The sequence below is a fragment of the Phaenicophaeus curvirostris genome, chromosome Z (genome assembly GCF_032191515.1).
Source record: "Phaenicophaeus curvirostris isolate KB17595 chromosome Z, BPBGC_Pcur_1.0, whole genome shotgun sequence".
In the NCBI taxonomy this organism is placed as follows: Eukaryota; Metazoa; Chordata; class Aves; order Cuculiformes; family Cuculidae; genus Phaenicophaeus; species Phaenicophaeus curvirostris.
In genome coordinates this window covers 10,780,216-10,924,394 of record NC_091431.1, presented here as the reverse complement: position 1 = coordinate 10,924,394, position 144,179 = coordinate 10,780,216, and the positions used below count along the sequence as shown (strand labels likewise).

The window sequence follows — 144,179 nt, the reverse complement described above, 5'->3', positions numbered from 1 at the left end:
AATCCTGCAGTTGCAGGAAGAGGATAGTTCTGTTCAATCAAATCCAATTACAACTAATTATGTTTTATAATACAATAAGTGAATAAATATTTCTGGATAAACAATTTATAAAATTTTCTATGGCCAGGTAGTTTGTTGTGAGGGAGATACGAGTATGAATCTTTTTTAAAGAACCATGACAACACTCAAGTTTTTCCTCAGGGAGCATTTTGATCAGCTGTTTTCCAGCTGCTGCTTTCTTAGCATTGATGCATTCCCAGCTGAAAACTTTTCATGTAATTGCAAGATCTGCCTGCTCAGTCCTTTAATCTTCCTAGTACAGGATGCTTTCAGGTTTTGAGAAATGTACCAAATATTCTTTTGGAACCCAGGCCACAGGAGAGCTACCATATCCTTGGCCTTGGTCTCCCTACAGTCTGGAGTACCTCCTGATTGTTTGTCACTCCTGTTGTGCATGCATATGCTAGGTTGGTCTCCTTGAAGTAAAGCATTTATTTCCTTTAGAAATATGCTTATTCTGCATTTAATGGGAAAAATACTTTAGCCAATGCAATAAATGAAAATTAATTAAAATGCAATTAAGTCAATTTATGACAGACACTTATCTTTAGAAATTTCGGGCTATTATTCTGAGGAAATTAGGCATAGTCTCTCTATAATTAATGAGAATATATACTGAAATGGGTAATACATGTCGAAGGCTGCCAAAATACTTGTTTTTAAAACCAAGATCCTTCAGGGAATGTCCCAAACTCCCAGTTTTATGGAGTTTCAGAATTTGTTTGCAGACCTTTACTTTACCAGGCCTTCATAATTACAGGGATTAAACTGTGCCCGTAAGGCTGCCGGTTTTCTCATGATGCTTTCCCTCACACACGCACTGCTAATGCCAGTGCAGCTACTGGTGCTGATAATGGGAGCCGTATCATAGAAGAAGCTCCAGGCAGCTGCTGGCGTTTTAAATACCAGTTGTCTAAACCTGCTCAGAGCAGGTCTATACACAATAAGCAGGTGATGCTTAGGGTTGGAAAGCATCTTTGCATTCCCTACCGCGAGGTTCCCAGTGAATCAGTATCAACAATGGTTATTTCTCCCTTCCTTTCACCCCTCCCAAAAGCTAAGCCTGCAATGTTCATGTGGGCTTTATCCTTCGTTTCAGGATTCTTCCATGCCTACAGCTCTGTTTCTGTGAGATTCTTCATCTGATTCAACCACTTCTGCTGTCTGTCTTCCTCAATTCCCTGTCACAGCATGTTTGAAAACTGTGAGAGCAATCTGGGAGTGTGAGACGCTCCAGATCATCAAATGAAGTCAGCCTGTAACCTGTTTGCTTTCCCCCATCGTATTCTTATCTGACCACAGTGAAGAGAAGCTTGTGCTGCTACTGAACTTTTTAACAGAGAGAGCAGATGAAGTTGGCAAGTTGTTAAGAAAAATTCACTGTCTGCAATTCCCCACTGCACATCTCCGTTTATCAGTTACAGCTAAATTTTCTGCTTAATAAAAAAAATGGTTCTTTTGACAGCTTGCCTTATGCATTTGGTAGCATTTGATGTATTGCCAGTTAGTTAACCTGTTTGACTTGTTAGCTAGTAGGGTCTGTGGAGAATTCTACAAAAAATGTTAACTATATTAGATTATTTATGGCTTCCTTTGTTCCTTCACAATAAACTTAGTCTAAAATGAGCTGTGGCAGCAATGGTCCTTTATCAGCAGATGGTCAGAATTGCCCTGTTCTGCAAGCTACTCATGGTAGTTCTGCAAGCTTTACACACCTCTGCCTTCAGTTTCAGTGCTGGATTTTTCAAATAGGACATTAACTTCTAGAAGCAGCCCATTACTGCTGCAAAGCATAGCCTTGCCGGTAGTTTGAACTGAGTAGACTTTGGGCTATCACAGCATCCCAAATCCAGACTCTTTGGGTTAGTGGCATTTGAAATAATTATTTGAAATAATACCTCCCTTGGCCTAAGTCCAGAGTAAGCTGCAGTTCATACGCTGCCCTCCAAAACAACAGGCTTTGTTAGGACAGAAGTGATTGTATGAGACATCGGATTGGCAGGTCAGAGAGCATCAGTGTTAACGCACCCTGATTTTGTCTGCTGAGACTGCTGTTTAGTTTAATTCTTGTTTATGGTGTGTCATGTCAGTGTACAAAAACCCTCTGCTGATGTGAGTATACTTAGACGCAAACGTTTTGCAGAATCAGATCCAAAATATAGGTAGTTTCTAGTTCAAAAAACCCTTGGAAAAGTTGTTAGCTTAAGCAAATGCAGAGATATTACAAGTTTTAATGTAATCATACTCATTTATAAATGAGATCTATGAGGTTATGGTGAAGAAAAATTATAGATTACCTGCTTCTAATATGTTTATAACATTAATTTTACAGGCAGAAAGGCTTAACAAACACAAAATGGGCAAGTAAATATGTTTTTTTCTATATATCCATTTTTATGAAAAAAAACCCCAATTTATACTTATACATTTCTTCCCATTTTGAAGAATTAAAACTTTTTCCCATCCTGAGACGCGGTAATTTGAATGGAAAAATTCTAATGGAATTCACTGATAATATTTAAGAATGGAAGATTTAAGAGCTTTTCCTTAAATAGGATTTAAAAATAAGTCCTAAGGGTCTTTTGTAAGTGTAGTGTCATTCACATGTCTTCAACTCCGCACTTTTTTCTTACAAGAAAGTAATTGGTGGAAAAGCAGACTTTCGATTGTGTAAGATAAGGACAGCTCACATACTAATTGCACAGGTGTTAACAAGGACAACAAAAGATGCTCTCTTGTAAGATTTTGAAACGTGATGAAGTGCTTAGTTCTATAATGATTTCTATTATACTTATGTAATATAGAAAAGTGGCCTTCCTGTCTTCATGCCTCTTTTTGGACAGTTCTAGGTTGTATATTGTTAAGTGACTTAATCACTGATAACACAGTACGACCTGAAAGAGATCATTGCACAACAACCACAGCTTTGAAAGGGCTTACTGGAGCACAGCTTCTTCAGAAATTACTTACAAGATGTTATGTTACCAGGGTGTCTGGTGACCATGAATGCACATGTCTTTTGTTAAAGGCGTTGTACCCAATGTAAATCAATAACTTTTCATGTGTTTTTTAACTCACGCCCCAAAACCTAGTAGTAATGGTAAAAGAAAAAAAAAAGTAATAATAATAAAAAAAGTCCCACTGCTTATACAGTATTAAGGCATCAGGTTTGAATACAGAGTTTGGAAATAAAAAGCAAAGCTGCAATTGACAATTCCCACAATTAACACCATTGTCTGTTCAGTAACATGTATGTTTGGTGTGGCAAATGACTGACCTAGTCAATGTATTATAGACATAATTATACAAATGTTCTTAAGCTTATTAGGCTTCTGCTTTTCAGTCCTACTGTTCTTGCTGTGGTACAGCTCCAGGTACAAAGTAACAGAAATATAGTTAAATACTTACCTACTTCTATCCCTCTTTTTTTTTTTTAAAAAAAAAAAAAAATCCAAACAAACCAACCACCAAACAGTAGAATTGAGGCACAGTGGGCAAATTAAATTGCATGAGGATGTCTCCATTTTTTTAATAAGTATGATGTTCTTCCTGAAAATCTGTCTCCTTGGCAAATCTACTGCCCCACCAAAAGGCCTCTGTTAATAATTGTGCCCATGGAAATAGATTACAGGAAGGTGGCAGTGTGATTTCTAATGAATGAAGCTTTTGATATATTTTTGTAACCACAAATGTTTGTGTTTAAAATCTCTTCCTTTGGCATCACTCTTTTGTTTAGGTGAATCTAGGACAAAGAAACTGACCAAATCCAGAAAATGACTGTGTAAAATACAGCCACTTGAGAATATGCTTGTACTACAGTATATAGGATACATCTGTAGATCGACCATCTTCCTTCTTGGATTTTTTAAATGCATTGGTAAGGAAAGTCCTGCATAAATTGTTGCTTCATTAAAAGAAGTTAAGCAAATTCCATATCTGCTCTGCAACTATTATAGGCACAGAATCAAAACTGGGGCCCTTTGTCAGGGTCTATTTTTAGATCTCGTAGCCTAAGGGGGTGAAAAGCAATTCCCATTAGAGTTACTGTACGCCGTATTCTAAGGTTGATATTCAGATGTTTTACATAACAGTGTGAAGCTTCTACCTAAATTTTGGGTTTCTATTTCAGATCAAACAAGTTGCAGGAGAAGATTATATCATTCCCACAGATGCCTTTCCAAGAAGTTCCTTTATGGAGAGCTGGAGGGGAGGCAAGATGTTGGCATAGCTGTTGACCTAAAAACCTGCTGTGCTGACATATTGCCATCTTTCCCGTCTTTTTGCAGCAGAGAGAAATTCTACATGACAATGGGCATTTGGACCAGTGTTAGTCTTCGTAGATAACTTGAAATGCCATTTCTCTGGCCCCACTTTTGAGTCAATGTGGTAAGTGTTTATTAGTTGTATAACTGCCAAAGGAAGGACAGAAATTGGAAGTTCTTTCATTACTCAAATGACAAACAGCTAAAATTGCTGTGAAAAAGTTAGCATAGAGACGCAGAGCGAAACAGGCTGGAGAGGTCTCGGGAGGCCATCAGGGTCAGGACAAGGATTGAATGTTTCACTGCATAACCTGCACATGTTTGCAGAAAAATCAGAAATTTTTAGGTAGCGGCCTGCATAGCAGTAGTTCTGTTTACTTATTTTTTCCATGCTTCCCTTTATTTACTCCTTCTCTATGTGCTTCTAATGTTTGTACTTTCTGTTGAGACATCTAGTAAAGGGTTTTGAGCTTTGTGAACACGGTACTAGTCAAAGCATGAATGAGCTCCCACTAAAGAAATGTTGTAGCTGCATTTCTTGGAGCTGTTTCCAGTGCTTAAATAAGAATAAAAAAACAGTAAGACTCGATATTGAAGGTCTCATGATTGCTGTACAGGGAACCTCAACAAAAAGGTAAATTACATGAACAATGAAATTGCTATGTGTACTTAGTCTGTCTAAGATGCTACTTCACAGAATTAGAGTTTTGCTAAGAGAATCTAAAATTAGAGTCTTGATCAGGGGTAGTATTGCTACTTAAAAAAAACCCCCACAATGAAGTAGAACTTGATTCCAGGTTGTGTACTTTTGCAGTAGTCTGTTTACACTCGCAGTTCTTCCTGTCACTTAGCTATTGAGTTTGACCTAAAAAAAATAAACGTGTTGTGACTGGGTTGTGTCATTGCCATCCATAACTTTGGGTTAGTATCTGCACTCAGGATAACAAAAGGGTTACAAATTAATTGTTCCTATCACTTTCAGCTATCCAGTATTCAGGTTTATATAATCTCTACACTTAAGCCATGTATCTGCAGTAGAAGGTCATGCGGGTAATCTGTGAACTCCTCGTTTTAGTGTTCTAATGCACTCATCATCACAAACATCAGCACACTGATTGCAGTTGTAGAAAGCTCCATCAGTTTTGCAAACATACAGAATTCTCCTCTCCTGAGGCACACTAAAATAATCTGGTATATAAATAACAAGGTGTTACGGCCAACAAAAGACTACATTGCTTTTCTTCTTAAAGCAGGTTGCAGATATGACTAAAAATTCAGCTCTCCTCCTGCCTCAAGCGTAATCCACAGAGCAGCTGTCGTCTTCCTTGTGGCATGGTGACTTCTTGCTCTCTAACAAATAGAATCGTAGAATAACCAGGTTGGAAGAGACCCACCGGATCATCGAGTCCGACCATTCCTATCAAACACTAAACCATGCCCCTTAGCACCCCGTCCACCCGTGCCTTAAACACCTCCAGGGAAGGTGAATCAACCACCTCCCTGGGCAGCCTGTTCCAGTGCCCAATAACCCTTTCTGTGAAAAATTTTTTCCTAATGTCCAGCCTAAATCTCCCCTGGCGGAGCTTGAGGCCATTCCCTCTTGTCCTGTCCCCTGTCACTTGGGAAAATAACATTCCATTATTTGAGTGTCTAGGCTGTGGTTACTGGACTCTTAATCAGTGCTACTCTTCTAATAAGAAAATACATCCTATATGTTCTCTTAAGGGTAAATATGATAGGAGGCTATCCAACCTCTTAGAATGCATTAATAAGAATTGGAGAAAGGTGTTTGATATAGGAAAACAATGATAATGACCTGGTGTTCATTCACTGTTCTCTCCAGCACCTCACAAGCAGAGATGGAAAAATGCTTGTTTCTACAAAATGATGACTCTTCTTTCTCAGACCTTGGAGGAGAACTTAGCATCACTGACTTTTAAATACTGTGTTTTGGCTAAAACTTAATGAAATCTGCTACAGTACTGTTGTTTATTACTTTTGAGGGAACAAGTTTAAAACATGTACACAATATTACAGTCCTAAGCAAATTATAGTGCTAGTAGGATATCTGAATGGTGGCAGTGGAAGTGGTTCCACATTTCTCTTTCATTGTCTCAGGATCGCCTTAACTATGAAAAGAAGAGAGTGGATCTTGCTTCATACTTACTAATTCAAGTTTACCTGCTTATCCAATACCACAGGGCTGCTATCTGCACATTCTTGTACTTTTTATACAAATTCTTTCAAGTTTGTGTAAAATATACCAGACTGAAGATTGTCCTGATTGTGAAGATTGTCCTGAATGTGAAAGGGGTAATTGAACAGGCAGTGTGCACTTTGAACTTAAAACTGCGCTCCCGCTGTCTTCAATAGATTCAAAATATTTAGGCTTGGTATTTTCTACACCAAACAAAAAGTTCTGATATTTTTGGTAGTTTTGCTAATATTAAAAAGTTTGAGCTTTTTAAATTTGAAACATAAATTTATTTTTCCAGCATTTATCAAAAGCAAATGTTTTTCTGTTTAGAAAACATTTTTTCTGTGCTTGCCACAGTGGCTCTGCCTTAGGAGAGTAGAACAGTAACCCAACACAATGAGTTAAGCCAATGTGTGACTATCTGTATTTTGGCTATTGCAGATATGCAGGGAATGTACCTCCTTGCTGGTGAGTTTACAGTCAGTACCTTTTAGTTTTTGTTCCTAATAAGTGGTGGTTACAGAATGCAATACAAGAAAAGCCTAGTTTTTGGGTAGCTGTGTAAATAACAGGCCCTGAGTCTTGTGAAGTGGAAGTTTTTGTCGAAAGGATAGTTTGCCAGTTGTAAGACAGTTTTGTTCACAGTTTTAGTCTGATGTATATTCCCAGTATTTTCCTTTACCCCTTCTCCTCTAAACTCACAAGATGTTCAAAAGCTTTTTGTATCTTTTTTCAATTTTTGTTCACAGTACTTTTTACGCTAGAATGGGTTTTGTATTTTTTTTTGTCTCAGTTTGGGTGCAGATAGAAGTTTCTAAAACTCATAACACCATTTAAGAAAGTAGCTGCTTTTTCCTCCTTTCTTTGTGTTTATTAAGAACGTATTTTATATTTGCATAATAATATTTCATAGATGTTTCATGGCAGCGCTTTCATTTTGAGCTTTGCTTATCATTATGTTTCTGAATTGCACCGTATATATTACAATAGAGTGGTTACCCTTAGTTAGTCTTGCAGTAATAGGCAGGCAGCCTTCTTTCTTCCCCAAACTGCTTCAGAGCCTTAAGTGTGTTGCATGTCACCTCATGAACCAACTAAATCAGAATAGATCTCCAAAAGATCCAATCAAACTCAAAACCCCATAAAATTGCAACTCTAACTTTAAAAGGAAAAATTTAACAAAGTTCCACTTGAGACCCTTCAGCTGTTTAGCATCAGGCCAAAGACAGACAGGTGGGATTTCTTCTTTTCAGATCTTGAGTTGCATTTAAAAAAAAGAACCACTCCACGAATCAAATACTCTTTGTCTGACCTTCCTTCTAAATAACTGTCATTGTCATAATACAAACATGTTACACATACCTTATAACTTTAAGATGTTAAAAAAGATTATTCCAGGTAAAACTACACAGGAAAGATATATTTGGATCACACAGATGTACAGACTATAGTTTTCTATACTCTTCGCTCTGAAAAATAAGGCATTTCAACTGCTGCTCACAGAGAAGTTTTAGTGTGAATATTGACTAAACTGACTACGTACCTAACCAGTTAACTAGGTGGAATGGAGGAGCAGTACATTATAGGACAGTACATTATAGGACACTTTTGATGATAATCTGACATTATGTTACATAAATCCCCAGTTTATCAGAAGATGCAACTGTTGAACTATTTATCTTATTGATGTGTTAGGCATATTCTGTTGTCTGCTGCTTTAAACTGTGTTTCATACAAGTAAGAATGAATTGGAACCCAAAACTCGCATCTTGTGAAGCATTCAGAATTTTTCAGCATTTGATGGATTGCACTGCTGTAGTAACATGCATGTAGAGCCCAAGCAATACTAAGCCTTATCCTCAACAAACTACAGAGAAATCGGTATATTCTGTGAAGACATGAGTTCCAGCAAAATCTTATTATTACTGTAGGAAAAAAATGTGCTGTAGAATGTATAGAATCTATACAATATAGCCTACTATACTATATATAAATCATATTATATAGTAGATATTATATATACTATATATACACTATACTATATATAAATCATATAATGTAGTAGGTATAAATCATGTCTACTGTGTCATAAGAAACATAATAAATGCACTTCAAGTAAAGAATAACTGGTTTACTTTTTTGTGTGTATATAGACGTAAAATCTATGTTAAAGGTCTCTTGGTGTGTTCAAAAGAATGGTGAATGGTGCAGAAAAGAGTTGAATGAGAACAAAGAGAACAATCCATATATTTCTTGCCAAATACAAGGCTGGGCAAAATTATAAGGAAGGAGAAAGCAAGGGCCGGGGGTGAGATTCTGACCTTGTTTAGGATGAAGATACAGCCATGGAATTAAGTTTGCTGTTAACAAGGTCTGTTTCATAACTTTTCTTTTACGAGCTACAGTCCTTAAAATTGCTCAGGTACTGTGCTTCATTTTCAGTCCTAATAGATATTCCTTGCTGCTAGCACTTATATACTCAGCTCCTCTTTTGACGCAGCAGTAGAGGGAACTTGGAGACCTCTTTTTTGTTGCCAGAGAAGAGAAGAATTTGTCCAGCAGGTAATTGGGGAAATGCTGCTCCTAAGCACTTCACCAGGCAGACCAATGGGTGAGTTTTGTTAGTCTCCAAGATTCAATGGCACTTGGCAAGCTTGGCTTTGTGAAGTATACTGTAAATATAGCACAAAGGTTGTCCAGAAATAGGAAAACAGTGAGGGGGGGGCGGTAATTGCCAAGAAATGCTCCTCAAAAGAAGCACTATATTAAAGCTGTTTGTCAACCATTGTTTGCTTCTTACCTCATAATTTTTTTCAGTAGATGACAAAGATTTTGCTGGCCTGCCAGTGCAGTTTGATGTTTAGAAGATGACAAAGTGAAGTTGCACGTCAATTAGAGAAATCAGTGTGAATCTAGGTTGGTAACAATTTCTTAAAGTGTTCTCTTTCCTAACCAAATAATTTCTTAGGAGTTTTTTTCCAGGACCATACATGTGCTAGTAGTTGAAGAATATTCAGGTTTTGATAGCTCCATTGACAAATACTCCCCAGCATTAAGTATTTTGGATGTACTTAGAAGCTGTTTCATTCATGGTTTCTGCCAGCTCCATAGACCATGTCTCATCTTTTCAAAACCCTCCTTCAGAGCTATGTAGCATAAACTGTTCTTATTGCACAGAATTATTTCTCCAAGAATCCTCCAGTATGATCACCATTCCTGTTTCATTCTGTGGAAGAAGTCACTCCAAGTATTTTGCACATTAACATAACCATATTTTATCAAAAGTGTGTTATTGCTTATCTACATAGATTTTTGTCATCTTTGCTACCTGAATCTTGAGTAACTGAATAACATAAGGATAAAGGTAAAAGTAAGTAAATTTGAACAAAATTTAAATTCACAGGGAGTCAGATATAGAAAGATGTATAAGACTTGGTAGGAAGTGAGTTGAATACATATCAAATATATTCTGAAGAATATGAGAAGCAGCACTAATGCTGAATGCACTCATGAAGATATATTTAAAGAAAAAATATTTCTATCTATGACAATTAATTCAGCACTAGGAAAAATGGACATTTCTGGGCCTGGCACTGTCTCAGGATTACCATCAGAACTAATTAAAGCATCATAAAAAATCAACTTCATCTCCTGCACCACAGTGTTCTTTGTGCCTGTAATGAGGGTGACATATTACACACTAAATACTGTTAGATACCTCAAATAAGGGCATGATAAAGTTTTGTCATTCAATGTGTATCAGGAATACAGCAATGTAAGTGTACGAAGGTCTGAGCAGCTGGTAGCCTGTTCTTCAGTCTTGGTTGGCCACAGTGCACCCAGCTTAGGTGGTGTCCCTTCACATTCACTGGCACTGGTGTGTTAGGGAGGGCTACCTGTACCACTTCCAGTGTTTAGGATATAATGTCAGAAGAAAATAAGTCCCACCTTTTTTTGGTGTCATACCTATGACTACAAATAAATAATCCATCTTTGATTCTGCCCTTTAAGAAGTCTTAGAATCACTCTTTTGTGTACAAAATCACAGAATCACAAAGTCACAGAATCACTCTTTTGTGTTTGAGGTTTAACAGGGCCAAATGCCGGGTCCTGCACTTGGGGCACAACAACCCTGTGCAGTGCTACAGACTGGGAGAAGTCTGTCTAGAAAGCTGCCTGGAGGAGAGGGACCTGGGGGTGTTGGTTGACAGCGACTGAACATGAGCCAGCAGTGGCCCAGGTGGCCAAGAAGGCCAATGGCATCTTGGCTTGTATCAGAAACGGCGTGACCAGCAGGTCCAGGGAGGTTATTCTCCCTCTGTACTCGGCACTGGTGAGACCGCTCCTCGAATCCTGTGTTCAGTTCTGGGCCCCTCACCACAAGAAGGATGTTGAGGCTCTGGAGCGAGTCCAGAGAAGAGCAACAAAGCTGGTGAGGGGGCTGGAGAACAGGCCTCATGAGGAGCGGCTGAGAGAGCTGGGGTTGTTTAGCCTGGAGAAGAGGAGGCTGAGGGGAGACCTCATTGCTCTCTACAACTACCTGAAAGGACGTTGTAGAGAGGAGGGTGCTGGCCTCTTCCAAGTGACAGGGGACAGGACAAGAGGGAATGGCCTCAAGCTCCGCCAGGGGAGGTTTAGGCTAGACGTTAGGAAAAAATTCTTTACAGAAAGGGTCATTGTGCACTGGAACAGGCTGCCCAGGGAGGAGGTTGAGTCACCTTCCCTGGAGGTGTTTAAGGCACGGGTGGATGAGGTGCTGAGGGATATGGTTTAGTGTTTGATTGGAACGGTTGGACTCGATGATCCGGTGGGTCTCTTCCAACCTGGTGATTCTGTGATTCTGTGAAAATGTAGCTTGGATAACGTATCATCCAGACTATATTTGTCTGTTCTTTAGGTGAGTTTAGTAATAGTGGTTTTTTAAAAAAAAATATGTGCTCGAATGCAGAAAAATACCCCCCCCTGCTGGACTTTGTGAAGATGGTTGTTAATTTCAGTTATATAAATGAGGTGTGACATTATAAATAAAACTAGAGCTTGTAAAGCATGTTCCAGGGTATGGTGTGCCAAAGGTTATAATCTCTCATTTGACTTTATGCTTTTCATTATACTCTTAATTTTAGTTGCATTTGGTTTAAATATCAGCCCATTGGGATCATTAGTCTCATTTCAGTGATCTCTCTTTGGCAAGGATGTACACATTGGCCTGAACTGTTACTTGTTTTATGGACAAATGCAAGCTAACAACGGCTGCCAATGTCATCTCCTAAACTGGCAATCAGAATCAATTATACTTCAAACAGCACTGTAAAATAAATGAAGGCTTTATATTGGCCTGGAAGATACTGAATCAGACCTTTTAATACTTAGTTATTTCATTTCTCAGTTGAGTGGTTTCTTTAGTTCTTTAAAGGTGTAATGAAAGTGAGGTAAAAAGAAAAATGGTGACAAACCTGTAAAGGAGCGTTGTAAAGCCGTGTTGCAAATATTCCTTAACTCCTTGACTGTTCTGAAGGTGAAAAAGAAAGCTGAACAAACGAGTAATTGCTCTAAGTATCCAGCTAATATGACACAGAAGAGTGTGCCTGAAAATCACATGCCACTAGTTAACTCTAAATACTCTGGAAATTCCATCAGAGGAAATGCGCTTTGAATAGATCAGGTGTAAATAGTCATGCTAGAATTCCAGCTCCAGAAGGGGGAAAATCAGTGCATCTAGTGTGACCTCTAGTGTGAGAAAGACTGTGATGAAGAATGGCAGGGTGTAATGTATACTCATGGAGCCAAAGAATCAATCATTTGTTTTGGAAGAGATGTTTAAAGGTTATCTAGTCCAAACTTCTGCAATGAAAGGGACATCTTCAACTGGATCAGGATGCTCAGAGCATGTTTGCAGGGATGGGGCATCTACCACTTCTCTGGGCAAGAAGTTCCAGTGTTTCACTACCCTCTTGAAAAATTTCTTTCTTGTTTGTGGTCTGCATCTACCTGTTTTGGCTTAAAAAAACATTAGCCTTTGTCTTATCTCTAGAAACCCTATGAAAATTTTGGCTCCATCTTTCTTATAGGCTCCCTTCAAGTACTGAAATACAGTCTTCTCCAGGCTGAACAAACCAAACTCTCCCAGCCATCCCTCATAGGAGAGGTTCTCCAACACTCTGATCATTTTTGTAGCCCTCTTCTGGACCCATTCCTACAGGTCAATGCCTTCCCTGTGCTGAGACTCCAGAACTGGATGCAGTACTCTGAGCGGGGTCTCACCAGAGTGGAGTAGAAGGGCAGAATCACCTCCCTTGACCTGCTGGCCACACATCTTTTGATGCAGCCCAGCATATGGTTGGCATTTTGGGCTGCATCAACAGATGTGTGGCCAGCAGGTTGAGGATCGTGTCCAGCTTTTCATCCACCAGTACCCTCAAGTCTTTGTGGCAGAGCTGCTCTCAATCCCTTTATCCTCCAGCTTGTATCGATGCTGGATGTTGCTTCGACCCAGGTATAGGACCTTGCAGCTGGCCTTGTTGAACTTTATAAGGTTCACACAGACCCACTTCTAGAGATTGTCCAGGTTCCTCTGGATGGTGTCCTGTCCCTCAGGTGTGTCAACTGTACCACTTAGTTCAGTGTTGCCTGCAAACTTGCTGAGGGTGCATTTGATCCCGCTATGTAATTGATGAAGATAATTGAATAATACCAGACCCAAAACAGATTGCTGACATATCACTACCCAGGCACTGGGCAATTAACCATTTCTCTCTAGATGCAACCATCCATCCAATTCTGTATCCACGAAACAGTCCACCCATAACTGTCACTGTCCAGCTCCACATTCTGGTCTCTAAATTGGAGAGATAAGGAGTTGACACCACTTGGTGGAGAAGAAATAGACTGGATGGTCGCACTCAAACAGTCATGGTCAATGGCTCAATGTCCAAGTGGAGACTGGTGATGAGGTCTCTGATGGACTTCTGTATGAGGACAGACTGAGAGAGTTGGGTTTGTTCAGCCTGGAGAAGGGAAAGGCTCCGAGGAGACCTTAGAGCAGCTTCCAGGACTGAAAGTTGGGGAGGGGCTCTTGATCGGGGAGGGGCTCTTGATCAGGGAGTGCAGGGATAGAACAAGGGTGGATGGTTTTAAGCTAAAATAGGAGAGACTGAGATAAGATCTTAGGAAGAAATGTTTTCCTGTGAGGGTGGGGAGGCCCTGGCACAGGTTGATCAGAGATATCATGGATGCCCCATCCCTGGAGGTGTTTAAGGCCAGGTTGGATGGAGCTTGGTGCCCCTGATCCAGTGGGAGGTGTCCCTGCCCATCACAAAGGGGTTGGAACTGGATGATATTTAAGGTCCCTTCCAACCCAAACCATTCCATGATCCTATGAAATGTGGGTTTCAGCCCTTGTTGCAGCTCCCAGAGTCCGTGGTTTTCATGTTTTCATTATAACAAAGGTAAATCCCACAACAGGTTTCTGATTTCTTCTGTACTTTCAAGGGCTCAATATTCTCATTCACAGACCTTTTTAGAGACTGGAAGACCACACGTTGAAGTCTTTGATCTGGAGATGCCTGAGTAGGGGGGTGGCCAAGCTGTTATTGCCCGAGTCATCCCCCTCACCACAAGAAGGATGTTGAGGCTCTGGAGTGAGTCCAGAGAAGAGCAAAGAAGCTGGGGAAGGGGCTGGAGAACAAGTCTGAGGGCACTGGGGGTGTTCAGCCTGGAGAAAAGGAGGCTGAGGGGAGACCTCATTGCTCTCTCCAACTCCCTGAAAGGAGGTTGTGGAGAGGAGGGAGCTGGGCTCTTCTCCCAGGTGACAGGGGACAGGACGAGAGGGAAGGGCCTCAAGCTTCACCAGGGGAGGGTCAGGCTGGACATCAGGATGAAATATTTCCCGGAAAGGGTCATTGGTCCCTGGCAGAGGCTGCCCAGGGAGGGGGTTGAGTCACCTTCCCTGGAGGGGTTTAAGGGACGGGTGGACAAGGTGCTGAGGGACATGGGTTAGTGATTGATGGGAATGGTTGGACTCGATGATCCAGTGGGTCCTTTCCAACCTGGTGATTCTATGATTCTATGATTCACATCTCCCCGATTTAGAGAGAAGGTTGTTGAAGTGGGACAGTGTCAAAGGCCTTATAGAAGTCCAAATAAGTGACATCTGTATCTCTTCTCTTGTCCACTGATGCAGTCACTCCACCATAGAAAGCTAAAAGATTGATCAGGCAAGACTTGCGTTCGGTGAACCCATGCTGGCTGTCTCAAATCACCTCAATATGCCTTAATAAGTCTTTTAGTAGGACATGTTCTTTGATCTTCCCAGGCACAGAAGTGGGGCTTATAGGTTGGTAGTTCCCAAGGTTCTCCTTTCTGCTCTTTTTAAAAATGAGTACAATTGGAGGGCAGAATCACTTCCCTCGACCTGCTAGCCACGCTTCTTTTGATGCAGCCCAGGATAGGGTTTGCCTTCTGGGCTGTGTGTGCCCATTGCTGGCTCATGTCGAGCTTCTCATTGACTGGCACCCCCAAGTCCTTCTCTGTGGGGCAGCTCTCAATCACATCATCCCCCATCCTGTACTGAAATCGGGGATTGCCCCAATCCAGGTGTAGGACCTTGCACTTGGCCTTGTTGAACCTCGTGAGGTTCTCACAGGCCCACTTCTCCAGCCTGTCCAGGTCCCTTTGGATGACATCCCGTCCTTCTGGTGTGGCAACTGCACCACTCAGCTTGGTGTGATCTGCAGACTTGCTGAGAGTGTATTTAATCTCTCTGTCTATGTCATTGATGAAGATAATGAAACAGCACTGGTTCCAGTACGGACCCCTGAGGGACACCACTTGTCACAGATCTCCATCAGGACATTGAGCCGTTGACCACTACTCCCTGAATATAACCATCTCTGAAATGACTGATTTCGATCCAACAGCAGAAAATGCATCAAACAGCTTTTCTGACTTCTTTCTTACATGCAGAAAGCTGCAGCCATGCTGCTAGTCTTACAAAAAATTCCTAAACAAGCCTTAAATAGAGGCGACAACAAAGTACCTCTCAATAGTAATGCTCTGACTAGCCCACAGTGGTGTACATGCAACAGTCTTCCAAACACAGCACTGCTGTAGCTGGTTGGTAAATTCAGCATATCTTATCTTTCACCTCCACCAGCACCTCCAGATAGAACAGGTTCTCCTCGCTCAGCATATTTGGTCCAATGCATGGCAAGATTGCTGGAGTCCATCGTGCTTGTTGAAGAGTTTTACCTGATGTGGTGAGCAGAGGCACCAAACACTTGAGGATGAGGAGATTGTCTCTAGGCAATTTGTCAGCCCCCCTAAGGGAACATGAACATAACGTAACACCTCTTCACTGGCTGCTACTTCTTTAAAGGCATGTATTTCATCAAACTCATAAAAATGACATGACTTCTAAAGAGAGGAAAGCATGTGCTTTTCCCATGACTTGGCATCACCACTGATGTCATGTCAGCAGTGACTTACCTGTAAGATCTGCACTGACACAAAAGCATTACTGAAGCCCATGTCTTTAGGAGGTCAACTACGCTAATAATTTCTATGCTGTCAAGAGAAGTCACTGCAGGCTTTCCTAAGGCAGATGAAAGCCTGTAGTTGTGTCACGCAGCTTTCAAGGTACTCACACCCTGCTTTCAAATCTGCTGTTTTTTTCTTGTGATAGTCATTTTGTGGATCAATCTTAAGTTCTTTAAGGAAGTGTTCTGACTAAGGAAATGCTTTTCTGTGCCATTTTCCCTCTAAATCCCATTCCACAGCAGCAATAAGCAGCTGCCAGAACCAACAGGATCTTACAGGAAACTGTCAATTTGCAGGGAAGAAGTCCCATGCCTTTTCCAGGCTCTCCATACCAGAGGCACCACTTGCAAAACTTACTCCTCCAGTTCTTCTAATCTCTCGTCCTCATTCAGCTTCTCCAAAGGTCACATGCAGTCTTTGATAGAGGTCAGGCAGCAAGAATTTTCAAGGGGAAATTTCAGAATAAGTCCTGCAATGTCAAGAGCTCCAGATAAGGCTTTAAATGCTGTCTGTGTTGTTGCAGGGAACATCCCAGTGACCCTGGCTTAGAGGGGACAGGTTGGTTTCTGTGACCTTCTCTCAGGGATACCCATCAATGCTGTGTTGCTGCAAGGGCTGCAATGAGGTGACGCAGAGCTTTTCAGCTCAGCTCACAATTATTTTGGGGCACAGAGGAGCAGCAGGCAGGATGGTGGTGATAGCAGAGGTAGTGGGCCTTTTACTTCTGGTGCCTTGGCTTGTAAGCCAGCAAAACAGAGAACACTGGGGCAGAAGGTGACAGCAGGAGTTAATATATGCATCCCCTACTATTCAAGGGGAAAAGGAATAGCGGATCTTTAAGCCAAACAACAGTCTTAGATATGCCAAGAGCTATTTCCTCCTTTTATACAACAAAAATTATTATGGTGTTAAGGGTGTCAGGAAGGTATCTGAAGTAAGAAACCTCTGTGGGCTTCACCATACACTGTGTAACTATGGCCAGAGCTTTAAATTTTATTTACAACTCTGTTATCACGTAGCTGTGCAGTTAATATGGGGACAAGGGTAAGGTTCTCTGGCTTGGAGGCTGCAGTGCAGATTGAGGAGTTTTTACAGAGGCACAAGGCCCTGGCTCTTAAAAGCCAAATTGATTGTTTGCCTATGATTTTCTGTGAGACTTGTAAGGTCTTTAAAATAAATCCATGAACATAAAGGCCAGAAGTGTGGAACAAGCTAGGAACAGTTTTATAATGTAAACAAGCACCTGTGAGCAAAAATCATGCCCATGACGAAAAGTCTAGGAGCAGTGCAGGGTTATATTGTCTATGATACGGAACACAGGTGGGAAATTGGGACACATTTCCCAAACTACACTTTTACATGGAAATATCCCTGATTGTCCATTTAGCTGAAGAAGGGGCAGACAAGAAAACTTAAGGAAAATGAGAATTTAGAGGGGACATATCTTATGTGCTTTATTCAGTTGCTTGTTGACATAGAGTTCAGGGCTGTAGTTTTGTAGTGCACAATGCCAAAGGCTTGGATGGCTACTTTACTGTTAGTTTCTGAAAGGAAAGATGGATGTACAATTAATCACCCAAGGTGGTAAACTCATGCATATATCTGTACCCAGACTGCATAGGTATTTCAAAGAGTCTTTAATTATTTTACCCATGAAACCAAACATGCTCCCCCATGCTTTGTGTATCGAGAGCTGCAAAGGTTGTTCACCCCATGTTTTCAAAACGCTGAAAAGAACCACTGTAAAAGAATGTGTTTTAGCACATTTATAGGCACCTGAGGGGGTCACTGTGACAAAATGAGCAGAGTGCTTAGTCAGTATCAAACTGCCTACACTGTTCATCCCCTGCAATATGCTTTGCAGCAGCAGCACAAATGCCATTTGTCTGCATTGCAAACAACCTTTAATGAAAAGCTATATTCTTGTCATTTTACTAGCTTCTATGCCTTCATCAACAAAACAATGCCTGCTTGGACGCTCCAAAGTTATTTTTGAGAGTTTTGAAATCAAACTATGGAATATGCCTTCAACAACTGCACCATTCACCACAGGGAGACCCTGGAAACCAGGGAGACCACTGTCAGCCTGAGCTCTAAAATGCATATAGCTAGACGGGTGAAAACTTTTCCCAAATGCTTCTTTTGTTCTGATGCAGTCTCCCTTTTCAAGCAGAGGCATGGGGTTTGCATGCACCTTTTGGGCTCTCATTACTGCAGAAGTTATGACTGTCATTCTTTGTAAATGCTGACAATACATGAACAAAGGAAAAAAAAGAGTTCTGTGCTCTAAAATACCTCCACTTCTTGGCTTTGAACACCTTGTTAAAATGCTCTGTGACAGAGGTTTTTATTTAATTTCCACCACCCCCCCCAAAAAAAAGTGAACATTACAGTGCTTTAACAGGTTACTTATAGGTTGGTTTAAAAACTCTTTTATTGGGTCAGTCTGTAGTTTCTGAGGCTGGTGCTCCTTGATAAGAATTGTTGTAAAAGCCTGGGATATTTAGGTGTATCTTTTGCCTAGCAGACCGATAGCCTAAGCATACTTGGATAATACGTCTGTCACAATTAAGTTGCATCACTGTTGTGCTTGGAGGACTGTCACATGTCCACCAAGTCTGCTTGACACTGTGCATCCACTTCTGCCACAATCACCTTAATTCTTTTGAAGTGTTTCCTTGCTGCCTTGTGTAAGCTGTGAGAGTCCTGGTTTGTAAGCCAGGCTTCTCTTCAAAGTGGCATTTCACCTTTTAGAAGCTTCCAAAAGCTATACACTTACAGCTCTCCACCAACATCATAAATGTTTTTTAACAGAAGTGGTGGTGTAGATACCTCTGCTGACATGCCACTATTAGACACGTGTAGAAAGTGTAGCACTGGACTATAACTTTAACACAAATGCAGAGGAAGTTTATCAGCAAAGTGTGAAGGAGGCTGGTTGTCAGTCAAGGTTCTCCAGGCTTTCTCCTTTTTTGCCATCGAACAGCACAGTCACTTCCATGCCCATTCTTTTTCCTTTGACTGCTGCTGGCTTGGACAGGAACACCAGCAGGTCACAGAGCGCTTCTAACTTCTCCATGCTCAGACTGCCAGCCTGAAGTTTTTGAACTGTTCAGTAAAGTCATCAACATTATAGACCTTATAGGAAACACATATAACACCAGTCTGCACCCTGTCATGGTCTTGCAGGTTGCTGAAAGGTCCACCAGAACCACCAACAAAGGGAGCTCACCACCACCATTGGCCCTCTCTGTGCCATGTCTTGAAATGTAATTTGTGGTTCACAGACCCACCAGCTGATTCTTTGGGATGGCATGAGCTTTTTTGGGAATCCTGTAGGGTCCTACCAGCCAATCATAGTGGGCCAAAAGAGGGGAGGGACATCTGGGACAAAGTCTGGCTGCTACATGGTCCTTCTGTGTCTCCCAGTAGTGCCTGCGGATGAGAAGGCATGTTCCCTCCATGCAGAACAGGCAGGGTCTCCAACCTCCCATAAAGTCAATCACCACGTACAAAACAGTTTTTGCCACTTATTAGAGAGGAATTACAGCAATTTTTGAATGCTTAATCAATATTTATGTTTTTATTTCCAATTTGGTTACAGCTGCCATTGCAGGACTATGTGCAAGGGCTCCAGGCAGGTCTTCATAGAATCCTAAAATCATAGAATCACCAGGTTGGAAGAGACCCACCGGATCATTGAGTCCAACCATTCCTATCAACCACTAAACCATGCCCCTCAGCACCTCGTCCACTCGTCCCTTAAACACCTCCAGGGAAGGTGACTCACCCCTTCCGCATAATCCTGCCAAAATCATGAGTACAGCTGCTGGCTGCAAGAGGAAGGGCAAGAATGACCACCTCCTCGAACTGGCTACTCAGGGCTGCCAGACTATTTCCCAGGCAAAGACACTGTGTGAGAAGAATTGAGGTCCCCTGGGCATGCATGGCATCATCTTTTGACTTCTGAAGAAATGGCCATCCCCACTAGATATGGCAAGGCAGGGTTCCCAAGCCCCAGCTTGTCGTGGCATGGGAGGCAGCTTGTTGCTTACTCATGCGCAGAAACAAGTGAGACTTAAAGCTGAGTGGCCTTAAGTCTCTCATGGCTGCGCGACCACTTTTTCATGTGCACATAAATGCTGTGCTGAAACTTCATTGTAGTAAGGGCAGTCTGCTCTCCATGGGAAGGTGAGCTAGGAGCCAAGTTGGACCTACACACAGGCAGTGCCCTCACTGGCAGCCCACAGCCAGGTGCTGGTAACAGGGTCCATCACCAGACCCAGAGAAGGCAAATGTTGAACCATGCCTAGAATCCATCTGGGGAGTACAGCCATGGGGGATTGGGATGGAGATGGGACTGGAGACAAGCTACTACACCAAGATGAGGTGTCCATGCAGGAGGCAACATAGCTACTGCACAGGTCTGAGCTGCCTTCTGGAGACAGGGCTGGGGAATGGAGACCCATGTCTGAGCTGACATGGGGCTCACACAGGAGGGATCAGGCGATGGTGGTGAAGGCATCAGATAAGGCTTCTAAGATTTGTGAGTCCCTTTTTGTGCAGGGTGTCTTCACACCTTACAGAGATCTGGGCTTAAAGGTGACTTGCTGGAAGTTGTAAAAGGTCACAGGTCCTCTAGCCAGGAAAAGTATAGCTGTCTGCTCCAACTTAGTTTACCAAGGGGAAAAAATAATAAAATCCCCCAAACTGAATAATCCAGTTTCCCATTCATCACAGCTAAACTAAGACACTCATTTAGGTGAAAGACAGCTGCTTGCTGAGAATTTTATTCCATCACAACACTGCCACCTCTTGTTCACCTGCAGGCTTTATTTTGCTACGCTCCAGCCTGTGGTGGATCCAAAGGCGTAAAAACCTCTCTAGTTCTATTAAACAGAAGCCTTACGAGAAACAGAAACAAAGCAGATGCAACATCATGTACTTGCATATGAGTTAGAAACAGGTACAAAGACTGAAGAAGTCCACAGGCATGTTATATCAGTTTTGATTGATATATTAACTGTTTCCTCTGGTAACAAAAAGAACAAGGAACCGAAGAGGTGGGGGTGAACATGGACCAAACCTACAGTAGTTTTTCTCCAGATTCTAGAGTCAGCAGAGACACAGAATAGCCCTTTTTGGACTATTCTGTTAGGGTTTATTTCTCAATAGTCTTTCCACAACAGGTCAGAACCTCGGCAACAGGCATTTAGTCTTTCCACAAGCTGCTCTGGGAGAAACTGTTCCTCTTTCTGCTGTCTACAAACTGTCCTCCTGTCTCATCCATCAATCTGTTGAGGAATGTGTCTCATTACTGACTTTGTACTCTGGATCAATGCCCCCAGAAAACTGGGTGGGAGATAGATACTCTGCCAACTCTTTCGTTCTTTTTGGTGATGAAAAATCTGACACCGGCAGAACCCAGACATTATGTTGCATCTGCTTTGTTTCTGTTTCTCGTAAAGCTTCAGTTTAATAGAACTGCCCCTCCCCGGGGCAGGGCTGGAATGGGGCCCTGGTTGATGGACGAGGTGTGCTGAAGCCCTGCCAGGGCAGAAATTGCCCTTGAGTCACATGGCTCCCCTTGAGGATGTCACAAACTCCTGTTCAAAGGACACTGGAGAACCCCGGGTGTATCGGCACTCCTCTGCTTCTAGAAAGGCCGTGAAAGAGTGTGCCCAAACCCCTCAAAAGGAAAGGTGAAATCAAGACATCTTTTAAATGAAAAACAGTGTCATAGCATGCCATTGATTACAGGAGTGAAAAATGTGCAAATGCCAACTCTATCCTGACGCTTACAGCACGGGCTTCCCTCTTTACCTGCTTTATTCAAGCTGTATAATAGAAACAACAGTAATGTTAAGTGTTCATGAGTATAATCAGAGATAAGAGCCCTCAAGCTCATGCATACATTCTTACAGAGTATTCTTATAATGACAGCATCATGTGAGTGAGCCATAAATCCCAGTTTACTTAAATAAAGTTTAGTTTTATAATTCTGATCTTTATTCAAATCATGTTTACAATTTTGAGCACTATGGTCAGGCAAAACAAAACAAGAACTATAAAATTAACACACAAGTCGAAACATTCTTGACATATTTTAGTCCAGTATTTCATTTCTCAGTCCAATGTTATATAAATAAACCTTCAGTAAAAATGTTAGATGTTGAGATGATCTACATTGGGTCCAGTTCACTGAGAAAGCTGTGGTACGTGGGGCAGGACTCAATTTTAAAGGGACTACCAAAAAAACCAGCCTACACACTCAATGCCTGAAAGCATCCAGCACCTACAAATAAGTCCTTCTCATTGTAGGGGCAGGGGGAGCCAAACACAGATGCTACAAAAATTATTTCATTATTCCACAAGAAATCAAGAGTAAATGCCTCTACAGTGTCTTTGGGAAACACCGTAAAGACACACAGAAGCACGGTCACCAATTCACAAAACCTAACACACACCTCCAGACCTGTGAATGCACAACCACACATCTCCCCCACAGGCCAGCACCCACCCATGGCCACAAATAATGAATTCACAGTGGGTCATCAGCTCTGCCTGGAAAATCCCACTGCTCCATCCCTGCTCACTTCGTATCTCTTTCTCTTTCTAAAGTCCTCTCTGAACAGTGTTCCTACTGTTTGCTCCCACCCTATTTTAGTAATCCTCTCCTGCCCCCCAGCACACACAGCCCCCAGGATCGCTACAACCATGCTCACACACAGCATCCCCCGGTGCTGTGGTCTCAATCTCTCCACCAGCCTTCTCGTTCTCTCTGTACGTTTCCAGCTGCCGTTTATTTTCTCTTTCTCTGGGCTAAGAAGAGCCCATCTCTGCACTGGAAGAAAACAAAAAACCCAACCCCAACAGCAATGAAACCAACAATAATAGTAATAAGGATGATAAAACAAATAGTGGCATGTCTGTGCAGACTTTCTCTACCTGACCCAGCCAGCCTTTCTCATGTGGTCTTACTCTTCAGGAGTAAAGCAGGTACCTTACAGAAACCTCTTTTTTTTCTCACAAGTCTCTCTTGGTGTTCATGTGAATTTGTGCTCTCTTCAGTACCAAACTTCAAGTCTCTTTAGAGGAGTCTTTCCCCTTATGTCTGCCTTGTCCCAAGCAGCCCCTCATCACCCTGCTGGTAGAAATAAGAGCCAATTCTGGCACAGAGTCCCAGAGGTGAACTGTGACCCAGGGAGAAACAAGAAGTTCCTTCATCAGTCCCTCTTTTACGGGGATAGAATGCAAAGCAGCAAAGAGGGTCCAGCCCGTGGTGGTTGCCCCCCACCCGACATTGTCTCCCCTGCCTGTGAGACATCTGGAATGAGCCCTGCCCTCTCCCAAGAGGAAAACCTGAGGCCCGAAGGGTCCGCACTCACCACAGTCTCTCTGGGCACCTGAAGGGCAGGGAGCAGCCACCAGCCAAAGCAGCATTAAGAAGACACAAACCTCATTTTGCAGCCCCGTCCTGCCCTGGCTGACCACCCGCATGAAGCACCCAGAGGTGCAGAGGGTTCCAGTAATTTTGGAGCAACCCATGGCTTCCCCCTACAAATGCCAGCGGTTACCTGCGTGCGGAACAAAAACTTCTTCCAGAACGCTGTGATCAGAGCAGTGGCTTTATTCATATAGACAAGTAAAGGATTAAAACACGTTATGAGTTTGCTGAAACACAGCGCACCTGTGGAGGACAGACGCATTTATATACATCAGTTCATCGTAGAAACGCGAGCAATTTGGTCTCAACGACTCGGATATCCCCTGTTAGTTTGCAATGAATCCTGACGGTTTTCTCTCGTGATGGCTCTGATTTCCCACCCCCCCCGGCCCCGTCGGTATCTCCGGACCCCCGAACATCACCGGGACCTTCCCCGCTGCGGTGGGGCCTGCGGGGCGAGGAGAAGGGGGTCGGGGAGCTCCCAGCACCCCCTCCCAGCCACCCAGGGGATCCCCCCGTCCCAGCCCCTCCGGCCGGCAGCGAGGGGACGCTCCCCGCCCCAGGGCTGGGCTTTTCCTGGATGGACAAAACCGAACTGGGGAGGGAGGGGAAGGAGAGGGAAATAAATAAAACAGAATAAAATAAAATAAAAAAACAAACCAAAAGAAAACAACACAGCTCCGCGGGCGTCGGGCGCTCCTGGCCGCGCCCCCGCGGGGGTTTTCCCCGCGCCGGGACCTCGGGAGGACGGCGGCTCAGAGGCACTTGAGGAGGAAGGAGTTGCACGAAGTTCCCCGCGGGCAGTCGCAGAGCTTCCCGATGCGGGCCCCCTTCCTCACGGCGCACTGCTCGCCGGCGTCGCACTGCGGGAGGGCGGCGGGAGGTGAGCGGCGGCCCCGGCCCCGCCCCGGCCCCGCCGCGCCCCGGCGCCCACTCACCACGGGCACCTGCCCGAACTTCTTCTCCAAGTGCGGCACCCGCTTGCTCTTCAGCTTCTCCAGCACCTCCTGCAGCGCCTCGATCTGCCGAGACACCCCACGCCTCAGGGCGTCAGGCCTCGCCCGCCCTCCCTCTGTGTCCCCCCTCCCCCTGTGTCCCCCCCCTCCCCGCGCACCCCCCCCGTCCCCGTCCCCGTCCCCGTCCCCCCCCGCCCCACCAGCTCCTTCTCCCGGGAGGCGCCGCCGAGGTCCCTCCGGGGCGGCCCCAGGCCCTGCCCGCGGGCGCCCAGCAGCAGCGCGGCCGCCAGGGCGCAGAGCGCCAGAGCCCGGCAGCTGTCCATGGTGCTGCCGCCGCCGCCGCCGCCGCCGCCTTTATAGCGCCGCGCGCGCCCCGGCCTGCGTCAGCGCCCCCGCCGCCCGGGCCGGGGCGGGTCAGCTCCCGGCTGCCTCGGAGCGGGCAGCGCGGCTCCCTCGGACCTGGATCGGCTCGGCACGGCTCGCAGCAGCCTGGCTCAGCACGGCTTAGCCTGCTTCGCTGCTGGGGGTGTTGGTTCACAGCGACTGAACATGAGACAGCAGTGGCCTAGGTGGCCAAGAAGGCCAATGGCATCTTGGCTTGGATCAGAAACGGCGTGACCAGCAGGTCCAGGGAGGTTATTCTCCCTCTGGACTCGGCACTGGTGAGACCGCTCCTCGAATCCTGTGTTCAGTTCTGGGCCCCTCACCACAAGAAGGATGTTGAGGCTCTGGAGCGAGTCCAGAGAGGAGCAACAAAGCTGGTGAGGGGGCTGGAGAGCAGGTCTTACGAGGAGCGGCTGAGAGAGCTGGGGTTGTTTAGCCTGGAGAAGAGGAGGCTGAGGGGAGACCTCATTGCTCTCTACAACTACCTGAAAGGAGGTTGTAGAGAGGAGGGTGCTGGCCTCTTCTCCCAAGTGACAGGGGACAGGACAAGAGGGAATGGCCTCAAGCTCCGCCAGGGGAGGTTCAGGCTGGACATTAGGAAAAAATTCTTCACAGAAAGGGTCATTGGGCACTGGAACAGGCTGTCCAGGGAGGTGGTTGATTCACCTTCCCTGGAGGTGTTTAAGGCACGGGTGGACGAGGTGCTAAGGGACATGGTTTAGTGTTTGATAGGAATGGTTGGACTCGATGATCCCGTGGGTCTCTTCCAACCTGGTCATTCTATGATTCTATGACTCAGCTCAGCCCAGCTTGGCTGGGATCAGTCTGGCTCAGCTCTGCTCTGCTCAGCTCAGCTCAGCCTGGCTCGGTTCAACTCAGCCTGGCTTGGTTTGGCTCAGCCAGACCCACCTTAGCTCAGCTCAGCCCAGCTGACCTCAGCTCAGCCAGGTTCACTTCAGCTCAGCCGGTCTCAGCTCAGCTCAGCTCAGCTCAGCTCAGCCTGGCTTGTTTCTGCTCAGCCTGACTTGGTTCGGCTCAGCCAGGCCCACCTTGGCTCAGCTTGGCTCATCCCAGCTTAGCCTGCTAAGGCTCAGTTCGGATCAACACGGCTCAGTCGGCCTTGGCTCGGCTCGGCACAGCTTGGCTCAGCCCAACTCAGCCAGGCTCAGCTCGACTCAGCCAGGTTCAGCTCAGTTCCGTTCAACTCAGCGTGGCTTGGTTGGTCTTGGCTCAGCTCACCCAGCTCAGCCTGCCTCGGCTCGGTCCACATGAGCCTGGCTCAGCTTGGCTCAGCCTAGTTCACTTTGGGTCAGCCTGGCTCAGCTCAGCCCAGCTTGGCTGGCTCAGTCTGGCTCAGCCCTGCTTGGTTCAGCTCATCCTGGCTTGGTTCAGCTCAGCCTGGCTTGGTTCAGCTCAGCCTGGCTTGGTTGAGCTCAGCCAGGCCCAGCTTGGCTCATCTTGGCTCACCTCGGCTCAGCTCAGCTCAGCCCAGCCCGGCTCACCTCGGCTTGGCCAGGTTCACTTTGGCTCAGCCCAGCTCACCTCAGCTCGGCTCAGCCTGGCTTGGCCGAGCTCATCTCAGTTCAGCGCCCCACACCTCGCAAAGTTCTGCCCCAAAGCCAGCTACCTTGGCAGAACTTGTCTCCCAGCACATCTTGCTTTCTTGTCCCACCAGGCTAAGAACTGCAGAGCCATCTCTGAGAGGGAATGATAGGGAAGCAGCCTCTCACCCCACCTGCCCACACACCCTGCATCTTCCCCAAGAAAGGAGGAGGGAGAGGGGGGCTGTTGGACACCTGGAGGAGTGACTGAAGGTTGGGCCATCAAGGGGATCAAGCTTGGAAATCAACGCGAGGAGGGAGAATTAGTAACCTATTGGCTAAGGAAAAGCATGGTGTGACGGGAGGGAGAGCTAGGATAGCAGGATTAACCGGAAGCAGTTGACGGGGAGGACTGACAAAGATGGTAAGAAACCAGCTTTTGAGGATGGGCTGCTCGAGTATGGACAGGTGGGACCATCAACAGTGTGGGAAGTCTGGGGGCCATGGAGAGCAAAGTAAGAAGAAGCATCAAAAGGACCAGGATAACAGTAATTGCTGGCACTTGAAACAGAGCTGTGAAAAGGTGCTGGAGGTGAAATACCAGGTGTTCAGTGAGCATCATCCACCTTTGTGTGTGAAATGAGGCCACTTCGTTCTGGGGAAGAGAAAAAACATGGTCTCCAGAAGGAGACCCAGCATCAGTGCACTCAGCTCCCTTCAAATCTTCCTGCTGCTCCTTGGCTCTGCAAGCTTGGTGGCCTCATGTTCAACACTGTGGCTGGAAAGCTCCCTTGCAGGCCCACACCTGCTCAAGCCTCTTGGTCAAGGTGGGGACAGGAGGAAGATAGGAGCACCTTCCCCACTAAGAAAAGCAGTGGTGTGGCAAGGAGGACGTGGAAGATGAGGGGCAGTGCCCAGCCCTTTCCAGTCTCACACCTCTGGGCCAAGGCTGGGGGGAAACTTGAGGGGAGGAGGCGGGGAACTGAGCAGCTTCTTTGCTGGCACAAGACATTTTGCCCTCTGGTATGATGGCTGTGGGGACAAGGAGGCAGCAAGCAGAGTCTACTTGTTAGGAGGCTCCACTCCCATGTCTGCAGTGGCACAGGGATGTTCCTACCCTCCAGCCAGTGGCAGCAGGAGCTGGGCTGGGTCTTCCCAGGTGGATGGAGAATCATCTGGAGAAGAGGAATTTGGAAAGCCTTGTCAACAAAACTCTCCTGGCTGGTCATTTGAAAAAAAAAAGCTGTTTAAAGAAAATTAAACAGGCCCAGGGATTTATCTTTCCAAACGGGAAGGCAGTCTTTAAAGGAACCAAGAGGAATGTGGCTTAACAAGTAATTTTCCACAGCACTGATTTTTGAGGCAATAAAAAGACTCCAGTCTCTCTGACTATCATGTTGCTTGCCTCCAGAGCTGTACGTTCACCTCTTGCTGTTACCTCCTCCCACACGCTCCTATTGATCGTCACATCCAGCAAAGGTCTCATTTGTAATTGCTGTTCACAGTAGGGATCCTCTGTGTGTTTGCATGAATCCTCCAGTCTCCTTTTGCTGGGGGGAAGGTTAAGATGTCAGACATCAGGCCGGCAGTGAACCACTCATAGTGAATGCTGCGTCCCAGGCTGGAGGAAAATGCAGCTACATGAAGGACTGGAAATGACGGGCTTGCCAGAGCAAAACTTTCTTACAGCAGAGAAATAAAACAGGCTAAGAAAAAACAACACTTCATATAAAGAGGCAGATATATGGCCTCTTCAGCTTTGAAAGCAGCATCTGTGAAGCCTGACCAAGAGTTGAAGCCGTATATTATAGTATGAGGATTACTCATGCAGAGTTGGAAACACCGCAGAGATGCTCAGAAAACATCACTATTTTCTTTCTAACATGTACTTCCAATAAAAAGCTGAAGTTGTTAGTTGCCCCAGTAAAATTGTTGTTGAATGTGGAGGCAATTACAAATTTGTTTCCAAAAGTTGTTGTATCTGGCTGGTTACCGACCCCCACAGACCTGTACATTTCTGTGCTTGTTATTGCCTGTACCACACTGCCTCCGCAAATGTCACTGTACCCTGCTCCTTACGTAGTTGTTCTTGTAGACTTTGTCTCCAGCACTAGAGAATAAAATAAGGCGTAGGGCACACAATAGCTGAATATTAAATAAGAATGTCAGAAGCTACCATGTCAAGGAGCAGAACAAGGTCAAAGTATAAAACCCCAAAATCGCTTTACAGCTACAAAAGGGCAGGCACTTTTTGACAGCATCGGTCACCAGCCACAAGACAACTGGCTGTGAAATTAGGGGAGTCTGTGGTACTGAAGAGCTCAGCCCCAGATAATCTACATGAAATGTCATCAGACCTCAAAGATGGACAGCTCTGTTGTAGTTATGTGTTAATTCAAGAGTCTCAGAGTTACTTTGCTTTCCCCATAAAAATATTAATTGCAGATGAAGTACAAACAGGGCACAGCCAATATTCATTAACCTCTGCCTATCAAAAGGATAATTTTTGAAGTTGTACATGGTATGTGCTTTTCATAACCACACTCTTCCATCATGATAAATAAATTGAATGTTCTTCTAGAAATGGGAAAATGATGGAGGTTTCTGTTGACACTAGTGTCAAAATAACGGAGTATCCATTAGGCGGTTATGATGCATTTATGTGTTTGAGTTTTGGCTTGATGTAGACAGAGAGCTGGATGGATTTTATGACTACTATACCGTAGAGGTTAGTGTGAAGCATTTGTTCAAGTGCTCTACTGAATCAGAGCCATGAAAGTGGACATCTGGCTTTAAGTAGATGCTTTAAGGCTTTGCTGAAAGGCAGCAGGCTTTTATCAGTGCTTTGTTGAATTGCCTTGATTTATAAACCTCAGTTAAAAAAAATAAAAAAGTTAATATAATATACCATCATTGGTTTTCTGAATCAAGACATGTCTTTAGCTGAAATATGGAAGAGCGAAGAAAATCTAAGATAAATTAGGGTTCTGCCAGATTTGAAGCAATAATAGAGTCCAGAGGCAGACTTGAAAGATAACATCTGTTTCAGCAGGAGATACCAATTCATCCTGATGAGTAACAGATTGGAAAAAATACCATCTAAATAAAAGATGGGTTCTCACAAGAATAACGCGTACACAGGTGCCAGCATGAACACTGAGGCTAACTGAGGCTACAAACTCCCCTTTAAACTAGCCCCAAAATGGGTGGAAGAGGGGTGGGAATAAGTATCCAGTGGCTTCTCAAACAATTACATTTATACCCTCTCCATTTCTGCAGGTTGAGCTGTTGCAAAGGCTGTTCACTAGCCACATCTCATTGCAGTGCTGGGAGCAGGCATGCAAGCCTCACAATGATTGTGTGTCGCAGGCTCTGCCCTTGATAGTTGCTATACAAACTGACACTGATTTTGGCTGATGACAACATAGTAGCTCCCACTGGTTCCCAGCACCTTCCTATTTGCCATAAGAATAAAAAAGGAAAATGGCAATGGGTAGGTTTTCATGATCCATCCTGAATTCAACATTTCAGCTCAGGCAAATTGAGAAGCATCCTTGGTTAACTGCAGCAGTCCCATGGAATATGATGAATGGCTTAGCCCAATTCATTCACAGCTTTCCACTCTTTTTAGTTCCTCCTACAGAGGCATTTGAAAATACTCTCAAGGGCACAGTATTGGCCCTCTTAAATCCCTTACTCTCTACTGTTCACCTCTCTCAAACAGGCCATGTACAGCTATCACAGGGAGCTAGGTAACGCCTTGGCCTTCCCGCTGCCCTGAGGCAGGAGGGAGCCATACAGCTGAGAAGAGCAATCTCAAAGGTGAGATCAAATGGGAGCAGAAAGGTCTCCTAGAAGCCTACAGCACTGAGTTCAAGGTCCTGGTCCAACAGAGTTTATGCTCTTGGTATGGCAAAGTCACGTCCCTTGTTCCTCAACTTCCATCTGAAAAATCAGCGTCATCCCAAGTATCATCCTTTGTAGTAAGGAAAGAGATTAATGGTTGTGAACTGCTCCAGTGTCACAGTGAATGGGTGGCATATACTGGAGACAGGTAGGTCATGTCTTGAAATTGTCACCCGCAGCTCTTATGTTGCCTCTGCCATCAGAAACTCAAGCCCTTGCATTGGCAGCTACCTTTTATTTAGGCTTATTTCATATGAACTCTATTACATAGTTATTCTCACTTCCCATTGCCATTACTCTACCAGTAGCACCTCTTTTGGATATTTAATGAAAGGAAATACTAAATAAACCTAAATAAAAGGTAGCTGCCAATGCAAGGGCCTAAGATTCTGATGGCAGAGGCAACATAAAAGCTGTGGGTGACTATTTCAAGACAGGACAAATGTACCTATCAGCACCACCAACGTGGTATGAACACAGGCTCCAGCTCCTCTCTCCTGTGGGTCCACAGACAAGGGTTCTCAGCAGACCTCTGGGTGGCAAGAGGCCATCTCTGCCATCAGATTTGCCATCACACACGACAGGCATTGCATACAGTCAGTGCCCACATACGAAGCACACCATGTTAACCTGCAAAAACGCTCTGCTTTGCCATGGGGGACTAATATTCATTAGTGATTCCTTGAATTGTTCCTCTGCAGTGAAGGTCCTGCTCTGTAACCTCCTAACAAGAATGTGCTGACAAGATGCGAAGCCCATGCTGATTAATTTCATTTGTTTAACAAGTTTCCAAAGGTGAGTATCAAATAAAAATGTTCTGCCTTAATAATCAGAGACATGTTTTGACTTGGTTGGCACACATGTTTAGAGGAAGAAGTTTGGATAGCTGTAAATAACTGTCTTTTCAGACATAATAAGTGATAGGGAGTTACCACTCTCAGAACTATGAAGTCTCCCAAGTGTATCTACTTCCATTATTTACATCCCAGGATTAGTGTCTCCAACTCAGAATGATTTCACTACCAGTCTCATTAAAAGAATATTCAAAGCAAAAATATTACTCTGAAGTAATTGATTTTCTTATCAGAAAAAACACAGTACTTCTTACAGCTTTGGGACTAATAGACCAGGGTAAGTGACCCCCATAATTCAGAGCACAAAGATGACAGTTGCCTGAACTGACAGCTCAACTGTAGTACAAGAAAATATGGACTGCTTCTTTTTATTGGAAGGCAATAAGAACAATCATTTCAGTGTCTGAAACCTTTGTTCTCTCTGGCTATATTTATACATACATTATTAAATGTAGGGTATTTCTAAAGGCATTTCAGAAGTCCAACAACTATAGAATTAAGGTTGGAAAAGACCTCTAAGATCATTCAGTCCAACCAACACCCTCACATCTACTAACCGATGTCCTGAAGTGCCATGTCTATACACTTTTTGAATACCTTGGGGATGGTGACTCCACCACTTCCCTGGGCAGCCTCATCCAATGCTTTATTACTCTTTCAGTAAAGAAAATTTTTCCTAATATTAAATCTAAACGTTCCCTGGCACAACTTGAGGTTTTTTCCTATCATCCTGTCGTTTGTTACTTGGTAGATCAACACCCACCTTGCTGTACTTTCAGGATAAATGAATCCCAGGGCCATGCCCAACATGTTTACAAATTCATACAGTCAGACAAGAACAAGAATCACTGGCACAAAAGCACAGCTCTGTGATTAGTTGCCATTTACTGCAGTATTTACATTATTACTCTCTGCTAAGTATATATTCAATATACTAAGAACATGTGTGTGAGCACAACAGAGAGATTACATGTGTGCAGACCTACAAAAGTAATCTTTCTAGTGGCGCTGCACACATCAGGTTTTGGATAGATTTCTTTTTACTAAAACGTGAGAGAAAACTCATCTTCTAGTGCAATGCAGCGGTGTACCTGAGTCCCCACAGCTCAACATATGCTGGGCTGTCTGTATTCTACACTGAAAAATCCCCATTCCAAAGAATTATTTCATTTTCACTTTTGCATCTGCCTGAGACAATAGCTAGCTAACCTTCCTCCCCTCTGCTGGGGCCAAGGGGAACTCCATCGTCACTCAAGTCTAGAACACTACAGCTACTGTGTTATCCAAGATGATTACTCCTACTAGCAATCCTTCTTCTCCCTGCAGGCCAGTACAAAGAGTACCTCTATCCACACACATTAACTCTTCTTGGATTTGATTCTCAGTCAAGAACATTCCTCCCAATGATTACCTGGGCACATGTACGGCAAAGTCTGATAAAATCACCTTCCTAGTCCCAGCTAGCTTAGTATTTGCCTCTCTATTTTAGACATGCTACACCACAAGCATTTTGTTTCTAGCAGGTGCAATATTTCTAAAGAGAACAAATGAAATGACCAACACAGAATTCTTGAAAAACATTACGCTGCAATGAACTACAATAAATCAACAAGATTAACTAAAGCACTCCACCATCCCAATAGCCCTAAAGTCAGTGTGATTCAGGCATGTGCCATGGGTGAAGCATTGATCCATGTGGGGAGAATGCTCCATTTTTCTCAAACTAAACTGCCAGAAGGATCATTCAGCATCTTGATGTAATACCTTTGCGGCCAACGCCTGTCTTCAGAAGAGCTCTGAGCAACCTGCAGCTCCCATGGATATCAGCATGTGCTCCCCTGCTCCTCCAGAAAACACCCTGCATCCATCAGGTTCTCCTGTTGTTTTGACTTCAGGGAACCATATTGAAGAGCAATGGGTTTTGGATGAGAGGCAGAGAAAGGCCAAAATGCCAACTACTGCGTAAAATCTATAATGTCATGCTGTGTTGAATTCCCTGCCTGCCCTTACAGTGCTTTTCCAAAAATTCTTCACTAGCAAATGTGGATTTTTTTTCTGTTTGCAAAAATTATTTTGCACTTACAGGAGGCATAAAAAGAATTAAAAGAAATAAAGGACCTATTAAGCACCAAATACGTAGTTTATTTTGCAAGTTATTTATATAAGAGACAGTATAAATGGTTTCTTGTCAAACATGAAACATAATGCTAGAAATTGCAGTTTATTGATGTAATGCAGTGTTATACAAGCACTGTGACTGATCTCACACTACTATAAAAGCACTGAGGCACGCTGTGATGATTACTCAGTGAAAACAAATAATTACGACATCTCCATTAAAAATAGCATTGTACAAATCTTTATTTTTTAATCACCTCAGCACTGCAGTTAGTTTGCTCTTCAGCCCCAATTTAAATATTGTCAAGGTTTAGCCCCACCCGGCCAAACTCAGCGGCTAAATCTGTGCAGTTGAGCCTCCAAAATCCCTTTCCCTGGGATTCTGACACCCTGCAGGGGAAGGAGGGTGTCTAATTTACCTCAAACTACAACAAATACACAGAAGTAATTCTGCGGAGTGTACAATGAAGTTTACATCCTGAAAACCCCAAATTCTGTCTTCTTTGTAGGTGCATTTAATGCAGCGCTGAGACTGAGGCCCAAAACCAGTCTCGTGTCAGCTGGATCAATAATTCCATCATCCCATAACCTAGGGGTGAAAAAAAGAACAATAATAATTAAAGAGAAATGAAAATATACAGCAGGTATTCATGTATATTATATACATGAAACTGGAAATAGTTTTACTAAACAGAGTAGACTAAAGAGCTACATTCTACTTGAACTCATGGAGTTAATTCACCTTAGCCATCAGTGCAACAGACTGCTGTGTATTACTCCGTGGAATTTTCTTCTAGAACAAAGTAAAAATTTCAGATAAATGAAGAATGTCAGGTGTACCTATTTTAAATGAGATACTTCACACTTATTTTTAGTATGAAGTCACCACCTTAGAGAAAAAAGACTGTTTTTTAATATTTGCATGAAAAATGACCTTTTGTCAATGATCTGTCTTTTTCTATTAAGAATAACAGTATTTGAAGGACTATTTCACATTATTATTTAAGTTAGTTCAACTGGCAGCAGAGGATGGTACAAGGGTTCTTTTCACCACTAAAGGAAGCAGAGTAAATTTCAAGTATTTCCAGTATTATTTGAACTGTCTTTTCTGAAGTTCATTTCTGTAAGGTAAAACTGTAAAGTAATACCCTTAACCCAGCTCTGAAAGGCCATTAAATTCTGAATGAGTAATTACCAAATAGCTAAGTTCCCCAAATCACAAATACAAGTAAATAGTCTCCTTGATTTATACAAAAATTACAGTCCTTCTGGCATCAGGTCTCAATGACAGCTCCATCCTACCCAACATAAACCCACAGACTCATAGATTAACCAGGTTGGAAGAGACCCACCGGATCATTGAGTCCAACCATTCCTATCAAACACTAAACCGTGCCCCTTAGCACCTCGTCCACCCGTGCCTTAAACACCTCCAGGGAAGGTGACTCAACCTCCTCCCTGGGCAGCCTCTGCCAGTGCCCAATGACCCCTTCTGTGAAAAATGTTTTCCTAATGTTCAGCCTAAATCTCCCCTGGCGGAGCTTGAGGCGATTTCCTCTCGTCCTGTCCCCTGTCACTTGGAAGAAGAGGCCAGCACCCTCCTCTCTACAACCTCCTTTCAGGTAGTTGTAGAGAGCAATGAGGTCTCCCCTCAGCCTCCTCTTCCCCAGGCTAAACAACCCAGCTCTCTCAGCCGCTCCTCATAAGGCCTGTTCTCCAGCCCCCTCACCAGCTTCGTTGCTCTTCTCTGGACTCGCTCCAGAGCCTCAACATCCTTCTTGTGGTGAGGGGCCCAGAACTGAACACAGGATTCGAGGAGCGGTCTCACCAGTGCTGAGTACAGAGGGAGAATAACCTCCCTGGACCTGCTGGTCACACCGTTTCTGATCCAAGCTAAGATGCCATTGGCCTTCTTGGCCACCTGGGCACACTGCTGGCTCATGTTCAGTCGCTGTCAACCAACACCCCCAGGTCCCTCTCCTCCAGGCAGCCTTCTAGACAGACTTCTCCTAGTCTGTAGCACTGCATAGGGTTGTTGTGCCCCAAGTGCAGGACCCGGCATTTGGCCTTGTTAAACCTCCTGCCATTGGACTCTGCCCAGCAGTCCAGCCTGTTCAGATCCCTTTGCAGAGCCTCCCTACCCTCCAGCAGATCGACACTTCCACCCAGCTTAGTGTCGTCCACAAACTTGCCAAGGGTGCACTCGATGCCTTCATCCAGGTCACTGATAAAGACACTGAACAGGGCTGGACCCAGCACTGAGCCCTGGAAACCACGTGAAAGCTCCTAGCAGGCCACAAAACTACTACCTCCCCAGCAAAATAATTCAAACACGATACTACACTGCTCATTGCAACCCAGTCTTGCTTAAATAAGCATGTGTTTTAATTGGGGTCTGCAAAACAAATGCACAGTATCTTTGGTTAAGACAGTAATGCTCCTCCTCCTCTCATCATTCCCTTGGCAGACTTATTTTGCATTCTTCTTTGAAATTACTGCAATATTGGCTAGTGTTTAATCTTTTGTCTGAAAAATTTAATACAAGAAACAGTCATGAATAGGTAGCTAAGACTGACTCTACCAAGAGAACTCATAGTCATTCCTTTCTAACCGAAGTTTCCAGCTACAAAAAAAAAAAAAAAAATCTATTAAAGAGAAAACAATGTATTATGCATTTTTATCTCAATACTAAATGTGCCAACTTCAATCCCAAAAGAAAGAGCACTGCGAACAGTACATAAATACATGCTGATAAACTCAAGGCAGCAGCAGACACTTCGGATTGTTTTCCATCTTTGCTTTATTTTGCCACTTGCTATTCATCAAATCAGATAAAAATATTAAGAGACTGACAATGTGTGCTTTTTATTTTACAGCAAACCCATGTATCTATCCTAGGATGCATAAAGTGCAATTGTAATAAAAGACACCTGTAACGATGAGGCATGAGGGTTCAGACTCAATTTAGGAGCCTGTTCTCCAGATGGCAGAAAGAGAAGAAAAAACACATCCAATTCAGAAAGAACATTCAACTATAAATTTATCTTATCGTGGTGCAGCTCTGTAGGTAGAGGAAACTGTTACCCTAAATGGGGCACAAGAGCAAAAGAGAAGAGTTTGGAGCAGGGAAGACTTTGCTGTTAATGGGGCAAAATTATGATGTTTCCTTTTTTTAGACTGAAAATAAAAACTTGATTAAAGAAATTTTACTTCACAGTAGCTGTGGCACTCACTGACCTCGCTGACAGGTCCCAGCAGCACAGGAAGAAGGGGAAGATGGGAAAAAAGATCTTCTTTGAAGGGAAGGAAATTATGCTATAAACCCAAATTTTTTATTTATGAAACACACTGAAACTGAATGAAGGCGTTCACATTTCTTAAAAGCGTGTAAAAAATCTATTAAGGGCCAGGGAGAGGGCAGGGATGACTGAACCAAGAATCATCACCTACTTACTGCGCTACTTTCCAAACTGCAGCTTCATAGTCACTACTACTGTAGTAAACACTTCCAAACAAGAAGCACGTTTTAATGGCAGATTCGGGTTTTTTGTAACAACACAATTAACTTATACCTGCTATCACAAAGATTTTATGTTGCATGGAAGTCAACCTCCTTTCATGTGGTCACCTCTGGCTTCTGCTTCTCTTCGTTTAAGAAAACTGCATTCTCTACTTGAATGCAACATTAATAATTAAACTGGCTATTAAAATCCCACTGCTAGAACGCAAGTTGTAACTATACTCATAAAATATTTGCAACTAAGACACCATATGTAAAAGAAATTAAGTCTCCAAAAGTAGCATATAATTAGTTAGGATGCAAATGGCTGAAATCCTTTTAGAAACCAGTAAGCATATTAATACAACTCTTTAAAGAAGGTGCTGCCTATTCACTCCTGTTAATTAAGACTGCTCACTGTGATAGGTTCTAATCAAATAATTGATTAAAGTTTGATTAGAAAATACAACTGCAGGGAAAGTATTGACATCCTGTACACATAACAAGTTATAATTTATAAGCAGAGTAAATAGGGAAAGTTGCTTGTATTTTAAGATCATTAGGGCATTTTCCTTCCCTCTCATTCTTGCTAAAAACTTGATTCAAAGCCTAATGAAGTCAACTGGAAGGGTCAAACCAACCTCAGTGGATATTAGGGGTAAGGCAGCTTGGTCCCATATCTTAGCAAGAGGACAGTGTGAGGGAGCCTTCAACACAGCTGCACCCGAGCAGCTACACAGGCAGCAGTCTTTCTGTCTCAGAAAGACTTTCCTCTCAGTAATGCAAATCATTCTTTCCTCTCAGTAAGGCAGAGCTGTTTGTTGGAGTTTTCTCGATGGTGTTGCTGGTGGAGGGATCCAGGTAGCAGCTGGCAAAACAAAGTCTGTCTTGATTTAGTTTCAGTACAGCACCCTGACATTTGATTGATGGTCAACTGTTTTATGTTTGGTTTTGTTTTCTTTTAACAATGCTTGGGACCTGACACACACCATCCTTTAGAACCAAGGGAACAGACTGCTACTACCCCCTGGCTTGCCAAATAACAGCTGCTGAAGCTGGCTGAAAAATGGATTGGCTCAAAGGTACAAGGTGGCTATATTCCTCCTTCAGTTATGTTACCTGCTGCAAAAACTGTAATTCTGCTTCATCTCACTGTTTCTGCTTGGGCAGCCTATTCCACAGTAATGAAAAGTTTTGAGTCCTGAGTCCAAGATCTTGCTTAGGAACTTGCAATAAATGAAGGAACAAGGCACACGTGATAATACTGGCAGGAAGGCATGAAATCAGGTGAGAAAACATATGAAAACCTACTGATACACTCAATTATCTCTACAAGACAGCAGAGAGCAATTAAGAGCTCCTAGACTATTCAGACTGTACCTACATGGATTGAAGGGAGAGAAAACAGCATGGACTGTCTCCACCTGAGCCAGTTACACACTGTTCTCACAAGCACTCCTCAGTGAAGAGACATTTCACTTTCACTGCTTTTAGCCAGATGAACCTCAGCAGGAGTTCAGCTCTGACATTTGACTTGTCTCATCTGGGCTTACTGGCTCACGTGCAGCGTCACATGAACCCAACCATACGCAAGCCAGAACCAAACAAGTTCTCAGCCAGCTCACATCTGTGCATGTTAAGTTTCCCTTCCAAGCTAGCAGCACAATAAGTACGTAACTAGCCTGCTTCTTAAAATGAAGAACAAGACACCTAGCATTAAAAGCACTTCCTAATCCGTAAGCCAGGCAAACTTAGACTATTTACTCAGGTGCCTTCTGGATTTGCAACCTAACTTCGCAAAATGGCTAGATATTCTGGAAGTATAAACTGGTAAAAACTGCTCAGCAGAGAGCATAAAGCTGGCGTTAAATACTAAAGTTTCATGTCTAGAAATCACTGGGCATCACTAAAACTGCAGAATCTGACTTTTTTTAAACTTTAATCTTACATGTAAAACTACTTTCTTACAAATTAGTAACTTACTGTTGTAAACACCGACAAAGGTCTGTTGGTTTTGGGGAGCGAACTAGTTTTTATATTACTAATACACTAAATCCAATTATTTTCAATCATGAGTACAAAGGGACTATGATTGTGTTTCTACTGCCTGTATAAAAAAAGGAACTGGAAAAAACCCCAAACCATTCACCTTCTCCTCCATGGTAGGGATTAATTTTAAATACAGGCGGTTTGACTCATTTTTTTAATGTTGTTATATCAATGGAAAATTCTTCTGCTTAAAATCTAGTCATAAAAAGATGACAGGTATGTGTTTTCATTTCTCCCTCTTGCCTCAGGGCACAAGCTTTTCTGACACAGGTACTATGCTTGATTTTCAAGAGACGATAGAAGAGTTTTCAACAGCTGACACTATCTCTCCATTTAGGGAAAGCCTTATGAAATTTAAGTCAATTAAAAAGATGAAAAAATACCAACCAACCAACCAAATCAAAACCTATGTGCCACCAGAAAGTGCATGTCAATAACCATTCAAGATTTCATGGAAGTATCCTCATTGGTGTGTGTAAAAACACAAAAGCTGTAGCTTAGTAGCAGTGGAGGTTGTATATGCATAAAACTTCAAGAAGCTGAGAATATGTATAACTCTCTGGAACGCTACCATGGTCAAGGGGACGTTTGGGGTGTCTTGAGGAGGGTTTTGGGGGTCTTGGGGGGGTTGAGAGGGTCCTGGGGGTGTTGAGAGGGTTCGGGGCGGGGTGGGGCTGGGGGAAGGGTTCTGTGGTGCAATGAGAGGGTCCTGGTGGGCTTGGGGCGGGGGCAGCGGGGAATTAGGGTGTCTTGATGGGCTTTGGCGGGGGTCTTACGGAGATTGAGAGGGACCTGGAGAGCATTTGGGGAGTTCTTAGATGATTGAAGGGGTCCGTGGAGGATTTGGGGGGGTCCTGGGGGGATTTTGGAGGGTCTTAGGGGGATTGAGAGGGTCCTGGAGGGGGTTTGAGGGGGTCTTACGGGGATTGAGAGTGTCCTGGGGGCAGGGTTGAGGCTGCCTTCTAAGGGCTGAGAGGGATCTGGGGCGGTTGGGGGAGTTTTGGGGATCTTGGAGGACTTTGCGGGGGGTGGGGGGGAATTAAGGTGTCTTAAGGGGCTTTGGAGGGGGTCTTAGGGAGATTGTGAGGGACCTGAAGGGGATTTGGGGAGCTCTTAGGGGGACTGAAGGAGTCCGTGGAGGATCTGGGGGGGTCCTGGGGGGATTCAGAGGGTCCTGGAGGGTTTAGGGGGATCCTGGCGGGATTTGGGGGGGGTGTCTTAGGGGGATTGAGAGGGTCCTGGAGGGGGCTTGAGGGGGTCTAAGAGGGATTGAGAAGGTCTGGTTTTTTTTGGGGGGGGGTCCTTGGGGGATTTTTAGGGGTCTTGGGGATTTGAAAGGGGTCCTTGGGGTATTTCGGGGGGTCCTGGAGGGGATTTGAAACGGTCCTTGGGGAGTTTTTCGGGGGTTACTGGATGGATTTTGGGGGGGTCTTAGGGGGATTGACAGGGTTCTAGAGGGTATTTTGGAGGGGTCGTGGGGGGTTGACAGGGTCCTGGTTTGTTGGGGGGGTGTCTTCTAGGGTTTGAGAGGGAGCTGGCCGGGGCGGGGCGTTGAGGGAGTTTTGAGGATCCTGGAGGACTTTGGAGGGGGCAGGTAAATTAGGGTGTCTTGAAGGGCTTTGAAGGGGGTCTTAGTGAGATTGAGAGGGACCTGGAGGGCATTTGGGGGGCTCTTAGGGGGATTCAGAGCGTCCTGGGGGTGGGGTTGAGGGCGTCTTCTAAGGGTTGAGAGGGATCTGGGGGAGTTTGGGGGAGTTTTGGGGATCCTGGAGGACTTTGCGGGGGGTAGGGGGAGAATTAGGGTGTCTTGAGGGGCTTTGGAGGGGGTCTTAGTGAGATTGAGAGGGACGTGGAGGGGATTCTGGAAGCTCTTAGGGGGATTGAGGGGTCTGTGGTGGATCTGGGGGGGTACTGGGTGGATTTGGGGGGGTCTTAGGCGGATTGAGAAGGTCCTGGAGGGGGGCTTAAGGGGTTCTTAGTGGGATCGAGAAGGTCCTGGGTGGCGGGTGGTTGAGGGGGTCTTCTAAGGGTTTAGAGGGATCTGGGGGGGTTTGGGGGAGTTTTGGGGATCCTGGAGAACTTTGCAGGGGGGCGGTGGGGGAATTAGGGGTCTTGAGGGGCTTTGGAGGGGATGTTAGGGAGATTGAGAGGGACCTAGAGGGGATTTGGGGAGCTCTTAGGGGGACTGAGAGGGTCCTGGTGGGGACTTGTGGGGGTCTTAGGGGGACTGAGGGGGTCTGGGTGGGTTTTGCAGGGTTTCTGGGGGGATTTGGGGGATCTTACGGGGACTGAGAGGGTCCTGTGTGGGGTCTGAGGGGGTATTATATGGGTGTAGAGGGTCCGGGGGGTTTGGGTGTCCTGGGGGGATTTGGGGGGTCTTAGGGGTATTGAGAGGGTCCTGGGTGTGTTTGGGGGGGTCTTGGTGGAGTTGAGAGGGTCATGGGGGGTGTTGAGTGATCATGCGGAGGTTTGGGGTGTCTTGAGGGGGGTTTTGGGGGTCTTGAGGGGGTTGACAGGGTCCTTGGTGTATTGATAGGGTCCTGGGTGGAGGACGGATGTTATTGTTATGACCTGTGATTACAGTAAGTTTCAGAAAAGTCATTTATACGTTACCTTGCACTGGAATAATAAGGGTTTCCTTCTTCCTCAAACCTCCTAATGATTGGCTCCTTCAAAGCTGCTTCATCTGCTTCAGATAACTAAAAAACATGTAAAAACCCAAAACCAGATAAGATATTCTTTAATATTTTCTACCACAATGACAGCAGAGTTTTATACACAGCATCAAACAAAGAAACTGCCTACAGATCTCCAGAAAGTTTTACCCCCTTATTTCAAACAATTATCAATTTAGCATATTTGACAACAAAATTAAAATAACACTTTTCAAAATGGGTGGGTAGGAAGAGTAAAAGCATACTTAACTGATTATATGAATAACTGGAGATTAGCATCTGAAAAATTACTGAAGCTACTGTACTAAACAAACCCTGCTCCAAGGTGCTTTTGGCAAGATTTTTTAATAAAACCAAGTCTGTGCTATTCTAACACTGGTTTTTTTAATATAATCCAGAGTGGTCACCACTGCAATTCAGAAAATTTTCAAGCTTATAACACATTTTACTGACATTAACTACAACTATTTTTCTCAAACTTGTTTCTTTGTACCATCATGCCCATCTCAGGCATTAGGAAATTTATTAAATTAAGACACAGAGAGAGATGAGGATGAATATATTCTACCCACAATGAGCCCAGCAAATTGTAGAAAAATGATATAATGTGTACGTACTGCTTCATTTCTCTGAATAACTATTCATGGTAAATACAATTTTAAGACATCAGAATAAAATCAGTACATATAGGACCAAGGCACCAGTATAAACATAAAAGCATATAATTTAAAAGCACAGCAGAAGAGAGTGTACAGAGAAGTTAGAAAAGATTATTAAACAAAATACCAGTGATTTTAAATTAAAATTATGAAATGAGTCAAAACCTTTTCCAATCCTTTACAGACTTCTGCTGTTCTAAGTTTCGTATTTCTTAGTCACTGAAGAATTTGAACACAAGCTTTCCATAAAAGTGTCTACTTCAAAAATAATTGAAAAGACACATTGTTCTCACATAATCCCAAACCAGGGAGGATCCCTGGCTGCTCATCTTGGGAAGAACTAATCATCTGACGCACAAAATACAAAAAGATGAGGGTATGACAAATACTCCTCTTTTTAAGCAAAGAGAAAGAATGTCACGAACAATCTTCACATTTAGAAGATGTAAACAATAACATTTCACAAATGCTTCATGACTGTCAGTGCACTAGGTGGTACTAGGAGAACGACAGGTCACTGGTGTCTCACCCTGTAACATCCCTTCCTAGCTCATAAAGTGAGTGACTTTGATGAAAGAGTAAATGACAATGATATTACAGCAAATGAAAGAAAAAAGATGTACCTGTTTTCCCTCCCTTGCTTTTTGGTCCTTAGCTATTGTAGCTAGAACAGTTGCAGCTTGTTCCCCTCCCATCACTGATATGCGAGCATTTGGCCACATATAAAGAAATCTTGGACTGAAAAAATACGTATTGTATATTAAAATAAGACACTGTATTATTTCCTAATAAGGAAATAATTCTCAATCAGCTAAGAATCCATTTCTGTGCATGACAATCTTACAATGTATTGGGTTTTCAAGAATGCTATTTAAGGTACTTCAATGTTTGCAGCATTATGTTTTAAAATCTGAAATGACTATTCACTCTATTCAAGCACCTTAAAAAAATTATTTCTGCCTTGAGTCTCTTGATTTCTCTCTTGAGAAGAATTCCAACCCTGCAGGAATTTTTCTTTTAAAAATATCACCAACAATTTCAGTATCATCAGGGACCTTGAAAAATGGAAAACATTTATGTGAGTCATGTCCAAAGGGTCAAAAAAAGAAGTCCTTTGGGGTTCTGCAGACATTACTCACAAAACAAGGCTTGTTAAAGTGAACAAGGAGTTTTTCACAAGCTGGTACTCCTCATATGAATGAAGAATAAAGGACCACCCCACACAACCTTATGATTGTTTAGGACAGTACGGTTTTTTCCTCCAGGAGGTAAAATGAGACAAAAGCATGTCAGCAAGTTCGCATGTTGGAAGATCTCCTCCATCACCTAACTCAAGGTTAATCATGAGTCTGTCAATATTTGCAAGTTTACTTATGACATATTCACTGAGAATTGTTTTGTTTTCCAAAAAGCACAACTTCTGCAGAATTTAGATTGTTTTTTTCAAAATGGTTCTTTAAGGTTACGTTCTCTTAAGTTAATCTTATTCCCTGTCATCATCTGAAGTAACACTTACCTATAGGCTCTTCCACACATCCCATAGTTTCCTGCTCCATAAGAGCCACCAATAATCACTGTTATTTTAGGCACGCTGGCACAAGCTACAGCAGTTACCATTTTAGCACCATCTTTTGCTATCCCTCCAGCTTCATATTCTCTACCAACCATGAAACCTAAGAATTACAACATAAAAAAAGGCTTACTAACTTTGAATACTATTAGACTGTGATCTACGTCATCCTATGCAAAAATAAAACCCCAACCAAACAATAAGGCAAGGCCGACTTCAGAGCCACAATAGTTAACAGCAAAGCCTGTAACATACTGAAACTTCAAAACACTGAGATTATTCACCTGTAATATTCTGTAGAAACACAAGGGGAATATTTCTTTGGCAACACAGCTGGATAAAATGTGTACCCTGTGGAGAAGAAATAAGAAAAAAAAAAAAAAAGGAAGCCATTAAAATTTGGATCAGTGAAGCAATTGCTACCAGCATTCTCAAGCCTGTGACAAGTCTCCTTCCACTAAAGTCCATGGGAGTAGTCACATCACGGAGTGCTGTACTACTACTGCTTCATCCAAAGTCAACTGCAAAACATGCATTCCTTCTACTAGAATTAAGTGCCAAATTTGTGAGAACAAAAGTAAAGCAGAAATAAAATCCTTCAAAAGCATTACTCCTGATACTGAAATGCTCAATTGTTTTGACTTAGCCAGTAGGTAAAGTGCAGACAGCTTCACAGTGTCACCTTACACAGTTTTGTAAGACAGTGTCATGATAATGAAAGCAGTCAGAAAAAAAATATCTAGCTGTTTCCTGCACAAAAGAAAATCATTCTCTGAAACTAGGAAAGGCCCACAATACATTATTTGCTCATGGCTCCACTGATTGCTGTAACCTCTCCTCATTTTCCAGGAAAAGACCATTTAAAGACCATTTTCCTAGCAAAGATGCAAATAGTAGATTCCAAGCTTCCGTTTCAGCTAGAAATAATTGAAGTCAACAAAGTTACTTATGCACTGGTGGTAAAGGTAAAAAAAGGTATGTAGCACAGCAACTGAAAAAAAACTCTAGCAGTTTCACAATACAAACCCAGCAAAATTTATGGAAAGAAGACAAAAAAATCATAAAGCATAACCTTTAGCTAACTTTTCCAGAGAATTACTTGAAAAGCATAGTGTTGATCATGTGAAAAATGTGTCACCACTCACGACTAAAAGTGGAAAAAAAAAAAAAAGGAATATTATTAGACTATGAAATCATAGAAACAACATCATCTACAAAGGTCTCTCTAGAAGTGAAATTGACCATCTCCTCCTACTGTACTGATACGCCAGCAAAAGTCAGCAAGGAAGATTCCTTATGTTTTTTTCACTGATGTGAAAAAAGCTGCAGCACTAAATTATCAGAAAAATACTGAATGTATTAGGAATACTCAAAATTATTTTTAACTTCGAAGTAACTGCATTAAAAAAATCCTAGCTGAAAACAATGCTGTGTTCCACATTGAAAGTATTCCTTCGGCACATGAAACTCAATTTTGTGTATTATTTTATTACAGCAATAAATCAAGTAAAATTACTTTCTCCAAATCTCTCACCAGGGTTTCCTTTTTTTCCTATAGATTTTCAATACTGATTTTCTCACCATTAGTTTCAGGGCCCTGCTAGAACAAAACTACCATACATAGTTGCTATTACATAACATTCAACTGACAGCAATTCCTTGAAAAAAGAAAGAACTAATGGAACAACATACAACAAGGTAAGTAACCACTCTGTCATACCCAGAAACTATCACAACCAGGCCCCCAGGCCCAATCTGTAAAGCACTGTTAATGGTAATGCAATCACAATATTCCATCAAGGATGTCCTTTACATCACTAATTATGTATTTTAGTTCACAAATTTAATGGAACTGCACATTTTCACTCATTAGTCAGAGCCAGGAGTTGCCACAGCAAAGCATTAAAATTAAATCTCTGTTAAACCAGTGAAGTGAGTACTGGAATCCAGGTTTGAAATTTTCCAGTTATTAAAAAACCAATGACATGATTTATTGTAGTAATTCACAATTTAGAGGATAGGAATTACAGTTAATAGGGTATTCTATGCAATCAGCATGGACCTTTCTTGTAATAGTGGTAACTTTCACAATACATAGCAACTGGGTTGTTCAAGTGCTGTTTTTCTAACTGTATTTTCCTATTGACCTATTTACTTCACATCAGAAAAAAACCTACAGAACGCTGTTTCCAGAACAGGGCCAATTATATTTACAGCTTATTAAACTATTTCATGTTTACATGAAAAACATGGAGGAGTCCACTTCCATTACTTAGAAAAGTTCCTCATTTAAAGACCAAGTTGTCCACCACAAGTTTTGTTTCTCAATGTCAAAGCAGCAAATGATCTACTTATTTACCTTTTTTGCTGACTCTGAGAAAAGAACGCCATTGTTTCCAATAATTCCTACTGGATAACCAAATATCCTTGCAAACCCTGAAGGAGAAAGATAAATTTGTAAATATTTACATATGTTTATTTTACCATAGCACCTATAGGTAACCCTTTCTCTTGGTTACAGAAACTGCTATTCTTTTGAAGAAAAACATCATTAAAAATATCAGTAGGTGAGCCAAAGAGAAGAATTCCAAGTATAAAACCTGTGAGAACACATGCAGAAAAATCATATTTCTAGATACCTGTAATTAAAGTATCCCCATACAAGGCTTTGAATTCATCAAATTTACTTCCATCTACAATTCTAGCAATGACCTAAGAAAAAAAATGGAAAATTAAAATGAAATTCTTAATCCTACATAAATTTTTTTAGAAATAGAGACCATGCTAATATGTAACTTAAAACAAATGCTTTCTGTTTAAAGAACATTATGCAGCCCACTGCTCCCATGAACAATATGGATGGCAGGTAAAGCCTCTTTATTTTTTGAAGTGTGATTTATGCACACGTTTATAAAAAAAATGGAGTATCAAGATTACGGATATTATACCCAAACAATTTAAATTATACAGGAACAAAGCTTTCCTGATTAGTTAAATTTAAAAAAAAACACCAGTACCTCTGGTTATTGTAACCATTAATCAACAGGCTCACATTTATAAAGACAAAAACGTATACAGCCATGAGTCACTTCCTTAGAAATAAGTTTATTTTCGGCTTTGCTTAAGTCTGTGACAAACGAAAATAAAGGTGTATTCTGAGGTTCCTCTGAGATGCAAAGTCATTTTACATAAATACAGAGCCATTGCTACTGAGACATTTGTCAGAAGATACTTATTTTGACTTTAAATTCAACCTATTACAGTTTTCAAGAGTGTAGTATGAGACTGAAAAAATGGGTTCACTTTTTTCACTCTTAATACAAAGCAAATCCAAGTAATTTCTGATGAAATATTTTAAGAAAGGCACATCCTAGGACTCATTCTAAAAAAATACTTAGTTGGTAGTGGAAAACACTCTGATGATGAGATCTACTGAAAATACGAGAAAAGATGTGGTCTTGGATGAAGGTACTGAGGCAAGTAACTACACTAGGCCTGCAGCAGAGTACAACAGTCTCCGTTACTGATTGGAAGAGAGCTGAATTGTTTGGGATCCTCACATTCTATACATTTTTGAATACTTATGCTTTACTTTCACAGGTTTAACAGGAAAAGAAAGCCATCACATCACTCAGCAAGTCTATAGAATGCTTTGCCAATACAAAGTTGCCTGCTATCTGGCATCTTTTTCAGAATGTTATCAGGCTCTCAACTTTGCTTATTCTTCTTAAAAGTATAACCAAAAAGCACTGTATTTCCAATATGTCATTGCCATTGCAATGGATCCATTGGACAAAAATATAAAAAAAAATGTTAAAAGATTTTATGACATTTAATTATTCGATATATAACCCACATTAGATTTCTGTAGACAAACTATGTTATAAAGACTGTTTTTCTGCAAGAAAACTGAGTGCATGTATGCATGATCATGTGGGTCTTGAATTCATATTCATACCTCTTTGACATCAAAGTTTCTTTTGAGCTGGTCGCCAACTATTCCATATATTTCATCAGCAGGAAATAAAGGCTCTTCTGATGGTTCTATAGTCACCTGTCACGATTTAACAAAACAATTTACACAACAAAGAAATTATTAGTCCACATTATAACTTAAAAAACCAAACCAACATTTGCCAGCTGCTTTGAGCACAGTCTTCTCTTCACCAACCACATCAAAATGTCTGCACTTGCTCGTTCTCATTGCATGAAGATCAAGTTTCTTAAACTGAAAGCTGAAAACACTTTCTCAGCTACTGTTACCTTTATCTTTGCTTCTGTGTATACCTCCACACATGCTCCACTTCTTTCATGTTATCAAAAATTAAGTACGTCCACCTCCCATTTGCTTATTCTCCCCCATGCTCTATTAGGCTGAGCTCTAATCTTCAACTCACCCTCTCGCAACTCCTGCCAAAGCAAGTTAAGGCAACTCCCTCCCCATATGCTAAGCACAACGCTTTCTATAAGGAAATTTTAAGTCGATACAATGACATTATTTAGGTCTATCCCCTCAGGTTTGTACTTTTCGTAATGATTATAGAAAATATTTCTTCAAAAACATGCTTTAGCAGATATCTAATTTTAAGTCCACAGGAATGACCACGTGCATTCAAAATTGAATTAAGCACCTTGCAAGACAGGATTAATCTTAGAAGTACAATTCTGTTACTCTGATGCACTATTCTAGTTGCTGCAATCTTGCATGTAATCCAAATGATTTTGTGGGGAATAATGCAGCAGGAGTGTAATGGCATAACTGAAACATTGGAGAAAACTTTAGGAACAAGGACCATAATTTCCATTTTCAAAGTATCTAAAAGAGATAAAAACTGTGTTGTATAGATCAGCTGAAGAAAAGCATTCCCAATTGTAAACACACTATTTTCAGATTCTATGTACTTACATCTACTTTCTTTTGGATATTTAAACTTCTTACAGCTTTCCTTGCTAGATGAAGTGCATGATTGTCATCCAAAGCATAATGATCAGTTACACCAGATTTTCTGTATATAAATAGTAATAGCAATATGAAGACTTAAAAAAAAATCTGATGATGAAGATTTGAGGCTTTAAAACCTTCTAAGTCATTAAGAGTTTTATATTTCTTTCTAAAATACAGATGCTACAATACAGCTCTCCCTGTTTTGTTATTAAATTCCTTACAAAATAAAACCCAACCTTGAAGTTTTCTTTGAAATTGTACATTTAAGTTAGCAGGCATGACATAAAATAGAAACTCTAGGAAGTAAAATATCTAAATGACAATATAAAAGATGACAAGTATTGTTAAAATGGAAATCAAAACTAACGTTTTCTTTATTCAAATATGCTCATAAAAAAATTATGAACTGCCTTTAAAAAGAATTTTTCAGTAAATTGAAGTAAAAATTAAGCATTTAGTGTACACTAATACTTATTGCAGAGTGGTATCTAACTTTGTTTACTATTCTTTTCATTTTAGAACCAGAAAGCATGTAGAATTTGTTTTGATAACAAGTATTCTCTTACAAAACACACAACTATTTTCACCTTGTTTGTGGTAAGTTCTAACTGAGAGTAAGACACAGTTCACAAAATATATCATTTTTTTCATGTGCACTATTCTGTTAATACTCAGAACTAAACAGTATAGAATAGTCTTCCATATTATGCATGATGCTGCAGTACATTGGACAGAATAAGTATTTTAAAGTAGTAAATGAAGGGGACAAGATTCTAACTAGAGTAACATAAGGTAACTGTGCTACCTTAAGGATATAATTATTCATCAATACCTGGTAAGGACATAGAAAATCTTAATTTCCAAAATCTAAATATAGTTTAAAAAAAGTCTACACAGAAATTAAAAAATAAGATTATGTGAAAATAAAATGAAAATAACATCAAAATAGCATAACACAAAATAAAATACACTCTACTAAAGTCTAAAGGATGGAAGAAATTAATTCTGGGAAAATATCTCTTTAAACCTGCAGTGAAGATCTGCCCCTCCAAGATCCTCTGCTGATACCTCTTCACCTGTTGCTGCTTTAACCTACCACAAGAAAATGAAAACGAGCTTTAGAGTTGACACTTGCCTTTCATTAGTAATTATATGGGCTTAGTTATAGTAATAAGGTATACTGAAAAATGCTTCATTAATAATAATTTCACAGCTACTTTCCCTCAGAACGTTTAAAATGTGACAACAGAGTCTAGTTAAAATTACTTAATTTCTCTGACTTTGTATCCTTATTCTAGCATGAACATGTAAATTTTATTGAGAAGGATCCTTCACCTACTGTTTTATTATTGTGGCAAATACTTGTGTGAACATACTTATATACCCTTTAGATTTATGAACATTCATTTCACAAACTTTTTTTTTGGGCCTTAACAAGCAATTTCAAATGTGATATTTTCCTGCACTGTTTCAAACTAACTCAATTGAAACTTAGCATTGTTCAGCTTTGCTTCATCTACACAAACTCTTCAGTAAATTTAAACATCTTTAAATATTAACCATAAAACAACCTTTAGCAGCTTTGATTTCCTAAGTCTCCCATTAAACACATAACAATTTAGTAAAAATAATTTTCTCAGAAAAAGGATATTAATGGCATAAAACTGTTTGGATCAAGTATTCATAAGAATAGCTGAAACGCACAAGCTATATTCTAGATCTGTCAAATCTTAGGTAGAAAAGGATAATTAGAGAGTCAGTGAACTCCTTAAAAAAGCAGTATTATTTACTGTGCGGTAAAAAAAACCCTTCTGAATGCAGTTCCACTCTACCGTAATTGCTTTGAAAAAGATTCCTTATAAGCCAGCAAAATCATTATTTGTTATGCACAGACAGTATAGAGGTAATGCAAGAAACAAGGGAAAGAAAACTATGATCACTCTCAAAACAGATTTCAGTTTCCAAGTTTCATGCCTAAAATGGAAGCACACTAAGTATACAAACATATATATATGCACACACACTTCCAAACTGTCAAACTTATAAAATTAAGTATAATCTTGCTATGTTGGCACAATTTTTGCAAATGGCTACCTGTGTAATATGAAGATGTTGCATTCAGAAACTAATTAATGAGTTTCTGTCAAAGACACAATTAACTTGAGTCTTCACTAAAAAACAAATGGAAGAACATGACTTTAGGATAAATTAAGAAAGACTTCTTCACAGAAAGGTTTATCAAGCACTGGAAGAATCTGCCCAAGGAAGTGCGTGAGTCACCATCCCTGCAAGTATTTAAAGGTTGTGGAGCTTAGGGACATGGTTTTGTGGTGGCCTGAGCAGTGTTAGATTTAGGGATGAACTGCCAAGGATGAGAATGTAGATTCCTCAGCTTGGGGGGAATGCAGAAGAATGGCCCTACCTATATCACTACCACTTTGACAATTCTTCTCTTACTATTGAGATCAATCTGTCTATGCAGTCATTATTCCATGTCTTTCTAAAAAGAAGGCCAAGAAAACTTGCACTTTAGACTACCTACAGTTCACTTTTTTTTTAACATACACATCACCAGACTAATTATAACTAACTTCAGGGATTCTCTTTCACTTCCTTAGGATATCTTCCTTAGGTAGGTGAGTGATGAAATCCAATATATTTTTCTTCATATAGGAAAGACATTTTTGGGAACACGGTATACACAATAACATCTACAATATCTGCTACAACACAAAATGGAAGTTTCTATGGGAGTCCAAAGTAATTTTGATGCTCAGAGAAAGGCAAGCAAAATAGTTTCAGCGAGAATATGAAAAGCTCTACCAAACAGAAAATTTGACAGGTGGCAATATTAAAGTTTGATCTATACACACAAAGATAAGCATCATTACATCTGCAGGTTGCTAAGGAATAAATTAAATTGGTGGATAGCTGTGAAATCTTCCTCTGCAAGTGGTGGAAAGGTTTTGGGTTTTTTAGCTTTACAGCATCCTTGCAGTCACTGACTTACCTAGCAAAGTTTCCCTTTTGAGACGTGACTCAGGCCATGTTTTTTCAGCTGCCTATCATGGCAAGAGTCTCCTATGCTAAATCTCAGCCACACACGTATGATCTAATTTCCCTTGCAAAGTTAAATGATTACCACTCTCTTAGAACAAGAGCGGCTGGTTCCCTTTTTTCAGATTCCTAGCCAGGTTCTTGGGTAGTACTGAGCCTTAGCTGTCTTACTTTGTACCTGCTTAATGCTGAGCTTCAATGAAACTGGCTTTAAGTAAGCTCTCCAGGACACATTACTCAGTGCACCAAAGGGGTGTGATGACACTTTCCAGCTCCAAGAAGTATCACTCAAGGTCCACAGCACGCCCCGACACTTTTGCCATGTCAGAAAAGCTAAGTTTGCCGAGGTCCTTCAGATTTACTAGCTAAATTTACTGCAACAGATTACTCTGAACTTGAGCAAGCCCTAGAGGCATTACCACCACTTTAGATGCCAGCGGCTCTAAGTTAATATGCTGTGCTGGACTCAGAAAGGGTTTGTACTTAAGACAGCTCAGATATTCCTGCAACCAGGGTCTGTTTTTTTAACACAATAACCAAACTAACAACAGTCTGATGTAAAAGTTCATTTCTTTCACTGTACTAATTTCCTTATCTCAATGAAAAGATGTATGAATCACTCAATGTTGCTCACTCCACTAATATTTTCATTCATATTTATGCTGCTTTTCACTAAGGAAATCCTAATATCTAACTTATAGTGATAAATGTACAGAAAATTGCTTATGTTTGAGCGAGGATTTGTCTCTGTTTACCCATAAGCAACAAACTGAAAGAGACTAAAACAAGACAAAAAGGAACAGAGACCTAAGTAAGATGCTAGAAATAATTACTGCCAAAGGAATTCCAACAAAGAAACTCTAGAATTCTAAGTTCTAATAAGCCGTAAATAATTTAGCATTAACTAACATAGTTCCTATTAATTACTTCATCTGCTTTTGATGATTACTTTGTTCATCTTATAAACTTGGAAAGTCTCCACTGACATACTAAAATACTTCAAGCTAAACACATACTTTACTATGGCAGACAACAAAGTTACCTTGTACTTATAGCGGGATGTGTGTGTGTCCCTGCTCCTTACAGTATGTCAGTAACATTCTGAATTTAAGATATTCTGGAGCAGTAATTAGCACTTACCAGCCACAGAAAAGCATGTTTGCATAAATAAGACTTTTTTTTTTTTCATAAGCTGCATGAAAATTCAAAATCCATCCATACACTGGACTCAGGAAAAAAAAAAAGGTATAAAATGCTAAATCCACTTTTAACATTCAGGTGACACAGTGGGGGGAAAAAAAAGACAAGCATAAAGTAAAGAAAAAGAATTAAATGCAAAAACATACTGTGGAAACGAAGGTCACTGCTATACAAGTAAATGCTAAATGACATCACAGGTAAAGTTCTTCATGCTTTTAAGGAAATTAACACAATCATGCTTTAGGAATTGGTCAAGAACAAAATTTGTCAGTGGTTGTCTTTCTGTAGTTTATGGGACCTGCTGTATTTCCCAGTATCTTAAATGGTAGAAAGAAGCGACTTCCAGCAGACTCCCCCTCCTCCTTAACTACAGGAACTGAGAGGAGCAGTATCTTCATTAACAATGTTGTTACAAAGCAATTTCTCCTTTTAGGCCTCCTCAAGTTAGAAGGACTTCAGAGAGACATTCTATTTGCACTTGGCTTTGTCACAGGAAGCAAGCTTAAAAGTTCCCCAAAGACTATAACAAAAAGAGCCAAAGCACTGCCTCAGACCAGTTCATTCAATAAAGAAATATCTGTTTATTTCAAAAAAGCAAGTTGAGGCAGTGAGACTTCACAGTGACTGTAACACTTGCACTGGGTGCTGCCCTGTTAGCTCTAAAACTTATGAAACATCTACTACTGGAAATTCCTGCCTTCTTGTAAAGCTTGTGTTAAGCAAAATAATCTTTGTTAGCAAAGGTTATTATTTGTATCAGAATAAAACTGAGCCTACCCTAGAACATACATTAGTATAGCTGTTTTTACAAAAATAAACCCCACTCAAGCACTCCCTTTCCTGTTGGAGTGAAGTCTTTAAGATGACTTATGCTGCAATATTTTCCATAGTCACAAATTCCACCATGAGTTCCACCATAAAGCAAGATCTAATTAACAGTATTTCGTCAGGTCAGCTTCCTTTCAAACTATTTCCTTACTAAGAAAGTAAAGAATTGCTGAAAAACCCTAACCTAGGGGCATCTCCTTTGTAAACTGACACAAAATATAGCTGATTGTCTGGCTTCTGAAGTTCCCTGATCTTGACTCCTAGATATAATGTACGTGCTTGTAATTTTTTCTAATGTTAAGTCAAACCTAGAGTCTACATAATTGAATACAGAAAGCAATTTTATCATTTAAAATGTGCACAGAAACCTAAAGCAGTAATATAAAAACACCTTAACAGTCTGATTCATATGTACAACTAACACATCAAATACATTTAATTTACGATATAAACATTCAGATGTACTTTAAAAATGCCAACTAATCTAGACAATATCCGGACATATCTCACCAACAAAGGTCTCAGTAACTTAAGCTGTACAATGGTCAGTAGCACAAATATTTTTGGGTGTCATTTTACCAGAAATTTCTCTATCCTTACCAGTGGTGGCCCTCCCAAGAATATTGTTCCCTGTTTGCCAACAATAATACTTTCATCAGCCATCGCAGGTACGTATGCTCCTCCTGCTGTACAGGATCCCATTACTACTGCTATCTATTGGGAAAACAAAAAACACAAGTTAATCACTTGTCCACCCTTCAAAACCAGGAAAAGCACATGGTATTGTATACTTCAGTGATTGTAATACAGGTTCTGGGACAGCACTGCAAGATTATTTCTGCCTGACAAACTTTTTATTTATGTTTTAGATTTCTTAAAAAAAATAGGTAATCTACCTAGCTTTCAACACACTATGACCTTCAGGCCACCCTGCAAGAAAATTAATGAATGAAGCACCATATGCTATGTTTTTGGAATATTTGAAGAGGAGCATGTTCCACTATAAAATTTAGTTTTACCAATGAATGGTAAAAGGTTGAAATCTAGAGGTTGCTCCTGGTATTTATACTTAAGCTAGAGCCCTAGTTGTTGCCTATTGGCATAATTTCACAAATGTTAATATCCTCCGAAGAAAATTCCGCCGATCTACTAGTATGTAACTTCAGTTCTTCAAAGGATCAACTAATTAACTCCTTCCCTTCAAGGCGTTTTGAGTACCTCGTTATAAGCTTCAGCACAGATAACGTCTGCTTCATCTTTATGCCTACTTTTGAGATGAATATCTATCCAATGAACAGTGTACACCCAAAACATTTCGGTGACACTTCTACAAAACCAACTTGACACAAGACATGACGAATACTGTAGCATGACATGATCATGAAAGTGAACTTCTCTCACTTAACTTCTCCTTCAGGAAGAGTTCCTACAAAGACCTTTTCAAAACAGCTTGTAAAGTAAAAGAAAATGAATACTCATTTGAAAAGGCAGACAATAAGAATATAATTGTCTAATTAATACTTTCTTTCACAGCCATAAGAAATATAAAAAACCCAAAACAAGTTATTTTGTGTTAACTTTGGAAATAGTTAAGACAATAGGAAACAGCAACATCAAGTGGTGTTCTGTGTTAAATGATAGTTTTGTGTTTGGTCTTAAAAGAAAATGGCACAGAGAAATAAAGCTTCCAAATGATGTTACCTGTATCTAAAGCAGGAGTAGATGAACTATGCCAATCTGCCACCATAAAATCAAGCAGCTGTTGCAGTAAACAGTTTTCACTGTGCTAAACTATATTCACAGCCACATGATTACCTGTAGTATTTTTGTTGTGCATTTAATAAATGCCTCCAGGTAAAGACAAAGGCAACATAACCAACTAAAAATGGGACAAACTTGGCAAAAAAGTTCATCTGACTTTGTCCCCAGGAATCATATTTTTTTCCTACTATTAATTTTACCATGCTCAGGCTGAAAAATGTGCCTGCACTTAAACTTTAACTCAGGTTTTACTTTTTCCAATACATAAACTGCAACACATATATAGTGGAAAAACTAAAATCTACTTCTCAAATAGTACAACCTCAAACTCCCAACTCATGCGCTACTTCCGGAATGTATTCTTTAAATTACTGCATAGGAAATTGCCTAAGAGCACAATAAAATCAACAGTTCTGAATGCACATACAGTATTTCATATCCACAGATCAGTTCCCCACGTATCTATGCAGCACACGAGCATGACACAGCTTAGGAAACAGCTAACGAGAAGCTAATCACAGTTTTCTGATTCACAGCCATACAAATATCAATGTAATTTAAAGCTGCAGTAGGAGGATAATAGATTAGTCACAGGTAAAAGTGGAGAGGGAAATTAAAAGCATCATCATCAACAGAACAGCACGTAGAAAGTAAACAACATCTAGACTCCCATGTCAGAAGAATTAACCAGAATGGACATCACAGCGAGCATAATTTTCAAACACATTTCCTAATGAAACATCTCCCTAGATAGTGAAAATGATTCTAGCTACCAGAGTCTGTTAGCACAGAATCAGTAGCAGATTCATGAATGCCAATAGCACCTTTTTGAAATGAAGCAATGGATAGAAATTTCTCCCAAAGACACCTGTATTACACCCTTTCTATGAATGAAGCACTTCAGTAAAACATCTCTCCTAGTCTTCTATAGGTATTTTAAGAAAGTTAAACTTTCATCAGTGTAATACCACAAAAACTAAACTTTCACTAGTGTCATACAAAAACAAACGTGTTTTATTATAAGGCAAATCTTTTCTACTCTTAGTTTTTGTTGTATCAAAGTACAACACTAGTGTTAATACAACACTACATGGTAACTGAAATAAAACCAAATTCAACTTTATAAGGAACTTTACAAATATGCTCAACTTGTTTCAGGACATGCAGCAAAACACCTGCATGGCTTTAGAGCCAGGTATTTTGAGAAAGGTGCTGCCTGAAGTCAGTAATTTCAGCCTTGAAGACTGGGTTTACATATTCATCTTTGACATAGCATCTCAAAAGCACTAATCCTGTACCAGATAATGACTGGAGTCTCTAGCAGAAACAGCGCTTACCAAAACCTCTCCTAAAAAGATAATTCAGCAAAACAGCCCTGTGACTGTTGCCCTTGACTGTTCCACAAAAATGCTGAGACCAATTTCATTCACATGTATCAATCTAAAGTACAACCTAAACTTATTGGTGACCCTTCACGACAGCCAGCTTGCAAACTGTCTTTTTTGCTAAATATTTTTTTTCGTAACTAAACAATGCTTTCCCTCTGGAGATCAAGCACATCACTGCAACTACTCCACTTTTATTGTTGGGAAGAAAAGCACTGCAGAAGTTAAATTACGTCAGACTTTCTAAAGAGATTTAGTTTGTTGTTGGAATCTTCAGCCTTGGATTTCGCTGGAGGCAATGTATTTCGGGTTTCTTTGGTAGAGGAAAAGGTGAGTGAAGATCTGAAGTCTGACTTGCTTCCAAAATGTGCTAAAAAGATATCACAGTAGCAAACAGAAATAATTTCCTCAGAAATCATGCAAAACCCATGTCTGTCATTTAACGAGGAGTGAGATGTGGATGCAATACTGTATCCGTGATGCGGGCACCTGCTTCAAACTGAAAGGAAGATTTGACTTCTTCCTTTTGGATCAGAAGATTCACACAGGCACAGCTTTTCACAGAGAATAAATAAAACCACTTCCAGCCCAACCATACCCCTCAATGACAGACGCTGGGAAGAATGAAGAAAATTAAGTCCCATATCCACTCTACATTAATGATGAGTTCAACAGTCCAGTATGTCAAAACAATATGGTAATATAATGCTTTCATGACAGCACTGAGATGAAACAGCAAGTTAGTTAATCATTTACTCCAGGTTCCAACACCTATTTCTAAGCATAACTTTTCTAAAACAATTTTTCTTCTCATATGGAATACCCTGAATATTTCCTTTACCTTCTTTCACCCAGCCAATATAAAGTGACAGGCACTGAAGTGACAACTACATCTAGGAGCAAGCAGTTAAGATAATTCAGTGAAAACACAAGCTCACTGCTCGGCATTCAAAAAAACCCAAAGATGTTATCAACTACTGGCAAAGGAATAGAAAAGAGAATCGCGTATATTATGCTACTATATATATTCACCATTAGCTGATATTTTGAGTACTACAGGCTGGCTCCTTCATCTGAAAAAATATACAAAACCACCTGTGAAAAGGTTTACAGAAGAAAAGCTAAGACCATCAAAGGTATGGAACACTCTCTGTAGGAAGAACAGCTAAGTAGGCTTGAATTCTTTGGCCTGCAAAGGGGAGTAAAAGGCAGGCATCTGAGAGGACCAAAACAACCATATGAAGAGGCTGGGAGCTAAGTGACTAGACAGCAATGCTGTAGGAATGACCTGCTTGTCTGCTTCGCTGGAGAGCTCCTTTATTTGGAGGAGGTTACCTTCAAAGAACACAAACTCCTCCACTCACCCTGGCAGCCTCTTAGAGGTCTGCTGACAATTCCCTTAACAAGCCCAAGACTATTCTCCTTAAGTCCAGGGTATTTATCCTGCTAACTTCCTTCCTCACCTCCATCAGGACTTTATACTCTGCCCTTTGCTTTCTTTGCAGCCAAGGCTGCCATCAGCAATCACATCCTCAAACAGTTCTACATTCTACACGAGTAACAGATTCAGAAGTGCACCTCTCCTAACACACCACCCACGTCAAAAAACTGACCCAAATGTACTCCTGAAATAACCATGACACAAAACCACTTCTAAATCCAGGAACTGTGACTAACAGTAATTCTATGCATCATTAACACATTAGACAATAACTTCATTGTTAGGGCAGTTTTATCATAAAGCACATCAGTGTATAAATATACACATACTCATGTGAGCAGAAAGCATGTCTCATTTATTAGACATCATTAAATGGTTCCTCACCTTTACAGTGCTGATGCACGATAGTCAACAGTTTCAAGAGATTTCCTAGTGCTTCCTCACATGGCCCTACATACCATATTGTCAAGTTGCTCATTTTCCCACTCCAAAATAGGAGCAGGTAGGACATGCAATTAACACTAAGGCCAAGAAAGAAGACAGTTTCTTCAAAACTATAATGAATTTTCAAGGGTAGTTATTGTGTTTACAGTGCCTCCAATCCCCAGACTGCCCTGTCAGGTCAGCATAACGCAGTGCTGTCAAACACAAAGCATGGTTACCAGACTTGAAATCAAATAAAGGCAGCAAGTACAAAAACTAATTAGTACATTTCATTCTCCAGTAAAAGCAAATTACCTGTGGAATTCCTTGTGAGGACATGACTGCTTGATTATAGAAAATACGTCCAAAATGATCTCGATCTGGAAACACTTCTGCTTGCCGAGGTAAATTTGCTCCTCCTGAATCAACTAGAGTGAATGAAGATATATTAACATGTTTTTGAACAGTGTTATATACTTAAGTTGTTGGTAAGGTATCTCCAAATTACTTAAAATATATAGCAATTACTATCATTAAGGCTATATATATTTCCAGTACCTAAGTATATTAGGATATTCTTGGAAAAAAAAGAAAACCAGTAACATCCTCCTCCTCCAAGTAAGACCATCACAATCATTCTAATGGAAAATAAATTTGGATATGCTTACAGATGCAATCCTACCTCCCAATACAAGCTTCTAAACTCATCTTACTGCAAAACATTTAAACTAAGAACATTTTTCAATCTCAAATTTTAACTCAATTATTCTACTGAAATTCTGTCACAAGTTGCAGAAAAGGGCAAGACTAACCACCACTGAGTTCAAGAGGTATTGCATAAGTACTTTCACACCCTGATTATACAGACATACTGAAGACCTCACGCTATCCTTAGGAACGTCCATTATGCCTCCTTGCCTCATGATGTGTCCTCTAGCTCAAAGGTCTCCAACAACAGCCAACTCTCCACTTCCAAACCATGAAAACACCTCAGGTCATAAGACTCCAAAGAAGAGTAGAAAACTAGGAGGAAATGCACAGAGAGTCCAAACATCTTTGAAAACTTTGCTTCCTGGTAATTCATTATTCCGTACAAGCAACAGCCCACATGCACATTCTCATGATGCATGACTGCAGCCAGTAATGCCCTACATTCAGCTTTACTGTGAAGCAGCGTTTTGGTTGTTTCTCCTGCTGCTGCACAACCACTGTCCCAAACCAGCATCAGCTCTGGGAACTAGACAAACTCCAACCTGGTCACCGTACCAGTGCTGTGAAATGGGCCATCTCAAAACACAAAAGAAAATGCCCACACCAGAGACTGACTCAGTGACAAATGGCACCAGATGCCGACACCAAAGAATTAACACTAAGATGGTTACAACTGAGCAAAAAGTCAGTTCAAATGGTATGAAAATTACCAGGTCAGCAAAATGCTGACTGATGACAAAGGACACCTTCTTGATTGCACAGCCAAAATGAACTGATAGAAGCCCAGGCACAGAAATTGCAAAGATAAAATAATGCACCAGGTTTGAGCGAAGAGCAGTACATATATATATACATACAGAAACTATACATCTCAAGGGTGAACTAATTCTTGTTTCAAAGGCGTATTTGCGTCCCATAGCTCCTCATTGCATAAGATCTTAAAACAGTACAATCACACACCAACTGCTCACTGATAACTCACCAAAAATAGATGAGTTTTCTGAACAGTTAAAATTTGCCTATAACTGAGACTAAAAAAACCATACAGTTGTTTTGCAAACACCAAAGCTATGTATCTTCCTTTTTTTTATGACTAAGATAAAAATTCAGCCCTCCCCTTGCCTCCAAGACACTTTCCATTAATGTGTAACAATCCCACAAGGTCTCGACTCACACCGCCCCTGTATCTTCTCTCAGTATTCTTTGCACATTTGTACTACCAGCAGGACAAGAAATTACAAACACTTATGCTGGCCAGGACCTACATTTATGTTGACTATTTAACTATTAACAGTACAAGCATCCTGACTGGCAAACCAATTAATACCTCTCAGCTGCTACATAGGTTGCTAAGCCAAGCAGAACAGATAAGGACTAACCCATCCTATTTTTTAAACTGACACAGTAAAAGGGTCTTTCTCCTCTGATGTTGACCTACACAAAAACCACAGCAATGCACATACTTAAAAATCTCTGTTAAATATGGCTGAAAATGGCTATTGGGTTCTAAACTTATTACTGGGTAGTGAGACTGAAACACAGACCTTAGCAGAAAGCTTTAGTATTTGTACAAAAGCAGCATAAGAAAATACAACCTATAGTGTACTACAGACACTTGGCATTCTGATCTTAATCTTTAATAAAAGTATACGTATGTAAAACTTAGATGAAGGTTTGGCTAAATATGCATTTAAAAGACTAAACTCAAGATACTAAATTGAACATAATAAAACTTCTGCTCCAGTAAAATTCATCCCAAACTGTAAAAATTTGTTGTTGATCCAAACTAACACTGACACTTTGGCACTAGGCCTTTTAAAATTTATTTGTTACGTTCTCTCATGCAGATACCTGCTCAAGGCAAAGTAACTTTTTTGATTTAAACTATAATTTGAATTAAGACTGGATGAGATTATAGGATGGATTGCTCAAGTATGACAGAAGGGAAAGGAATAACAAAGAAGTCATACAGTGGCACAGTTACACCTTTATCTTAGGAATCAAGCCCTACCACAGTACAGAAAACAGACCTGAAAAGCTATAGTTGTCCTCCAGTTATGATTTTCCACCAATCTGTAGAGGTAACACAGTATTGATGAAAATACATTTATGTAAGTGCGTCTGGTAGCATTAAGTAAGCCAAACCTGGGAACACATGCATCTGAACAACATTTATCTAAAGAAGCAGCATCTTATCTAGACATCCAGACCTGCCAGATGCAGCTACCTCTGCAATGGGACTTACCCAGATATAGGCAAGGGAGATGGTTTTGCATGGCAATTTCTTGAGCACGTAAATGTTTCTTAACAGTGATGGGATAATAGGTACCACCTTTGACAGTCGCATCATTAGCGACGATCAAGCACTCCACCCTAAAAATAAAACAGGCTTATGAGAGGCGACAGTATTTCTAACAAGTATGTTTGTTGATTATGAACTTTAACATGCTAAGGACCCTTGAAGCCCTGATGGTCCTCTCCTGCGTTCCCTCGAACACACATTGTAACAGTAGCCTCAGCACTACGATGTACTGTTTCACAGTCCCTTAACTCCTTAAAATACTGTATAGCATCATATTTCATTTCAACAATAGCCTTGGGGGTAATTCTATTGAGTGAAACTAGTTCTCAGCCTAGAATACCTCCATTTTTTTTTTAAAACTGTCTTAATCCTGCAAGAATTTATCTCCTTCAGTGGACACTGGAAACATTCTGTGCTGTCTGCTTTAATATGGGACAGACTAAAAAAAAAAAATCACGTCCTTTTAGCTAAGACTGAACAAATTAAGATGCCAACTTTGTTGATTTTCTTGGTGTCAGAAACAAAACACTGAAAATACTAGCAGCTTAATACTGGAAACTAAGTAAAATTATACCTTGTTCTTTTTCATATCATCTGTAATGTAGATCACTAGTATTTCTCACCCAGATACTCGTCCAATGCCTGTGATAATGCCCCCTGCTGGTACCTCTTCATTACCATACAACTGGTAACCTGCAAACTGGGAGAACTCCAAGAATGGAGACCTGAATAATGACAAACACAACATGATTTTAAAAAGGAATCAGCCATGTTTGTCACTAAATCTCACTTAAAAGGTTAAATCTTTAAAAATTAGATTTTTTTTAAAAAAAAGAGATGAGTATTTCAATGAACACTTCCATAAAATTTTAACTGTGTTATTTACCAGTGTTTACAGAAACAAAAGAGAAAACATGCCTGTTACAGTATACACCCACAAAGGAGAACCTGAAGTCTTTTTTTCTAGGGAAAAAGTACCTACCCGGGATCAATAAGCCTGTCAATTCTCTCTCTGGGTAACAGCTTTCCTCTTGACGTGTGAAGCTTACGAGCTTTTTCTCCACCTCCTGTGATAGAACAGTAAATTATTAGATTTACTATGGACACAGATAGATAAATTACCACTTATATTAAACCTTAGAAGGGAAGCACTGATGAGTTCCCAGTTTTTGAAGTATGGACCTTAATAATGAATTCAATAAATAATGGGTTGCATTTCAAATCAGATTTAAGGTATTGATAAAAAATGCCTGCTTTTCAGAATATATTCTATTTTTCCCCCTCCTTTTTTATAGTTAGTCTTAGGGTAAAGGCTTGAATAAACATGGTTGTCTGAAACTTTCTCCCACTGCTTAGCAATGAACAGAAGCATTGAAATCACATACACACAGACAAAAGCGCAACAGTAAGAACTACAAGAAATACTCTTCCCCCAATTGGTTCAAAATTGCTGTAGTGAATTCAGTCTTGAAAGACTCAACACAATCTGGATTCAATTCCGTAGACCACTCCAAAATGGTATCAGAGTTCAGACACACAGAATTTAGTATCAAATTTACCTTTGCTTCATTTCAGCTCTTAACTTGAGGTCATCCTAAATCACATCTCTTGCTCTCTAAAGCTCTGTGTCATTTGATGCTTAAGATTTGTTGACGCACCTCAGCCTCTTTTTAACAAGAGCTTATACAAACATTGTCTATGCAGACACACCACTGACCTGCCTCATCACTAAAATTGCCTTCCCCATCCAAAATAAAAAAGGTGCTCTTGTGCTAACATTTCTCCTGAGACTTCAATATTTCTTTGTCAGCTAAGCATCACTGAAACAGGGTTTTAAGCCTACCTGTCAAGCACTCTCTCTTTCTTCCTTTCTTGATCACTATGCACATGATTTCCTACCTGTTAGGCATGCCAGAAAGCCCACAATTTACTTCTAATTCAGCCTGTTCACTAAGTCTCTATAGCTAGCCTAAGTGTAAATCTTGCAAATCGTTCTGTGCAAGCTTCTTCAGATAACACCACCCATATCCACCCACAGAGCTAATGCGCTCATCCAAGTTCTCAACATCCCACATCATGACACCTACAACATTTTCTCTAACCTCCATTTTGCCTTTCTTATTCACACCCAAAAGTGATGCTGCAAAAATATTTTTTCCATCCTGTGATTTTTGCCATCTCTGTGCACCCTCTCTCTTTACACACTCATCATAAACACTTCCCCTCTAGGCCCTGTAGCCATTCTACTGAACTCTTCTAAGATCAAGATGTTCACTCTACCCTAAACTAGACTCCACTCCACAGAGTGTGAGAAACAGCAGCCCTCGCAATTAAAAAAACTTGGAAGCATTTAATTTGAAATCTCTTGTTTAATTTCTCCTTTACAGTAATGTTTACAAAAACTCCACTGTGACTGCTGAGGTGCTATGACTGCTGTCAGTCACGGAGAGTAAAATTATCTCAGTTGCTCCTTGTGGCTGCCATTAGAAACCTATCCATTGTAATTTGCCATAGCAGGGACCATCTTCCTGTTGCACAGGTGGGGATGGTAGAATGGTGTATGGGTTCAGAAATACCCTATTCACTGAAGCAACAGATAAAAAAAGAAGCAGACATTACAAAGGACTCAAAGCAAGTGCTCATCCTCTAAAAGATAGCTCTTAGAAGAAGATGTTGCACTTATCCTTCCAATGTATCCAATGCAAGTACCTAATTCGTCTCATCATATACTTAAATGACAGGCAAAGCAGTCTCAATCAATGTCACTCGTAACAGTGTTTTAACATCCTGGCAGAGCTCCATGAGACGGAGAAAAGGTGAAGGGTGAGGGCCGCATTCTTCTCTTATTATCATGTAATATGCAAGAATAGGAAAATATGCAGCAGTGAAGAAAGCCATGACCATGAGCCACACAGGGAACTGCTGAACAGTCTACACCCGTAAAAGAGAGATAGTCCATGGGTTTCAGCACCTTCTCAGGAAATCCTGGTGTTCTGTTTCACAGCAAGCAAGAAAAAAACTATAAGCACAATATCTTACTGTGCTTTGTTCCAAAACTGTAAAAGAAATCACAGTCTATAACAAGCACCATATGAAGTGACAGATAGTATCAAGACGGACACAAGAAGATGAGAATTAAAACTGCAACTCAACCTCTAGCAGCAGACATAAGCATTTATAAACTATTTTCATTTTATCGCCTCCATTAATTATAGTAAACTGTAATTAATTCTGGCAGTCTTGCAAGACAAGATGATGAAACACAGATTTCAATCTTTTAAACTATTACAGACTTGCTTTTGTTTATCAGCACAACTACAGCCAGGGTCTTTGAAAATCCTCTCCGCATGTGAAAAGACTAAAAGGCAACCCGAACAGAAGCACACTTGGCAGACCAATTTGTTATAAAAGCTGGCAGCAGTGGATGAAGGAAGTAAGCAGGTGGAGTGCAAAGTGCATCAGTAAATGCCTTTCATTAATAATCCTACCTACATAAAAAAAACCTTGCCATCAGAAACATACATTCCATTGACTACCAAGATCTTAACCAATTAAAAACTAACCAACTCCAAATATCCAGTTTTCACCTTCTACTTGCCTCCTGGGCAATGAAATGGATCTGTCTGATGAAGTCAGCCTGGCTTTCACTTACGTCTGCTTCCAGTAACTTGCGTATCTGCTTTCATTAGGCTATTGCTCTGACACTCAAAAGGCAAACAAAAAAAAAGTGTTTATACACTACACACAGTGGTAAACAAAGATGTACTAATGGTACAGATATTTTTCTTAGCTAGCCTGAGTTACTTAAAATCCCCTAAATTTTGAAACAAGTTAGCTTGGATGTAAACCTTCTAAGACTTTCGACGACTGAAGACAGTAAATCTAGGTTTAAAGAGATAACCAAAAAATTCAGTATTACTACTATAATCCAGCAAATAAGCCATATATGAATGAACTGATTAATGAATGTACAGCTACAGGGGAAAATTCAAAGAACAAAACTGGGTTGGGACCAAATTAAACAACTGTTCTAAATGCTAGACTATCATACTTACCTAATCTGATTTTTTCTGCTTCCTCTCTGAGTTCTGTTACCAGTGCTTTCATTCGCTCATAGTTTTCCTAAGTGGGCAAAAAAACCCAGCATATTAAGTTCAGTCAAGAGTGAAAATATTGTTTTTAATAAATAACCCAGAAAGCACAGGATTTATCTTCTAATTTCATTTAGCTTATTAAATACTAACTCTGTATTGTCTTTCAAGTAATAACAATTCCCCCTATTACCACCTTTCCTCAAGCAGCCCAAAGCATTTAATAAACAAGCTTTGCAAAAACTCTTAAGTGCATTACAATTATAAAAGATTAGTTCCAAATGTAATAAACAATACCGGAATTAGTCACTACAGAGTTGAAGTGCTATTTTTCACCCTTTTTTTTGTTGTTGTTGTTGCAGATGTGTTTCCTTCTTTAGCCTAATTTCGTGAAAAACATCATGAGGATAAAAACTAAGTGCTATTATGTCTCTTGTACCAAAAGATGACCGACCTAGGTCAAACCATCTGGTGAACACTTCCTACATTTCTGTTGTTTAGACAGAACATAAAGATAAAACAAAGCTTTTAAGAAAACCAAGAAGTCTGGTCTTCTTGCCAGAAAGAAAAAACAGAGACTCTAAGTTTTGAATATAAATGATGCAGTACTGAGCTCACCATTTCTATCAGAATTATCAAAAATTCTGTGTGCTCATTACTACAGTATTTTTACCATTTCTTAGGAATTAAAAGGCATTAGTCAAGCTTAATTTGTTTTGGGGTTCCCCCCCCAACCTATTGAGCTATGTTACCTCTTTTAGAAGTGTAACTGCAATAAAATAATAACTACTGCATACCCTCCCCACCCACCCCCTTCCCCCCTTGTCTAATTCTTACTTAGAAAATATTAGACTGTACTTTGACAGAAGAAAAAATCCAGTGACTCATCTGGAACACCCAGAATTAAGATTTCCCCTAGAAGCAACAAGTGTTGCAAATAAGTTTGCTCAGCTTTGTCTCTGAAAGGCACTAAGATGCAAAGCAGTAAGAAAATAAAAACAGGTATACAGGCACCTCACATTCAAACTGCACAGTAAAACTGTCAGAAGAACACATTTCTCCCCCTTTGTAATTTCAACAAATAGGTTAAAAATATTCTACTGAAAGGTAAAAACATATCATGTGAAAACAGGTCTTGGCAATTTTATCAGCTTTTATGCACAGCTAACACACTAGGTCAGCATTTAGAGGTCATCCAGCAAGATGAAGGTGACATAGCAAAACACCAACTCCTGTGCCTCTGTTGGCTCTTGGGAAGGACTCCCCATCTTCTAACAAAGCACTACTTGCAATACAGCTCACAGCCTGCACTTGTATGAATCCTACACAATCACTAGCCAACTCCTAACACATCTCAAAATACCAGCCCTGGTTAATGAAATCTCTGATGTGTCCTGCCACCTTGCAGCCCCTGGCTACTGATGACATAGGAGGGCACCAGACTTTTGTATCTCCTCCCTCCCTCCTAAGGCTGTATGAGTACATCCACCCTAGTATTACACTTTCACTCTAGTTCTTTCCAAACTGTAATCCTTCATCTCCTTGCCCCACCCACAGCACAGCTCCAACACCTACCTCTGTACCTGCTTTTCTCCTCCTAATCTGTGAAATCACACTGCACTGACCTACTGGCAGGCTTACCACTGTTGCAGCATCCCAAAAAAACAAGGACAAAACAAGGCACATCTTGTTAATTTGACTCCGCCACTCCTAGAAGAGGCTATGGACAGCGCTCACACCCACATATAGCACTGAAGGAAACAAAACCTGCTTTTATCCCTTTCCAAAAGACTCTGTTTACAAGTTACTTTTTTCTTTCCCCCTTGTGAAAAAATTGGTAAAACAGCCATTATAATTTCATACTTTCAAAAACCTGCAGTTGTCACAACACCCAATTTTATATGTGTGTGTCCAGCCACTCCAACTGGCTCACTTCACAGCCTTACATTCAAGGTATTTTCCTTGTTCCTCCTTGTTCAGTGAGTTCACAATCATACACTTGTTCACTAGATTCTGAATTAACAACTGACTGTACCTACTCTAGTTATTTTTGATGAAAAAACTGTGAAAGGTCTTTTTAGATAATTTGTAAAAAAATACTGCACTCAAATACCTGAGTTGCTTAAATTCACTTAATTTCTATTCTTATCTTTCATGCCTTTAATCAGAACACAACTTCGCTATAATTTACAAAGGAAAAGTAAAGATGCCTTGAAATCCTACTGCAGGTTTTGAATACATACAGAAAAAACTCTCAGAACCAGATGTGCCAGTTTTACCACACATTTGTGGGCTCCTCGTTAATTAACAATTAAAAGGCCAAGGAAGTGACTAAAGTTCTTTGTGAAAACCGGGCCTTGCACCACAAAGCTGAATAGAATTCTGCTGTTAATAAGAAGGCTCCTACAAATTTTAAAGCAAAATCAAGAGGAAAAACCTGCAGACTAATCCTACAGTTACTGCATGAGCTAATTGAATTGCTGTAACACAGAGCTGCCATAACAGCTAATCCTCAGAATCTTTACATAGATTTTCCTTTTTTTGCCCAGAATTTAGGATTTACTCTAGTTTTACATTACTCTTTTCTCTGTCTGGTTTGAAAGACAGTTTACACTATGAAGCCAGCCTGTCTAGCTGCACTCACAGCCAAAAAGGCAAACATTAGCTAAAGAGGGCAAGACCTTCATCATGTACTGTTACACCTTCTTGTGTTTGCACTGTTTTTCCCTCTATTACTTTTATTTCAGATGGTTCACTAACTCACAGCAGGGACCTCAGCTCTCTGTGTTTGTAAAGCACTACATGCATTTACAGTGCTCCATAAATTATTTCTATCAAATACTAACACTATTAGCTATTTCACTGGTTCAATGACGTATCAGATGTACCCAAGTTTGTCTAGCAGAGCTAGGCAAACTTTTCATGTCTTGACATCCCGTTAGAAGCTGCTGCCAAAATACATGAATATCAAAAAGTGAAAAATGCATTCTACAAAAGTTACCAGGTCCTGCTTTCCTTTTGAGATCACAAGGTGTACAGACACAAATGCAAATCCAGCTACAGCTTAGCTGAATAAACACAATTATTAAAATACTCTTTTTTTGTATGCAAAATATGAATACACACACATATATATACACATTTCATACACACAAGTTTGGTATGTGTGTAGATATACACACATACTGAAATGTCACAGAAGCTTCAGTAAACCCCATTTCTATCCCAACACTCAGCTTCTGCAAAACCAAACACAGAACCAAAGGAAATACTTTGGTAGGAATACGTGTTGTTGATTCACTTGATGTTGGATATTTTACCTGGAAAAAATCTGAAAACAAATGTGTGCCCTCCTACCAGTTTTGATCCATACCCAAAACTGTTATTCTTGGCCCAACTATAAACTCGATTTTTATCTTAAACAGGTGACATGAATAATGCTCCATTAAAAATAAGCAATTTACACCAGATGTAAGCACTTCTCTCTTCGAAAGGACAGTGGGAATTCCACCTACCCCTCCTTCCTTCTGCTCTTTTCTGGAAGCAGGCCCAGGACTCTGTGTAACTATCCCACCTGTCTCCAACTCAGGAGTCAATTTGCACACAAGGAAATCTCTGACTTCGCATTCCACCGCCCGGCCTGCCGCCCCAAGGAGCAGCAGAGCCTGGTGGTGTCAGCACCTCTGGTACCAAAAGCGCTGCAAATAAAATTATCTGAGGCTCGTTCTGGAGCTTTAGAAAGCAAGCACCCTTTATCAGGGCTGGGCAACATGAGGCAGTGATCTCCATTGAAACAAGAGCTGTGGACAGAGTGCGTTTCCCACTTATCACAGAATCACTAGGTTGGAAAGGACCCATCGGATCATTGAGTCCAACCATTCCCATCAATCACTACACCATGCCCCTCAGCACCTCATCCACCTGTCTTTTAAACACCTCCAGGGAAGGTGACTCAACCACCTCCCTAGGCAGCCTGTTCCAGTGCCCAATGACCCTTTCCGTGAAACATTTTTTTCTGATGTCCAGCCTGAACCTCCCCTGGTGGAGTTTGAGGCCATTCCCCTTTGTCCTGTCCCCTGTCACCTGGGAGAAGAGGCCAGCTCCCTCCTCTCCACAACCTCCTTTCAGGTAGCTGAAACAAGGTCTCCAAATGTATAAATTTCCCCAGCAATGTTATGCACGTTCTGTTCCTTTCCAAGCACCGATGTCAGTGTCACCACGAGCTTCCCATCAGTGAGCTCTCTGGCTGATTTGGAGCTGGCTGCAGCTCTGCCTGCCCTCGCCTCTGAGACGGGCAAAGGCTGCGCACGGAGGCGGTTCCAGCAGACACACCTGCTCAGCACAGACCGCACCGAGCACCAGGCGGTACCGACCCGAGGCATGAGCAGCGTCCCGAAAAACTCTGTCTGAAGGAAAACCTGGCACGGGAGGGACGCTGTGTGTAACCCTCAGAGAACGAGATTACACAGACGGAACTTTACTTCAGCTTGCAGGCATACACTCCGCCCCCTGCAACAGCCCCCCTCGCCCTACCCCGTCCCGGCGGGCGGCCCGGCCCTACCTGGTAGAGCGCGGAGCCCGCGTCGGGGGCTGAGCCCACGGCCGCCACCGCATCGCCGCGGAACGAGCGCGCCAAGCGCCCGGACAGCCCCCAGCCCGCCAGCAGCCGCCGCGGGGCCCGCAGCATGGCGGCCGAGCCCAGCCGAGTCCCTAGCCGAGGGGAGCCGAGCGCAGCCGAACCCACAGCCGAAGCGAGCCGAACCCCCAGCCGAAGCGAGCCGAGCGCGGCCGAAACGAGCCGAACCCCCAGCCGAAGCGAGCCGAGCGCGGCCGAAACGAGCCGAACCCCCAGCCGAGCGGAGCCGATCCGGCCGCCCCTGCCCCGGCCGCAGCCAATGGGCAGCGCGGGTCCCGCTGTGGGGCCCTGGAAGGGTGCGGGTTGGCCCGCAGGACACGGGGGACGCTGCGTTTGAGCCGCCGCTCAGCGCAGGGTCGGGGCAGGGGCGGGCGGGAAGGTCCCTTGAAGCCCGCCCAGGGGCAAGGACGCCTCTCACCAGGCCTCGAGGCCCTGTCCGGCCTGGGCGCCTGCAGGGATGGGGCAGTCACACTCTCCAGCCTGTGCCAGCGCCTCGCCACCCACCGCGTGAATAATTTCTTCCTTATGTCTAGTCTAAATCTTCCCTTTGCCACTTTAAAGCCGTTCCCACTCGTCCTATGGCACTCGTCCTATGACAGGACGAGGGGCAATGAGTATAAACTGGAGAGGGGCAGATTTAAACTAGACATATGGAGGAATTCTAACTACAATACCTGGTGTCAAACCACAGCTCGGAGGCCTCCAGGGTCTGCGCACCTGGCAGGGCCAGAGCACAGAGCACAGCACTGCCGGCAGCCCGGTTTCAAGGATGCTTTTATTTCCCCTCTTATGCAGTGATCCAGAGAATTCGCAAAAGACATGCACACGGTGTGAACCCTCTGTGTTATTTACAGAAGTCCGTTGTGTCCTCCCTTTGGTCGCTCTTCCGTTCCCCAAGGCTGAGCCACAGTCAGTCTTTGTCCTTTCAGCTGCTCTTCTGCACCTGTGACACGTTCCCGGCTGCCGTAGCGCATGTTCCGTCTGCGGGTTCTCATTTCCTTCACTTTGGAAAGTTTGGGGGTATTTTTGTTGTGAAATAGATGCAGCAATCTCGACTCCAGCGTGTTTCAGTGATTTGGCTGAAATTCTTCATTTTAATTTCTCAAATACAGCTGCTGATGGTTGGACTCGATGATCCGGTGGGTCTCTTCCAACCTGGTTATTCTGTGATTCTGTGAATTCCTTCACGATGAGGGTGGGTGGTGAGGCCCTGGCACAGGTTGCCCACGGAAGCTGCGACTGCCCCATCCCTGGAGGTGTTCAAGGCCAGGCTGGATGGGCCCTTGGGCAGCCTGATCCAGTGGGATGTGTCCCAGCCCATGTCAGGGGGCTTGGAACTGGATGAGCTTTAAGGTCCCTTCCAACACAAACTATTCTATGATGGGGTTGTTTAGCCTGGAGAAGAGGAAGCTGAGAGGAGACCCCATTGCTCTCCACAGCTACCTAAAAGGAGGTTGTGGAGAGGAGGGTGCTGGCCTCTTCTCCCAGGTGACAGGGGACAGGACAAGAGGGAATGGCCTCAAGCTCCATCACGGGAGGTTTAGGCTGGACATTAGGAACAGGCTGCCTAGGGAGATGGTTGAGTCACCTTCCCTGGAGGTGTTTAAGGCACGGATGGACGAGGTGCTTAGGGATATGGTTTAGTGTTTGATAGGAATGGTTGGACTCGATGATCCGGTGGGTCTTTTCCAACCTGGTGATTCTATGATTCTATCACTACACATACAGCATTTACAAAGAGGGAGTGCTAGGAGCTCAGGTGACGGGTAAATTAAGCTCTGTTCTACAACAAAACCAAACCCCACTAAACAAAGCAAAGCTCCTGCTTCCATGCTGTCAGCCGGCCACCCTGTATACATTCCAGTGGGGCAGCCAGGACTTCAGCCACTCATTCAGCCCATATTTTCACCAATTTACTATGCCTCTGAGCATTTAAAAACCACAACTGACACTCCAAGAAACAGAAACACAGGTAATATAAAATAATTTATCCACATATAATTTACATACAGAATATGACTACTTATTTTTTTTTTAAACAGAAAGCTTGTTTGCAATGATACAGGGTGCCAGACAACTTGTAGCAAACCAGTCATTGCCGCGTCTTTGTAAAAATGCTAAGTTAACAGGCATTGGTATTTAACTGATCTTTTCTAACATCCTTCACCATAACAAAGCCTCCATACACAAAACAAAACATAAAGTTGTCTTATCCATTGTTCAAATTAAATTTGTTCTTTAAAAAAAAGTTATCTTAACAAAGTGCATTCTCTTAACAAACTGAAGTGAAAAAAAAAAAGTGTAGCCCCGATTAACAGGGTAGATAAGGCACCTTAAATCCTAGTAATGAAGTAGTTGGAGTTTTTTCCTTGTAATATTGTGGGTAGCTAAGGCCCGGCAGTCGGAAGATCTCGCGCTGTACGGAAAGGTAAGACCCCCTCCGGATAGCCGATTGCGTTTAGTTCATGATGTAAGCGGACGGAAGTGACGTCGTAAGCCCAGGCTATATAAGGCTGTGTTACGTATCAATAAACGCCATTTGCCATCCACCACATTGGTGTTTGTGAGCTCATGGACCGAGCAGCCTGGGGTTGGTCGCTGTGCTGTTCCTGAACCAGGTCGCCACGCCTCTGAAGGCAACGCCTCCGAAGGCAACAAGTGGTGCCGAAACCCGGGAGCCGGGAAGGAGCTCCGGGAATTGGGAAGTCGCTTGGAATCGGGTGAACGGCAGCCGGTGTGGCTGGACCAGCCCAGCGGGGAGGACGCTCCCGGACCCGCAAGGAGGATGGAAGCCCTTGTGAAGGTTGTATCACAATTATACAAGACAGATTGTAAGCCTAAAGATTTTATTCTCGTAATTGCGAGACTTTTAGAGCTTGGGGTCATTGACCAGCCGGTGAATATTCTCCACCCCGAGGTGCGGGATAAATGCACCAAAGAGTTAGCAGAGGAAGCGATGTTCTCAGGTTGTGCGAAAAGCCTTAAGTCATGGGGAAAAGTCGTACAGGCCCTGCAGGAGGCCACGCAGGAGCAGGAGACCTGGAGGGCGGCAAGGGACTGTTTGCCGGCCACCCCGGGATTGGGGGTCGGGGCGGCCACGTGGACTCTGCACCCCCCACGTGGTGATGATTATGCAGAGTCTAAATGTTTGCGAGAGGGTGACACGTCCCCTCAATCCCCCAACCCCGACCCGCTTACGGAGGGACAGAAACGAGTGGAATCCTTCTGGGGTGGGTTGGCCGAGGAGGCCGGGGGCGCCGCTGGGAAACCAGAGCCCGAGGAGATCTCGGAGAGACCGGCACCTTATGCGCCCCAAGACGGCGCCGAGCGGGAAAGGGAAAGGCGGGGGGAGAACGTTCGCGGCGGGAACAGGGAGGAAGCGCTGGAACTGAACAGCGCGTGCGAGCGTGAGGGGGAGGAGATTGTGAAAGAGAAGGGTGGTGCGCGCGAGGGGCGGAGAGCCAGTCAGCGTCCGTCTGCTCCGAGCAGCAGGCGGGGCGAGCCGGGGGGAGGGAGCGGCCCCGCCCGCAAGGGAGGTGGGCGGGGCCGGGGCCCAACAAAAGGAGATCGGGGCCCGGAAGTGACCGGTCAGTCGAGCTCCGACTCCGGCTCGGACACTAGTCGGGGCGGGTGGGTCACAACCGACTCGAGCTCAGAGGAGGAGGAGGTGGGGGTGCATAGAGTTAAAAGCCGACACATCCCCACTCGAATTAAAGCAAAGCCGAGAGGGGGACGAATCCCTCTCACGGATTGGAGGAAAATAAAGATAGCATGTGCCGATTGGGCCCCATCAGCCACGCTGGCGTTCCGGGTCCGGGTGCCAGACGGGGGACAGAGTGTCCACTCACCAATAAACCCTAAGGACATACAAGCGATTGTTAAAGCAATTGCGGATAAAGGGCTTAATTCTGCCATGGTCTCCACCCTCATAGACAGTGTTTTCGGTGGAGATGATATGCTCCCCTTTGATATAAAACAAGCTTGTAGATTAATATTCGACGGGGCAGGGATGATTGTTTTTAAACAAGAATGGGAGGACAACTGCGTGAAGCAGCTGGCCCAAGTAGCTGGGGCAGATCACCCACTGCACGGCTCCAGCCTGCAGCAGCTGATGGGAACAGACCCAGCAATGATCACCCCTCAGGCACAAGCCCAGGGCCTGCGGGCCCATGAAGTCATGGCAACTACCCATGGGGCCAGAGAAGCCATTCGCACAGCTTCTGGAGTTATTGCCAAACCGTCACCATGGTCCACAATAGAACAAAATGAAAGTGAGAGTTTCACACAATTCGTAGACCGTCTCCAGGCAGGAGTCAACTCTTCGAGCCTGCCTGCGGAATCAAAAGGCCCGGTTGTAGCAGAATGCTTGCGTCAGCAGTGTAACTCGGCAACCAAAGAAATTCTGCGGTCATTGCCGGTGGGGTCAAGTATCGCAGACATGATCAAGCATGTCGCGAAGGAAGAGCATCTAGCCCCAATCCAGATGGCCGTTAGCACTGCAATAGCCAATGTGATGGCATGTTTTACATGCGGCCAGGCGGGCCACGTTGTAGCAAACTGCCCTCGGGTGAGGGACTCTTTGATGGTTTTTGTTCAGAGTTTCTGTCCACAGGACCGGATTATCAGATGCCCTCGTAACCCATACGCCCCGGTGGCGGGAGAAGACGACCAGTCGACAAGCATCCTGTCTGCACCTGAGAGTTCCACACCGGCGGAATCCAAAACAGCGACGCAGCCTCTATGGGGAGGGGCTGCGATGCCTTTGTGTAATTTTGATTTTAGGGCTGATTGTAATAATCATATTGGCATTGATTTTCGGACCCTGTATATTGAGTAAGCTTGTGTCGTTTGTTAAGAGCTGGCTAGAGAAGGTTAACATTACGTTTGTAGAACACCAGCAACTGCTTTAAGAAGGTATTTGGTTAGCGTTACACCCAGTTACATTCAAGTTACCATTTACCCAAGTGTGCGTTATGTTTGTTACTATGAAACTGTTGTTTACACCTTTTAGACTTTATATTTTAAATTTAGACTTTTGATGTTATATTTGAGACTTGTTAAGATTTTTATATTTGTTAATTTGTTTAAATTTGTTAAGATTTTATATTGTTAAGATTTTTATATTTTATAATTTTTTGGCTATTTCGTTAAGCATAGGGAGGGGGGAAATGTGGGTAGCTAAGGCCCGGCGGTCAGAAGATCTCGCGATGTATGGAAAGGTAGGACCCCCTCCGGATAGCCAGTTGCGTTTAGTTCATGATGTAAGCGGACGGAAGTGACGTCGTAAGCCCAAGCTATATAAGGCTGTGTTACGTATCAACAAACACCATTTGCCATCCACCACATTGGTGTCTGTGAGCTGATGGACTGAGCGGTCTGGGATTGGTCGCTGTGCTGTTCCTGAACCAGGTAACCACGCCTCCGAAGGCAACGCCTCCAAAGGCAACATAATATCTATGCAAACTAAAATGTATGCAACTAAACACAGAATGGTTATCACCTCAAAAAGTACTAAGGGCTATTATTTTATAGCCACTCCCCACAAATCTATATTTACGCTCTATCAGTATAAGTAATTTAAACATGCCACATGTATCAGGAACTAAACACTTGCATATATAAAATAATATCTACAAGATATACAATACATGGACATTTATGCATAGATTAATCTATATCATGACATTTACAGTAAGACAATATTTAGTTAAACATTTCAAGTTAAATGGACTAGGCAAAGCATACTGCCTAAAGTGTCTGAACAGAAACGGTCTGTGGTGGTGGGTTTGGTTTTTGCAGGGGGTGTCACTACGCTTTCAAATAAGTTATTTACATTGGGACTGTTGGTTCCTTTTCATCACTTCAACAGGATACTGCTGCTTGCCACAGCTGATGGACAGATGCCTGATAACAGCAATTTGCAGTAACAGTACCTTTTCTGTGTATTTTTCCTCATTCACAAAATTTTAAAGGCTCCTTGAGAAGACTTGCCAATAACTTCTAAAAAGTCAAATGTTCTCAAACTTCATCAGATGTTTCAAGATTAAATAGATACTTATATGAAAATATTTGCCAGTAAATGAGTATCCAGTCCAAAGCTGAAGACAGGCTTCTTAGGAGCATTAACAATACCACTTAAACATCAGTTTCACTTGATACTAAATCTACATTTTACACAAATACCTGCTAGTATTAACAGGAGAAAAATACAGACTACTTAAACTGCACTCATTTTTGTGTAATAAGGAGTTTCAGAATAAATACTGCATCTTGCAGGGACCACCTGACTTTAAGACTGCATGAACCTTGTTAATTCATCGAGACAATCTTTTTGACAAGTTAAGTAAAAAATTAGACAAAAATCTAAAGCTATGCCAGCATTATAGTGGATTACAGTATAAGTAGACACGCAACATGAAAAATATTCAAATTCAACTGCTTCAAAGTAGCAAATCCCCAAAGTAACCACACTGACTGGTCATGGTTTAAATACAATCTTTGTGCTACTTTGCACAAGAGAAACTAAGGAAGTCAGCTATACAAATACCTACATGTAAAACCAAAGAAAAGAAATCGTATCTATCCCCTTGTTTTCAAATTTAGGAGGAAATTAGCACTTATACTAAGAAACACTAATCTCTTCCTCCCAATCCTAAAGGACAATTGCAAAGACAGACATTGTGTAGCATCTTTTAGTAAATTGTGTTTTTCTGGTTGTTCTTGACACATTTTTAAGGAATTAAACCCATTTGGCTTTTGAAGTTAGGATCTTTTAATTTATGTCATTAAAAACTCTTACAAAAATACATAATCTGGAAATGCTAATAAAAATACCTGCAGTGCTGAACATATCTTTGTATTTACTATACTACCTTCCAGTATTTGCATCGTGATCTAAGTTCATACTCCTTGTACCATACTAACATAACATACTTCACAAAAAGAAGTAAAAAACTCGTATAACCACTACCACAAGCTTTAGCATTAAAATTCAAAGGAACTTGTCACAAGATTAAGCATTATTTCATTGCACTTTTCTGGAAGATAGTCATGCACCCATTATCAGCATCTAAACAAGCAAAGCTATAAGCCAGCAGCCACTTGTCTGATCCAATAACATCAATGTAGTGGTTTAGATTGTGTCAACGTTTTAAAAATATCCAGATGGCTTCAGAAGGAATCCATTTCGTCTTTATGGACATCTTGGCTGACAGCAAGTGTGGCATAATGAACATCAGACAAACCAGGACTTTTAAACAAATACTCTTCGTTTGCTGCATTATACTCTCAGACGTCAGGTGTTTATAAAGCAAATTTGCTATTCTGGATCATCCACTTCCATGAAGATGTCACTGAAAAAATACTCAGAGACTCTGGTTGGTTCTTCATACTTTTCTTGATCTTTATCACAAGGGGGTGGCTTTTTAGATGGCTCCTTACTTGGAACCTCAGAGAGAAAGAAGAGACAGCTATTAGCAGTCTTAATTTGTATTCATGTCTATCCATATGTGTCTACATATATGTGCCCCTGAGGTTCCAATTTAGATAGGAAGTTTAGACAAAAAATTCAGTTTAATGAAAATGGGACACAACAAGACCTATGTGCAGAGAAAAAAAAATAACTCAGCTCCCTTATTAGTTTCCTCGACATGCACTAATCAGGATTTAGTCACTGGAGCAAATTCCTCTTTCAAAAAATAAATTCCACATGCCCACCTACCCTGAAACAGCTAATTCGCTGTTCATAACTCAAAATCTTGAGGGCATTCAAAAGTAAATACATACCCCAACTGCAGTACCAGCAGCCATATTCTCATATTTTGCAGGTGAAGACATGCTTGTAGAGGGAGGGGAACAATATTCTGTATCATCCTTAGTGGATGGGGCAGGTTTTTTCAGACTTCGCTTTGAAGCCACAATCCGAGGTTTTTGTATCTTTCCTCTGTTTCCTCTGGTATGTTCTGCAGATTCAGAACTATTTTTTTTGCAAATTAAAGATAAAAATCCCAGTGGTTTTCGTCCACCCCTATTCAAAGCAAATATAGTCAGGATGTCATAGGATTGTTCCATTAAAGTAGGATTTAAATAGTATTACAGGAGTCCAACTCATTACACAGGAAACAAATACATACCTCCAAGATCTATGAAAATTCTGAGGAAAAAAACCCCAAAAAGTCATTCCAAGAAAGGCTTCTGTATTACTGAATATTCTGGCGCAAAAGGTTTTTTTAAGAGTTATAAAGACTCTCCACAATCTCCAACCCTGAGAAAAGGAACCTAAAATTTGCTACTAGATCAGAGCCTGTAACAAGCTACCAGATCTTTTGAAAGAGTTTCCAAGAGAAATGGAGACATACTCCTAAAGAATAAACTAAAGAGACCATCCTTCATGTAATCAATGGGAAAAGAAACCTGCTCCCCAAGGATGGAGCCTACAGCAGACTGTCTTAAACACCATAAGACTACTTGCTGCAAAGTTTCAACCTGTTAATGGCATCATACTTGTTACCAGCAAAATTACAGAATTCACAGTGATTAGGGAGGTACAGAGAATATCCACTGTTCATGTTGTTAAGAGTCTACAACTCAGAGTAAACTTTAGGGCAAGTACTCTGATGTAAATGCATCACAACCCAATTGCTGTGGATGTCCCAGGTACAAACACCAGTTTTGGTACTCACACAAGCACAACGAAAAGAGTGAACTACAGGATAAGGGGAGATTGGTAGGGCACCACAATCAAAACCAGTGAATGCAGCAGCAATAGAGAGCAGTAACACAAACACTTAAACACAGTCGGACAGATAGAGGAATATCCTCTGAGCTGTCACGGCTGAAACTCCTTTCAGAAAATGACACATATTGTTAGTTCTAAAAATCCAGTGTGCTGAATGCTACACCAATAACAAATCTTATTAGCAGAAGGACAAAAATCAATACACGTGGATGAGTGTATACATCACAACATTAGACTGAGCTAAGGAAAACAACAGTTATCCTAAATCTGTATCATAGCCAACAGATGTCACATCTATCAGTGTCTAAGTAGACATACCATATGTCAGTAGTGTCCCTGGGTCAATGTCAAAGCATACAGTTTGATTCTATCTAATTTGCTGAAGAGGATATGTACTGCAATTCTTAGCTATGTAGGTCAGGAACAACATTACTGCCTTTCTTGCAATATCAAGAGGAAAAAATATATAAAGGTCTCAATACGAAAAGAAGTCTTGTTGTTTTTTTTATAAAAATGGCTGGCAAAACATTATTGCATAAATACCTGAGTAATGGAGTTTTTGAAGAAGATGCTAGGCTTCCAGTATGTTCCAACTCTCCAGATTCATGCACATTCCCTTGCTTTCCTTGTCCACTTACTTCTGCTTTTTTGTTAGGAGTTAATCTAGACATCACTTCTTCTTCTGGCTTAGATGCCGAATTCTCAGTTGGTGCTTCCTCTGAGTTCTCCAAAGTCTCAAGCTGGCTTTTCTCAGCCAGTGGTGCCACCGACTCAGACACCAACGCAGAGGTAAGTCCATCTTCCTTTGCTGAAGCCTCTGTGTTTTGAAAAGGATTCCCTGTAAGAGCTGTTGAAAGTCTCCAGTTGCTTAACTTCAGTGATAACACAGCAGCCCCAAAGACGCCTGTGATGCTTAGATGGCTTGCACCACTACAGGAGAAGGGCTGAATTTTTGTCCATTTTTTTGTCATTTTATTTTTTTACATCACTGCTAAGAATTAAAAGCTCACTGTCTACTTTTAAAGTCGTAAGATCTTACAGAACTTATGGGGAAAAGCTAGTAGATGTGTGAATTTATAGCACATACCCACCCCTTTACAGCACACCACAGAACTTAGTGAAGTCATCATGTTTAAGATTCCACAACTTCCCTTTAAAGCTTTTTCAGGGCCAAAAACTACTTCTCAAACCCTTCACGGTCTCAGATTACTGAAGACTGTATTGCCAGCAATTCTGCTTTCCCTCTGGCTCTTCAGAGGCAGATTAAGCTTCCAAACAATTACGTATATTTTTTTAAAGACTAATACAAAACAACATAGAAAAATTATCTTGGCATTGTATGGTTAAAATATGTTTAGTTCTCGGTGCTCTCCAAAAGGTGGAAATACTCGCTTAGATACCAAATTTAGTCAAAAAAACCCTCCCAACTCTTAACAAATAGACTAGCTACAGCCATGTTTTTAGAATCATTATTAAATTAATATCCAGTTATGTAATCCAACCCATCTAGTTTATAGCAGAGAGCACAGAATGGTGGCATTAGCGTATTACTGCGAAAATTTGTTTCTATTTTTATGTTAGATAGCCTCAGACAAGATTAATACTGGCTGTCGTACTAAATAAACTGGGACGTTTTACGCATTTACATTAATTATACTTTGTTTTCTGAGTTGAAGTTTACCTACCAGAAGCTATCATTGGAGTGTTTGTGGATTTAATTGAAAAACCCTGTATTTAAAAAGAAAAAAATAAGTTATTTCTCTGTCTGTCAATACAGATGAGACAGTTAAAGTTGATAAAGTTATATCATGTGTGTACAGTTCTAAGAACAGGAGTGACAGAGAAGACTACATCTTCAGCATAGTATCATTTACTACTTAACTCATTTCCTAAACAGGCTTTTAAAGGTAGTTCTTATGACAAATGACTCAGGATAAAGATGTCAAGATGACAGGTCAAAGAAGGGAGAGGATTGTTATCCAGTCCTTCCTGGAAAAGCTCTCTGAATCACATAGGGAATTAACACCTGTTCCCTTACTCAGATACACTACACAATCTTAGCCTACTCACAAAAATTAATAGTAGTCACTGCCACAAGCTTGGTCACAGTCCAAAAAAGCACGGAGAGGGGCTGAAAGCATGTTGACCAGTCTTTATTTGCAGTTTGTTCTTTTAAACTAATCCCCACTATTTTAAAAAATGGTAGGAACATCTCTAACAACTTCATGTAACAGACATTATATGGAATCACTACATCGTGCAGTGAACCTAGACAGTTTGTCAGTCATCCAGTATACATCCAGAATTTCCCCTCCTGCAGCGTCATTGCTGGGAAGGCTGTGGTAAATTAACCAAATAGGACACTACCAGTCTGCCCACTAATAAGCTAAGCCTAACTGAAAAAAAAAACCCAAAACAAAACCAAAAAATCTGAAACAACCAAAAGCCTACAGATTCTGAAAAACAATAATACCGAATCAATAGGTGATGTAAAGTTCAAAGTAAAAAGCACTCTATGGATGTCAATTTTCCTTTTAAGTTGCATGGGCAGTAGTATGTTTTTAAGCAAGTGACACAGTTATAATGATAATTAAAATGTTATTACATGTTATGCACCTACACTATGCATAAAGACTCACTTACTAAATTACTATCTCACCTGATAAGTGGGTTCCAAGTTACCTTCCAATAGAACAGTAGACAGAGTTTTCTTAGCAGGAGGAAAATCATTCTCTTCAAGCTCAGCAGCAGACCTTTTCTGAGCTGTATGCAAATCTGGAATGGGTTCCGCTGACACACTCTGTAGTTTTTTGGTTTCCATACTGCTGTTAAAAGATGCTGCAAATTCATCAGCTGCAGTTGTGAGGGATCCAATGCTGTTTATATATAAAAAGTCATTATTTTGAATGTACAAGAAGCCAAAATTTGCTTTGTATAACATTTTTATATGGACATTACACATGGATCTACAGTGATACTCTTTCTTGCTTAGTGTCAACAGTAACTTCAAATGTATTATTTACTACCAAGAAACATTTTGCTGCACTATCTTGAGTTTGAGAATCAAGTTTTTCTAGTCATAATCAAATCTAGATACTTTAGAATCTAGTTCTAGTTGCACTCCAATTAACAGTTTCATAAAATATAAAAATATGACAACTGATTGCCTTAGAAAATCCTAAAATACAGTATTATTTATATACACAGTTGAATCTTCATCCCCACATCTCCCCAGTGTGACCTCAGAAGACAGCAAGACATCTAGGGAAGCAGCAGTAATGGAACAATTAGACAGTAAATTTACCTTAACTCTGCCTGTCAGCAATTCTATCTCTCACCAGTAGATCCACAGAGTTAAAATTCTTACGTTGGGTAGCCAAAATTCCTTGAAAGACCTATCTTTTCAATAACTAATGGAATGACATTAACATCTGATGTTATAAGGCAAGGTCCTTCATAATGATGTGGAATTGCATCACACTTCTGATGATTTCTGTACTCCTACTACTGTAGTAGTAGGCCTTACTACAACTTTGCAACACTTCCTATTCTTCAGAATGTCTTTTTCCTTTGATGTTCTTTTTGACCCTCCCAAACTGATAAGGAGATCTAGTTCAACTGTAATGCTGAAACAACAATTTTGTTACATTGCTTTGAAGAGTACTCCTTGCAAAAGAAATTCAAACTCTTTATATGGCAGTACTGCAAACCAGCTACTATTCTGTTGACTAATTAGTTTGCCTTTTCAGCTTTTCTGCCTTTTGAACATGGCACAAACTGAAGAGAATGATATCTGAATTTGTCAACTGTTTACCACGTTCTCCAGAAGACCACCCACACTAAAAAGCTGGAATTCATAAAAAGCTACTTTATGAAACTGTTACAGTAATGTAGAAATGCAAACATGCTTAGATATTTTATTTCAAAGTCTCCATGGCAGAAGAGACTGAGGCTGGACAAATGACCTCTACTGAAAATGAATATTTGCTACAAAGGATAAATCAGATGTTAGCTGGGACTTTGGTGTCAACCTTAATAATAGACTAACTTTAAAGCACTTATGAAATCTTTCTCAAATCTGATTAGAGCCTTTTTCACTTTCTTAATTCTCCAACAAGTCTGACAGAATTATTTTTTCTTGCATTTCATCTGAGAAGTTCTAATTTGTCATGCACATCCAGGGAACAATCAAGCTTCACAAAGACTGTTTCACTAAAATAAAGCATTTACCTCTCCACTTCAGTTACACTTCTTTCACTTGCATTTATTGGACTGATTAGTATTGGGGCTGGTAGTAATGGCTCTGAGATTTCTTCCAGCAAAGCAGATGGATCAAACTCTTTTGATTCAGTTGGAATTTCCACCAATGTTAAAATGAACGTCTGTTCCTCCCCTGGACATCCATGATAGTTGTTCATCACTATAATTTTTTCAGGGAAAAAAGGACATAAAAAAATCTATTATTCAAATTTCAAATTACACTGTTCTCTTCATACCCTCCCTACCTTAAGTAATTAAATTTTAGGCACTCATTTCTCCAGGGGAAAGGCACTGGATATATCCTTGAGACATCATGCTTCCCTTCTTCTAGTGAGACAGGCATTGTCACCCCCTGGAGCCTATTCATTGCAGTGGAGTCCTGATTACTATTCAGAATGAAGAATATAAAAAATACCTAATAGGGATGGAGCTTTTTAAATGTGTGTTCTAGCATTAAAGAACAATCTGCAGTTTAATTAAACTTGTATAATGGAGGTTGAATGACTCCCCTGTCTTTAATTGCAACTGTCAGGTATTAAGAGTTATTTCTCTAAATGGCAGGAGTCTGCTGTTTTGATGGCAAACACAAGGATTTTTCCCCTCACTGCAGGCTTGATGAAGACAATCTGATAAGCATGGTGTTGAATTTAATAAATTAAAAATATAAATAATTTAGTCCACAGATGGACATGAACAAATAACTGCCAACTGTGATCTGTTGGTATGACTTTAAGGAGGGAAGACTTGTGCAGTTCTCAAAAGATAGAAAACAACAGTGCTGCTCCATCACTTAAAACATCTCTCATTCTTAATGATGCAAAGCTGCTGTTATTTCATCCTCAACTCACATTGGTTCTTTATCTAATTAAAGATGATTTAAGATGCTCTGTCCCAAGACTCTTGCAATAACAGAGCATAACAGATGTCTAAGAAGAAGGAGTGTTTGCCCTATCTTTTTCACGTGTGCAGGAGTTACAACATTGGACTGCAGTTTCCATTCAAAGCAAGTATTCTGGACTTCTTACAGCAATTTTCCCATACCTTAGACAAGTACGTGTTCCAAGCTAGCTCCATTTCAATTGTTTTAGGGAACAGCAGCCACCTTCATACCTTTCATCATGTATAATTAGTTAGGTATTAATCTGCTGACTCATTACTGCTAAAGTGGGAAGCCTTGTTGTCTTCTTCCTTTTCTTCCCCTTCTTTTCCTTTCAGTGGAAAACTACAGTGGAAAACTACACAGGTTGTCTCTCTCTGCCACACTCAATTTTTGATGGACAAGTGAGTCAGAGGCTCATAAAGAGCTCCAACAAGTGCTAAACCTAGCACGAGGTAAGCAGCAGGAGCTCACAGCAGGGAGGAGAGAGCAAGAAGTTTCCTTTCCACTGCTTTTTAAAGTGCCACTCAAAAAGTTCCCAAGTCCAGTTTGTGTTAATGAAATGGTAAGGCTCTAGAGAGGGGAATGACACTGGGCTGTGGGTCATTGTTTTCGTTAGTGAACTAGATTGCTGAATCATGCCAATAAAAACACTTTACTTTTTTTTTAAAAATCATTTTTGCATCATTGCAAGATACACAACTGCAGGCTTTTGCTAACTTAGAATATTAGCACATCATACCTGAAAGTTCTTCTGTGCTGCTTACACATTGCTGCTGAGAATCCTGAGCATAACCTTCCTCCTAGAAATAATATATGTGAAATAAAACAAGTTAATAAACCTGAGAAATAACTCTAGAAAAAAGGAAAAAATAAAGCATGTCACATGCTTAAGAGCCAAAAAATCTAATGACATCATCGCAATTGCATTTTGTCAGATTTTACTTCTGGCTTCTAGGCTGAAGGGTATCAGCCTGACAAGGACAAGAAACATTTGGGCAATATAAAATGTACATGCAGCTCATTGTCTGTATTGATGGTTTGTCAAAATGAATTTATACTTCCTACGATACAACTCTGTCAGAGATGACTCACATAATAAATTGCTCAGTTGCACTAAGAACACAAATTCCCCAAGCATTACAAACACACTGAGTACCAAGCAAAAGCACTATAAACTCTGCAACTCATCTATCCTTTCCCTTTTATGGCATGTACCTTTGCTAAAACCAAGAATATCCCACAGCAAGTTGCCCCTTCTTGCACTCTCTGCCAGTCCTGAGAGCCAAAACATATTTGTTTATTGTTCTAATAGGAGATCAGCCTTGACACACCAACAGGTTTTAATGGGGAAACAAGCCACTACTTATCAGCTCTTCCACTGTAACTGCATGTACACTGATCTCAGGCAACACTTGAAAACCTGAGGGAACTGAGCGTGAACCTTTCTCATGAAGAAATAACATACTTACCTATACTATAACAGTGATACACAAACCACTGCAAAGAAACGGATGTGAAAGATATACTATTTGTCCATGATGTACACGTAGAACATATAACCAGGTTTTGCAATAAATGGGAAAGAGCATTGCAAATGCTGGAGCTTGTTTCAAATAAAGCAAATGAAGGCAATAATAAAATACTGTGTCCAGCGGTGACATTTGAATATTAATTTTAATTTAAACAAATATAACAGTAAGAGATCAGACTAAATTAATACATTAGTTATAGGTAATGTCTTCCATTAAAACCTTAATATGCTCAAAAATTTGCTACTGTATTTCTCACAGTATAAACTGAGGCTTGCCAAAATTAAATTTGTCTGGAAGTTTAAGTTTGTTTATGCTGGAAAAAAAAATAAAAGAAGGAAAAAAAAAGCTTCATGTATCAGCTCAAGTACCAAGTCTTCAAAATGAGTGAGTATATTTGCCCCGAGATCTTGTTTCTTTACAGAATTTCAAAAACTGAGCACTTCTAGACTGTGATTAAATTAAGTCCTTACCCGAGTAAAGTTCATTGTGCATATATTGTGCTCTGGAGCACAAGGATTTTGCTCAGGAAGTCCATCCACAGAACTTTGATTTAGATAATCCTTTAGTTCAATGTGAGATTTATCAGGTTTTGGTGATGCAGTTACAGGTCTTACATCTCCAGAATTTCCAGAAGCATCTCTCATATCTCTTCCTGTTCTGTAGGATATATAATTTGAAATACTAATTTGAAATCAATTGAAGATAACTTATGCATAGGGTAAATTCTGTATAATTATTTATTTACTATGAAGCTTATGTAGTTAGAGAAAAACAGGGCACCTGTTTAAAATCTACATCATTTTACTAAAAATGCGCAATCTTTGAACAAGTTTACATAAAGTATTTCGGGGAAAAAACCTCCCTAACATTGCTAATTAGGACTTTACAACAAAACACATGACCAGGCAGGAAGCCTTACAGGGCTGTTAACATTTCCAAATCGATCAACTCCTTAACACGTGCTATCACACACGGTTTCATGGGAGACAATTAAGCAGCAAGATGCTTACTAAGTTCTGAAACAGCAAACTTAGTTTGCCCTTTGCTTAGTTTGTTTTATCCCCAAAAGCTGCAGGACAACATGCAAGAGAAAATCCTTCAAGATAAATGTCTAAACTTTACATTTACAGGTATAAACATGCACAATATCTGTAAGCACAGTTTTCACCACAGATGCCTGCTACATGGGAACTTAAGCTGCATATTATAAGGGACCTTCCTCCTGAAGTCAATATTAACTGATAATTCTTCCTACCTCTCAATCTTGTCTGCTTGCTTCATAAGTTCCATACGTCCAGTTGCAAAATCATGCAGAACTGTAGAATCACCTGCAGCTGGTTCTAGTTCCACCTTCTGCATTTCTGCAGTGCCACTCAGGTTTGCAGACTCTGAGATATACAAGCATAAAAAGTAAACCAATTTTGAGTGTGTGTATATGTATGTGCGTATATAGACATAAATTCTACATGTAAGCTTTTGTACATGAAAATGTAAGCATATGTAGATGTGTATATATAAACATACTATAAAATTATTAACAATTTTGCTGTATATGTACACATCTTACATAAATGAGACATATACACAACTCTCATCTTGCCTTTGGTATGTTGTGCATTTTATCAGTGATATGAAGACAATTAAGAGTTTCAAGACCACCTATTTTTGTAACTGCTTTAAGAATACCAAAGCAATTCTGTGTACCTCTCCTTCTGGCTTTAACAGAAGGGGAAGACTGTAATAATAGAAAAAAAGTACACTGTATTGTACTGTATTTCTATAATTGGCAGTCTAGTAACTTAAGAGCTTTCTAGGTGATTTAAGAGCTGCACAGAAAAACTGCTATTCTGATTAAATATGATTTTATGAAAGATATTCTTATGTATAAAACTATACCAGAAATGGATGCCCTATATTACAGTGGTGATGCATCATCTGTGAACATGAACAGAAAGCAAAAACTACTTTCAGCCTAGTTTTGTTTAATAAGGAGATGTGACTCCATCAGAAGAAACCATTTTCAGAACTCTAGGATAATCAACAAGCTTACCACTATGAACTTGCTCTAGTTGTTCCACAAGTACATCTGTATTGAGTGACTTCTGAATTATGTCTTCATTGGACCCCAATACTCCAAAGTCTGGCTCAGGCTTCAGGAGTCTGTCTTTGTTCAGCCTCAAATGATCGACTGTAGGCAAAAAGTTATCACTGCAAGTAAAAAGGAAAAATGCCATCAATGTAGTTCTTGATTTTTGACAGTTGTGAGAGGAAATCAGTATTTCCAGAAAAGATCAGGAGCAGATGAGAAGATGAAGAGCTGAAACAAAAGCTGCAGCTGGCAAAGGAGACAGAAGACTATTTGTCAGAACAACAAATAAAGATCGTCTTGGAATTGGAACAGGCAGGTGTACTACAAACTAGGATGTTCCCTACCTTAAGAAAAAAAAAGAATAATTGAAATATCTTAAAAATATGAAAATATCAGAAATTAAACACTGATCACACGTCAATAAATTCTGGTTAATAATATAATGGAAGAACCACTGAACTTAAGATATCTTTGATTGTAATTTTTCAGAGGAGTATGAGCTGACAGTTTTTTTATGCAATCGACAGTTTTGCAAACAATAAAACATGATCACCAGCAATTTTTTTCAGAAAAGGTGTTCCAACCTTCACAAATGCTTTAACAAAAAAATCAAAGCATTAAGAAACGCAATGACTGAAGATCAACCAGTTCCTTAATATCCTTTTGCTCGAAATCTTTCATCCATGTCCTACAGCAGCAGCTCAAGCAATTTACCTTGACCTGATTAGCTGTAAGGTACTTCAGGAAAATGAGGCTGGTAATTAATGGTGATCCATATCAATAAAGTTCAAATATTCTTTTCTCCCCCACAAGGGTAAAAATAACTTCAGGAGTGAAGAACAAGTTCTACATCCCAAAATTATATACCAGTATCTCACAAAACTTGTGAGGGAGAGACGAGAGGCATTTTCCAGATTACGTACCAAGTTACATAAGCTGAAAAATCTTTGCTAAAGCAACGCTGCTTGCAATTCCATAAAAATGCCAGAACCTAGCAAAAGTAAGTAGTGTCAAGAGGATCTCTCTCCCTAAAAAAAAAATGAAGCAGTCATTTAACCTGGTCTCTGTAGTGTTTTCCTCAAAATATTCTTTGAAATCTATCCTTGTGCCAGTGCTTTGATCCTCTGCATTAACGTGGCTTCCATCTTCAGAGGGGACCAATTCCTTGGTAGAAGCGTCTGAAGAAAGTGAATACTGACTAGGAGTTCTATTTTGTTTGGAGTCGTTGTGGGTTACAAGGCTACTGGCCATGTTCAACTCATCTTGAGCGGGTAACGTGTGTGTCCATTCTGGTGAGAACAATAAACAGAGTAGAAAAGTGTAATTCAGTAGAAACAAGTCTGGCAAATTACATAGAGCTATATAGATATTCAGCTTCATGCCTTATTTAATAAAACCTGCATTCTCCAAAGCTGCAAATCCAAATTCCAGGTAAATGCAGCACCAAGATCACACTTTTGAAAGTAAGAATGCAGAAACCAACATTCAGCCAATGAAAGCAGATAATAAATTCTAAGTATAAGTGTATAAAGCACTACACTAAACCCAGGTAACTTCAGGGTGTAGCTAGTTAGGCGGGAAAACCTATGCTTTAGGCTAAAGGCCTGAAAAGACCACTGATAGTTATGGTCATTTGAGCCAGAGTCCTTTCTTTTGTCCAGTTTATGTAACCACATTAGTTCAAACCTCCTTCCTAAAACAGGTCTCAAACATCTTTCCAGCACAGTGATGCAGTTGGCAGTATCCAGTAAGGTGGTCTTACTTTTCCAGCCAGCCTGTATTGCCTAATCTCACTATGTGCTACAATTCAGCAGGACTAAAAAAGCATAAACCACTCTTGACATCCTGCAATGCCAGCACATCGCAGAAAAGGAGCTTTGTAGCCACTGCTCCATCCCTCCTTAGGTGGGCCCAAAAAATACAAGCATGGGCTTTGTTCCATAAATCAGATCATACCTTCAGTGCTTGTTTTTAACTGGAACATTGGATCACCCATTGCAAGTAAAGTCATGGCAGCTTCTGTGCTTCCATCATTAATTCCTGCAAAGTTGTTCACATATGTTGAAAGTCACAAGCATAGTAACCAGAAATCCACTTATCCATGTTCAAAAAGCATTGACACTATCATCCATATAATGAAGTATGTATTTTTTAAATTGTCACTGTTTACGAATCAAGAGGCTTGCAGACAGAAAGTAATTCTGATCCACTAAATCCAAGCTACTGTAAAAACACAGAGCAGCAACATTATTCCCTTTAATGATGTACTGGGTACAGGTGGCAAGGTGTTGGCAGCCAAGGGGCTGCCCTGGACATAGCTGGTTCCGCCCGACCCACCACAGGACACAGCTGAGCCAAGACAGTGGCACCTTTGGGAAACACATTTAAGAAAAGAGAAAATGTTGTACAGTAGTGAAGAGCAAGGAGAAAAAGTGTCTGAAACAGCCCTGCGAACACCAGGGTTGGTAAGGAAGGAGAGAGAGGATGTCCTCTGTGCATGTAGGCAGAGATTCCTCTGCAACCTGTGCAGCTAGGTATTCCCTGAGGCAAAGGCATCCTATAGAAGACCTATGGTGGAGAAGATATCCTGAAGGACTGTTCCCCATAGGAAAGACCCCACATGGGAAAAGTGGAAGAGTGTAAGGAAGCAGGAGCAGAGATCAAGTGTTAGGAACTGACTCTAACATGCACTCCACATCCTCCTGTATGGCTTGGGGCAGAGGACATAGGGGAGTAAGAAATGAAGGTGTGAACTTGAGCCTTTGAAGGCAAGGAGGGGCAAGTGTTTTAGTTTTTGTCTTTGTTTCTCACTACCTCACCCTGTTTTACCGGGGGAAGACTAATTTAACCTATGGTCAAATTACGTCTGTCTTGGTAAGTGATCTCCTTGTCTTTATCTCAACCCAAGAGCTTTTGAGTTTTATTTTCTTCCCTCATCCTGTTGAGTAGGAGGAGTGGGAGAGCAGCTGGGCGGGCATCTTGCAGCTTGCCAAGGTCAGCCCACCACAGATGGGAAAGAAAGAGGTAACAGTTTCATCACAAAAATCCATAATCTGTAAGTGTTGATCCATATCCCAGCCTAGACTCATGATTTCTCTGCAGAATACATCCATTTGCTTATCACTAACTGGTTATATCCAACAAACCAGTTCCATCCTCCAAATATATTGTACTGGACTAAATTGAAGGAACACAGTAGATTTCCTGTCCTTAGACAGTAGCCACTCAATTTCCTAGGAAGATTTACTGAGAAAGTATTTAAATTTAAAAGTGAAAGCTATTCTAAAAATGGAATAGATCCATAAGAGTTTGTAGCATATCTTATATGTAAAGAATACTTGCTTCTGGAGGACTGTGACCTCAGTCCGTCACATATGCTATGTTACCTGTTTAGGACATTAAAGTCAGAGACCATAGAATTGACAAAGCTATGAGTCTGCCCACTCTATCACACAGTCACACATACAGCAAGCTGTGGGTAGACACTCACAAAGTTTACTCTTCTCCTAGTAAAACTAACCAAAGCATGGGAAAATGATAGATGGCATACACAAAAGGCACATTCTGACCCTGGAAAACAGAACCTTGCAATGCTCGGTCCCCCTCCTTGATAGAGAACAGTAAGAAAGAAAATGTTTTAAATTTCCTCCAAAACATAAAAGCATCCATAAGCAGGTTCTTTGTAAGATCTATAAACCTCCAAACTTGCAGCAAGAAAAACTACAGATCATAGCAAGTTAATTGTAAAGATATGAACAAGATTGTTCCATATCTACCTTTGTTCACCTCTGGATTTTCATGTTCCATTGTTTCCTTCAACAGAAAAGAAAAACAATATCAAAGTGCTATATAAAAGGAGTTCATAGTTATGATTTAATGCTTATGGGTAAAATTCTCTGCCCAAAGGCTATTCTGGCTTTAAAAGGGTATTTTAAAGGCTAACAGTATTTACTTACACAGTTTTCCCACAGCTGCATCCCTCATATCTGTGTGGTACAGGTAAAAGCCTACTAAGCTATACTCTTAAAAGCAGCCATGGCAACCAGATACTGTCCACATAGCTTTGTATGTGCTATGATAAAACCAAAAAAGATGGTATTCTTACAGCTGTTGAAGTGTTCACTTTTTCCTCCCTCTGTACCACTGGCTGGACGGATGTGCGAGAGAGACTTCCAACATCAGTAGCCACCTGCACATCTGGTATATTCACAAATACTTCCAGCTGTAAAAATAATTTTTAGAAGTAGTTCAATTCATCAGCTCCCCTAGGAAATCTATCAAATGCAAAATTTCATAATCCACAAGATCAGTCAAATGTAAATTATTATAAAAATCTATAAATATCATATAATTATCAGTCCTAAACATGTAGTGAGATTCTTCCCAAAAATCAGGTCTTACGCTATGTACTTTCTGATTTAAGAAGGCAGCGCTTACATAATTTGGCGGCAGAACTGCTAGTGTCGCTTGTAACTAAGTGGAAGCATCACACAACCTAAGACCTTGTTTCTAGTTGCTTATTACTCCACCAAACTAAGTTATGCAGCTGAGATATTTCATGATGGCCATTTACCTCAAATGGGTTTTCTTGGTTTTCACACTTTCTGCTTTTTAAGTGCCCAGGAAAAAAAAAAATACCAGTTGTATTTGCTATTGCTGAACAGTGCTGGCACAATGTCAAACCTCTGTTTTCCTACACTTTGGCCCAGCAAGTAGGCAGGGGATTGGCAAGAGGTCAGGAAGGCACACAGCTGGGAGAGATGACCCAAGCTGAACTAAGGGATGTTCCATACAATATGATGTCATGTTCATCAATAAAGGCTGAGGGAAAGGACAAGGAAGAGGGCACTGGTGGTTATGACATTTTTCTTTCAGAGTAACTCTTAGCAGGCTGAGGCCCAGCTTTCCAGAAAGTCGCCTGCCAATGGAAAGTAGTGAACAAACTCCTTATTTAGCTTTCACTTGCAGCTTTTGCTTCACCTACTGAATTGTCTTTAAATCAATCCGTAAGTCGTCTTAGCTTCCTTCTGTTTTCTCCTTGTCCCACAGGAAAGGGGAGTGAACAAGCAGCTATGTGTGCCTGGCTGCTGTTCAGGGCCAGCCCACCACACAGTTAAAAGTTTCTTGTCAAGTAGGCACCACACAGAAATATCTCCCTCATTCCCTCATTTCCTAACATTCAATTGTAAAATTGAAATGCTCCACTTGTCCTATGTTAGTCCTCAAAACATGTAGTAATCACAGCAGTCTGTACCTACATTCAATCCCAAAACCCAAACCTCTAAGTCCCTGCAGACCCAAACACAAGTTTCTAAACATAACTGGATCTTAGACTGATGTAGTACTATACATTGTTAAAAAACAAGAACGCGTGCCAAGCAATATCCCTGCTACTCTCAAGGACATTCTTAATTAATTAAACTAAACTGGGAAAAACCTCAAATACTCAGAGATGCAATTAGAATAAAAGCTGTTTAAACACTCAAAAAGAAGTACACATGCAGAACCCAGCTATGTGATACCTCATCCATGGATTCCTCTGTCTGAGCAGGAATAGGTTTTGGGGATTGAAGACCTATAGGAACAAATGCTGGAGCTTTGTTTACTTCCTCTGATGCAAAGCATTCATTTTCATCATCAGGCTCAAAGTCATCCGCTTCCTCCTTCTCTTCTTCCTCTGTAGAAGCCTGGGGCACCACCACAGTTATCTCCGAACTTCTGTGCTCCTTCCCAGATTTCTTTGTATGTGTAGTTTTCAGACTTCTGCCTCTAGTAACACTCAGTTTGACTTCTTGCCTTTGATTCCCTTTCTCACTGCAATCAGCCTCACATTCAGAAGCAGAAGAAGCAGCAGTTCTTAGCCCCGAGGCATGTTTTGGTAGCACTATTTGTTTTGATGACCTTCTGGACTGCCTTCTAAAGTAGAGAATAGAAGCATGTTTAAAATATAGTGAAATACAATACATTTCAAATAAAACCAGAAGAGGTACCATAAATCAAAACAAACTCAATGATTAAACACAGTTCATTGCAACCAACAATATAATCTATTTACTTCCCAATGTATAGTGACAAAAATGCATGCATATACCATTTAATCAAAAATCCTAATTTCTTCATGTACGCGCAAAGTACTGACTGTAGAGGTGTATTATGCACTTTCAGAGTGCTGGAAAGCTGCACAATTACATTTACAAAATACAAAATTCTTTGATTTGAAAAGGATGAATTCATTTTCATTTTGAGGGATGTGGAAGTCACATGCCTTCTATGTTTCGGGAACATTTCCAGTTCTCTTTTCCTAAAGCTGTGTTAGGTGCCCCAAACGATACTTCAATTGATCAGACAAATGCCTACAAACTAAAACTGTTAGATGATAACAATTACTTCCTCTGGCCCCTCAGACAGCAATCTCCTCAGTAGAAGCTGTTTACTATTTCCCTCCTGAAAACAACCGGCACAACCACTTTGGGTACCGAATTTAATTCCAAACTTCCCTCAAAAAACACCCCCTTAGTAAAAACCTGGAGGGGAGGTCAAACATATAGCAGCAGTGGACACTTGCAGCATGGCATTTCTGTTTAGGTTGATCCCATAATCCCTATGCCCCCAACATGGGTACTTCAAAGCCTTCCCCTTCAAAATAAGGCATTCTTCTTGAAACAAAAGCTGGACCTTTGTTTGGCAGACCAACCAAACAGGTGGGTTGCCGGAGTGCTGGCTGTGTTCATTTTATGAGATTGCAGATAGGGTAAGAGACATAGGGATACCTGCATGCAAGGACTGACATCTTCCATGCACTTGCTTAACTCTGCAGATCTATGGCCAATATTCATGTTTTCAAAAAACAAAACCGAAAACCAATCAGTTGAGCTTACAAGCCAAAATCAGTTGTTTTACCTTGTGAGATTGTCTGATTTTTTTTCTTGAGATGTAGAAAGCTGAGAACCATCATCTTGTTCTATTCGATTCTCATTCTCTGATGGTATTTCTGGAGACTGGAGTCTACTATCCTGCCTGATTCTTTTACAAGATGTTTCTTCAACAGATACTGTAAAATTGTGTTTTCTTGTAGCCTCTGAGAAGGATGCAACTTCCACTACGTTAATAGACTCCTGCTAAACAGAGGAGACAATTATTACTGTATCATGTGCCAAACAAAAAAGATTTAAAGAATCAAGTCTGAGGGTCTTGAAAATATGCTCAGCTGTCATTTCTGATAGCTAAGGATATTTTCCCCTCTTTTCTGTAATTTTAGGCTCTACAGCATAAGTTTCATTAGATGTTGTTATCCATGATGCCCAAGTTCCCAATGCTGTTGCTAGTTAATAGACTAAAGTCATGTTCAACTTATTAAGAACAGCGACTCTTCAGAATCTAGAAAGATAAATAATTTTCTAAAACTATCTATTAATTTGAAGGAAGGAAAATTTGTTTTTCATTGCCCTTGGAACAAACTATCATAGTTTAAAAACCATGAAAAACCTATCACAATTAAAAAAACCCAGCGTTTAAGCATTATTCAACACAGACACATAAACATATCCCAGAACACACAAAAAACCATCAGCATGCACAGTTCTGTAAGCTATGGATACCTGGATAAAATGGTATGTTAATGGAAAAATTTTAGTTATCCATCTAGATAATAAGGAATACCAGATAAACTTGATTCAGGTATCACAACTATAGACAAAGAAACTAGTCTGGGATAGGTTAGGCCCATTGACCAAATTTAAGCAGAAGGTCTGAACTTTGTTCATGTACATTTCAACTTATAAGTGTGCTTACAACGATTTTAGACACATAAGACATGATGTTAGACAGCTGCCGTTATTTCCACAGTACAATGAATAACAGACATTAACTAGTACGAGTGTTTTTAGATTCTAAGTCCATTTATTCAGAACAATTTCCAACAGTAAATTAAAAAACATGAAAGAAACATATTAACCTTTCCTAGGCATATGCTAGATTTCTATGCCATATATGATTCTAGGAACTTAACCACAAGAATTGAGGTATAAATTGGCTCAGCACTTACCATTGATACACCTGTTTTTTCTAACACCAAAGACTCTTCTGCATTTCTGCTCTTGGCAGGGTCCTCTTCTCTGTTTTCACCTTCTTCAGGATAATGCCTTTTTCTAGTAACTCTCATTAGGTTTGGCCTTGGGTTGCGGTGGGGTTCCCTCACTTCACGCAAAGGTTTTGTATCACACTGCTTACTTTCTTCCCCAGAAATTAATTTATCATTGGACCTACAAAAGCATTATTCAACTTTTATGTCTCAGAAACTACAAAATATAGTCTACAAGCTTGGATTACTATCAAATATTTACTACTTGCAGCCAGAAATGAACTCACGTGTTTTGCATTTTTACTTATTTAGTTGAAGTTTAAACAACACGAAGGAAGGAAAATGTGAAAAGGAGATAATTTGCTTTTCTGCAGCAGTGGACCTTTCTGATTACTTCTGAAAAAGTCTTTTGGACGGAAAACAACATTAAGAAGTCAGGTAGAGCAGAAAGTTTCAGCTATACTACCATTGGTCCCAAAATTAAGCAACCACAGGAACAATGCATTCATAAATTCCAGTGCTCAAGCTACTACAGCTTTTAAATGGGATTAAATTCTTACATCTGTTTAAGCACATTTAGATCAGTAAGATATAACTCTTGGGCTTTTAAAATCATTTCTTGGGAAAGGGCAAGACGGGTGATCCAGGGCCAGTCTGCCTCACTGCAGCCAGGAAAGTGATGGACTAACTAATCCTGGAAACCACTTCCAGACACATGAAAAACAAGAAGGTAAATTGGAGTAGCCAGCATGGATCCAAAATGGTGAAATTATACCTAATCAACTTGAAAACCTTTTACAATGAAATGACGGGCTCTACAGATGAAGGGAGAGCAGTAGATAGTGCTATCTTTGCTTTAGTATGTCTTCTAACTCCACTTCCCATAACATCCTCATTGGGAAGTTGACAAAATATGGGCTGGATGAGCAGATAAGAAGGTGCACTGAGAAGCGTTTGAACACCCAGACACAGAGTCTAGGGATCAGTCACACAGAATTTAATTGAAGGCCAGGAACTAACAGCACACTGCAGGAGTCAATACTGCATCCAGTCCTGTTCAACATTTTCACAAATGATATGGATGATGGGGCAGGGTGTACTCTCAAAAAGTTTAGAGATGATGCAGAACTTGAAGGAGTAGTTGATACACCAGAGTCATACTTCCAACCAGAGGGGCATAGCTAGGCTGAGAAATGGGCTGACAAGAACCTCAAGTTCAACAACGGGAAGGGCAAAGACCTGTGCCCTGGAAAGAACATGCCAAGGTGTCAGGACATGCTGGAAGCCGTGCAGACGGAAATCAGCTTTGCAGGAAAAGCCTTGGGCATCCTGGTGGACATGAAAATGATCATGAGCCAGCAACGTGCCCTTGCAACAAAGAAAGCTAATGGTAACAGGCTGCATTAGGAAAAGCATTGCCAGCAGGCTGAGGGAGGTGATCCTGTTCAGTGTTGGTGAGGTCACACCTGGAGTAATGTACTGTAGTGCACAGAACTGGTCACCAACAGAGACAGGGACATAACGGATAGACTCCATCAAAGGGCTATCAATGGTGAAGGGAGAGAAGCATTTCTCATACAATGAAAAGCTGAAAAGACTGGCGAGAGTCTGGATAAAGAGAAGGCTTGGAGGGAAAGGGTTGAGAAATCTCTTCTATGTATATAAATACCCAAAGGGAAAGTGTAAAGGTAGATGGAGCCAGTTCATAGAATCACAGAATCACAGAATAACCAGATTGGAAGAGACCCACCGGATCATCGAGTCCAACCATTCCTATCAAACACTAAACCATATCCCTCAGCACCTCGTCCACCCGTGCCTTAAACACCTCCAGAGAAGGTGAATCAACCACCTCCCTGGGCAGCCTCTGCCAGTGCCCAATGACCCTTTCCATGAAAAATTTTCTCCTAATGTCCAGCCTAAACCTCCCCTGGTGCAGCTTGAGGCCATTTCCTCTTGTCCTGTCCCCTGTCACTTGGAAGAAGAGGCCAGCACCCTCCTCTCCACAACCTCCTTTCAGGTAGTTGCAGAGAGCAAGGAGGCGTCCCCTCAGCCTCCTCTCCTCCAGGCTAAACAACCCCAGCTCTCTCAGCCGCTCCTCATAAGGCCTGTTCTCCAGCCCCCTCACCAGCTTTGTTGCTCTTCTCTGGACTCGCTCCAGAGCCTCAACATCCTTCTTGTGGTGAGGGGCCCAGAACTGAACACAGGATTCGAGGAGCGGTCTCACCAGTGCCGAGTACAGAGGGAGAATAACCTCCCTGGACCTGCTGGTCACACCGTTTCTGATCCAAGCCAAGATGCCATTGGCCTTCTTGGCCACCTGGGCACACTGCTGGCTCATGTTCAGTCGCTGTCAACCAACACCCCCAGGTCCCTCTCCTCCAGGCAGCTTTCTAGACAGACTTCTCCCAGTCTGTAGCACTGCACAGGGTTCTTGTGCCCCAAGTACAGGACACAGCACTTGGCCTTGTTAAACTTCATGCCACTGGACTCAGCCCAGCGGTCTATCCTGTTCAGATCCTTCCCAGTGGTGTCCAGTGACAGGATAAGAGACAATGGGCACAACATGAAACAGAGGAGGCTCCTTCGGAACATCAGGAAATACTATTTCACTGTGAGGGTGACCAAGCAATGGCACACGCTACCTAGAGAGATTGTGGAGCTTCTAACATCGGCAGTATTCAAAAGGTGTCTGGACATGGTCCTGGGCAACCAGCAAGGTATATCCCTACTTGAGCAGGGAGGTTGGACAACATGACCTCCAGAGGACCCTTCTAACCTCAGACTTTCTGTGATTCTGTGAAATTCCGCCATCATGGAAGCCAAGAAGACTGTAAGGTAAGAGCCTTGTCTTGTTAGCACCCAGACTTTATGATATGATTTCAACATAAGTTCTGGAAGAAATTTTAAGCAGAAGCTCAGAGACAGATGGAAAACAGAAGGTAATTTTAGAAAAGGGCAAAAGTAAATTGATTTGAGCAAAAAGTAGCTTATAATATAACCCAGAATGGTTACATATAAATGGTACTATCTGCCTCATACTGTGCACAAATAAAAAGCATCCCATCCACCAAAGACACAGGACACTGCACATAATCACATGAACTTCTCCTGCAGCAAAGGAACAGTGTCAAACACAGAGAGCAAGATCATTTTTGTGTTACTCTACCTACCACTTCTCAAATGAGAGTGCAAATGGCACTGCTCAGTCCTTTCCATAGTGCACATAGTGCACTGTACCCTCAGAATGCATTACTGAGATATTCAGACATCTACGCTCTGATTACTTGCTTTTACTTTCACCTGTAAAATACCTTCTAGAAAGTAAATAGCTTTGAGAAAAATTATGTTAAAAGCGCCACCTAGTGACCTTCACAGCATGTAGCATATAACAACTAGTACAGCTCAGAGTCAACGCTTCAAAAAGCAAGTGCTGTGTGAAAACTAGACCAACACACAAAGTTTTTAAAGAGCATTTTTTCACTTTGTCAACGGGAACATTACCTTTCTGTGGTGTCCTGGATGCTTCCTATAGCATCTGTAGACAGATGTTCTTGTTTTCCCTTGCTATGGCAGTTAGGTGATTTTTTAGAGGAAGAGAGTGCTTCTGACTTTGTAGATTTTGGATTTATGTCTAGATTGTCATTCTTGGCCAAATTCCCCCCAGACAACAGTATCTCCTTGTCATCCTTAGATTTGTGAAAACAAACAAACAACAAAAAACACCAAACAACAATATTAGCACAAAATACATCACCTGTCAAACAAACCATTGCAAGTTATGACCAAGACATTAACCTAACAGAAAATTCTGCATAAAAACTTCAAAGTGATTTATCCCATCACTGTTGCTTGTTCTATGACCAATATAGTCATTCATAAGCAACCAACAAAACGTTCAGAAGAAACCCAGCAACAGAAATATGGCACCAGGTTAACTATATGTGTATTGTGAACATAAGCAAAGTTTCACAGTTTAAGTGAAATCTTTAGATTGTTAACAGAATTCTATATATTATCTATGTGTAATTAACAGAATTTTAGAAGACTTCATATTAGGGTGCAAACATTAAGCAAGATTGTAATTCTTACTAGTCCAAAATTAATTTATGCATTTGAAACAGCTTATTTAGATGTCTAAAAAACAGCTGCTGCTGAACCAAGCACCAGAAAGCACAGTAACTGAATTCTTACTTTTGAGGAAAGAAGTTCTTCAGATTCTTCTGCCACAGGCGGATTCTGTCCTTTATTTGCTTCTTCCTCAACTGGAGCAGCACGTTTTTGTGCCACTGGAGATACATTTTCACTACATGCTCTTTTAAGACTCAGTCTCGTTCTCGGAGATCCATTCCTTATGAATTGTCCTGGTTTCAGGCTGCCCTCTTGGGAAGTGGGCTTTTCAGCACTAGCAAATTTAAAGCAAATTTAAATGAACAAACCAAAACAAACAAGATGTCATTTGACTTTGGTTGAGAGGGTGGAAAAAAGCAATTCTGCATTCATTAATTTTTGAATCAACACACAAGATGGCTAGAGACTGATATGCAGTTGTTTAAAATGAAGAAAATTATCTTTTCAAATAAATATTTCTGTTTTGGGGTACTTACAGTTAACATCTGACAGAGAATAAGATCCCTTTGTCAACACATTTTTAAGACAAAGTAAAAAGCTGCGTTGCTAACCATACCAACATCAAAGTATCTGTAGTCTCATACATGTTTACAATCTTATTTTAATAACAGCAGTAGTAAAATAGAAGAATGCACTAGGATAAGTGAAAGAGATCTTCGACATTTTACAAAATTTACATCTGCTACTGCTGTATATGCTAATACAGACCCAGTAAAACTTTGTCAAAAAGAGCTACAAGCTCATACAGACCAACTATGCACTAGATAAGAAATGACTAAAAACGTGCTAAAAACGTGCTCTGAAAACAAGGAAAAAAGCTGCCTGTAGGCATTGAAAAATTCAACATAGAGGAAAGACAGGTTAACCAGGAAAAAAACAATTCACACCAGCAAAGCTGTCTCATTATGCCCCACATGAAAACATTTCAAATGCAATTTAGCTAAACTCTAAGCTCACCTGCTTTGTTCACACAATATGTTTCCAGAAATACAGGGTCCCTGAGGTCCCTCTTGCTGTTCCTTTTCCTCTTTGCTAGATACATCTGTTTGACATAATTCAGCTTCCTTTTCAGTCTTTAATTTACAATAAACAAAGCAAAAAAACCAGAGAAATCAAGCCAGTTTTTAAAACAAATGTGTATTTCATAGAAAAAACAACAATCCAACAACCCCAAACTAGAAATCGCTGTGCTATTTTCCCAATCTGAATAAAAAAAAAGAATCACATTGTATTTATTGAAGATAATCCTCCTGAGCACGTTATTCAATTTATAGGCAAGCGGGAACAGAAGTTATTTTAGTCCTGGGCTACCTGATGTTAGGCTCTTAAATACTGTATGCACCCAAGCATCAGGCATAACATTTTTCTATTTAGCATTCCATCAACTCTCTGTTACATTAAGCACTGCAGAAACAAAATAATTTGGTAAATGGAAAAAACCTGGAAAACTGAGCAATGCACAGGTACATCCAAGCCAAAATAACATACTCTCAGATTCACAAAGTCTCTCTAGTTTTATTTCTGTGTTTGCCACACTGGTTCCAAAACCAAGACACTCAAAGACATCCCTCAGCACTCCAGGTCTGTGATAGCTTTATTAGTACAGAGGGGTACTGGACCTGCTGTAGTTCTACAGGTTTGCACAGCACAGAGCAGATGTACATGCATGGTCAATAGGCCACAGGCCTAGAACAGCTAATGCTGAACTACAAGGAGCTATCTGAGCCGGGGGTGAGCTGACACTGGCACTGAGAGGGACATTGCAGATGCAGTACTGCGCTTTTGCTTCTCTCTAGGAATGCAGCATAGAAGTACTCCAAGCTAGATCTACACAGGTTTAAGAACCAAACCAGCTATAACCACTTCAAAAAATTAGTCACTCTTACAAAGGTTAGCTGTGTTTGAGATCTCCATGCCTATCATCCATAACATGATTCATCAGCGACCCACAAATCGGTCACAGAAGAGTTCATTATACTATAACGGCTTTCAAGGACTTCAACACCTTTTACAGTGCCTACTAAAGTGTCTGTAGGGATAAACAGTGCAGGTGAATGAGTCTATTTACCTGTGTGAAACAGAGGAGTATCAGGTTCTGTAGCTGTGAAGCCAGCCAAAGCTTACCAAATTAGTATGAGGTATTGTGGTTGGTTTTTTTTAACATGAGAAAAAAGCTATCCTCTGCTTTTTCTTGATACTCAACAGTACATTCCTCAATACAGATTTGATTAATCCAAACAGGAAATATAGAGTGAGTAAAAAAGCTAATTTTGTATGTATTGCAATATAAACCACATTTTTATTCTAGACATTACCTTAAATATGCATAATCCTTGTTTTCTATCATGCAATCCAATAAAAATCAGATTCTTATTTTCCAGATGACATTACCAGTAAAAACTGTAGACATCACTGATTTCATATCTGCAATACCTCAACATACCAGCCTTTGGGGATTTTTTTCTCACGGTGTTTCTACTTCAGGGAATGCAACATACACGTTCTAATTTAACCTCATAAAATAGTACATAGAACTTGGAAGCATGCTTTTCAAAGCAAAGTGCTTATTCATATTAAGACTCACAATGACAGTATCGGCAATCTCATCATTTCGCAATACCAACTGCTCTGCTTCAGGCTTTTTCTCCCTCTCATTTTTTGATATTTGTAAGTCCTTCTTTCCAACAGCTCTTCCCAAGTTTGGCTTGTACTTGTGGAATCTGCTCCGCCCTAACTGGACAGCTTGAAGAGGCGTTTTTTTACTTTCTTCTTCAGTGGTATTTTTGCTATCAATGCTAATTCAAGGCAGAATAAAAATATATCAGAAACTTAATACAAAAGCACGCCATTGACAAACACAAGTGCCTTGTATTTACATATACAAAACAAGTGAGGTTCTCAAAGACACCATATAAAAAAAATCATAAAACTCCGCAGATTTTAAGTTACAAACACAAAACTGTTAGAGCAAAAATTTCAAAGCACTGGTGCCTTAACTACTTCCACAACAGAATTCAGTACCACACTGGAGCCATTAACTTACCGTCTGCTTATTACTGCAAAGCTAAAGATATTTTCACGTGGTTCCTCTGATAGGCAAACTAGTATTCCCTTGCGTACATAAAATGAATCTAGTGTTTCAGATGATGAAACAGTTGTAAAACGAATGCTCATTAATTTAACGTTTAGCATAGAATTAACTGGAATTTTCATATCACTAGTGTCATAACTAGGAGAACTGAGATTTTGTTCAGTATTTTTATTGGATTTTCTTTGCTAGTTAGCAATTCATTAGCACATTTTCCTTTTAAAAAAAACTTTCATTGTTACAGTCAAGGAACAAAAGTAACTAAGCCCTTACCCTGCATTAGTAGTTGAGGTGTCACCTTGTTTAACTTCAGATTCCAGTAGTTCCAGAACTTCATATTTTCCTGCTTTCTGAAAAATGTAAACACAAGATCCAGAAAATGTCATGGTACTAAACCAACAAGAGAAATTACGATGTTTACAAAGTTTGGTACTAATCACTTTCTGAAGTATTTCCTGCAAAAACTCCTCTGTAACTGCTCACTAACAATTTTTCTAGCCTTTCCAGAACAAAAACACATTTGTTTCTTTTAAACAAAATAGCTTGAAATCTAGATTTCTTCTTTGCCATATTCTATTTAAACTTTTCTTTCTCCACTGTCAACTCTACAAGTCCATCTCAGGTTGGTAAGACAACTGGACGCCCAGCAAGAGATACAGAATGGATGTAATCTTTTTCTCCTTGCATAGAACCAAGTGGAAAGTACTGGAGTTTCCATGTAGAAAACATCAGCTTTTGAAAGAAAATCTTTTTAAAAAAGATTAATTTTATTTTTTTTAAATCATTGGTATTCAATTTCACAAACCCAGAAGTTAAAATATAACTAAAGGTTAAAAAAAAAAAAAGCCTTACATCTGTATCAGGAAGGATACTACATTCACTGTCACACTGTGTCAAACTTTCTTCCTTGCTGGTACCTTTCTGTGGTACACCTTTATTATTTACATCCAGCATTTCCTTTCTACTAGTTGTTGTTCTTAAATTTGGCTTTGGTCTTTGGAATCGACTCCTCAGTAGCCGAGCTGATGATACAACAGCTTTTTCTTCTTCCTTCTGAGGACCAGACTGCCTACAAAACCAAACAAAAGAACAACTAAGCACGGGACAACAGTGGTTTTCCAAATCATGCATGACATACCCGTATGTAGCTCTCTTCGACACAGTAGCCAAGCATGAAAATCCATAGCTTTCTTAAAGTGATAAAAAACTTACTAACATGGTGAAAAAAGATCCAATTAAAGTACACCCAAGATAACAAAAAAGCTGTGTATCTTACAAACAGGTGAGCAAAGATAACTTTAGAAAATATACCACTTCAGCACAAATCCAACTGCCATTCACTTTTTGAGAGGCATATAAATATTTTACAAATGCCTTTGTCTAATCATGTTTAAAACTACCCAGTATATTTAATAGCATAGTTGTTTGTGGTTTTTTGTTGGTTTTATTTTGTTTTTTTTCCTAAAGGACACTTTAATAGGAAACCAAATACTATACTCAAAGATTTACGTAACCATATAGAGATCCACTGTGAGAACCAACAAAAGGACCACAGGAACTGAGCAGCAGAAAAAAACCCCAGTTATTTGAAATCTGAGCTCACAGTCTAAAGATCAAATTAGCATCAAACAGCATTTAAATTCAGTGTTCTCCAGCTATCATGGCTTTGTTAAAGTCTAGTACTTTCTTGATTAAATATCTTATTATACATACAATACTTGTTTTTAATGCTGGAGTTGAATGCAGAAGTGTAGAATACCTACAGACAGAGTCCCTTCTCTCCACTTAAAAAAAATTACCTTACCCTGTACTGAAATCTGAAACCTGTTTCAAGACATCTGACAATCCCTTTTCGCTTTCATAGCTTTTTGCTTCTGAGGACTTTTCCTGGGGACACTGCATTGTATGTACTGAATTCATCTCAGAAACTGTAGAAACATCCCCTTCTAACAACAGATTGCATGGCTGAACATCTTCATGCACCGTCACATCCTAAAAGAAATAAAAGTTTCAGTCTGTTAAGATGAAACATTTCCTTGACCTCTCTTTTAGAGCAGCAGGGAGAAAAGAAAAGAAGTATTTCATATAATCACCAGATTGGAAAAGACCCACCGGATCATCACGTCCAACCATTCCTATCAAACACTAAACCCTCAGCACCTCATCCACCCGTGCCTTAAACACCACCAGGGAAGGTGAATCAACCACCTCCCTCGGCAGCCTCTGCCAGTGCCCAATGACCCTTTCCATGAAAAATATTTTCCTAATGTCCAGCCTAAACCTCCCCTGGTGGAGCTTGAGGCCATTTCCTCTTGTCCTGTCCCCTGTCACTTGGAAGAAGAGGCCAGCACCCTCCTCTCTACAACCTCCCTTCAGGTAGTTGTAGAGAGCAAGGAGGTGTCCCCTCAGCCTCCTCTTCTCCAGGCTAAACAACCCCAGCTCTCTCAGCCCCTCCTCATAAGGCCTGTTCTCCAGCCCCCTCACCAGCTTTGTTGCTCTTCTCTGGACTCACTCCAGAGCCTCAACATCCTTCTTGTGGTGAGGGGCCCAGAACTGAACACAGGATTCGAGGTGCGGTCTCACCAGTGCTGAGTACAGAGGGAAAATAACCTCCCTGGAATTTCTATCTCTACAAAAACTCAAAAACACTCCTATGTGTCTAACTAATACCAGTAGACACTTTAAAAGTAAAAAATTGTTATTTTTCTATGTATTTCCTATCTGAAGTGGTCCCTTTCCCAAGAGATCTTTTTCCTCTGCATTTCTCTCTTCAGATCTAGTAGCATAAATAATACAACAAAGTGAGATATTCTCCATCTATCCATGGAAAACAGCATCCAAGTGCAAGCATGAGGAAATTTCATGACAATTCTGTTTATTCTGAAAGAATAAACTAAGTGTGCAAAGGCTACACTTACAAATTACATGGTATATATTGAGATGTTTGCTAATAAAGGCTTCTACCTAGGACTCAGTAAAAACCTGTGCCTAAGCAACTGCTCAAGACACTTACGATTTTGAGGCATGGATCGTTGTTTTCATCCCTATGGTGTAACAGATCTTTTTCAACCTCTGCACTTTCAGCTTTCTCCTTTTCAGGATCTTTTTCATCTGTCAGGTCTTTTTGCCTTGTAACAGTTCTTCCTAGATTTGGTTTTGGTCTCTGCACTCTGCCTCTCTTTAGAGGTGCTGGTTTCAGCATACTCTGTTTTCTGTCTTCTTGTAAACCAGCTGTTTCACCAGACCTGGAAAAATACATGAGATCAATAAGTACGTACCACATCTGAAAGCGGCAAGTCTCTTGGAGAAGAGATTTTTTTCTTTTTTTCTTTTTAAAGTTATTAATGTACACTTATCTAAAATGAGGCTATGGGTACTAACTTTATGAAACGAAGTTGTAACTGTATCTGCTAGAGACTGAACAAATAAATGACAAGTTTAAACTTATGTTTGCCCTGTTCTTTTTCTTTTCCCACTGGAGACAAAATACCACACCAGACAGACCTTTTACTGACCCATAATGGCTCTTCTTGTATTCCTATCTGGTCTAGAGGCAGATGGACCTAATTTAATGAAGGGTTAGAAATTACAAACATTCAGAAAATACATAAATAACTTTGTAATCTTAACAACATGTTAAAACTGTCTGGTGTTTCTATGCCTTTTTACCCTGAGCACCAAATTACAAAGGCTGTTAATAAAAGAAGTAAATGCTAAAGGAATTTTCTGGCAGATTATCAAACCCAGTTTACCTCCCTCCATCCTCTTCAATTATCCTCCTTTTAAAACAAAAGTCTGACATTCTTTGTTGCTCTGTTGCTTTGGGTGCCAAAGCCTTTTTGTTTGTTTTTTTGTTTGGGAGAGTGTTTTGGGTTTTTGTTTTAGGGCTGGTTTTTTTCACAATATCTCCTGTAAAACATCTCCACCTGTACTTCAGCTGCCATTTCTCCACTGAAGGAAAATATAAGGAACACTGCCTAATTAACATGTGCATTAAATTGCCCACATGTTGGAATTTTTCCCCCTAATACCATACACTTAACACTACACTCTAAGAACATTTATTGCATTCTTATTAATATATCCTATTGTTTAAATACTTATCCAGTGAAACTGACGTGTTTCAGCACTAAAGATAGTGAGTGGAGAAGGCTTGTTTTGGTTTTGAAGGGACTAACTTTATGGTATTTTAATTTATTCGTTTCACACATTTTAAAAGATTCCTACTCTTCTCTCAATTTCTTTCTCATTGCAGAAATTTCTTCAGCAACTTCTAGAATTACCTCACTAGGTAATACCACCAGACACAAGAGGGATGGCAAATTGCTGGAAGTAGCTCTTGTCTTCTCAGTTTTGATATACTTACTGAGACACTGTCTCCAGGACTTTATCATGATCTTTTGCAGCTTCTTCACTGATAGCATCAGACGTATTAGTCTGGTCAGTATTCTGAACAGAAACAAAACATTGAGACATCAACCATCTTACATTTATAAAGTCGTACCTAACAGACCAGGTAACTGTCCATAGCAGGATACAAAATGCTTATGACAGACACAGAGGATTACAGGGTACATTTCACATAGTCTAGATCAAACAACTAAAACTGTATTCGCTGCAGGACATCAGAGATTATTGGCATCTATTGCTTGTGTGACAAGTTCCCAGCTTAGCTGAGGCTTTTATGTTGCAATAGTGTACTGTCTTAAATATCTTAACAAGCGATCAGCAGAACAGACTAACATTTGCTAATATTAAAGTAAATAGCCGAACTTGCACTGAGTAAAAGATCAAAGCACTCACAATCTGATGTAAGAAACGTCTTGAACATCTGGACCAAAGGAGGATGCATTAAATCAGACCTTGTCATCAAGACTGCCAATTTGGCAAAGGAACATAAGAAACCCGCCTGCAAAGCAGGACCCTACTCACTAAGCATGTGTAGTAGAGAACTTGTATGATGCAATTACCTGCAACTTTTGTAACAAATATTAATAAATAGTAAGTGGCTGATACCTAGTCATACTCAAGAAAAAAAAAGAGGAAAAAAGATAACATTGCTGTTACATCCACCAACTTTTTAGCTAACACATTATCTCCAGTTACCTTTTCAGTGTCCCCTTTAGGCTGTGGATGGGACATTTTATCATTTCCTCCATCTTCTTCAGGCTTTTCTTTCCTTCCAGATGCTTTTGTAACATTAGGCTTAAATCTCTGTCGACATCCTCTCACTACTGCCTTTGCAACTACATTTTTTCCAGGTTCTCTGCACAAAGGATTCACAACGGTGACATTTACTTGATAATATTCAAGCCTGTGTAATATTCAGTGACTTGCAGTTTTCTTTACTGCAACTGAAACTTATGCAATTTGCTTCACATAAGAACTAAAATTCATTTAATCTTAAAAGAATGTGTAAAGTCAATTTATCTACCTATTAAAAAATATTAAGTTATCACACGGGGGAGGAACCTAAGCAGACTGCATATCATAGCTTCTGCAAGTGTCAGATGCAGAGCCATTAGCTGGTAACCGAAAGAGGGTGGAAAAGAAGGTGAAGCCACAGTTATCTCTTCCCTTCCTTACCTCTCTCAAATTCCAAGCACAGATGGTACTTCATAAATTAATGGTTCTCTCAACTTCCCAGAAAAGTAGTACATGCATTCTACCAGAGCACCGCTTGATATAACCCAAGAAAATGCTAATAAAATTTAAGATTTATATTAAAACTTCACAATTACTGTTCTTTTTGTAACAGTGTTACATAGAATAAATTAACAATTATAGCCAGTTAATTCCAGGAGACTGGAAAAGTGATCTCAATACTTACTCAGATTTAGTATCCAAATCCATGTTCTCTACTTCTGGGGCATCGTTTCTGTTTCTTCTACTGTCTTCCTCAGAGCACTGGAATTGAGGCAAAGAATATTACACTCGGACAAGTGTACAGATACCTCAGAGACATTGCTCAGAATACTACTAACTGAACTGTAGCTGGTCCACAGTATCAGCATTAGTCAAAACAGATACAGCAACAAAAGCATAGTATATTATGTAACATTCCTCCTGCAGACCTTTTCATGTGTATTCACAAACTCTGGAGAGGGAGTTTCAGTCTCAGTTGTCTCTTGAGTCGCCGCTTCTCTTCTTCCAGATGCTCTCACTAGGTTAGGTTTAGGTCTTTGCAAGCGCCCTCTGCCTGCTGGCTTTTCAGTTTTCCTTAAGATATAAACAAAGAGAAACTTGAAGTCTTTGATGTCCAAGATGTACTTCAAGAGTTACATCTGTCCGATATTAGAAGATAAGCTACTTTTAAATGCAGAGATCAAATAAACCTTAACAACTTTGCTGGCTTTCAGTGGTATCTACTTAAGAATATCTGAAAGAAGTGTTTAAATAAACTTTATTTAACGCTGTTAAATAAATAGGAATACCTTTTCTACTCTGAATTCACAACTGATGTGAGTGTGAACAAGCCTACAGATTTCAACAGAAACAACAGAAATCTGCTCCAAAATAGAGCAGATTTACTTTATATACAAAATTGTGTGTCTGCCTGTCCTGCCCCTCCATTCCCTCTCAAAGCTATTCCACTCACAGAACTACAAACCGCTGTTTTAAAACACCTATTGAAATAGTCAACATCCACACACTACTGAAGAATGGGGTAGGAACATCAGTCTGTATCCTTTACCATTGCAATGGTGTGTTCTAGGATTCAGTTTGACAGAGCTCTAATATCAATAATCTCCAGATTGGGAACTACTACTCTTTATTATGTTTTTCCTACGTCAGCACAAATAAAGCTTTGACAATTTTCCTATGCTTCCTTCACCAAGGAAAAGACAGAAGTGTGAAAAAAAATTTAGCATTATCTAGCAGTCCATCCCTTAATCACCTTTAAAAAATTATATAATGGAACAGGAAGTTGCTTATCACACAAACATGGAAACTTTAGGCACAGACTTTTTAAAAAACAGCACTACTCAGTCATGGCAGTAAGTGTATGAAATAGTCACAAAGATTAACTTCGTAAAGAAGAGCAAGTAAGACAGAGGGGCATGTCTCTACTTAGACTTCTGCACTGAATTCCAAAGAGCCAGAATTTCCATACCATAGGAAGGTATAAATACAACATATACGATGTGTACAGTTAACAAGCTCTGATGGACAAATGCAAATTTCAAAGCACGCATTACAGCCCTTCTATAAAAAACAATAAATTTTCACAACTAAGGTTCACCACAAAACAGCAGAACTTCTTCTGACAAACCTCTTGTTCTTGCTAACTGTAAAGGGGTTAGCTTTTTTCTGAGCTTAGTTAGGTCTTCCATCTTGTTCCCATGTAACTTATTAAATTTTGGTCAAAGCATTGATTAAAATTTCTTTCAAAAACCTTCACTGAATAGGGAGAAAAGTTATCATAATCCAGTCCAACCTATTATGGTCTATTAGAACCATATCCAAATTAAGTAAATGTAGGTTTAGCTCTACTACCACTGCAAGGTTAAATAATTCTACTCACATGATTTCAGACTGAGAAACACTTTTTGATGCACTCTGCTTTTCATCTGGTTTACAAAAGTCATGTATGTCTTTGTTCTAAATAAGGAAAAGAAAACCACAATGTTGTAGAAAAGAAACAATTAATGTGGAAGAAATCCTTGTTGTAATGTAAAGAAAAGCAGAATAAAGAACTAGATTCACAGAATGGCTAAGGCTGAAAGGTTCCTCTGGAAGTCACCTGGTCCAACCCTCCTACTCAAGCAGGGACATGCCCAGAGCTGGTTCCCCAGTATGTCCCATACCTCCAATAAAGTAGACTTCACAGTCTCTCTGGACAACCTGTGCCAGTGCTCAGTCACCCTCACAGTGAAATACTATTTCCTGATGCTCAGCTGGATCCTCCTGTGATTCATTTTGCACCCATTGTCTCTTGTCCTTTTACTGGGCAGCACTGGAAAAAGCCCAGCTCCACCTTCTTTGCACCCTCCCTTCCATGTTTTATGAAGACACAGAAGAAATCCCCCTGAGACTTCTCTTTCTCCAGACTGAACTGTCCCTGCTCTTTCAGCCTCTCATCATAGGAGAGTTGCTTTAGTCTCTTCCACCATCCTCATGGCCTTTTGACAGACTATCTCCAGTATGTCCGCATCCCTTATACATGGGAGAACAGAACTGGTTATAGTACTCCAGGTGTGGCCTCACCAGCTCTCAAGAGGGGGGAAGAATGACCTCCCTCAGTCTGCTGGCAAGGCTTCTCCTAATGCAGCCTAGGATCCTGATAGCTTTCTTTGTAGCCAGAGCACATTGCTGGCTTACGTTCATCTTTGTGTCCAGCAGGGCGCAAAAGGCTATTTCTGTAAAGCTGCTTTCCATTTGGGTGGATCCCAGACTTTGCATGTCCCACTACCGAACTTCATTATGTTCCTGTCAGCCCATTTATTTCCTTTGGATAAAGCTGGTAACAGACTTATTAGGCAGTATCAGCTACCATTAGTTTCCAGGTCTAGTACTTAATTTATTTACTTAAGACAGCATTGACATTCACTTTGAAAATGAAAAAGAATTTGACAACACAGATAACTAATCATAAAAACAGTGGAGATTTTATGGGATCTATTATATTTAGTGAACTAAGGGAAAAGTCTACATGCTAAAACCAGTATTTATCTACTTTATTTGTGTCTCTAATAATATTAACAGAATCATGTTTCACATCACCAGTTGGCTGAGTATTTCTAGTTTTAGTTCAGTTATTATGTTCATATGCTGTTAAAGTATGTTAAGCACAGCAGAGCAAGATAATTAGAACTGACATACAAGGTGTTTCAAAATTATCAGTTTTAGAGATTATTATGCTTTTTTCTCCTTTCAAACAGCCATAATTAATCAACCAGACAGCTTAGCTGCTCAGGCTACTGACATCACTATAACAGGCTGGTGTATATATGTACATTGTCCTGTTCAGTTATTTTTATAAATTTTATTCCAACCAATACCAGGAGATTGTATTGTTACAATATTTCCAGCTACAGGCACTTAGTATTTGTGAAGATCCTAAGTAGATGATTTTCCATTAAGATGGAGATATTATTTTAGGTAACAGACCCTAACACAAAAGCCAAAGGACAAATAGCTTGTCCACCACATTATGGAAACACTAACACTAGGAATTTCCTAATCTCCCAGAAAAAACTTTAGCCATAGGATCATTCTTTATCTTAGAAAGACAAGAGAAGGTAATTCATTCCCCTCAGCACAAGTTTTTTAACAGTATGATATTAATTTCAAAAACTGATACTGATGCAAGGACAGAAGGATGATCAGAGGAATGGAACTTTCTCTATTTGAGGAGAAGAGTAAAACTATGACTCTTCAGCATGAGAACACTATTGCTGGAGAGAGGAAAAAGTGGCATTATAAACAATAATAGCTTGGAGAAGGTGATCAGGAACAGCACAAAGATGAACAGGCACATAATAATAGAAGCACAGTGCATATTAAACGACCAGTCATCAGGTGTAAAACAATATATATACGTTTTTTAATGACATGAATAATTAGAACAACAAACTCTCAGCTGTAGTATGCAATTTATCACAAAGGTACAGATAGGTGCAAAAAAGCAGCCAAACTCACGAGTACATCAAGTGCTTCAAAAGAAGCCAAATGAAATTTCAGGAAGTTTCTGAATCACTGGACCTGATCAGACAATACCCAAAGAAATATCTTGGTCGAGTTTCTTATATCTTTCCTGAAACACCTCATGGCAGCCAGTAGTAGCGGACAAGAGTTTACATATGTTTCCATTCTGAGGTAGCACAAACAACCCCATGTTCATCCTGTTCAAATCAGTTTCCAACACCATGCTAGTAAATGTATGCCAAAACCTTGCTCCAGGGTTTTACTGTTGATATTGTACTGCTTCACTTTTGAACAACTCAACTGTTCAGCTGTTTAAATTGTCTGAGATAGGCCAGGCATGCACAGTATACTCTCATATTCAGCATTACAGACAACCTATTACAGACAGCCAGACTGATAGTATCTAAATTCTGGTAATGTCCTCAGGCTTGTTGTCTTTTTCCCACCTAGTGGTAAAAATATCACAAAAACTACCAAAAAATTGCTTTGATTTACAGAAATATCATTAACAACAAAGAGGAAGATCTTAAGAAGTAAGAATTGCATAGAAGATAAAAATACCTTTGTTTCTCTAGTTTCTTCAGATTCTCTTTCTTTGCTTCCAATCTCTGAGGCCAGTAACTCTGAAATTTGGCTTTCCTGTGATGCATCATCTCTACTATCTAGGGTTCTCAGTTCAGCAGATTCCATTTCTAGTAGAACATCATTGCTACCTGCCAAACTGAAATCAATAAAAGCACACAGAACCATTATATTGGTGTATTTTAATTAAAAAACTATTATGGTTTACAGATAGATCAAGTTACATGGAATAAAATTATGCAATTTCAATGTTAAATAACTACACATGTTTTCGAGAATCTTGCAAGTTTTAGTGTTATTTGTGGGATATGAGCTTCAAAACAATTTTGCAATGCTACTAAAAGATTGTTAAAAATTCATCTGAATATTCTAGATTAGATAATAATTTAAAACAGACTTTACTACTGTAAACATTGTATGCAGAAGCTGTTGTTTCCCTGATCTTCAGTAACAATCTATGTTGAGTTCAAAGACAAATACTGTTCCCTCATATGCTTCCAATGAGGTATTAAAACACATAAAAAACTCCAGAAATCTGTATGAAATAGCAAACAGTTACAGTACTGCTAAATACAATAATTAACATGCAAAATTCTGAAATTGCACTAACAGCTTCATGATGACTTTTTATATCACCACACTTTTGTATGATAAGCTTAATAAAACAAACATTCACTTTCTTTCTAGCAAAATAATGCCCAAACTTGAAACCAGAAGCTTGCCTGCTGTGTGGGTCCTGCACAAATGAAGTCCAAGCAACTTTCCTTTCCCACAAAAACTATCGTATTAAAACCAGATCATAGATATAAATTCAAAGTGTGTGGTAACACTACTTAGCATTGCTTTGAAAGAAATATTAGGAGTTATAACATACTAAAAAAGTGAAAGCAGTTTTGAATGGAATTTTAGTACTAATGTATATCAGTTTTGCAAGGACAGCCAATCAAAGCAGAGAATATATTGAGAAAGCAAATTAATATCAGCTAACTAAAAGCCAGGACACTCCTCAGAAACCTAAAATCTGCCCATTCTGTGCCAGGTAACATGAGGGTAAGCACGAATACATAAAACCAATAATAAAGCTTTAAACTATTTTTCATTTTATCTAAGCTTTCCATTTTAAACTTTACCTGGAAAAACTGCCACCACTTTCCCCCTCCATTATGTAATCCACTGGTAAACAGGACTCTGATTCCACTGTAGCAGGAGTCTCATCTGGTTTTCCTTCAATAACGTTATCCAGTTCTTCTCTACAGGTAGTATGATCATCGCTTGCATCACATACCACTTTCTTTTCTGCTAATGAATGGGAATTAAATCAATTCAGACCTCATGGGCAACATCTCAAAATTCCAATTCTCACATCCTACCTACAGTGAAGGAAGAATTAATTTAAGATCCAAAATCCCAGTAGAAAATGCCTAAGTATTAAAATCTAAGACAACTGCTCTCAGCTAAAATAAAATATTTTTCAATTTAGTGTGAAAAGTTAATTTTGAAAGGCATTGCTCCACAGCGTCCCAAGGCAGATCAATGACATAAAATCAAAACCCAAGTTCTCATTTAAGTCTGCAACACCTTTACATAAAATTTGTATTTGAACATTTGAAAGTAAGCACTTTTGCCTCTTACTTTTGTTAGAGGATTTCTCTCTGTCAGCAGTTTTTGAAGGGGCAGCCATTTCTTCTGGAAGATTCTCCACTTCATCTTCAGGATCTCCTTTTCTCTTCTTCTTTCTCTTCTTTTTTGCTAACACTGGCTCCAATGCAACCTGTTCTTCTGCCTGTTCTGAAATGTCCAAAGATCCCTCATTTTCTTTCTCAGCCATCACAGCATCTGCTTCTGTTTCTGCATCAGAAATTCCAGTTTCCTGAATATCATGTTGATCACCAGCAGCTTTTGTGCTGGCAGCTTTTGCTATTAAAACAATACAGTCCTTGGTTAATAGACTTGAGGAGTATTAGGAGCCATAAATCACAAAGGTACTTCCACTAGCAACAGCTTGTGGATTCATACATCACTGCCAATATCCTGTCAGGCATGGGAGCAGGACCATGAGAAGTCAGTCACTGACTAAACAGAAAAGCTTCAGCACACATTAGCTTCAACACTAAATGCAAAACATGTTCTATATGTGGAATAACACTTCACCACGGTAAAGTCAATTTAGGATGGAAAGCCCATTTAGTAAATATTCTTGTTCCTAGTTTAAGCAGGTTACACAGTCACTTTCGGATCAGGGAAAAATAGGCCTTGCTATTCCTGAAAAGAATTAATTCTATCTCTGCAGAAAGAAGTGATGATGGTTGCAACAAGTATGCCAGGAAAAAGTAATTCTGATCAATAAATGTATTGCAGATAACCATTCTCATTTACATAAGTAAGCTGAATTACTATTTAGCTAATAATTCACAAGATCTTTTCTGGGTTTAATGAGCTCCTAAAATTCCCCTCTCCCGTTGTCAGGACATTTTGACTGGATCTTGGTTTATCAACCATTAAAAATCCTTCCCTATCTTTTTTATTGTTCTTACATTAACTTGTTTCCTTGTAAATAAGAAATCCAAAATGCAAGAGAAGTAGAAAAGCATATTCACACACATAAAATACCTTTAATTTACCACTGAAGTCTAGGAACGGAATTTCTGTATATAGCTCTAAGTCCTAATAGGTGGAATATTGTACTTAATCAAATCTGAAATCAAGGCTATAGAAAAGTAGCAACTACATCAATTTTAAGCAGTGATATTGCTTCCTAGCTAGCATCCCCTTAAAAAATGTGGTTCACTTGTTTGTTCCATAATACGACTTACAAGAAAATAGGGCTTAGTGGAACAAACATGTGAATAACCTCACAGAATTAGCAGGGAATTTATGAAATGCTGTTAATATAGCTTTTTAATTTAAACACACCTATGAAGGTTCCTTCACAGGTACTAGGGTAATAAGACACTATATTGTGATCAACAGTAAACAAATATATATTTATCCTATATTTGGAATAGACCAGAAAACTAAAACAATTTTTAAAATACTCCCTGAAAAGAACCATACCCTTCAGAGTGAAACTATAATTAAAGGAGAAACAGAGTCCTTAAAAGAAAAGGCTTTAAAATGTCAGAAGATTTTAAATTAAAAGTCACAGAAGAGCTTGTCAAAAATGCAGCTCTGGCCCAAGAATTCTAAAAAAAAAATCTAAAAGCGAATTCATTACCAGCATATGGAGATACTCATCAACGGTTAAACCAGGATATCCCATTTAGAATATCAGTGCTTCAGACCATGGAAGAGCACTAATCTCAGCATGGTCCCACACTTCTGCCCAGAGAAAACACACTTCAGGAAGCCAGTTGCAACCAATTATTACCAGCCCATATTATCAACAAACCACATCTGATAAAAGTCATGCTATGAAGCCGGGATCCTCTTGCTCTGCCCAGAACAGGGAAGGAAAAGATTCCCTATGTGATTTTTTCTCGGATAGCAAAATATTACTGAACATTACTCTGTAATGCTATCTCACGCACTGTTCTGAAGTACCTTTTGTTTTATTGCAAGGCCTTGATGGCTTCTTTTCCTTTGGCTTCTGGCTTTTAGCAGTCTTTTGCTTCCTCTTTTCCTCATCTGCTAAGACCTTCTCAAGCAGTTGGGCAAAGAATTCAAAATCAAACGGCCGCTTTTCTTCTATCAGATTAAAGCAAAGAAATAGAAAAGAGTTCAAAGTTGATAATTTTCCCAAGCTTCTGCTTTGTAAAGTTATCAGCTGTACACGTTATGATATCAAAAAGCAGAGGTTGCATGAATTTATGCAGAGAATTCTTTCTGAAAATTATCAGTTGAGCCGTGACTAGAGTTGACATATATACGGATGATGTAGCTTGGTTTAATAAAAATAATCATAAAAATGTTATAGTATTTACCATTTTAGAAAGTTTACAAAGTGACAAATACACAAATAATACCACAGTATCAAATAATGTATTAACATGCTGCTCTAGGACCTAGTTAGCTCACTCAAATAATGGACAAAGCCTTTAAGGATTCTCAAAGGTGTTTACACTAAGTAACTCCGCTAGAAATTCCCGTAAAACCAGAATAACCTTCAACTGAATATATATATAGGAAAGTTTATGTTAACCTTACCTATCAGACATACAGAAAATCCAAAAATTAAACCTAGCAATCTTTACTGTGAACCATGCTTGTTATAGAAACCTAAGATTCCTCAGCTTCTGAACCTACCTAAGAGCAAAACCTTTCTGTTATAATTAATTCACACAAGGCAAAGGACAAGAAATACCATGAAAAAAAATGACTACAGTTTAGTGACCCATTGTAGGGTGAGATACATTTACTTTACTTACTGAAAGCTTTGTCTATCCTCCATCCATTAGCTTTTTCCTCACGTTTGAACTTGTTCTAAAAGCAAAGGTATATTTATCTATTTCAGTCAGCAACAAATGCAACATTATATTGTGCAAATGGCAGATCAAGCAAGATAAGCCTTCCTCAACAAAAAAAAATAATTCTACTAACTAAAGCTGTTAAAACTTAGAAGCACGCTCACAGAACACAAGTTTGTAATTAATTGTTAAATATAGAATCTGCCACCAATAGATATCACCAATTGTATGTTTTTATTATTTTCAACATTTTGTCATTACTCCAAGTGGGGTTTGAAATATCAGAGCTTTTTTCCAGCTGCATACCACAAAAGAGTCAACAGAGAAGACCATCACCAAACATCCACTGATGCTTATCAGCATCATTGAATTAAAATAAAATTGAGACAAACTGTGTCTAGGTAAGCTGGTTTTACTAGATATGTTGACACAGCATTTTAATGTTTCAAATACTTAATATCTCTTGGAAACGGGTATTAAAAAAGCACTGGTACAGAGCAAATTAACATTAAAATTATTAATATTAATAGAGGAGGCACAGGAATAGCAAACGAGAAACAGAAAAGCAAAACCAGATGTTTAATTGCTTTACTGAGTGCTTTAATTTTTACCTTAATTTCTGCTCTGGCTCTATGAGGAAACAAGCGACCAATCAAGGAGAAGTCTGTTCCTACCATACTGATAGCTAAGAAGAACATGTCTGTTTCTGGAGTCGGGGGAAGATATATATACATAAGCATTTAGTTAATCATCCTTCTTGTTATCTAAAATAATAACATCTTTCAAACTTAATGCAACAGGATTGATAACTTTAAGGTTATCTACTGTGGCTGCAAGTTCAACTGAGCTGGTATACAAGTGTTATTCTAATTAACTATCCCTAATAACATCTGCTGAATGAACTACTAACAGGAAGAACTGTATAATCTATTATAAAACTCTAGAATGTGAAATCCATTTTGTAAAGCTTGTAAATCAAGGTTAACCAACTCCAAATTATTGATGTTCATTTTTATTACCAACACCACTACCACAAACAGAAATCAGGAAAGAAAAAGAATATGTAAAAATACTTTTAAGAGGAATACAGTGCATTCCAGAAGCAGCACAGTGAATTCTGAAGCTAATTTTTTTCAGCTACAGTCATAAAAAAACCAACGCTTCCAATTGTATAAAGTCTCGAACATTGCTGTTGGCCTAGAGATAAGAATAAATTCACAGCATGCATAACAAAAAAAACTAACAAACCATTTCATGAAATCATAGTTGTCCGTATGCAATGAAACCAGCTCACAAAACAGATAGTATATACAATTTATTCTATCTCACGCTGGAAGAACCAAGTAAAGTAGCTGTTTAGAAGTGCTAACTGTTCTATATGGTGCTCAAATATCTGAATACGAGAATTGAAAACTACACTGTTGATAAAGCAGACAAGCATTTTGACAGCATCTAAACGTCCGCAACAGAAAAAATTCACAGGCGCCCTGCATATCATAAAGGCACTGGATTTCTTTAAGCATGGCAATTTTCACAGCAAAAATCAGAGCTCTGCTTGTTGTAAGAGTTTGAAAGGTTGAGACTACATCACACATAAGTAGATCCATTTACTCCACTAAAAATAAAGAACTGTTGAGTATCAAGCTTAAGTGGAAAACTAAGTTTTTTCTGCAGACCCAAACTTGAAAGCAAAAATACACTCACCTTTATTTGACCATGGTTTTGTGTAAAAACTTTTCCGGAAGCTGGAATATGTGGTTGTAGAGCCACGCTCAAAGATGGGATCATTCTCTTCTACCACACATGGACCTTTTGTTCTTAGAACTTCAACAGTTAAACTGGAAAAGCACACACACAAAAAGACTCACCTGAAAATATTGCTGACAAGACATGTAGATGTTTGTAAGCCAGTTATTGAGATCTTCCCTTCCGTAAGTCAGAGTTTGAACTGTGTAATTCGGTTTAATAACTACATCAGTGTGTATTGTAATGGGAGAATGCACCAAGAAATTATTATCCTACTCAGCCTGTGCAAGAAAAATTTGCTTTTCCCTTTTTATAAGATAGTACATATTTAATTATCTTAAAAAAAGATTGTCTTTTTAATATTCAGGAAAATTATTTTGCAAAACCACAAGGGCCTCTCCATATCCTTTTAGAATACTTTCAAACTCTTTTACCAGTACTGCTCTATCCTTACACTTTGGCCTAAATCTCATGCTAATAATTAATTTGGGGAACTCAATAATTTCATAATCTAAAAAAGCCATATTCTAAAAGTTACTGGAAACATGGACAGCTAACTAAAGCAGTAACATGCATGATGCAAAGCTGGAGCAAATTGTACTGACAACTGAATAACAGTAAGCAAACACATGCAACTGTGAGAAACAAAGGCATTTAGACGTTTGATAAATATTCAGTAGTCATTCACTGCAATAAAACACAATGTCTTCCTGTCTATTTCCTTCTCAAAAAACATTTCTCAGGCACAATTTGCCACTACTGAGATGCAGGAAACCACTGCTCAAGTTTTCCTACAGTCACACTGGTTCCTAGCTTAGGATAGCTCAACTCTCAACACAGACACACTCACCTTTGTTCCTATCCAAATTAACTGCTCTCTAAGCAGCAATGTAGCATATATTGTCTGTGAATCAGGCACAGAATTTCTTACCTTTCTTCGTCCAGAATAATTGAACCATCTTCTGCTACTTTCACCCGAGGAACCAGAAGTGGACCGTCCTGGCTCTCCTCCTCATTCTCTGCTTCTTCCTCGTCATCTTCCTCTTCATGACCAGGAGTACTTTTCTCTTCCTGTCTACAATTTAAGAGACCAAATAAAAATATTATTTTCATTAGTGTTTTGAATTGTTACTTTGTATACCAGACACTCAACAATTTAACAAACCACCCAGCAATACAACCCCACAGCAGTTAGTCAATACATAAAATCTGGACTCCACTCTTCACTCTGTTTTCAAAGAATCATAGAATAGTTTGGGTTGGAAGGGACCTTAAAGATCATCCATTTCCAACTCCCCTGCGATAAGCAGGGCCAGCTCCCACTAGATCATGCTGCCTAAGGCCCCATTCAACCCGGCCTTGAACACCTCCAGAGATGGCGCAGCCACAGCTTCCCTGGGCAACCTGTGCCAGTGCCACACCACCCACCCTCATCCTGAAAAAATTCCTCCTTATGTCTAGTCTAAATCTGCCCCTCTCCAGTTTATACTCATTGCCCTCATCCTGTCACTTCAAGCCTTTGTAAAAAGACAAATCCAAACACATAATCCTGAAAGCGCAAAATGGTCTTTGACCACGCTACTCTCTTAAATCACAATTTGTTATAAATAAAGGCTGTGATATTGAAGTAGTAAAAAAAAGGCCTACACCATTAGCATTACCATGGAAACATGTTTTTTTTCCAGCATCAGAAAACTTTTTGATTACAAGTACTTCCATCATCAAGACTTACTCTTTCACTTGACCCACTGCAGAATTTTTTTCTGTTCTTTTCTCTTCTACCAATGAAGACCTAGAATTTTACAAAAAAAAAAAAAGAGATGAATGTCTGTACAGATATATTTCTGCTTCATTATACAAAACTTGCTTTTAGTACATAATGGACAAAGCTTTTTTTCAATTCTTTGTACCACACATAGAATTGAGTCTAACTGAACGACTACCACTGTTTGATAAATTTTGTTTTTCTTTTGTATAAGCAAGGACCAAAGAAAACATATTTCAAGCAGTAATCCATTGAAAAAGTAGAGCGAACATGAGAGTATCTGGTTCACTATATGCTAAAGCAATATTCAGTGTAAATGAAAAAAATAACAAGTGATAAATAAAACACACAGGCACACAAACACTAACAAGCAGACAATAACAGAAAACTCATCTGCTACTAAGAGGAAGAACAGGCTTTGGATAGCTGTACTTAATGTTTATGTGACTGGTTTTTGTAGTTGGAGAAAAAAGGCCTTGCTCTGTGGCAGTCTGTGCTTGCAGCTGTGTTATTGTGCCCTGTGTATGCACACCTCTGGGATGCTCACACAGCCTTGCTATCAGTGAAATCTGTAAAGGGAACACTAGTGGCTACATCCATCCATCTGTAATGGAGATAGCTCACAGGTCTTGCAGTGTGTTTTGCACTTCAGCGCCTAGGAGGGAGAAATGTTCAGCTTCCTGCGGTCCACTAGATTTGGCAGGCAGTCAATAAATAAATATTATTATTCTGCATTTGTAGAGGTAAATCAACACTGGTGAATTGTTCATGCTTTTATATTTCAACAAGTACACTAATCTCCATTCTCATTTCTGTATGAAGACCGGGCAGATGTGAAAATGTCTAGAAGCTTTTGTTACAACTGCAACAATACCGCACCTGCACTAATACTCCGGATTTAAGAAGTCTCCTTCTCAAAATTATTAATTGGAGGAAAAAGAAAAATCATTCAACCTGAGGAGAGGGAAGAGAGTCATACTTACTTCATAGGATTGTTTTCTGGTAGATAGTATATCAAGTCTCTCATGGTCATTTTAGAACGATCTGGAGGAGAACGTCCTTCAATTACTGGAGGCCTGTGTTTCAACTGTTTCCATATAAAAAGAAAAATATCCCTTAACTTTACCCAGAAAATACTATATTTTATAATTTTTTTTTTTTTAATTCTAAGTGGCCCATTCGGGTAGTTTTATTATTCCCCACCCCTGCCTCAACAACCAAAATAAGTTTATCTCTAAAGCATCCCTTTAACAGAGAGGACACCACAGACCCTTACGTGACAACCTCTCAGAGAAATTCAATGTTTGGCACAGTAAAAGTGAAAAGTTATCAGAAATTACAGAACTCTGTTAAAGATCAGATTGAAAGGACACGAGAAACTCCAAATCCCATGTTTCTTACAGCACACTTCCCTGCTGCATTACCAACTGCGAAACTTTTCAAGCTGGAATGTTGACTATAACATAATAGCAGGGTCTCATGGCAAAAAGGTTGTGGGTCTAATCAAATGAAAAAATACAAATTTTCTTGTGAAATCTGCGTTATGAGGAGACACGGTGCTTCCACCATTTATAAACGGACTAAAGCCATACAGACTCATAAGTTATCAGAAGCAAGCTGCTGATAATAATCAGAAAATACTACTGCAAAAAGAGAATGCATGTTAGGTGAACTGCATATCTTTGCTCTTCTTCTGAACACAGAAGCCTACCATCCGCTCTTTCTTCAGCTCTTCTTTTAGCATTTCTCTTAACTTCCGAGCTTTGAGGATCCTTTCACGGTCAGAACACATTCGTTTCTCTTTTACAGGAACAGATTTTGCAGGTAGCTTTTCCTCCTGTGCTCCTGATCTTTCCTGTGTTGGTCTCTCCTTGAGTGGGGAGGGTACATTCTTCTGCAAGGCATCATCATTTTTTTGAGCAGCTACACCTACAGTTTGCTCTTTGTTCACTGATTTTTTCAGTGGAGAAAACTGTGGCACTTGTGGCACAGGTGTTTTCTTTTCAGGCAGCATGGGAGACTTTGGAGGGCTTTCAGCATCACTCTTCTCTGATGGAGAAGAATCTTTCTGAAGTAAAGCACTACCATCTGCAACCTGTGATCCTTGCCTCTGTGGTTTTGATGCAGAATGCTCAGCAGATGAAGGCCCAGCTCTTGGTTTGACAAGGTTTGGCACGGTGGAGATCCGTTTTCTTCTCTGTGTAGGCATCTCTGAAGGTTTACTAGCTTCTCCAGCGCCATTTGAGCAATCAGCCTTGTCATCACTGGAAAATTTAAAAGCATATTCTGAAATACTTCACAGTGACAGATTTGTAATCCATACTGTCAAGACACATTTACGTGCGGAGCAGTACAAACACAGTGCTACAGGAAAAATACAGTTACATACAAGAAGCCACAGTAGAACCAACCTGTAGCTGGTACTTCTTCATAAACTAATCAGCTGTAAGAACTGGTATATAATTTTCTAAAATCAATTACTATTAATTAATGTAACTGTTACAGGCTAGGTGACCAATAACGCTAAACTCACATGTTCCTTCCTCTCCTCCCACTTTTTTTTTTTGGAAAGCTCTCTACTCTCAGCTGAGACTACCAAACATCATAATGCAATAAAGCTTTACCAGAAATCAGCCCATATAGCATAGGTAACATATTAAAAGTATATTAATAAAACTATATACAACAAGTGGTTTGATGAATTTTATTACAATCAATCTGACCATTTATCTTATGTATTTGCACAAAGATGGTATGTAAAATGTGAATTTCAAAAAAAGCTTCAGCAGTAAAACTGCCTGCTGTTTATTCTACTGCTCACACTTAGCACATTGAAAGCAGCAACAATTTTTAGCTTGCCTGGAAAGCTTTCTTCTTTAAGTAATTTTTCCATTCCATACACAGAAATAATTTTCAAAGGGCAAGAAAAATGACAACCACTGATCTTCCTAAATCTGCAGCCTCCTCCAGTGTTTGGCTCTTTGGCTGCTACTCACAGTAAGACTGCAGCAGAAACCATTCCCTGAGTCATAAAGAGTTTTTTTGCTTTTACACTGGCAGTGTGCCCTGCTCCTGTACATAACGACCACACCCATGGCTCACTCAGCCACCTTCAAAAGCGGTCAGAAGCAAACGCCTTTGAAGGAATACAAGGCAAGCAGCACAAAGATACAGTGAAACGTTTCCAAATTCTCTCCAGCTACAGTGGGTGACTCAGGAAAATGCTGCAGAGTGTGTTGGGTTTCTGTAACAGCCTATGTTACATGGCTGAATCAATTTGTCCCACACTGTGATACATATTTATCACACAGCGCATCCCTCAGCAAGGAATTCAACTGCCTCACCATGTGGTGCCTTTCTGTGTGTTTTGAATGAGATCCTTGCAAGATCCACGCAATACCATTTGTTTTTTTGAGAGTGAGACAGTGCAAACTAATTCTTCATTCATCTTTTCTGCACAAACCTGTGTTCTGCGGAGTTCATAAGCAGGGTGCCACTCCTGACTTCTGGACAGTTAAATGCAATCTATCAGAAACTGCATTTGAAAAAGAATCATCTTACCTTCAGACAATTTCCACTTCCCTGATAATCAACAAAACCCCTGCAGCATTTAGAAAACAAAACAAAGTACAGATAGAAATTTGAGCAGCTACCAAGGAATGCCTTAGGTTGGAAGGATCAACGTGCAAGGTATTTTCACATCTGCCTTTACTTTTCTGGCAGACCACACAAGCATACTGTGCTGCATGTCATCTATTACTCTACTTGGGAAATCAAATCATGTGACTTTCCCCAAATCCACTCTTCCTGAATCTTCAGACACTCAGGTGGCCAATCTTTAAAATGCATCATCTAGAGAGGGAGCTCCCCAGGAAACTAATACTGTCTACCCTGCAATATATCCCTCCTATTTGGTTGCCACACAGCTTCAAATGCGACCAAAAACTTTCAGAAACAGCTATTCAGTGAAATTTAGGGTGACCAGAGGCAAGAAAGGATCAGCTCTCACCTCTGCCTTTTCTACTTGTTCCCAAAAGTTCCCCCCAGAGTCTCATAGCAGTTTTATGTTTACCTTCTCTCTCCAGCTGAGCCATGGAACCCACCACAGCACTCCAGTGTTCCACAAGTCTCTGCTTACAAGTTTATAACTTCTTAAACCTGCTCCAAAGAAGCTCTTTCCTAGCCACATGTTTCACTGTCTTGGCAAACTGAAGGGGTTTGTATGTTATATGCAATGTCAACAACTTCCATCACAGTCTTAAATTCCTTGTAACTGCTCTACTTATTCTTTCAAAAAGAAAGAAGTGGTTTTGCAGATTATGTGCTTGGATATCACCTGCATGTATTGAGAAAAATATTTTAGGAGCCTGTTACCTATATGGCAAAGGTCTTTTTCTCCAGCCATGTGAACAGACCCCTTAGAATATTCTCTCTTTCAGAATGGCATCAGTGCCTAGTTTTGAAACCTAGACTTAAATTACACTGAAGTGCCCAGTAATCTACAAACACAGAACTCTTCAATAAATTTGCTGAGTCAGCAACAGTACCACAAAACTTAAAACTTAATTTAAGAAAAAAACCTATTGGACAACAAAAGACCCAGAAACCTAATCTCTGTAATACATATATTTTATAAACAAAATCTAAAAGGCAAATATCCTTACAGCACAATTCAAAATAAGTTTAAGTATAAGTGATGTATGATACAAGTTGAATAAAAGGCAGCACTGGCTTTGGCTTACTAAAGACATGCCATGCCAACAAGCCTGATACCTGAATTGCTAGTTGCAGGAAAGAGAAGAGCATAAGACCTTGTATTATGTTATGAAGGACAAGTTTCAACTACAAGAACAGATGTACTCATGCAAGATGCAAAACCAACTAGTTAAAAGAAGAGAGAACATTGTTCTGAAGAGCAATTATCAGACTGTGGAAATTTCCTGAAGAACTGGTCCGTACTGTTTCCAGCAAGGATAGAGTTAATTTTCTTCATAGCAGCTCATACGGTGCTATGCTTCAGATTTGTGACCAAAACAATATGGACAGCAGACTCATGTTTCAGCTATTGCTAAGCAGGGCTTACAGAGCATCAAGGCCCTTTCCCACACTGCCCAGCCTGTGGGGTGGAGGCTGGGAGGGACAGAGCCAGGACAGCTGACCCCAGCTGGCCTCCCATATCACCTCATGTCCTGTTCTGCAGTAAAAGCTGAGGGAAGAAGGAAGAAAGGAGTACATTTGAAGTGTCTTCCCGAGTAACTGTTATGCACAATGAAACCCTGCTTTCCTGCGGATAGCTGAACTGCTGCCTGCCAATGGGAAACAGTGAATTAATTCCCTATATCACTTTGCTTGTGAGTGTGGCTTCAGCTTTACCTATTAAACTATCTTTATCTCAACCTATGAGTTTCTGCGCTATTGCCGTTTTGATTTTCTGCCCATCCTACTGCAGAGGGGGGATAAGCAAGCAGCTGTGCAGGGCTTAGTTGTTAGTCAGGGTTAAGCCACAGCTTGGAGGTCCTGAAGGACTGGTCCTTGGAACAACCTTACCACACATTTCTACTGTGATGAAAACAACAATCGAAAAGGAAAAAGGCAGAAAGCTCTCCCTCACTAATACATAAAGAAGTTATACAAAGCAGGAAATTCAAAGCAAAAATCATCCAGTTATAAAATGCAAAAACCTTCTGCTGCCTGCTGCTGCAGTGGCAGGAAAAACAAGCATTGCACCATGCCAGGCCCCTCCTTTGCAGCCCTAAAGACACCAAAAACACCACCAAATGAACTCTCAGAGGCTTGTTTTGGAGCGTTAGAAAGCAAGCACCCTTTATCAGGGATGGACAACACGAGGCAGTGATCTCCACCGATCCTGTGTAGCAAGACAAGAGCTGCAGGCAGGGTGTATTTCCCACTTGCATGCAGATGTATAGATCTCCCCAGAAATCTCAAGCACGTTCTGTTCCTTTCCAAGCACCGATGTCAGTGTCACCACGAGCTTCCCATCAGTGAGCTCTCTGGCTGATTTGGAGCTGGCTGCAGCTCTGCCTGCCCTCGCCTCTGAGACGGGCAAAGGCTGCGCACGGAGGCGGTTCCAGCAGACACACCTGCTCAGCACAGACCGCACCGAGCACCAGGCGGTACCGACCCGAGGCATGAGCAGCGCCTGGGAAAAGGCCGTTTGAGCAAAGAGCGTGTTATCACAGGGATGAAACTTAACTCTACGTTAGCTGAAATCAAAATATTCTGCTTTTTACAGTAAACAACCAGTTCTCGCGGCCAGGCTGGGCCACGATGGGGCGGGGGGGGCGGACTGCGCAGCACCGAGACTCAACGCCCGAGGGCTTCGAGGGATCCCCTGGTGGGGGGGGGGGGGGGTGGGTAGGCAGGGACGGAGCAGCGACCGGGACTCACCTCTCATCGCGCGGCGGCGGCGCGGTTGCCGGGGGCTGCGGGTCGGCCGCGCCGGGCCTGGCCGCCGGCCGCACGTTGGGCCGCACGGTGAGGCGGGCCCGGCGGAACATGGCGAAGCGGCGGCGGCGGCGGCGGCAACGGTGGCGGGAGGTGCGGGAGGCGTGAGAGGTGTGAGCGGCGGCAGCGCCCGCACGGCCCGCGCGTCACCCGCCCGCGACGCCGCACTGCGCCGTCACCATCGGGGGCGTGGACTTAAGGGAGGGGGCGTGGTCTCAGCGAGGGGCTGGGCGACGGGGGCGAGGGCTCAGAGAGGGGGCGTGGCCAAAACGAACAAAGAGGCGGTCGGTGGGGGCGGGGCTTAGTCGGGGCGCGGCTTCGTCGAGAGGCGGCACTGTAAAGGGGGCGTGACCTCGGGTGGGGCGGGGGGGTGGGCGTGGTCTCGGGGAGGGGGCGGGGCTATGCGGCAGCGGCGGCCGGTGATTGGCCCAGCCCGCCGGGGCTTTCCGCCGCGAGGCTTTATAAGCGGCGTCAGAGGGGTAGGGGGAGCCTGAAGGTTCTGGTAGGGGGCGGCAGCCGTTGGTTGGTGTGGCGGGTCCAGTGTCTCGCCATGACCCGTGAGTTCGGGGTTGGGGTGGGGGGCGATGGCTGTTGGTCCCCGTGGGCGGAGGAGGAGCAGCAGCCCTCCGCTGGAAGCGGGGCCACGCCCGGTGCCGGCCTCAGCCTTTGTGTCGCTGCCCGGGCCCGGCGAGGCCGTGTGGGCAGGGCTGTGGGTGAGGCCGCCGGTGGGAGGGCAGCGGGACTTGGCTTCTCGTCCCCTTCGCTCGGGAGGGTCCCTGTGTTGGCTCTAACGCGGTGGAGACCTGCACCGACCCGCCTTCCCTGGCTGGCAGGGTCGCACTCTCGGGCCCTGCGTGATGCACTGGGCGCTTGGCTGCCTGTGTTTAACTGAGGAGTTGCTTTTACATCCACGCTTCGATGCGAGAAGTAGTTAAAAAAATGGAATATATTTAAGCTAGGGATAAGTTTCATCTAAGTATTAACGTGCTGTCACCTTGGGGTGTTGGTTGACAGCGACTGAACGTGAGCCAGCAGTGTGCCCAGGTGGCCAAGAAGGCCAATGGCATCTTGGCTTGGATCAGAAACGGCGTGACCAGCAGGTCCAGGGAGGTTATTCTCCCTCTGTACTCAGCACTGGTGAGACCGCTCCTCGAATCCTGTGTTCAGTTCTGGGCCCCTCACCACAAGAAGGATGTTGAGGCTCTGGAGCGAGTCCAGAGAAGAGCAACAAAGCTGGTGAAGGGGCTGGAGAACAGGCTTTATGAGGAATGGCTGAGAGAGCTGTGGGTGTTTAGCCTGGAGGAGACTGAGGGGAGACCTCATTGCTCTCAACAACTCCCTGAGAGGAGGTTGTGGAGAGGAGGGTGCTGGCCTCTTCTCCCAAGTGACAGGGGACAGGATGAGAGGGAACATTTCAAGCTCCACCAGGGGAGATTTAGGCTGGACATTAGGAAAAAAAATTTCACGGAAAGGGTCATTGGGCACTGGCAGAGGCTGCCCAGGGAGGTGGTTGATTCACCTTCCCTGGAGGTGTTTAAGGCACAGGTGGACGAGGTGCTAAGGGGCATGGGTTAGTGTTTGATGGGCATGGTTTGACTTGATGATCTGGTGGGTCTTTTCCAATCTGATGATAGCGGATGCTGCCAGCTACAGAAAATGCTGCCATACAGATTGAGCCAACCCTTCCCACCTTTCTAACAGACTTCAACACAAGCAAGATGTGTGTAACAAGTGATGGTACCTGTACAAACTGTGTATTTTCCTACAGGTGGGAACCAGCGTGAGCTTGCCCGCCAGAAGAACTTGAAGAAGACTCAGGAAATACTCAAAGGGAAAAGGAAAGAGGATAGCTTGACTGCTTCTCAGAGGAAACAGAGGTAAGATCTAGTACAGTTAAGTGAAATGTTTGAGGAAAACAGGAGGGGGAAAATGGATCAGAAATAATGCAACATCTTAGCTGAAGCAGCATTTGGGTACATTGCTTTGATTTACATTCTGTTCATATGCCATAGCATGAACTGTGGATGTGGGTTTTGCTGTATCTGCTGTTAAACAGATATTTTTGCTAAGACCTGTAGAGCTTTTTTCTTCTGAGCTGCTTTTTGCCTCAATCAAGTAGCTTGCCTACTGCCTCCTGGGATACTGTACTAGAGCAGTAAAAACAGTCTCCTCATGTCTAACTGAGTTTTATCTTAGTCTTTCTCCTGCCTTGAAATGGGGATTGCTAAAGGGCAAAAACAAGCCACAGGAGACTCTACTTAGAAAAAAAAGTGAGCCAGTATCTGAAATCCAACGTTTTTTCTTCACAGAGACTCTGAAATAATGCAGCAAAAACAAAAAGCGGCAAATGAAAGGAAGTCTCTGCAAACAGGAGGTAAATGAGCTGCCTGTATGGAGAAGCGACAGAGTGCACCAGTGTGGCAGAAGGGCCTAGATGATCATTCATAGAGGTGTCCGGACATGAAATAATTGAATGTCTGTCTTACATTGTTGTTCAACTAGTATTAGTTTAGTGTATTTTCTGGTTAGCATAAGTTTAGTTGTCTGGAGTGCTGTTTCAGAACAGGCTATACTGCATGCATATCAATAAGAGAACCAAGCAATAGCTTCACTCCAGCTTTGGCTGCATTTGTTGGTTTCACTTAATGGTTCCAGTAACAATTTCTGAATTTTTGGTTAGGCCAGATTTTCTTGTTTTAATTCTTGCAGTACTGATTCATGCAGAATGGAACAGACTTGTAAAATGTGCTTAACCTTACAGAGGTCTGAACTGTAAATCTCCTCTAAGTTATTTTTACAATAAAATGTTGCATGAAATGCTATCTAATTTAAAACAGTTATGCTCGATCAATGGTTGGTTTCTAAGTTATCAAGAAATCAAAGAACAGGTTGGTTTGTGAGGAGAAGCAACTTAAGTATAATAGAGGTGTAAATAAACTTTGCATTGGAAGAAATGCAGCTGCATGTTGTATCACTTACATGTGAGTCTATGCTGTGGAAGATGGCTGGGTTGCGGACTGAACTGGTGGATAGGACAAGTGGGAATCATAGAATCACTACATTGGAAAGTGTCATCGAGTCCAGCCATTCCCATTGATTACTAAACCATGTCCCTAAGCACCTTGAAATGGTGATTTGTAAATGGTGGGATGGAACATCAACTGTAATGTGTTAGAAACAAGATTAACTAAGGACCCTTATCCTTTGTCACCCAGAGTTGTTGAGATTGGTCACTCAGATATGGCCACACCTTAATGACTCTGAGCCAACCTAATTGCATTCCCCCTGGATATGCAATAAGGTTCCCGGAATAAAGTACAGTTGTCATTTTGGGGAAAATTTATGAATATGAAAAAAATTCTGTGTATAAATTTTCTGTGAAATCACTGCTCAGCAGAAGCACTCTGAGGACAAATCCTGAGTCTTCTCCAGCACTGAATAAAGTGTACCTGCCTTAATGGTTAAATTAAACTATTAAGCGTAAGTTTCTTTGTTTCAACCTCATCCACCTGTCCCTTAAGCACCTCCAGAAAAGGTGACTCAACCACCTCCCTGGGCAGCCTGTTCCAGTGCCCAATGACTCTTTCTGAGAAATATTTTTTCCTAATGTCCAGCCTGAACCTCCCATGGTGCAGCTTGAGGCCTCTCCCTCTCGTCCTGACCCCTGTCACTTGGGAGAAGAGGCCAGCACCCTCCTCTCCACAACCTCCTCTCAGGGAGTTATAGAGAGCAATGAGGTCTCCCCTCAGCCTCCTCTTCTCCAGGCTAAACAACCCCAGCTCTCTCAGCCGCTCCGTGTAAGACCTGTTCTCCAGACCCTTCGCCAGCTTCATTGCTGAAGAGCCTCAACATCCTTCTTGTGGTGAGGGGCCCAGAACTGAACACAGGATTCGAGGAGCGGTCTCACCAGTGCCGAGTATGGAGCGAGAATAACCTCCCTGGACCTGCTGGTCACGCCGTTTCTGATCCAAGCCAAGATGCCATTGGCCTTCTTGGCCACCTGGGCACACTGCTGGCTCACGTTCAGTCGCTGTCGACCAACAGGTCCTTCTCCTCCAGGCAGCTTTCCAGCCAGACTTCTAGTCTGAATTGCCTCAAGCTGCACCACGGGAGGTTCAGACCGGACATCAGGAAAAATTTTCTCAGAAAGGATCCTTGGAAGAGGCTCCCTGGAGAGATGATTGAGTCACCTTCCCTGGACGTGTTTAAAAGAGGGGTGGATGAGGTGCTGAGGGACATGGTTTAGTGATTGTTGGGAATGGTTGGACTCCACGATCCTGGAGGTCTTTTCCAAGCAGGCGATTCTATGTCCGGGGCTCCCTTGTTGCTTACGGGAGCCGGGGAGGTTCCTCCGCGGGGACCCAGCCCCGAGCAGCGCGCGTGCGCTGGGCGGACGCGCGGCCGGGGCGCCCGGAAGTGACGTCACGGGCGCGCGGGCGCGGTGCCGGTCATGGCGGAGCGGGTGCTGTTCCGGCGCGGGACCGGGCAGGTCGGGACGAGGGGCGAGGGTGGGAGCGGGAGCGGGGAGCGGGGAGCGGGGAGCGGGGAGCGGAGCCGGGGCAAAGCCTTCTCTGGGCCCCGCAGAGCAACGACTCGGACGTGTGGGACGACACCGCCCTCATCAAGGCGTACGACAAGGCCGTGGCCTCTTTCAAGGTAACGGGGCCGCCGAGGGGACGGCCGGGCGGGGCGGCGGGGCGGCCTGGGATTGCCCGTGCCCTTCCTCGTGTTCCCGCAGAACGCCTTAAGGAATGGGGAGTGCTCGGAGCCTTCAGACAAGCAGGAGCAGCGCTTGCGGATGAAGAGGAGAAACAACAAAAAGAACAGGAATCGAAAGAAGAGCAACACGATGCCTGTGAAACAGGTCACCTCGCGTGTACGGCGTGTGCTGCTGCTCACAAGTGGCTTTTTTTGTGGCCTCGAGAGTAACGTGCTGGGGCTGGGGTGGCAGTAATGTGACAAACCTTACTTACAGGTCACGTTGAGCAGTTTCACTAAACACGAAGAGGGAGCTGTGTTAGAATTATAGAGTCACTGAGGTTGGAAAAGGCCTGTAAGCTTATTCATTCAGTCCAACCGTCAGCCCAATACCGCCATGCCTACAAACCATGTCCCAAAGTGCCACAGCTATGTGGTTTTGGAACATCTCCAGGGAAGGGGAGTTTACTGCTTCCCTAGACAGCCTTTTCAAGTGGTTGACCACTCTTTCAGTAAATAAATGTTTCCCAATATCCAACCCAAATCTCCCCTGGTGCAACTTGAGGCTGTTTCCTCTCATCCTATCTCTTCTTACTTCGGAGAAGAAACCAACATCCACCTTGATGATTGGGACAAAAAGTAGTTTAGAAAAAGGCATCTTTCTCTCTGATCATCAGTGTAGGTATTTACTTGCCTCTGTTGCTTCTGTTGCAGTGGAAAGTTGGTGACAGCTGTAACGCCGTTTGGTCTGAGGATGGTAATGTGTACCTAGCAACTATTGCCTCCATCAATCAGAAGATGGGCACATGTGTTGTTACTTACACGGGATATGGAAATCAGGAGAAGCAGAACCTGTCTGATCTACTTCCCCCAGCCAGCGATGAAACAGTAAATGGGATGGGCAGTTCTGGGGAGGTGAGGGACACTTTTTTGTTCTTCTGTGAAGGAAAAGAGAAAGTGGGTGAATCAGCTTTTTCAGTATTTCTGGTACCATTACGGGATTCAGACTGAGAATCGATACCCAGTTACATTGTGAGTGGACACAAGCTGATGGAGGGAATGAAAGCATCTCCTTAATTCTTGAACTTGGTAGGGAAGACAGGGAGGGGATAATAAGAAATTAATGAGTGAAAGGTAACATAGCTAAAATGGTGAGGTGATAATATTGTTAGGTTATGAAATTTTTCCTGAGTGCGACTAGGAGTGCTAGAAAGAGGGAAGGATGTGGATGGGCCTTCTGAAGCTTTTTCACATTAAAGTTGCTTGCCATAAGCTCCTGTTCAGTGCATTTCATTAAAATGTCTTGCCCTACTAGAATGAAAATGAGACGCCGTATTCAACAGATGAAAGTGAAAAATCTTCACAGCCACCTCAGAACAAAAACTGCACAAAAGCAAGATTATCCCCTCAAAGCCTACGTTTTCCCTCACCACCGGCAGCCCCAGGCCTGGAAAGGGTGAGCTCAGCCTAATGAAATAATTAATTTTCCATCGCTAAGCCTGGTGCCTAGATTCTGTGACAATAGGGTGATATTTATCATTGTCTAGAAATCAAATACAGCATTTTGTGAGTGAATATACTGGTATGCATGTTAGTTCATTGTCATTTGGTAGTGATGTGGCCACAGTGCTGTGCTGCTGTCCAGTGAGGAAAGCCTTCTCCCTAGCCAACACTCGCATTGTCATTGCTGTATAGCTTAAAAGAGGGATGTTGTTCCCTGGCCTGTGGTAGTGCAGCTAGTGATAGAACTGTTGATGTTTTAAAACTGCCCTTTCTCTAGCCAATTAATGTTTCCCTGCACAGGACATGGAAGGCAGCAAGTGTGTTGTCAAGATGTCATGGAAGGTCTTAGCTGTAGCTTCTCTATTGAATTATGAGGGCTGGGTTATTGATATGCTCTTCAGTTTTCCTGTTGTGTAGGAGCCCTAAGTAATAGCGTGGTTGAATGCAGCATTACACTTTCTAAATAGTACTATTTATGCAAGATTTCTTTATTAGGTTTTCTTTTATGTCTATGGATTTGTATCTATGCTCTCTTTAAAGGTGTTCACGAGCATGATGGAAACTAGTCAGCGTGTGCCCCATACCATACAGGAGCAGAAATTACCTGTTTGCCTCTGGGCAATATTAGAAGTATTTCTTCATGTGAGAATAGAGCCACTGCCTTCTATTAAGAAAAAATCTTTTTAAAAGTGCTTGTATTAACCAGAACCTATTTCATTACTTTCTACCTCAGTGACATGTATAGCATAAGTTTTACTTTTCCGGTCTTGGAGTGGTCCACAGAAATAGCTACTGTGTGTTGTTATTGCAGTTTCATTAAATTGCTGGGGTGTGTTGTTTTTAGTTTCAGATTTGTGAATTGCTTCACGTAATTTTTTTAAATAAAATTCTAATGCCCAAAATTTCTTTTTAATTTTCGTTATTCAATTTTTTTCAATGTAGCCTGGATCAAAATTCAAGACACCTCCATCGTTTTTATCTTGCTGGCCCCCACCCTTCCCAGCAGGGCCACCGGTAAGTGGTAGGAGAGTGAGGAAGACTATGTTAGAGAGGAATATTGGTGATCTCAAGTTTTCTGACTGAATGTACTTTCCACCTGTGCTTCTGGAACATGTTTCCGTGTTAACAGTCTGTCTTTTCCAGCTCTTAGATAATGTATTCAGTTACAAAAATCTAATGCAAAAGGTCTGGTCTGCACTTATTTGTGCAATAGTGAAGGTATTGGTAAAAATATCAAGAGAAAATTTATTTGCAGAAACTACACCTTACATGTGATTAACAGCGTTTCACTGATGCAGACAAATACTTCACCCTAATAAAACTTTCTGTATATGGTCAAGCTATGGGAATCCTATTTTTCTTAGTCCTTGGTAACTACATGTTTTCAGAAAATACTGTCATTTGACTCCTTTTCAGAGAATGCATTGAGGTTATGTTCCTGTTTTTCATTTTTATATTTTGGTCTTTTAGAATTGGTTGCTGTGTAACCTGGGATGTACCCTATTGAAATACAGACATGCCTTTTGTAATTTCTTAGTTGATTCCTCCACCACCACCTATTGGGCCAGACTCTCCTGAAGACGACGAAGCACTGGGGAGCATGCTGATCGCCTGGTACATGAGTGGTTATCACACTGGCTATTACCTGGTACATGTCACTTCTGTCTTGAAATGTCTTTGTAATCTTGCTTTTGTGCTGCTGCTGCTCTTTTCATCAGAAAATTAGACAGAGAGGGCTTTTTTTAATTCTCTTAATTTATGAAAGCTAAATTTAAGGGTATTTTGTATTGTGTAAGTGTCCTTGTCCTTGTGTAGGAGTCACACGAGACAGTCTGTATAGTCAGTGCTGTTCTTTGTTCCACTGGAAGGGTCCCATTAGGTACTTTTATAGCCAGTGTTCAGTAGTCATTCTGAACCACTTCTGTCATTGTAGACAGGTGGAGTAAATCTGAATGTGTTTGTTGTTCAATAGTCTTTTGTGGTTTTTTCTTTGAGCATGAGTAGTAATACCACGTTCAGGATCAGATGTGGCACTTTTGCAGGGTGTGGTCGTCAGCAGCTCTTTGAGGGTCTGTGAAGGTCCAGCAGAAGCTGTCAGCATAGTGGTGAAAAATCCGTGACGTGGAGTGCTCATTTCTATATTCCTTTATACACTTAGGAAGAAAGAAAAATTACAGGAGGAATTGAACCCTTTGCACTGGGGAAGTGGGAAAGGGGAGATTTGGTGCCTTAGGGTAACTTCAGAAGACCTGTTTTAGAATGTCTTGCTTCAGATTATATATAATTAATTGTATATTGCTTTAATTTATTTTTAATTGAACAAGAAATATCAATTTGCAATCATTCTGTAGAGCTTCTACTTGTAAAGAAGACCTGTAATTTGACTTTTGTCCTTGTTTAACTACCCGTTCTGATTTCCCCAAAAGTTGAAAGATATTCTTGACTTGTGGGGGACTTAAAATAAAAACTGTCAAAAAATATCTTTGTTCTGCAGCTAAAGCTTCTATTTCCACATTAGTAAAAACCAGGATTTTACTAAATTGTATTCTGCAGGGTTTAAAACAAAGTCGGATGGAAGCAGCACTGGAGAGAGAAACACATGCAAAATAAGTGGATTCCATCATTGTTTTGAAGGACTGTAAGTATCCTAGTTTAGAGCTAGATGAAGATACAGTGTTGCTTGAAAAAATTGTTTTCAGGGCAAGATCAACATTTGTTTGATATTGTTGAGCAATTCTGTTCTAAGAACTTCAGTGCCTGTGCTGTTATTTGAACTCCTTTGTTTAGAATTCCGCAGTATAATTTTCAGTTCCATAAAGAGCAAAACTATGTTCTCTTGGGGACGTTTTTTTCCTGATTTTCTGTGACAACATGTAATTTCTGTGCAGTTGAGTAATTCTTGTTTATTAGTTTAAAAACAAAAAGCTATTCCATACTAGTTTTCCTTCTTTCTAAGGCAGGTACAAATTTTTCCCACTGAGAAGTGTATGTTGCTTGTGCACTGATGGTTGATGCTGAAGATCAGAATTTTATCAAGTCAATTAATCTTAACATTGAACTGCCCCAATAACAAGTAAACAAATTACTTGAGACTGGTAATTGTATGTGCATTGAAATTACCTACTTCTTAAAGAACTCTAGTCAAATGTATTTTGAAATGACTGCAGCCATAAAATACATTTTACTTCCCTGAAACATCTATAAGTCTTTCTACCACATGGTGGATTTAAGTCCTTTAACCCCATATGACAGATTACATTTATTTCTCATTTAAACACCTCTTGTATTCCTCAGACTTTTTATGGGAATGACAACACCAGAACTAGAAAATATGGTGTATTATTTCAGGAGCCAGCTGTGACAACGATGTGTTACAATTGCCACTGGTGGCCGTGGGCTGGAGAACAGTGTACTGTCCTATTAGAAGAGATACCTTAAGAGCCTGATTAGAATCCTGAATCTGACAGCTGGATGTAGAAAGGCTTGGGTTTTTTTTCAAATGCTTAATAAAGTTCTTTTCAAACTTTGAATTTGGGGTTGTGGTTTGGTTTGTGGTGGTTTTTATTACTGGCTTCTGTAGATGTCACTGTTGGATGAATGGCTGAAACACACCAGAAAGTTTTACTGTGCAGCCTTTTTCTGAGTACCATTAGTGAAAGCAAACTGGAAAAAGCAGACCGTGGAAAGGTACTGGTTAAGTTTCACCCCTTAGAGACTTAACTCTTGTAGAATACAGACTGCAGCCACAAAACTACATGATAATTTAGTTAATGCCAGTGGTTTGCTTTTCAGGGAAATTGTGCAAAAACGGGCTTGAACTTTGCTGCTGTGAAGTTTTGCTGGACCTGACCCAGCCCTGTGCAGAGATGTGCTGGTATCTCAGTGCAATGATCCCTACCCTTCCATGGTCTGGAATCAATAATTAGCTCAGTTACAGATCTGTGTTGATAAGCAACTGAATCGCCAGCCTTGCAAGCAGGCTGAGAGTGGTGGAAACAAATTCAGTTGGCACCGTGCAAAGTACTGTGAAACCCAACCTGAACATCCTTTCTGCACCCACATGAGCTTCCTGCAGAGCTGATGAGTTGCTGCACCGTGCTCTCTAAACCTGTTGCTCTGCCTGGGCTTTTAAGTTCTGTACAGAGCACTGATTCTGGATAAAGCCAACTATGTTGTCTGTGCCCTTAGCACAGTTTATCCACAAAGTAGAAAATCTGCCCCAAAATAGATGCATTGGGGCTGTACTTTGGTATTTCCAAACAGCTGAAATAAGGTAAATGTATTCCTGCACCCATGTAATCGTATAGATAAGTAGTGTGTGTATTGCTGATAAAAAAAAAAAAAACTGATTTTTTTAATATCAAATACAGCAGGTACCATTTTATTCTTTGCATATTTAAAAAAAAATACAGTGAATCCCAGAAATGCTCACTGGCTCTTCTTGTGCTTCACCACGAGACAGCATCAGAGAGCTCCTTTTCTGAAGAATTCCAGATAACATGGGGTGTATTTATGCCATTACCTGGGGAACTGGGACTTCCGACAAGAAACAGCTCTGATCACTTTCAGTAACACAGAGATGAACATGTTGAGGAATACAAAGAATGAACAAACATCCCCAATAAACTGGTAACTCTGGCTTTTATTGTTCCTTCCACCATTTCAGTCCCTTGAAGGTTTAAAACTATAAGTATACTTTCAGAGCTCCGAAATGTGCTTTTACCACCTTCAAAGATTACAAACCAGCTCCATCTGGTATATACGTATGTATCCCAAATAATTTTGGTGTTTTTGGGACGCAGTAACAACTGGGTTTGAATCAGCAGGAGGCAGCTAAAGAAAAGCGTCTGGACAGCGTCAGTATAGCAGATTTACTTTTGAGTTATCTACTCCATGCTTGAACATCAGTACTGTTCTGCAGCAGCTCTGTGCAAACTCATTGCATATGAGCTCTTCCTTCAGAAATCCACATGCATATCAACAAAAGCCCTCCCTTGAAATGGCCATAGTATTTGAAAAAAAAAAGAAAAGGTAGCATCAGAAGCATCAAATAGTGGAAGGCTATCCCAGCCTAGTTCCTTTTGCATTTAAAGGCATGTACATATAATATGTACAACACAGTTGATGTATATTTGCCATTTTTTAAAACATAAGTGGAAAAGAAAAAATCATACCGTATTGTCACAAAATAATTTGGATGGTTTTTATGCCTTGTCTGCACAAAGTGACTGCTGCCTGCTAAGGGACTGGTTTGTATTGACAGATTACAAAAGCAAGCAGTAGCTGACAGATTTTCTACTATTTTTTTTATCCCTATATATAGACAATCCATAAATTCAGTCCTTACTTCAGTGAAAATTTTGTCTTACTACACAAAGGACAAGTCCAGAAAACTATTAAAAATCCTCTCAAAATAAAATCTAAATTGAGTACTGCCATCTTTTAAGGTGAGGCTGCACAGCACTTTACAGGCTCTTGCAGAAGCCAGAGTTGCTTTCTCTTTGAAATTTGTTTTACAAGGAGTTTGCTACAACAAAAATAAATCCAGTTATACTCCCTTACATAGTTCGAACCAAGTAACTTATGTAGCAGCAAGCTCCAGCAGCTACTAGGTCAATTTACAACAGGCGCAGTACTAGGTCTCTATTTCTTAACACTGGCAAAATTCTCTCACTCCTCCCAGAAACAGGACCTCAGTAATAACATCCCTCTATCTTTCTCTCCCTCCTGCAAGCTTCTTCCACCCCAGGATTTCTGCCTAGCAAGGATTCAAAGCCAAGCTCTGGTATGGCACAGATGCATAACCCTGAGGGAGACTGCTGAGAGGAGGCCATGAGGCAGCCTGAAGTGATGCTGGGGAGGTGCCTCTGCGGACAGGGCAGCTGGAGGCCCAGCAGAGACCTTCTGTTTGCCTGAGAGAGGGGGCTCAGCGTGCTAATGCTCGACCTCAGAGCTCCTATCTATCCTTAGCATGAGCGAGTGAATAAATTACTTTGCACTTCTCAGTTGTGGATGTCCTCAAGGTGCCTGAACAAACTGACCCAGGAGAGGAGCTGCGACATCTCCCATGGACTGATGACAGGTTACAATTAATGAGAAGAAATGGCTCTCCCCAGACAGCAGCAGCTCTAAGGAAAGAAAGGTAGCACTTAAAGTAGCTGAGATAGTGTTTTCCAAGTGATGCTTCCAGTCCTCTCATCTTACATCAGCTAATGGGTTTAGCTTACAGGTTTTTTTGAGATTTTTGAGGTATAGGGGTTTTAATAATGAAAAATCTGATATATATATTATGCTTTTTTCTGATTAAAGCAAGTTGCCCGAACAAAGATGAAGTCATACAAGAAGAGCTGGCAGGCCAGAGATCACTTAACCTGACTTCAGTCAGACAGAAGTGCTTAGTTTAGCACACTCATCTACAGTCTCCCGAATAATCAAATATGTATAGGTGCCATGAGGAGTTAATTAATGTCTTTGCTTTGAGTAGGCTAAATGCCAATTATAATTATGTTGTGTTTTTGTCAATCGACTTCCTATGTACTGCCTAGGCAAGCAACTTGGATGCACACATCAAAACAAACTCACGTGAAATAAATTCCACCTAGAGTGTGCAGTGTTAATTACATGTGTGTTGTAGTTTGAGGTAAATTAGAGTCCGCTTTGTGACTGAGTTGCTGTAAGTAACTTCATTTCTCTGAAAACTAACTGCATGTTTTTGAGACAGTGCTCCTCTCTAAAGTGATAGCACAGGGTATTGGTATGCAGAAAGGCCAGTGTTTATGCTTAACCAACACCATCCTCAAGCTGGCGTGAAAGGAGCCGCACCCATGAGAAGGGGCAAACAGGGCAGCTGACTCTAAACTGACCAACAGAGTATTCCATCTCGTATACGTCATACTCTGTATAAATTGAGAGATCACGAGGGTCTCTCTTTATTCTGTGATGGCTGATGTCCATCATCTGTCACATTATTCCTGATCTGTGCATTCCTGAGTCCAGTTCCTGAGTCCAGCTCCCTCCTGGCCATGGACCTGTTCCCTTGTGTTTGCTCTTGCAATATTTGTGGTGACGCAGAATCATCGAGGGGTGGGGAGGCAGCATGATCTCATATATTTGTATACGTTTCATTACTTTCTAATTATTTTAATCGTTATAATTTCATTAAAGGTATCATTCTAGTTTCCAACCTGTAAGTCCTTCTCCTCTCACTTCCATCTCCTGTGGGGTGAGGGAGGAATTCTGGAGGCTCAACTGCATGCCTTTACCTGCCAAGTTTGGCCAGGTGGGGCTGAACTGTGACAGTGTGCAATTATATACAGTTGTTGGGGCCTCTTTAAGGAGGAAGAGGGTGCAAATCAGGATCAAGATCTAATTTGCTTCTCTTCAAGTCCCAGACAGCCCCTCCTTGGGGTGCATTCCATGATAACGTAAGATTGAAATAAATTACAAGATTACCACCACTCAACAAATCCACTGTGGGTTTCAATGTGCTTTTAATATTTTCACTTGATTTCTTACTTTGAAGGAAATTTACACCTACAAAAAAACCCCAAAAATACTATTCCTAAGCATTAATTCTAATTAAAACTGGAAGTGATATTTCAGTTATTAATAGCTGCATACTCAGGATTGTTCACAATAGAAACAATGCAATTTCAGGAGACTTGAAGTGACATTCTCTGCAATATTCACATTAATGTTCACTGCAGAAGAATTCAGGGAGATTGCCGTTGTCTAAACTGGGGACAGGCATACAGCAGAAGGTGGTTTCAATATCAAAGCAAGTATGCAATATATTATCGCTTAGTAGGGGAAACACAATGCCAAAATTTAAAAAGCAGTCTGCACCTCAGGGAGACGAAGAGACATCTGATCTGTAAGCTTGGTATCTTTTACAAACAAACAGGCAGAAAAAAAATTTGCCACTGTACAAACCCATGATTAAACCACATCTTAAATCTCAGGTTGGGGGGGACTGAGGTCCCCCCAACTCAAAAAGTACTGTATTAGAACAGGAAAAGGTGCAGCAAGAAGGATGAGAAAAAGTGTGGAACGCTCTATGCAGGATCAGTTGAGCTGTCTAGGTTCTTCAGAAAGGTAAAGAAAGAATTTATGGGGGACCTCAAGGATTGACTAATCCTGTGGCAGATTCAGTAAGTAAGAAAACAGAAGAATGAGAATTAAGTAGATTGGAGTTTCCCACAAGCAAAAGGAAATTTCAGATCCAGTGAATCCCAGTCAGATTACAGATTACGGAAGCATTTCTTCCATACTGCTTTAAATACAAACACCACAGCTGGAATTCTTTACAAATCAGAAAAACGTGGCCCTGATAGCTATTTTTCAGGACTTAAGAAGTGCAGGTCAAACAATCCAATGAGAAGGGTGGAAGAGTAGAAGACAATTTACTAATCAGACCACAAGCAGACAACAAAGTATATGGCCATAATTTCTACTTCCAAGTATGTCATTTCTCTATCTAGCAAGCAACAAAGCCACAACAGATTTAAAGTGTTTTGACCAAACCTCTTTTGCCATTGGGAAACACTGACTGTGAAGATAAACAAATTACAAGAAAACATTGTATCAAGACACTGTCACCAGTATCAGAATATCCCACAGCCAGATGCTTAGGGTATTCCTTTGGTTTGGTATGGTTTACTAGACCACCCCAAAATCCATGAATACATCTCTTTTCTGGCAGTTTTTAGGACATTCTTGCAGTAATAGGCACTGCAATCACCTGATAGCACAAAGGGTTTATAGGGATTGTTTGACTTGGTACAAAATGGAACACAGATGCCAAGAGTCATTTTTCTGCCAACGCAGTAGAATTACTGCATTCCAGTCAGAGTACAGGCATAAGTAGTAGAAAAAGCACAGAAGGAGATATGTTAACAACCAAGAATTTGTGAATTTGAAGGACTTAAAATGAAAAATGGCTGTGAAAACTGAAAAGTAGCACATATTATCTGTATATGGTACGTGCAAAAAGCAGGGAACTAGCCTAAGACAGAGTTTTGGTTTGGGTTTTTTGTTTTTTGTTTTTTTTTTCCTTTTTACTGTTAAGATTCAGTGGTTAAGCTAGACTATCGCCATTCCTAATCTGACATCAAAGTGTCAAACAATTCTAAAAATTGTCAGATACATCACACTGAGTTACTGTGGACGCATTACAAACGTCACCAGATGAGGTGATGAGGAGATTGTAGAGAGGAGGGTGCTGGCCTCTTCTCCCAAGTGACAGGGGACAGGACAAGAGGGAATGGCCTCAAGCTCTGCCAGGGGAGATTTAGACTGGACATTAGGAAAAAATTCTTCACAGAAAGGGTCATTGGGAACTGGAACAGGCTGCCCAGGGAGGTGGTTGAGTCACCTTCCCTGGAGGTGTTTAAGGCACGGGTGGACGAGGTGCTAAGGGGCATGGTTTAGTGTTTGATAGGAATGGTTGGAATTGATGATCCGGTGGGTCTCTTCCAACCTGGTTATTCTATGATTCGATGACTTCAGAAAAACAGGTGTGATGTGGTGCTTTAGGCACTGCACCATCACAACCTCCTCTTACTGAAGCGTGACACATTACAAATTGCCATCACAGTTTGCACAGAGACTGTAAAGTGGCAAGGGGTGTCTTGCATTTGTCTCAATTTCCATTCTTCCATGTTCACATAAGAACATGTGCTCCCCCTTCTTCCACCACCTCACTATCTGCTGCTCCAGGGGGTTTAGCCAAGGAGAGATGATGACTTGCAGTTCTGGCAATTCTAGCCTCAGAATAAAAATATCATCACTGCCTTCCCTATTGTGACCATCAAAAAATAACTGATATAAACTCAGATCTTAGACCTTTGCAAATTTAATGCAATTCAGTAACCTTACACTCCTACAAGAAAGTGAAACTTAAACCACACAACTACAGACACAGTAACAGAATTCAGTCAGTTTTGAGTTGTACTAGTAAAACTTAATAAGTTTTCAGCACATTGTAACAGTTGTATTTGAGTTGTCTTACTGAAAGCCAAGGCGAAAGGACTTAATACTTGAAATTAATATTAGAAATGTCACCTAACTGAATGAACTCCAC

The 144,179-nt window shown here is 41.0% G+C and overlaps 5 protein-coding genes across 9 annotated transcripts; 2 read left to right on the top strand and 3 right to left on the bottom strand.

Moving 5' to 3' along the window:
- Positions 1-24,255: 24,255 nt before the first annotated feature.
- CARTPT (CART prepropeptide) lies at positions 24,256-24,779 on the bottom strand. Its single transcript, XM_069880841.1, has 3 exons — positions 24,657-24,779; positions 24,439-24,522; positions 24,256-24,363 (listed from the first exon to the last, which is right to left on the bottom strand). The coding sequence occupies exons 1-3, from the start codon at positions 24,777-24,779 to the stop codon at positions 24,256-24,258; spliced, it is 315 nt and encodes a 104-aa protein (XP_069736942.1).
- Positions 24,780-33,346: 8,567 nt separating this feature from the next.
- MCCC2 (methylcrotonyl-CoA carboxylase subunit 2) lies at positions 33,347-70,804 on the bottom strand. 2 transcript variants are annotated; one of them, XM_069880556.1, is made up of 17 exons: positions 70,417-70,804; positions 65,820-65,886; positions 62,747-62,831; positions 62,388-62,489; positions 61,708-61,835; positions 59,067-59,179; positions 54,342-54,455; positions 49,684-49,748; positions 48,618-48,717; positions 47,670-47,765; positions 46,351-46,423; positions 46,071-46,147; positions 43,996-44,062; positions 43,658-43,814; positions 42,765-42,879; positions 41,421-41,506; positions 33,347-33,848 (listed from the first exon to the last, which is right to left on the bottom strand). In XM_069880556.1, the coding sequence occupies exons 1-17, from the start codon at positions 70,540-70,542 to the stop codon at positions 33,731-33,733; spliced, it is 1,689 nt and encodes a 562-aa protein (XP_069736657.1). In that variant the 5' UTR covers positions 70,543-70,804; the 3' UTR covers positions 33,347-33,730. The 2 variants fall into 2 exon arrangements, with proteins under 2 accessions (XP_069736657.1, XP_069736658.1); XM_069880557.1 differs by lacking the exon at positions 33,347-33,848 and adding an exon at positions 33,995-34,052.
- A 5,135-nt stretch (positions 70,805-75,939) lies between these two features.
- On the bottom strand, positions 75,940-127,953 carry BDP1 (BDP1 general transcription factor IIIB subunit). The gene is made up of 42 exons (XM_069880549.1): positions 127,841-127,953; positions 123,144-123,696; positions 122,416-122,519; positions 121,400-121,459; positions 120,599-120,742; positions 119,626-119,759; positions 118,533-118,627; positions 117,883-117,937; positions 117,059-117,202; positions 115,151-115,435; positions 114,649-114,817; positions 113,498-113,657; positions 110,814-110,890; positions 109,363-109,507; positions 109,119-109,195; positions 108,395-108,554; positions 107,655-107,737; positions 106,302-106,533; positions 105,093-105,280; positions 104,141-104,357; positions 103,562-103,638; positions 102,785-102,995; positions 101,158-101,273; positions 100,264-100,474; positions 99,574-99,758; positions 96,034-96,250; positions 94,890-95,107; positions 93,512-93,905; positions 92,095-92,211; positions 91,766-91,802; positions 89,946-90,029; positions 89,047-89,278; positions 87,951-88,108; positions 87,156-87,288; positions 86,371-86,557; positions 85,108-85,168; positions 83,459-83,648; positions 81,888-82,104; positions 80,914-80,956; positions 79,772-80,045; positions 78,277-78,517; positions 75,940-77,938 (listed from the first exon to the last, which is right to left on the bottom strand). Exons 1-42 carry the CDS (start codon positions 127,948-127,950, stop codon positions 77,810-77,812), a joined length of 6,924 nt encoding a protein of 2,307 aa, XP_069736650.1. The 5' UTR covers positions 127,951-127,953; the 3' UTR covers positions 75,940-77,809.
- Positions 127,954-128,374: 421 nt separating this feature from the next.
- SERF1B (small EDRK-rich factor 1B) lies at positions 128,375-131,371 on the top strand. Its single transcript, XM_069880268.1, has 3 exons — positions 128,375-128,454; positions 129,666-129,774; positions 130,207-131,371. Exons 1-3 carry the CDS (start codon positions 128,448-128,450, stop codon positions 130,277-130,279), a joined length of 189 nt encoding a protein of 62 aa, XP_069736369.1. The 5' UTR covers positions 128,375-128,447; the 3' UTR covers positions 130,280-131,371.
- A 952-nt stretch (positions 131,372-132,323) lies between these two features.
- On the top strand, positions 132,324-137,591 carry SMN2 (survival of motor neuron 2, centromeric). Of its 4 annotated transcripts, none has more exons than XM_069880576.1 (9): positions 132,324-132,386; positions 132,482-132,553; positions 132,636-132,761; positions 133,310-133,483; positions 133,911-134,051; positions 135,041-135,112; positions 135,636-135,746; positions 136,652-136,736; positions 137,393-137,591. In XM_069880576.1, exons 1-8 carry the CDS (start codon positions 132,348-132,350, stop codon positions 136,706-136,708), a joined length of 792 nt encoding a protein of 263 aa, XP_069736677.1. In that variant the 5' UTR covers positions 132,324-132,347; the 3' UTR covers positions 136,709-136,736; positions 137,393-137,591. The 4 variants fall into 4 exon arrangements, with proteins under 4 accessions (XP_069736677.1, XP_069736676.1, XP_069736675.1 ...); XM_069880575.1 differs by having other exon boundaries at positions 133,310-133,510; positions 137,447-137,584; XM_069880574.1 differs by having other exon boundaries at positions 133,310-133,510; positions 137,393-137,582.
- Positions 137,592-144,179: the final 6,588 nt, after the last annotated feature.

Coding starts and splice junctions, on each gene's coding strand:
- MCCC2 (XM_069880556.1), bottom strand. CDS start 70,542: ATGCTGCGGGCCCCGCGGCGGCTGCTGGCGGGCTGGGGGCTGTCCGGG. Junction 61,836..62,387: donor GGCATTGGACGAGTATCTGG/GTGAGAAATACT, acceptor TTTTATTTTTAG/GGTGGAGTGCTTGATCGTCG. Junction 44,063..46,070: donor TCTCAGAGTCAGCAAAAAAG/GTAAATAAGTAG, acceptor TCTTCTCCACAG/GGTACACATTTTATCCAGCT.
- CARTPT (XM_069880841.1), bottom strand. CDS start 24,779: ATGGACAGCTGCCGGGCTCTGGCGCTCTGCGCCCTGGCGGCCGCGCTG. Junction 24,523..24,656: donor CCTCCCGGGAGAAGGAGCTG/GTGGGGCGGGGG, acceptor GTGTCTCGGCAG/ATCGAGGCGCTGCAGGAGGT. Junction 24,364..24,438: donor AGTTCGGGCAGGTGCCCGTG/GTGAGTGGGCGC, acceptor GCCCTCCCGCAG/TGCGACGCCGGCGAGCAGTG.
- BDP1 (XM_069880549.1), bottom strand. CDS start 127,950: ATGTTCCGCCGGGCCCGCCTCACCGTGCGGCCCAACGTGCGGCCGGCG. Junction 123,697..127,840: donor CCGCCGCCGCGCGATGAGAG/GTGAGTCCCGGT, acceptor TAAATTTTCCAG/TGATGACAAGGCTGATTGCT. Junction 90,030..91,765: donor AAATCCAGAGGTGAACAAAG/GTAGATATGGAA, acceptor ACAACTTTGCAG/GAATTAATGATGGAAGCACA.
- SMN2 (XM_069880573.1), top strand. CDS start 132,348: ATGGCGGAGCGGGTGCTGTTCCGGCGCGGGACCGGGCAG. Junction 132,762..133,309: donor ACACGATGCCTGTGAAACAG/GTCACCTCGCGT, acceptor CTTCTGTTGCAG/TGGAAAGTTGGTGACAGCTG. Junction 133,511..133,910: donor GGATGGGCAGTTCTGGGGAG/GTGAGGGACACT, acceptor TTGCCCTACTAG/AATGAAAATGAGACGCCGTA.
- SERF1B (XM_069880268.1), top strand. Junction 129,775..130,206: donor GCTTCTCAGAGGAAACAGAG/GTAAGATCTAGT, acceptor TTTTCTTCACAG/AGACTCTGAAATAATGCAGC.